Source organism: Gambusia affinis, linkage group LG16 (genome assembly GCF_019740435.1).
Source record: "Gambusia affinis linkage group LG16, SWU_Gaff_1.0, whole genome shotgun sequence".
In the NCBI taxonomy this organism is placed as follows: Eukaryota; Metazoa; Chordata; class Actinopteri; order Cyprinodontiformes; family Poeciliidae; genus Gambusia; species Gambusia affinis.
In genome coordinates, this window is record NC_057883.1 from 19,136,936 (window position 1) to 19,281,114 (window position 144,179).

Sequence of the window (144,179 nt, forward strand, 5' to 3'; positions counted from 1 at the left end):
AGTTGAAATGAGATTCTGCAAGGAGGCAAGACTCATTCTTAAGGATGCAGGGCAATGAGATGAGAGTAGTCTGATTTTCTGCTTTAACATGATCAAGTTCAGGGAGTTTGGATGTCAGAATTCCTCCTTAGGGAAGCATTTTATTCATGGTAAAAGGGCAAACCCAGCATTTACTGGAGAGATTTTATCTCATCACTAGCCAAGATGAGCTGGAGGAGGTAGCTGGGGACGTGTACTGAAGCTACTTACTCTATGACTGGATCAAAGACGAGAGTCAAAGATGGATGGATGACTTTTAATGTTTAAATTTTTAACTTTTGGTGCCTTTAGCCCTCGATCAATGCCTACAAAGATATCTCTACATATCATATTTACATGATTATTCTTTTTGAGCTCAAAATTCAGACAAGAGTATAAAGGTGAAGCCTTCAGGATTAAGTTTGCATCCACTTTCCACTGGTGAATTGGTCATTACTGGACTCAAAATTAGTGTGAGACTAAAAGAGCAATTCATTTAAAGTAGATACATATAGATTAATTTTAAAATACAGCTTAACTTTGGGTGCTTATAAAAGCTTGAACATTTACCGGTATATGTTTTCTGTGAAGCCTTTTTTTAATGGTTTTACATGACAATCAAAACCACAGTCAACTTTAAGAAGGAAAAACAGAAAATTATTTTGTATTGTGTTCTTGAGCTTTTGAATAAGACAACAAAGATCTATTTGTAATGCATTTTTTGGCTAGGGAAATTAAACACTAAAGAAAAAGTTAATCATTTACCTCAGATGCAGCAGTTTGATGCCTCTCTTCCCATTTGAATGCTAATTCTTGTAGCTGTGTCTCATAGCAGCCAAGGCTGTTCTCTGCAGTGAATATGTGAATCTGAAATCAAGTGAATGAATTTGATAAGAATCGTCCTTTCATTTCTCCAGATCTAAAATTTCCCCAACTATGAACCACTTTTTAGTTTGATCAGCAATTGTATTTGTTTATAAAAGGTCAGGTTAAAGCAGTTCAAGAGGAAAACCAAACAACCCTCCTCAGCTCAATCTGGGAGGTCCCAATGTATTGCTAGGCCAGAATGCAAATAAATTATCTCAAGCAGGTTCTGGGTCTGTCCTGGAGTCTCTTCACAGAAGGAAGAACCCAACAAACCTCCTAAAGGAGGTCCCCCAATTTTACAACCACCAGCAACTCTACTCTGATCACCCTTCCATTACACAAAGATCCCCTCGAAGGCTGAGATCCACCATTCTCTGCAGAATTTCAATTTTAAGTATTTGCATCTGGAATTTTATTCTTTCAATCTTTCTTAAAGTCCCATGGCTATAGAAGTGAGTCAGAATGTACACAGAGCGATAAAGCGGATCCCGTGAGATGTCTATCCACCTTGCACTTCCTCCTGCAATCACTCAGAAACAATACAACAAGCTACTTGAACTCCTTTGGCTTAGGCATGGCTTGACCCCAGCAGGGAGGGGTCAGTCCATCTTTTCCGGTTGAAACCATTGTCTCAGACTTTGATGAGCTGACTCTATAAACTGCGGACTACAAAAAAGCTGAAAGAGTGGAAAGAAATTTCGTATGTGTTCTTCTGCAGAGCAGAATATCTATCGATCCATTATGTTGAGAAGCAGTGGTTCTACTCCGAGTCCCTTCTAAATGACCAGGCTTCTCACCATATATCAAAGGGAGAGCCCAGACACCCTGTGAAGGTAACTCATATCAGCTATTTGTTCCCACTAATATTTCAGTGACTCCTCAAAGCTCTTGACCAGAGATAAGGGTAAGAAAATAGACCGATTGTTAAATCAAGAGCTTTCTCTTCACGTGAGCATCTGCCTGTTGATCTCTGCTTACTTTTGCTTTGTTTTAGAAGAGCATGAAAGTAAGTAAGCCTAACCACTATAAAGAACATTCATGAATAGCTTATAAAACCTCATGGACAACATATTACCTTGGGAGACCTTGCTGAGGTCTGTAATGCAAAGTTATTCTCTAAAGTTATATTCTCAAAATCCTTTTCAAACTTTATGGTGCAAAAATAGAACATTTTATTACCTTTATGAAGAGTTGTTAACCAGTTCTCTGGGCTGGGAGGCATTTCAGATGGATCATCACACAGTAGAAATGGTTGGCCGGATCAGCATCTATGTTAGAAGAAATGAAGCAAGTAAGAAAAACATAATATAGCCTCTTGTCAGAAACTAGTTTCAGACCCAAAGTTTGTGATAGTATGAGATACCACTGCCCTTGGCAACACTACTGTAGAAAAACATACTGCTAAAGGACCAAATCTTTGTGTAGATGATTGTCTCATACTATTGGTTTCCACGAGACATGTTTGTGAGGAGAATGGGACAAAAAGCATGAGAAACCTTTCACACTCTAGACTTCTCAATAATAGATTGAGCTGAAATGATTTTCTGGAATGAATCCAAGCAGCTTTCCTGAGAGGTAGAAATAGTCATAATGATTAATTCTACTGTAAATCTGAAATCAAACTGAATCACATCCATCATGTTGGAGGTGGAGAGCAGCAAAAGGCATATTGGATTTTTAATCAGAAGAAAATGTCAACCTCAGTCTAAATAAGAAGACATTACGACAGGAGGCCTAAGTGTGTGAACTCACTGTCAGGAGAATAAAAAGGCAGGACAGAAGGAGGGATGTATTGAAGAATTGAAACACTTACTGTTTACTTACCTCAACGGCTACTGTGTTGTGAACAGCGTGGGCCAATTCCCAGTGACACCTCATTTATTACGCCGAACACACTGGAACAGAGGTACAATGACACTGCTGCCGCCCACACTGCATAGAAGGGCAGCAGCATGTTTCTTCAACTCAAATGACAAAACCAGATTCACCTAACCTAACTCAGGGTCTAGGATTAGGGTAAAAACATTGTTTTGTACGGTAGCCCTTGGCTCAGTGGAATTCAGCTTATGACATCATTATTTCCAGAAAAAGCTGATGAAAAGAAAATGGTGCAAACAGATATGGGACGATGATTGTGAATTTGTTGTCATCATCCACTTGATATTGATTGAAATGTTGACTTTTTGATTTTAATTTCAGTTTGTAGTGGATGGATTTTTATTGTGGCACAAGATTTGCTTTGTTGTTAGTATTTCCAAGTTGGATTTCATTCCAGACATGATGTCCTCTAAAAAGATGTGGTTGATTGATGTAGGCTGTGTCCTTTGCTTACTCTGAATACAAGATGTGAGCCACTATAAAATTGGATGGTTCAGATGTATCTGAAGTTATAATTGTATATTTTGCATTTGAATATTCTGTATGATTCCTCTGTATTCCACAGAAATAAAAAAAAAATAGTGTGGGAATGGATGTCGGACTGGTGGCAAGACTGTAGGTTCTTTGGACAAGTCTTTGTGGATAGTGCATTTGAGTATACAATATTTTGGAGAAACTGGAACTCTTTGTACCTTTTGTGGTGAGGATCCAGCATTTTTTGCTTCTTTCTATTCTACTCTCTTCTCATAAAACTGTCTCAAAAGATGTTTTCTCATATAAGCTCATGTATGTGCAATTTGCACATTAAGTGAACCAAGCTATACACCAGTAGTGTTTTCATGCACAATACTGTATTGAGTTTTAAAAAAAAAGAACATCCACAGAATTTGTCACCATCATAATTTTAAATGTGAATCTGATCATTTTGTGACCTTCTGTACCACTCCAGGTCTGTTCCATAGAGGGAGGAAAGAGAGAACTGCCCTTATTAACAGTGGCAGGCCTGGGTGGCTCTGGATGATAAAGATGGATGATCCAACTCTCCAACACACACCCAGAGCTATACATCTACTGCAGCTATAACACTCCGGCAAACAGTGGAAGCTAATGAAGAGGAAAATGTGTGGTTTTTGTGTGCATATTGCCTCCTTTATGAATTCAATACCAGCAGCAAAAAAAGCTGTTCCTGATATAGAGGCCATAAGAACAGACCCAAAGCTAATTTTAATTCCTGAAACATCAAAAATAAGCTCATCCAGCATGCTGTTATAGCAGCATTTACACTGGATTAGATGTCCAAAGTGCAAGAGAGAAATTATTTTCCCCTTTTGGACATTTTTTTGCAATTACGCATTTTTGCTGATGAACTGCATAGAGAAGCAAATTATCAGCCGACTTGGTGAGTGTGTCTCTAAGATTGGCTGCTGGAGGGATTATGGAAATGGAAATGAGAAGTTGATATTTTGAGTCCAGGCTGAATCTCGGAACAAAATGAAAGCTGTTCATTTTGTCCAGACAGTTGGTGTTTGCAGCACTGGGTTGTCCCTGAGCTTCTTTTGTTGTAGGAATGCTACCCTCGCTGTGAGCTGATAAACTCTGCTTATTCCTTTCATTTTTAAGCTTTTTATCATCATTTAGATTAAATAAATCCAGTTTGACTTCAGCCTTAAAAATAACATCCACTTGAGAAAACCTCTTACCTGCTGCACAGAAGAATGTTACAGCCATTCTGAGTATTGTGACATGCCTGCTGACATTAGCTTTCAACACGAGACCCCGTTGTGCGTAAGTATTTTCCTCACAGCGTGGTTGTACTCTTAATCTGGATTTTCTGAGGTAATTATGGCCTTCCAGCGGTGGATAAATGTACGACCTTAGATATTCGTTAGGACAACAGTACAGTTGGTGTTCTGGAGCTGCTGTGACTTTTCCAATAACTTTTCACTGTAACTGATGTCAGCAATATGAAGAAAAAGCATGTTTTTTTTTTTTTGTCTCAGATACTCAAAGATTATATCAGGAATGGTTTGAAAAATGCCATAAATTCCTGCATCTTGGGTTGCAATATACACCCAGAAAAGTCGGTTTATCTATTCTTTTGTGATTTGTGATAGGTAAACAGTCATACACTTCACTAAGGACATTTAACAGGGGGTTAGTGATCCGGCGTACAATGAGACGGAATGAGTTTCCTATGCAAGATGGCTAGACTCTACTTTAGATAGAAAGTCAGGATCTCTGTTATCTAGAGATTGGTTGGGATAGAGTCATTGCTGAGGTGGTTCATCGGATCAGGACAATTTGCAGGTTTTCAAAACCCCTCCTACTGGGTAGAAACTGTTACAGACTCAAAACTGTCTTTATGTCCATTCTAGCCTGGGAACACCTTGACCCAACTCTGAACTGATGGATGAATAGATATGAAATGCACTGCATCAAGACTATTGAGTGAAACAAAAAACCAATCAGGTTTATATCCTATAGAAGAAAGCAGAAATATGAAACCACGCTGTATGTGGTTACTGTTGGTTTATGATTCATTTTAATTCATCTTCTCCCTAAAGATGCAGGGTCAATCATTTAGGCTCAAACAACTGAACTTAGATCTATCATCAGATCAACAAAAACTATGACATAAATAAATAAAAGAGAATAAAAAAGATAAAACTAAATTAAATGAAATAAACTATCACATTCTTAAACTTTATATGGCAAATGGAGTTAAGAAACACCACAAACCTCTTGACCTTCAACTGTTGAGATTATTTTTATTTTACCTCTCAGAGTAACTAGTGGTTTTCTCCCTCAAATGTGATGTGGAACAACAGGTTAGTTAATTCTTTAGTTCCGATAGCAAATACAGAGTGAATTCAAATGGAAAATTAAAATTTTTCACATGTTTTATTTGTAGTTGTGGCACAGGAGTACTTTCACACAAAACATTTGATTTCTTCCTTTTTCTTTTGTGATGAGGTAATTCCAGTAAGATTAATACAAGTAACACAAGCTGGAATACCAATATTTTCAAGAAGTTTGAAAAACATTGAATTGCAACTTTAAATGTTTTTTTGTTTTTTCCAGAAGTGAAAAACAATCTTTACAAGCTCCAACAAAAAGTCAGAGAAATGTTCTGGAAATAAAAAGGCAACAATCTGTAGAAGTTCAGAAGTGTCCCAGTCATTCCCACATTGACAGACTGAAAATCATCCGAGGTGACGTTGACGTTGAGTCCGGGGAGAAATGCAAACTCTTTGTGCAAGGATAAAGGAATAGGATGTGACCAAAAAACAGCAGTAAACATAATCTGTCGGTCTGTAGAAGCCAGGTGGAAAACTGTGATGTGACGGACATTTTGAGGTATTCTGTTGAGTAGCAGAAATGGAGTACGCAAGCAGGGAACCTCAGAGTGAAACCGCACAGATTCAAGTTAAAACTCCAAACATCAGGTCAGCAGCTGCTTATGTCCCACACCTCAGTGGAATTTGAAGATGGAACTGATGACTCTCTATTTCCAACACTTTAATGGTGTTTCAACAGCCTGTTTGTCATTCAGGTTAAGACAATTTTTTGTTTTCATTCAGTCAGTCATAGAGTACGTATCCTGACGAGCAATGACATACAACTACATTATTTTCAATAATGTGATACCTCAAGTGATAGTTTAAATAAATAAAATTAAACACATTTTCACCTTCTTACATTAGAATCTTGCATTTTTCCAATGTTGAGGTGTGATAAAAGTAAAAAGTACAGTTATGTTTCAGTACAAAAAGTTATGTCTCAAACATGCTTTGAGGGACATATCAGCCAGAATGTTTCAGTGTCTCTACCGGGAGATGACAATGATGTCCCTATTTCAGATTTGCCTCAGTGCAGAAACGCCAGCAAAGCACAGAGCCAGCGGGTCATCATAGATCCTTTGACCCACAACAGAAGTTCATACACTGAGAGTTTCCACAGACTCAAAGACTCGGCCAGCGTAATCTGCAGACGCCGTCTCCTAGACTGAGTCTTGCTCCTCTTGTGCCTGTTAGAGCAACAGAGGAAGAGGAGGTGAAGAGTCACATTTCAGGGTTTACTTACATTTAACTAAAGGAATCAGATGGGGAAGCGGTGAATAGCGGTGCACAGACTTAAACACTCAGGTTTGTCTTAACTCCAGGATGGAAAGACATAATGACTCTTTCTACAGTGAAATTTCAGTGTGTAAAACAACTAGGACATTTCTCTGTCTTTATATGGGATTCCTAGACATTTTCCATTTCAAGATCAAAATTTTCCAAAAACGTTTTATTTTTACATTCAAAACTACGGATGCTTGAGTAGAAAACATTCACCTTGACTATACTTTGTGACCTTTTCTTTAATTATCAATGGTTTAAAAATCAATGACCTATCAATGAACTCTACCTTTGAGTTGGCTTCCAATTCAGCAGTGTGGTAAAGGAATATTCCTCAGTTTTTTAGGAGATCTAGACTAACCTGGATTTGGTCTTTGAATATTTACCACTTAGAATTAACACAAACAACTCTGACTGGGCTGACTATTTGGGCTTAGTTTGCAACCAAAATAACTAAGTACCATGCCTTACCACAAGTCTACCACAAGCTTCTTTGTTTGACAACTCTGTATGTCAAAGTTATCAAATTTTTTCTGGTTTAAAACAACAGAATCAAGGAACTCACCTCGCAACAGCACGTACGCAACAGCGGGACATGTTGATGAAGGACGATGACGAGGCTCTGGTTTGTAATGTGGTCTCGATGCCCCTCAGCAGGTCGTTGGTCTTCAGCAGTAACAGCATCTGTCGGGGAACTCGGTTCAGCAAGTCGCTGATCTGAGGCAGGTAGAGAGCGGCATTGGTCCGAAGTTCAACGTCCTGCAGAAGGATGAAGAACACGGATCACCTCTTGGTGAGTCTATTGGTTAAAAAAAAAAAACAGCTGTGCACTAAAATGTGGACTAACCCATATCTCCACAAAACTGGAGATAGGGTGTATTTTTTCACACTTTAGTTCTAAAAGTGGCATTTGTTGGTCCATTTATTAACAGACAATGTGCCCATCATATCAAGTGTTCAGTGAGAAGAAGCAAACAAGGTTTTCACATGACTGCAACTGCAGACTTCCACAAAAATCCAACCTGGAGGATAAGGGTATGGAAACAAGAACAAAAGAGCAGAGGACGTATAAAAGATGCAGGAAGAAAGAAAGCAGCGTTTACCTCTATGGAAACCATTTGTTCTCTTTGATGTTGCTGCTTGAGCACCACTGTCTTCCTCTACTCCACTTCAAAGGTTCTGCCTGCTGCACATCAGCCGGCCTAAATTACACTATTAGTCATGGAGGAGAGTGGACTGCAGGCTTACAATCCTTTAGACACTCAGCAGTCTTTAGGCAGAGAGGAAAACCAGGACATGAACAATCTGCACGAGGACATGACGTTTCAACAAGAAGCTCAACTGCTGTGAAATTAGGAGCTGATTGAAAGTTAAACAGACAATTTTAATTCTAAGCACAAAGAACTGAGTTTATTTGATGTGTTTTATTAACCTGTATCTGCACATACCTAAACTGCAATGAGGAGACACAGCTCAATTATTTTCTACAGCTAATCGCTAAAGATGAAGAAAACCTTTACACCAGTAAATTTTTGTGTTTGCATCCTGTTATTTAAGTGTAACGTAGCATAAAAGAAGCATAAAACAAAAAAAAATGTAAAAAATCTGATAGTTCTGACCTTTAGGTGTGCTTTAACCTAAAGGTCAGATGCACAGAGGGAGACGGACAGCCAGTCAACAATATGACATGGATAAACCCTGCGTCTGTCTCTGATGCCCACAGGAAGTGCTGAGAAGAGACAACACTTACTTTTTTCTCTTTGTGAAGTATTTCATGAATGTCTGTGACATTTATTCTTTGGTAATAAATAATGTCTTTTAGAGATGGAGTTAGTCTGTGAATTATAGTCACCAATTCTCAAATCTTCTAAAATTCCCTACAGTTTACAAATTCAATACTGTAATTTAAAACATTTATTAAAAATGATTCAATTTGATTTTCAAGTAGACTGGTCATAATTCATTGCTGCAACCATGTGGAATGAATGAATGAATTAGTTTGCAAAACAGAAGAAGAGCATTTGAACAGAATAACATTAGCAGTCAAGCTCTGCGTGTGATTTGGTCTGAAACACCAACGGTTTCTTGAATAGCAGAAGCATCCACCCATGGTGTTTTCATGGTTATGGAGGACATGTTTCCCATCGCCAGCAGCCATTGGGTGAAAGGCGGGATACACCTTGGACAGATCGCCAGTCCATCATGGGCAACACAGAGACACTAAGGACAAACTGTTTCCACTGAATCTTCCATGGTTTTCTTTAAAGATTTACGGATTATTTCTAAACTAAACAAAATCAGACAACTACATATAGAAAATCTTTGATTTTGTCTTGTCTTATGAGAAATTTTTTATGTCATGTACACCGATGGAGCAAGCACAACGAGAGGTGTTGGGTAAATTCTCCTTTCGATACCAATCCAAACAATAATTCTTGAGTGTGTACTACATTATGAAGTCCCTGGAATTACCATGACTTTTTCAAAATGAAAAGCAAAACAAATAGCGTTATTTTCAGAACAGTTCCACACAGAACTCTTAATCTAAACTTTTAAAAGAGACAAACTTCGTCAGATCAATTGCCGCCTTTACTTACTTTTATTCACTCTATTTTCATTTCTTGCAGCAAATATACTTCAGGGTCCAGATCTGTGTAAGCATAAGTGTAACATCATGATTGTCAGAGCTGTCGGACTAGATAAAGAGAGATTTGAGATGCACAGAGGGAGACGGACAGCCAGTCAACAATATGACATGGATAAACCCTGCGTCTGTCTCTGATGCCCACAGGAAGTGCTGAGAAGTGACAACCTCCGTGCAGCAAACATGCCCTACCATAATATCCTGCACACATATAACAGAGCATGAGAGCCTCAGCAGAGTAATGTTAAACAGGATGTGTTATCATCATGACATTAAGCATGTTTCCTCACAGAATTATGTCACTTGCTACCTTTAGAGTAAAAAAGGAAACTGACTCTGTGAACACAGAATACCTCACTCATTTTCCATAAAAACTGCACAGCTTATTTGTCCAAACGACTCAAGTTAAATTCTACGCAACATAAGCGGTCAAACCACAGAATACTTTGTTCCTGGCAGTGCCACTCTGCTTCACAGGAATAGGGCCAATTTTATATGAAAGGCTGGGTGTTTAAACAGGGTTTTAAAAAATATAAACCACCCAACAGAACAAGGTGACTAAATACTGACAAAAATAACTGTGATGTGTAACAACAAGTAGAGACAACATCATGAGTGATTTTTGCTCTATGGTCGACTTGATCCAAATATCTGTGACACATAAATAAAAATGACCAGTTTTGTACAGAATCAGAGGCAAATCTGATAAGGTTTTAGGTTACTTTTCGAGGTAGTTTTCACATTTTAAACTGGATTTGCTGCACAACATTTTTTATATCTATTGAAAAGATTAACTTTTTCTAGAAAATAGACTTGCATTCAGATCAGCTTGACTTTTAATCAAGATTAGATAACGGAATGGTAAGTGAATTATACATTAACTTCACACTGTTATAGTGTAGAAACAAATGGACAGATACAGACTGAAGGTGTTCTTGTGTGGGTTTATCATTCCAACCTTTTAGTCTGGCTATCTAAAGTCCATTTTTATTCACAGGAATAAAATATATGCAAAATACATGCATATACATTATGCATGTATATGCATGTATTTTGAAGGACCATTACATACAAAAAAAATCCTTAAATATTTTAAATAACTGGCATCTATATGAGATGCCAATATCTCAGACGCCGTATCTTCAGAGTCCTCTTGCTAGTGACTATTGATCTTTCTAAAACTGTCTGGACTCTGTGGTTGCAGGTTTCTTTAAAATGTTCAGCTTTAACAATGAATCACTCTCCGACTCGTTTTCCTTGACGAACTGTGACCCATCCCCTTTACTGTCTCAACCGTCACCACTTCATTTTCTCTACTTACATGACAATCTAAACCCAGAATTACCAAGCTAAAGACATCGACATTCAACACAACCCCCCCTCCCCTTCGCAAATAACAGGGTCTTCAGGAGTGCTCCGCTAAGTCCTGCCTTGGGAATAACAATTAGTAGCAATTATCGGAGGCAGGGAGGCCGGCCTCACAGCTGCCAGCAGGACACAGAGAAGGTGATGGCGCTCTCATTTGCATCTGAATGCTTCAATAAGGACATATTGTATTGCGAGTGGTGCAATAATGGGCTGTGCAAAAGGCAAAGGAAATTCATTTGGGAAAAGGAGGGGAACAGGCTGGTGATTTTTCTTTTTCTGCAGCATATTCAGAATCAGAAAGCAGACAGTTGGATATAATACTCAGACATGCAGGCAGAAAAAGATGATCAGGACCGTGTTACTTGTTTTTGTTAAAGCATGTTTTTTGTTAACTAAAAATGTAATATGCAGCCAATGCAGTAAAAGGGCTGCTGAAAGATTTACATTCTGGTGTCTAGAATGACGTAATACACAACAATTCCATTTTTCATCTTCTCAGGTCACAATAAATACTCACCAGATCCTCAACTAAAATAAAAAGTTCTCTGTACCTGTAAACAACTGGCTAATTTAAATAGAAGATTTAGTTTATTTCCTTGATTAGGCCCAAAAAAGCCTGTTATCATGTCTAAGATACATCACTAATCTCTTAAATAGTTTCCTATAAATACACAAATTGGCCAGTTCAAGGGTTTGAGGGAGCTTGTCCAACTCATCTTCATGTTTTGTTAACAGGAAAAATGCTTATGAATATGTACTTTACTATGGTTTGTGAAAAAGTTGGAAGTTGGAAGTTTGACTGAGTGAGAGCGTAGAATACATGTATACATGGATGACCATTAAAAAGTTGTGCAGATATTTGCTAAATCTTGATAACTTGAAAATAAATCCAAAAGTCAGTTATTTATGTGAAGGAGTAAACCTACTTATGCAAAATGCATTAGGGTTTTTTTTTTTTTTTTTTGCTTTTTGATAAACTCAGAGAAAAGAAAATCCACATAAAAAAAAAAACAATTTGTAACTCGGAGAAACAGGCTTATTTTCTGTCACAAATTGCAAAGCGGTTTATGGTGACTCAGTCTTATCACAAACATCATATCAGCACAATAACAATAAACTGCAGTCAGACTAATATTCACACACAGTTCAGCCTCAGCGCCAAAAAACTCCACCTTTTCTCAAGATGAAAAATACTTTAAATTAAGAGTCATGTCGCTTTAAATGTAATAAAAAAGCATATGCATGAATTAGAAAATAGAACAATATGACCAAAGTATTGACACTGAACTGCTCCCACGCCAAAAAAAAGCAGCACAATAAAAGATGCAGCAGAATATGCTTGGCTCGTTTCAACAGTTTTGTTTTGGCTGCATTTGGTAGAGACACATTCATTAAAGAGGTAAAATATTCCTGCCTGTGAAAGAAAAGGCAGCAAAAAGCCACAGCTCTAAAAGCACTCAACACTGGCTTGTGCACGTGATTGCATTAACACTAATGGAATGCATCATCGGCTGTTAGGAGCAGAGCGTCAAAATGATCCATGGACAAGCGAGCCTTGGGAGGGGAAAAAAAAACAGTATAAGTGGAAGAGGAAAGGACAGGAAAAATTAAAGGGAACCAAAAATGAGACAATGCAAGTGAGTGGATGTGAACAGGGCAAAGTCTTCACATTTAAAATCTAGAATAAATATGGTGTCAGAATAACACCATACAATGAAAAGCAGCAGATAAGCCACATGTTTTCAGACTGGCAAAAGACAAAAGGGATGAAGATGCAGGCACAACAAATAATATGTGGAAAAACAAATAAAAGTTCCTGCACATCAAAACCAGTTCATAAACTGGTACAACGTGGATATTACGAGCTAACATGGTTCATGAAAACAATAGAAAATAAAATTAGAAATCATTCTTCTACACGTACTTTCCATTTACTTCATGATTTCTTTTTATGATTTTTTCTTGTCCTCAAGAGCATTTATTATTGAAAGCATGAAGGCCGACACTTGACAATGTCAGAAACGAGCGTGTATTTAGGTGTGCAGAAAGAAGCATGAATAGGATTTTCAATAAATACTTCCAGACTAAAAATCTGGCAAATACTCATCCAGTGGAAGTATAAGAAGACATAAAAATGACTTTTTTTAGATTTTGTTTTTGTAACACTGATGCCTAAAAGTGGGATGGTGAGGTTCAAATCCCATCCCCTCTCAGTGACTATCTTAAAGTTTACATATTCTACAGGTATGTAAAAAAAATAACTGAGCATTACTTCAGAAAGGTAAAATCCTTTGTTTGCTCGTGTTAAATTGTGATACCTGTCATAATGAACAAGTCTATAAAAAGTGTAAATAAATACTTTTGCTTTTATGCCCCATCCATGCTACATATCTGGTTAATAAGCACAAAGATTTCCTTTTTCCCCTCAGAGTTATTAATGTTATGGCCCCATGACATGTGAGGGGGTGGCACACTGTAGCAGACTGTTGTGCCGTACTTCTGCCAGCCTCAACGCATTGCATAAGAGAGGTATAAATAACCTCACTTGAGGACAGATGGTGTTGTAGAACACCTGAGGGTTTGATGAGACCTGGTCCAGGATGGAGTCTGAAACTCATTTTAAGAGAAAAAAAAACAAAAACAAAAACTAACTTTGTTACAATTAAATCACAGTTTTCAGCATCAAATCCCCCTGTTAGAGGGTTAAACCACCCCTAAATGACTGTGTATGGACATAAGCTGCCAACAGTGAGGACATGTGATTATGGCAGCTCAAACTGTACAACTGCAGGTTGCGGAGGATCAGAACAATGAGTGAAATGTATCCCAGCCTTCCTGCTGGAGCTTTTCAGGCTAAAACATGAATTTTTACACTTCTCTCTTAGTCCATGTTGATGTTAAACTAGCTGTGTATATTTCTTTTTTCTGGGTGATTTTCTTCTGCTCAGTCTTTTGAACAAATGTAATTTGGATCTCCAACTGTTTAAACTATTGTTTGTAATATAGAAGAAAATCCACCAGTTGCAGTCAATCATAATTATTATCCAGAAGTTAATAGACATTTATGACTTCTAGTAAAAAAAACCAAAACAAAACACTATAAGAGCATTTCAAAAAAAGATTGAGGTGAAGATAGGTATGTATTTGAGATCAAGTATAGTTTCAGCACCGTGTGGGTCAGGAAAATATAAATAAAATCCAATTTACAATACGTATAAGCTACTTTTTAAAAAGATCACTGCAGATGTATAGTTTATGCATATTTCACAATGGAAAAACAATGTTTAAACAAATTACAAAACCTGCCAAACTAATATGACATTTATTCCTATGAGTTTGAAATATACTACTTATGTCAACCAGGTTTGGTCACAATCTTCCTCATGATGCAGAAACCAAAGACGTTTTCTCCACGCCTCGTTTTTTTACAGAAATTCCTGCTAGTTTTCTCAATTGACACTGGTGCTGTCTCAGACTTGCCTGCTGGCTTCCGTGTGTGTACACAATTATAAAAACATTGTTAATAACAATGTTATTAACAACAATCACTTTACTACTATTAAAACACATGCAAGCAAAGCTGCACCATTTGAAAACAAGAACTTTGAAGTTGGAAAAAAGGAACAGTTAATAGAAATATTCTATCCAAACCTCAAAATTGGTTTGGATTTGATTTTTCTCCATTATCATTGAAAATGACAATTTAAAAAAAAAAATTATGTACTGAAAGTATATTTGTGTGATATTTAAACTTCCTTGGTGATCTGAAACTAAAAAAAAAGTAAGGGGGCAAATATTTTACTTGACACTATATGTATCTGTATGAGTGAACAGCAGGATGCCATACCTCTGCATGTGTCACAGGAACAGAACTGATTCCAGCATTTACGGCAGTCCAGGTACGACCAGTAAGCACACAAGCAAAGAGGGGGTAGAGATCTCCAGCTCCCAGTCTGCGGCTGTAACGCTCTACTCCGGACAAATCGCCTTTAATGAGAGACATCCACAGTCGACAGTAGTCCATCCTGAAATCTGGCTGCAAGACCTGAAGCAGGATGTTAGTACAAAGCTGTGTTAATGTTTTTGTTACTTATTTTTGTTTAACAAATCAATGGGTGAATACAGAGATTTCACCCATCTCCGAAATATGAGATGCTTTAAATTTTTAAGTCTGATGCTAGCACATGACAGGTTTTCCTTTTCTTTTGAAATCACAACAAGCTGTGGAGTCTCATGTCACATTTCTTGACTCTTTGCCACAAGTATTGGTTCATCTGCAGTGTTAAGGTGAACCAATGCCTTAACACTGCAGGGCTTTGGTTTGGTCTGCCCTGGTGCAGATCAGAAAGGCCAAACTCTGGATTAGTGGTATATCTATAGTCCTGCTTAACCAGTGGTCATGAAAAATGGATCAGGATGGAACATATAGCACCTGTACACAAGTATCTAAAATGAGTTATTGACAAAATGCATTTTATGACATGTGTATGTCTACTGATCCACCAGAAGGAGCTAAAAAGGGATGTCTTGATTTCCTTCCTGGACCTATCATGCCCCTCGTTTAAAAATTAATTGTGGAAATTGATTTCCACAATTCAATTTGAATTTTTGATGGTATGATTCTCGAAAAGAAATTGATTGCTGACCAATCACACAGACGGTCAGACGAATGGATGTGTAAAGGTGTTACATAATTCAAGTAAATCTTTTGTTGGGATCTTCACTTACCAACAGTTATTGATACTATCTGCTGATTGGGCCAAGCTTGTAATCTTGGGGTTGTTGTCTCGCACTGATAACCAGGTGAGATTTTTCTCATCTTTAATCTGTCTAGTAAAATCCAAGTAATTTCCAACCAGAAAAAGAACAATTGAAGAAAACAGACCCTGTTCTGGGTTGTTTTCTGTAATTTACTATGATTATTTATGCAACATGTTGAAATAAATGTTTATTTACGCAGAAAGGTCTGGTTCATTTTTTTTTAAATTAAAGTCTCTCAATCTATACCAAGTATCAAGTTTTATCCTACTGATTATGACAGTAAAAATATATATTTTTTTCTTCTGTAAGAATGCGAGTGTGTGTGTTTGTGTGAGAGCACTGGATTAATATTCTATTCCAAAATGACATCTAAAATCACAAGTCATTAGGAATAAATTGGACCCATTATGGTCCAAGGCAAGCAAGTGCATTCATGTGTGTACATGTATCTGGTTTGTATAAGAGTGTGTGTGTGGCACATTTTGTTCCAGATGATGTAGTTGCATATGTATGATTAAAGTCTCCCATGAATATGGCAACAAGCAGCAGACAAAGTCATGCCAGAGCTTTGTGCATCATCCTGTGGGTGTTTGTAGGCGCACGCAACAGTGTGTGTGTCGACACAAGTGTGCGTGTGCGCCCCTGTGTGATTAGGCTGCAGTGCATTCAAACCCAGCACACGGCACTCTGCTAAGAACAACATCAAATGAGTTGTTTATCAAAAAGCTTTTATCCTGTTGTACTCTAATAAAAGTGTGTCTGTCTCTGAGAGTGTGCGTCATCCCTGTGTTTGCGTGTTTGCTGCTCCACCAATTTAGCCAAAGCCTTGGTTGGCAGCATGAAAAATGGGTTGCAATATTACAGCAAACGGTGTTTTGTTTGTGTGCAGGCAGCCTGCAGATTTCCTACCTGATACAGGCCGTGATCGAGCAGAACGATCTCCGTCTTTTGGCTCCGGGGACATTTTCGGACCAAAACGTTGCCTGGGTGGGGATCGCAGTGGACGAAGCCGTGGACGAAGATCATTTCGCTGTACATTTTGCCCAAGTTTTCTGAGATCTGATGGAAACATGAAGGAAGAATGTGAAAAATTAGAACGAAAAAACAGCAAAGGATTGCCTCTATCTGATCAAATCGAGCAGGAAATGTCAGTAGAAATTCCATTTGGTTCTTCATTAATCATATGACTCGACATACACAGACACCAACATGCAACATAATAATGCAATCCATCCAAAAAGCATCAGTTAAGTATTCTCTTTACTACCCATTAAGTATATGTTCTTTATAACTTCTGTTTACTGCATGGTACATGTTTTCTTTGGATTTTGCTACACAAAAAGCTCCTATGTTTCAACCATTAAGGTATTTATCAACAAATTGTCATTAATTTATTCATTATATCAAATATCCATCCACCAAAAATCAATTCAGCAGCAGTAGTTTTCCTGGTATAGGGCTGTTGCTTTTTTTAAAAAAAAAAAAAAAAGAATAACCAGTTCTGGATTTTGCTTCAAGCATGTGTTTGATGGTGTCTAAAGTTACAATTGTTAAAATACTTTCATATTCTGACTTATAACTATTATCCACAGAATCAGGACCTCATTGACGTTGATGCAATGTTTCTTCATGTATTCTCTGTCGTTGACTTGTCCTCCTTCTAAAAACTCCATTGTCAGGATTCTCTTTGTGGACAAATCCCAATAAATCATGGGAACCTAAAAAAAAGCAAAACATGGGAAATGTGATGTGATGATACACTTCTTTGACAGCAGAAAGTCAGACATTGCTTTCAATATTGCTTCTTTTCCAGCAATGTCCATGAAAAACTTTCCAGACAGTGAAAAACCACATTCTACATAAATGGCAATCGTTCGACTGATTATGGGTGTAATCACACCGGGAATGTCCTGTAATTTTTAATTCACACCATGGTTTGCTCGAGTGTTTTCAAACTGGCACAAAACGTCTGAACCAAAGGAGGAAACAACTTGAAATAAAATTTGCTCAATAATTACAGATTCATTTCAACAGTTATTTCAATCTTACTTATAGACAGACACAAACAATTACATTTCATTCTTCAAGTGTAATGTTTTTATCAAAGGCCAAATCATACAATTGAAACGTGCAGAATAAGAATCACTAACTGGCCAAAAATAGATGTTTTAAAATTTTTAATAATAACAAAAAATAAAAACACATAAACCCCGCAGAGCATGAAGAACTTAATCCACATTCAGAAAACTAATAAAAATTCTCAAACCAACATATTAAAGAAAAAGGACACCAGGAAATTAAACAATAATGACATGAAATCCAACTCTGTCTAGTAATGGAAATATGATTCTTCAAATGCAGCTTTGCTTGAACGTAGAGGAGCTGACGGGCAACACAAAGAAAGATCTCTAACAAAGGAAGACTCTGACCTCTATTAACGACAGAAAGGAATGTTTTAAATACCTCGACTTTAATTAGAGACAGACAGCTGTGGAATAGAAGAAGTGTGCTCTAGATTTACTCAATTTCAGGCTGTAAAACAAAGCTATGGAGGTAAATAATATTAAAATGTGTGTACCTTTAGAAAAGGGAAGTGGGACAGCATTTTGGCCACCTTTTCAGCATTGTGACCCTCGTTTAGGAAGTCTAGCTCCAGTGGCATGTTCTTCTTGGCTTCCTCCACCAACCACATGAAGGCAAAGTCTGGAAAGAGCCAGTTCACTGCCTTTATCAGCACCTTCAATGTAAAACAAAGACCCAGAAACATTTACAGCAAAAATTTGGTTTTAGAAATGTTGACCATCTATGTAGATGACACAAACCTGTACTTTAGTATAGAGTCAAATCTTTGATTACACCCTGAAAGCAAGGTCAAATCTATTTTAAGAGGAAGATTGTTATAATCCCTGGATTTTTATTAGTTGTATCCTGAAAAGCATCAGCACCTCATGAAGCAAAAGGAGTATTTCTACAGTACTTCTTTCAAATTGTGTTGTTTAACAAAACACCATTTTTGGGAGTTGTAATTGTGTTTTTTGTATCTTATAATATAAACACTCAGATATTCTAATTTTCCTAGTCTGAGACTGAGTTCCTAAAAAGAACTTTGAAAACTTTAAAGTTTCAGTTAAATATTTTTACTCAGGTTAATGGATTTTACTATTATTTTTCAGAATAAACAGCATAAAACCCTGTGACATGGTTCCTGAGTGTCTGGGTTACAATGTCATGTCTTCAAGCGAAATTAAAATTACTCCTTAAGGTTAAAAACTGGAGTGTTTCAAACTGGGACATAACTAAAAAATTTCTGAGGATAACCAACCAGTAGGAAGTGTTTAACAAAGTGCTGAAATTATTCTGTTAAAGAAACACATCTAGCATTGCTCTGTACAGTTCCTTCAGTCCGAAGTTGGTATGCTCACACAATGCATAGTTTGGTGTTGTCTAGATTCCCCATAAACTTGCATTCAACTCAAAATTGCCCATAGGTGTGTCGACGTGCGTGTGCGTGTGGTGTGATGGATGACTATCTTACCCGTTGTGGTCCATCGATTCCAGCCCTTCATAATATGAACCTAAACATGATGGAGCTGATATAGACAGAGGATGTATGGCTCTATGGTTCAAAGAGTGACAAAACAGAAAATCCCACCAACTCAGACTCACCTCAATCACCATTATATCCTTGGAGCTTTGTCGTTGGACATTGGGGTGCTGGACCTTGACAGCTACCGTCCTCCCATTGTGCAGGACAGCTTTGTGAACCTGCGCTAAAGAGGCGGCGCCCTGAGGATTCTCCTCGAATGAAACAAATAACTCAGACAGCTGCGGGAGAGCAGACAAAGAGAGGGAGAAAATCGCAACTCATTGTCTGGTCATATGTCAGATGTAAAAAGTTATAAATGCAGCTAAAAATCTAATTTACATTGCTAATTTATGGACCTTAGAATTTTCTCCTTGGAGTATTTGCCACTGGGGCACAGGCATAAAACAAGATTAACTACCTGTGTCTTGTGTATACCACGAAGACAATGTGTTGTCCCATCCATTCCTTTGTTTTTTTACTTATGTAGTTAAAGGTTACAAACAGGTGTATTTCATGATGCAAGACTTCTTTTGATAAAAAAAAAAAAAAACATCAACCATATGAATATCCAGAAAGGGAACCATGAGTGCACAGATCCAAGCCTGCAGCCTGATCTCCTCAGCCCACCAGCACGTCTCTATCACAGCATTCAGCCCCCAGTTTGTCCTCAGAGCATAGGTGGTCCCTCATTAGCTGCCACTGCTCTCCGTGGACTCCCAGAACACACACAGTAATTAGTGTGTGGGTTTGAAGGTTAAACAGACTTCCCAAGGGTCCTTCAGTTATTAGAAACGACTTATTGTGTACTTGGGAATCAAAGAATCGCCCTGAGGCTGCCCTGCTTCATGGAGACAAATCTGTTCAGTTAACAAAAGAAAAAGCAACATACAGCCTCAAGAAAATACCTTTCCCTCAGTGCTGCAGCAGCTCCTTGCTGACATTGTTGTTATACACAACAACTTTAAGAGTGAAATGCATCCTGAAGGCATATTTAGACAAACACTTGAACTTTGAAACAACATTTCAAATTCTAAACAGCATATTATCTTCTCCTAGGTTTGAACTGGAGGAACTGTTAATCCTCATGTTTTGTTTTTTTTTTGTTGTTTTGTTTTTTTTCAGAATTAGCTTGCAGGACTATCATTAGCTCCTACCTTTGACAGAATCAGGGAAGTCAAAAAAAGACTTATGAAATGCATTGTTAGTTCGTGTAAGAGAAGGATCAAAGCTGAAAGTTTCAAAGCAAATTTAATGTGAAGGCAAATGCCTGTTCTCCAAACCAACAAATGGATTGTTTTCCCAAAGCCAAATAATTTCTTACATAATTGTGATTTCTACGTTAACAAAAATAACTGACTTACCTTTTTCCCCTAAACTTGAGTATGTAGGAAAGAAGAAAAATAATTAGTACCTTTTTTTAAAACACCAGGAATAGTTACAACTCCAGAAGCCATCAAACTAACCATTATGAGACGTAGGAAGTTATTCATTTAGGTCTCCTTCCTCTCCATCTCCTCCAGGAACTTGTGTTGTATTCTTAGAAATGTATTTCCATCTCAACCTAGTCCATAAGTGGGAAACACTCCCCTGCTGTTTGTGCAACGTGAAAAGAGGCTAATTTGAACATGATGTTGGCCCATCAGGTACAGACAGAACATGAGCCCTGCAGAAGATGCCACCAGATATTAAATTATACATCCAGCATGAGCTGCTGTGCGGCCTCAGCTGAGCTATTCATTATGCAAATATGCTAAATGGAATGAAATTGTCTGCACCCACCAGTGTCTACACAGGACGACAACAACAATCCAGTGGGATCTGACATGCCAAAAGTACTTTCATGGGTTAAGGAAACGTGTAATTTCTCAGATGAGCCCATCAATTTAAGCAGCAGCCTGAGCTCTGAGAAATCCCAACAAAATCCAAACAGAAACTCAGATCAAAATGATCTAAGAGAGGAGGGAATACTATGAATGTTTGGAGCTCTCTGCCATGCAGTCAATGCTCATGTTCAATTCGGCTGTGGAGTTAATAAACATGGTAATGCATGCGATTGGGCCCTGCTCCCACAGGCCAGACCCTCAATGACATACGTTCCCTGAAATGAGTTATGGCACAAATAAAATGGCCCCTGAGGCCTCGCAGTTGGATGGAAACACATCGGTGTCTGTGTCACAGAGGAAAGGTGGCCAGTTTGGCTGCTGGCAGTGAGCCACAGCCCCAGCTGGCTGAAAATACATAAATCATTACAGAGCGGAGAGAAGAAAAAGAAAGAAGCAGGAAAGAGAGATTGTTCTGCAGAAGTTGAAAAACTAACAGCTCTTTCAAGGGATCTTAATGCAAACCTCAAAGCCTTATGAAAAAATATATACATACATCCCTTTCTTGGCCTGCATTGGATATATGTAAAAAACAGCCAAATAATCTAATAAATGTAAAATTTTGCATATTAAACATTAAAGAAAGCACCTAAAATACAATATTCAGAAAAATAAAAATAAAAAAATCTCTATTTCAAACTCTACAGGCATTAGATTGCATGTTAAATGTCAAAGTCATGACAGGACAATAAAAAAAGGGACCAACCAGGTTGTTTTGAAAAGTTATAGGCGAATATCTCTTATCTGCAAAAAGTATAACCGCACTTATTTCCCCATCACTACAAATAGTTATTATTGTTTCCACTTCCAAAGTGATCGGCATCCATCTGTACTGAACCAGAGTTTATCCCCCTGGAGTCAGAAGCCTGGATGCTTTACTTTCCACCACATTTCATCAGTCACTGAACTCATCACGAGGTTGGCCTCTTCCATCTGCAGTCTCCATCTTCTTGCTCCCACAGGGGGAAGAGGAAACCTCTTTTCCTCTGAAAAAAATCCTCTTCATAAGTGGACTCTTTGCTGTCCATTGCAGATGCTTGTCATTAAAAAAAGCTTCTGGTGTCCCGATAAATTAAGATCACTTTTATCCCAATAACATTTAATCTATCACCTATATTTGCTTAATGCAGAACTTTTTTACTTAAACAATACTCTATTTCTCCTCTCTGTGCTTACTCTGTAAGTATTCATTAAGACTAACATACCTTTCTTTTATTAGAAGTATCTTTTGGGCAATATTGTTAGACTAAACCTTTTTTCTTCCCATAGTAAAGGATCTCCAAATAATTTGAGATCAGTTCTGGGATTAGCTTTTCTTCTATCTTGGATATAATCACTGATAGAACTTTAGTGGCTGGTTACAAATTCTTGAACAAAGTGACTGACAGATCTACTGCTGTAATAAGTTGTTTCTATCCTCTCAGTTTTTCTTTTCACAGCACACGTACCTGGACCAGGGCTTCTGTATATAATTATGTCTTTTTCCTGGACGAAGCCATCATCCACTGCCATTAGCTTACAGATTCTCTATTTAGCTAGGCCAAATAGTCAACACAATTATTACTGTTATCAACTCTGTATATGCATTTTTTCATTTCCAAAAAAGTATGAGAGGCTATGTAATCTTGATTTTTTTTTTTTTTCTGGATTTAATTACTTTCTGAACCCATAGTTCTTGTTCAGTGAGATTTCTTCTCCCCACTGTCACCATGTGCTTACTCAGGGTGACAGTGGCAAAGATAGATTGTTAGGAAGTACCAAATTTGAGACAACTGCTTCATCTTGCTTAGATTAGATTAAAATAAATAAATAACTTTTTACCAATGGGCAATTAATCAGTTCAATCAGGCTGTTCTGTATCATTCTGCATCATATTGAGTTTTACAATACATCTCTGTGATACATCATGCTTTTTTTGTTTAATGCTTTGATTTGTCGATCTCATCCAAATAACACCACATAAACAATTATAAACTCTGATAGAAAAACAGAGTTTTCCGGTACAACCAGTGTGCCTCCACAATAATCCGCCCCCTCATGTTTTTTTTTTGTTTAAATTCTTTGGCTCATTTGGGATTTTATCAGCTTGGGAACAACATTCCACTTCCACTTCCTGAAAATGTCACTTCCACAGATGTCCCAACACCCACACTGCCCAACCTAAACAGCCATGCTGCCATCATGTTCTCCCAAGTCACGCCTTTAGTACCAGCTAAGTGTGACATTTGTCCTGGACTCAGTTTGGTAAAACGACATATTGTGCAGAGCGGGCTTTTCAGCAGATTCGCTGCAGCCAGATCTGTGCACAGTGGGAATGCATATGTCGCCACAAATGGTGCTGGAAACAGCACGGCAGCTCTACGCTCCACTCGATCCGTCTACATGACAAAAAGGCCATGTTGTAAAAAAGAAGCATGTGCGGTGAAACGGAAATGATGCTGGAGCGGCGGCCGCTTCAGCTCCGGAGCCGCCTGGTACAGCTCATCAGCATCGCTTCTTTCCCAGCCACTTCAGGAGGGAAGAGGGCTGATTCATCCCATTCCCCCTGCTTTCCACATACAAGAGTTGTATCATTGCCTTTTCAGGGATAATGACGCCCCACGCAGAAAGCAGGAGAAATCAAACCCAATGAGCACCATTTGTAAAAAGCCTGAGAAAAATATTATGTATTGGTTGTACATTAGAGGACGACTCTGAATAACTGTACAGATATAAAATATAAGATCAAACTAATAATTTGTGTGCCCCTCGCCCACCAGCCGAGGGCTTTACAAAAGTTCCTCTGAATGTTGGAGCCGCTGCAGGTGCACTGCTGTAAACATGGTTTGAAAATCAAGTGGTACTAATAATTAGCCTGTAAGTTGGAGCTGCTTCCTACCCTGTAAAAAATAAAAATCTCAAATAATGTGTTTTTTAATTCATTGGATGTGAGTGCAGTTGCCATAAAGAACAACTGCATAAAAGTGAAACTATATAAAATTTACATGCTTAACTGGGCCATCAAGTTTAGCAAAAATATGTTTTAAAATATAAAATCTAATTTTCCCATTAAATCCTGATCACTCAAAATGTTATTTTTTTTTTTAATTGCACTGCCCTGAAAAATCAAGCATAATGTTGTTTGTAGACTAGATGAAAGTTTCTTCTGGATATTTAGGACATTGAAGCTGTTTCAAAGCAGGAGAGTTCCTTTAGTGACAGACTGCTGTATCCTACGTACACTATATGAATCACAGATCATTCCTCCCAGCAGCTGTCAGAATCTGCAACTTCATCACTGCTTCCAAATTACTCAGTAGGTGTTTGGATACATGCTGGTATTTGCAGTTATTTGTAGTTATTTTGCAGTTATATTCTCATTTTAAATAAAAATTCTTCTGGTATCTGGACATCTCGGTTGTTGCACAGTTTTTATCGTCACTTTTTGTAATAGTCTGTTATTCTTTTATGCTCAAATACAGATTTTGTACATTCTTTTTAAATTAACCAACAGACATTGGCTTGGATCAGAGAATACTATATTTAATAACTGCACAGTATTTATGTTGAAACTTTGCCTTCATGTAATTCTGTATTCTGAAAAATAAGGGGTATTTCTATTCTACTCTAAAACCCTTCGATGGAAACAGCAGCCACTTTCAGCGGCAAAATGTGTTTTGCCTTATCTATTCCAAAACCTAATTGAATCGTTGTAAGCCTGAAACTGTAAAATTGTGAAATGTCATTCCAAAAGTGTTCCAACAACACAAATACAAAGAATGAAGATATGATGAACATGTGCAGGCTGAACTGTGTTGTTCTGACCTTTTACCTGCATGTATGTATTCTTTCTGATCCAATGGAAAAGACTGAAATAACTAGATATATTAAGCAACAGAATAAAGTTCAGTCCAAACTTGATGGTTTTATGCAACTTGACTGAGGCTGCTGATTTAATGCATCTAAACAATGGGGACAATAAGTCCACTTCTTTACCACACGGCAGAGGGGAGTGTGTGTTAGGAGAGGACCTGTGTATCAGAGTATAACAGAATAATTGCCTGGCCTCCTGCAGGCCCTAAAAGGCTGTCATAACAACCAGTTTGAGAGCAAACATTGCACTCTGTGCCAACAGCTGTAACAGCTTTTTCAGCTTATAAAACCAAACAAGGACACAATGTCAGCCTAGTCCAGTTCTGGTTTATTTGCCCTCTTTTTCCCCACAATCCACAAAGTGCACATGTGCAGACAAGTGCACATTTAACATCAAATCAGAGCTCATCACAAAGGAGCATCTCGTGCCAAAAAGTGCAGATGTAAGTGCATTAAGGGAAAATTAGGAGCTCAAAGACATACTTTCTTTTCAGAGAGAATAAAATGCTCTTTGTACTCTTTTGTTAAGGCAAATCTCACTTTGCTTCAACTGCTGTTATTTGTATTTGAACCTGTACTTTCTACACTTAACTGCCAATCCAAGCTGCTTTCACAATGAGAAAATTCCCGTATTTTACAATAATATAACAAACTAGATTGGTATACAGCAATGTACACAGGCTCCTGAACGCCACATGAAAATCAAAGATTTCCGTAAAATGTTCAACGTCTTTTCCTCTTCAATTTACACCACTAGTATAGAAGCAATGTTCATGAAAACACCTTTTTTTCCCTCTAACCTTGCAAATACAATGCCATTGAAAAAAATGGCAAATGAAACAAATAGGTTGCATTTGGTCTGAAAAACTGTCTATGACAAATTATTTTGCTAATGTTAAGCGTGTCTGACAACTCTCATCAAACGTTGCAGTCGTTGCATCTCCCACAGAGCAGAGACTTTAGGTGACAGATTGGAGTTGAATCATTCAGGATTCAAATCTGATTCAGCTTTCATCAAAAGGTCTGTATTTCAATCGGCTGCGGGACTTCACATCACGCCAGACTTTGCGCTGCATCCAAACTGAGCCGATTGTGGTGCAGAGGTGGGAACAATTAAAGCTCTATTTCCATGGCAGAACAGACAACCACTGTTGTGCACATAATAAAATACAAACATAGTCCATCCCAATACTGGTAACCAGCAGATTGCTCTGTGCATGACCTCGTGAGAATGATACAATAATAAAAACCTTTAATTGGACAACATTTATTCAGTATGGGGAAAAAAACTCTGCTATCACAAACAACATTACAACTAAAAACCAGTGATCAGGCCCGAAACCTGGGAGTAGTGATGGACTCTGACCTGAACGTTCAGAGCCACTTAAAGACAGTTACAAAGTCAGCCTTCTATCACCTGAAGAACATTTCCAGGATTAAAGGACTAATGTCTCAGCCAGATCTAGAGAAACTCATCCATGCGTTTATCTTCAGTCGTATTGATTACTGTAACGGCGTCTTCACAGGTCTGTCCAACAAATCAATCAAACAGCTGCAGCTGATCCAGAATGCTGCTGCTCGCGTTCTCACTAAAACCAGGAAGATAGAGCACATAACACCAGTTTTCAAAATTGCTTTACATCAAATCAAACACAACATAGTCAGATTCCGTCAATAAATTTGCAATTGATTACATTGATGTTGTGTTTTTATTGTTGATTCTATGTTGCATTGTATTTTTGTGTTTGATTTGATGTGAAGCACTTTGAAATGCCTTGCTGCTGAAATGTGCTATACAAATAAAGTTTGATTTGATTTGATTGAAAGACACACCTAAGCATTCCTATAAAATAAATGTAACTGGTGTTACTTTATTCATTACCAGTTGATCAGAGTATTTAGGACCTAGTAGGAAGTATAAAGTATTTATATTAGCTAGTTTTTTAAATAGGATAGAGCAGAAAGGCTGCCATTAAATTAAGTCAGATATGTGTGTGAACCATCATGAGTCTCAAAAATACTACACACTGTGGCCCAAATCATGCCCACATCTACTCAGTGCAGTAATTAAAAAGTTTAGCACAACTGATACTGTGACACACAAGACTGGAACACAGTCAATCTACAGAGAACAGGTGATAAAGATGTAAAAAATATCCTAAGATCAAATCATGAATCACCAAGTCTCTTTAAGCACCACTGGATGCTATCTATACACCCACAGGTTGTCTGGAAGGTATGCCAGAAAAAAAACACCTTTTCTTTCCTGCCATCACAATCATAAGCATCTGAGTTTGCGAAACTCTACTCAGAATTAGGTCATATCAAATTAATTAATTAAATTAATTAATTTTTCAGCTGCAAACACTGCTGGTTGGACTAGCATGAAACAATAAGATTAGGTGAAGCTCCTCATGCCTATTAAGCATGGAGAAGGATTGGTGATGCTAAGGGCATGTTTCTTCTGTAATTTCATGTCTCATCACCGTACATCACAACTTGCAATTTCTGAAAATATGATAACATTTTGTTCTCAACCAAACAATTAATGATAGCTGAATGTAAAACCTTTGTTTCATTGTATAAGTATTTCAGATTAACCTTCAAATTAACTTAAAATCTGTCATTATTTGGAGTTGCAGGTAATGTTACATCAAATGTACCTCCTTTCCAAGATCTTCTCTGATGACCTGCCGAATCTCCTCCATGGTGCTCTGAGGAGCTCTGCTGTGGAGCACCTTCAAGGTGGAGGTGTACTCCTCAGGCAGCAGATAGTCCAAAGCACCAAGGTGTTGGCCTACTTTGATGAAGGTGCCCCGGTTGGCGCAACACAAGTCTCGAAGGCGCTCTGCTGATCGTCGGTGCACCTACAGGAGATGGAGCATCAGGATAAAATCAGATTATTGTGCAAAACACATGATAATATTTTCTAATTGTTCTCAAAAAGATGCAAGCAGTTATGAATGGCTCATGAATCAAGATAGGATGAAATCTGAGAATCTGCAGCATGGAAGTACAAAATTGTGTCTAAAACCTTCCTTCCTCCACAAATAGGAAAATGATAATAGTTTCTGAATGTATCCAGCTTCATGCTGGAAGGCATCGTCACATTGAGACAGAAGAGGGACAGACACAAAGACTGTGTGGTGGTCTTGTTTCGTCGGTCCCATTTGAACCAGCTGGAAGTGATAATGCTTATAGAGAGTTTGTCTCCTGAGACCCGTGCAAATAAAAAGGCGTGAAATTAGCTCCCCTTAACCCTGGTAACCCCCACCCCACACACTCACACACACAGCTGACTCCCACAGGAGCGTTTGACACCAGTGTCATCTGGCCAATGATGACTGCGCAATGACAGAAACAAGTCACCAGAGATTACCAGATGAGCCTTTTCTGCTCAGAAATACATTTTGCTACAGCAGCGCCACCTTCTCACACTGGGGTGTATGGACCACTCCTTCAACACCAAAAACAGTAGCTGGAATAAATAATGTTTCTAAAAAGACACAAATGGACGGTGAGGTATTCGAAACTTCCAGTTTTAACCCTGAGACATTTAAAAAATTAGGAAAATAAAAATTCTACAAATACATCTCAGATGCATCTTTTGAAAGTAATTTTTATTTCAAGAGAAAAATATTCTTAATTTATGGTTGCAAAAGATTTCAGTTTTTTATATAATTTATATTCTGTATAAAATCTCATTGCAAACTTTGGCAGTAAATGATTCAGTTTTGATACTAAACATAAACTTAAACAACTAAAATATGATGTGATAATTACAACAGAAAACTTCCTACAACGATTCTGAAGGATGGAAAAATGTTATCGCATTTATCTTCATTTTATGAAAAGTACATAATATGTTTCAAACCCTGTTTATTCACAATAACATACGTGTGTTTTTTTATTCCCAATCAGGGATTGTTGCATGAGTTACCGACCTTGCAGTTAGGATGGGCATTTATCTTTCCTTTACAACAATCTGGTAAGGCCTTCCATCATTTAAATACCTATTACTAGCTAACTTGTATCTGGGCTCCTGCTTTTGCTTTATAGAATATTAGTATTGCCCATTACAGCACTTCCTGAACACCAGAGACTACTGCTTTCACATTTCATGTTAGAAACTTTCATTTTACTCCAAGTTTGTGTTAAATTAATATTTCATAAACCCTTTTTGTTATGTCCTTTGAATCAGGTCTCAAAAACGGTACAAAGTACAAAATTGATCAAGGGAAAACAATAAACTGAATTTTTTTAAGTGTTCAAAAGATTAGAAATAAACAAACTGTCCTGCTATTACAATCAACAAAAAATATTTAAACATGTATTTATACTTCATATTTTTAACAGAAAAAATGGCCAAACAAATAAACATAAAATTAATTTATTAGGGTTTAAAAGTAAAGTAAAAAGTGCACTTAATGGACTTAAGATAAAAATTTAAAAAATCCTATAGGCTTTGCTATTCCTTTTAATCTGCGTAAGGGCCTCTATCAGAAGGCCTTTTGGTTCTGGAACCATATTGTGAGCAGAGCTTTCAGTTAAATCTTTACTGCAAAATGTTGCATTCAGATGAGATTAAATTAAACAGTATGAACCTCGCAGCTTGTTATCATGATTACTTGTTCACAGAAGATTATGTCATCATCATGTCAGTCTGATCAACAGCCTTTAAGGGGCATACTTTAAAAGCTTGTGACTAGAAAAACATCCTGGAAGCTGATCAGACCCAAAGTGACGTCGACTTGTGGTTCGATCATCAGATCGATCGCTGCTCTTCCTCTTCTCTCCTCTCCTCCAGTGATAAGTCAGCTTTGTTAGATGAAGGCGGGCGTTCAGCTTAAGCATGACATCACCATGGCGATGCAGCTCCCTGAAAGCCAGAGGGGGAATGCTGCTCGGGGATAGGCTGGCACCCGCCGCCGCCCACCACCTCAACACATGCGCAATCGAATAAAACGGACTATTAGTGATTGAGACATAAGGGTTAATTTGTGAGAGACATGGGTTGGTGCAGAATGCCTCACAGTGTTTCCACACTCATTCTCCGAACTCAGATGGTGAAGGAAAGAATCAGCTGCAGCAGCCTGATAGTGAGATGGATATGAGGCTGAGGCAAAAGAGAGGATGAAAAACAAAGAATGAAATCCCCAAAAATGGGTACCTGTTAAAGCCTCGGATCCTTTAATCAAAGTATAATTTTGATTATAAACAATAAACAGAAAATCTCTAAAGCAGGAAGTCTGCAACTGTTTGATTAATTGACATCCATGGGATTCAGCTCTTCAGCTGCCAAGGAAAAATAGTTTGAACTCTTCTCCTGATTCATCCACATATTTATAAAAAGTGATAGAAGACTGGATCTTGTTTTTTTTTTTTTTTTTTTGTCTGTGTGTTTATTCTGTTTCTGTTCAAACATGGGGACCTCGAGGCCAGCTCCCTGTGGAGCCTGACGGTGGATGGTCTTCAGATGCCATTAAGCACAGATGGCAAATTGTTTTCTAGGAGTGCACCCTCCTCCTCCTTGCTTTGTGCACTTTGATAGTGTTGAAGGGTAAAGTCAAGAGACGGAGCACACTGGGCAAAACAGTTCGAAACACATCCACACTACAGCGATGTGTTCAACGATCATCTTAACTATAAAATAAACCTCAAATTAGTCTAAATATTATAGCGTAGATAGAAAAATAGGGACCTGATATCATCAGATGTAAGGAGCATAAATATAACAGTATGATTTTACCATATAACAAATAAATCTGGAAACACATTAAGAATGCAACTCTTTGTCTCAAGAGTCAGAGGGGTGGACATGTGTGCAGCTGGAAAGCAGAGAGCAAGCTCCAGCTGCAGTAATTGATTTCCGCAGCCTCACCACGACTAAATGACTGGGATTAGTGGACTATGAACAAGACCTATTTATTACTGGGATGCTCATGATTAGCTCGTTACTCAGTTCACTGGGGCTCATCTCTTCGCCTGTCACTGGGGAGGGGAGAGGCTGTGCAGTGTTTGTGCTGAGATTTAAGCCTGTACGGTCAATAAGGCCTTGGCTACAAGTATTATCCAGTCAAAGCAACTCTCAAAGAGTCCTCCTGCGGTTAATGCACATGCTCTGCTGCTCCAGATGATATTAAAAATACATTTATTTTAACAAAGCCCGCCAGAAACATGGCAAATCGGGAAAAATTTTAAAGCCGTTTGTTATGTCTCTGAGCCGTCACAGTGTTGCCATGTTGCAGCTTTCTCGTCGTAATATCCTGAGAACAGCCTGTATGTGGGATTCAGGGGAAACTATCTGGGAAGCAAAGTAGCGAGAGGGCACAGAAAGATGGAGGGTGCTGATTTTTCCAACAGCAGGCACAGTTAATTTCATGCTCTGCATTTTATTGTCATGCCTGAGTGGTGGTGCCTGGTGCTGGAAGAATGGCAGAAAGACTCACTGCCACAAGCCGGTGGTTGCTATGGATCAGTAAAAACCAACCACGCTTCCAACAAATACAGAATACACTCCAGAAAGCCACCGTTACTGCTCATTACAAATGCTTCCTCACCACAAGAAATATTTGACATTGGTGGAACTAAATTATACTCTCAAACCTCATTATTAGCTCCACCAAATACTGAGGGAGTTTCTTTTTCACTTCACCAGGCTTGCTCACATCTTTTTGGTCAGGGATTTTGGTCCATTCCTTTGTACCAAAATACACTTTGCTTTAAAGGTTTAAAGTCTCCTTCTTGGTAAGTTAAAGATTAAGTTCTCTCAATGGATAGAGCTTCATCACACAGAGTAAAAGACTTTACGCTTTTATTTTTTGCAGTTTTAATGATTATGGCTACAGGTAAGAAAAGGCCAAAAATCTGTCTTAAAAAATTTTTATATCACATTAGACCAATCAAAATTGATGTTTTAAGTACAAATATCAGGCTTCTGAAATGTGTTTACATTTCTATGCACTCAATACTTGGTTTGGCCTCCTGTTGTATAAATTACTGCATCAATGTATCATGGCATAGGGGCAATCGACCTGTGTCAGTGCATAGGTACAATGAAAGCCTAGATTGCTTTGATAGCTTCAGGTCATCTGTCTAGTTGGGTGTGGTGCCTCTCATCTTCCTTTTGACAATACACCATAGATTCTCCATGGGGTTTAAGTTCAGTTTGCTGACCAATCAAGAACAGGAACACCATGATTATTGAACCAGCACCTTTAGCAGTGTGAGCAAGTGTCAAGTCTGACTACTCTAGAATTTTCTGGTATATGGCTGCTTTGACTGTGGACTTCAGAAAACACAATCGGCCACACTAGCAATTGACATGGCACCCCAAAGCATCACTGACTGGAAACCTCACACTTGGCTTCAAGTAATGTAGATTTGATGCCTTTCCACTAGTTCTCCAGAGCCTGGAACCGTGATTTCCAAATGAAATGCAGAAATTGCTTTCATCTGAAGGCTGTGCTCTAGACCATTGCACAACAGTCTACTTCCTTTTCTCCTTATCACAGGTAAAACACTTCTGACACTGACTCTGGTGCAGGAGAAGCTTGATAAGAGGAATGCCACATTTGCAGCAGATGTTAAGATTTTGTCTGTGTGCGGTGTCTCATCTGGAAAGAATTTTACTAAACAATCCTCTCAAGGTTGTGGTTGTCCCTGTTGTTGGTGCACCTTTTCCTACTTCGCTTCTGCCTTCCACTCAATTTTCTATTCATTTGCTTGGAACTCTGAAGAACCGTCTTCTTCAGCAATGACATGTTAGTGCATACCCTCCTTGAGAGTGGTGTGGATGACTGTCTTCCTAACTTCTGTCAAGTTAGAAGTCTTCCCCATGATTGTGTGGTCTAACACACATGAAACGCAACCATACCATTTAACACAATGGTAGAGAATTATTAGAAGTTTAAAACACCTAAACTATTTAACTATATTAGTAACTGACCTGAAATACAAAATGTTTTGTCTTATTAAATGTAGGACAGAATTTTGTGTGTTCAGAAATGGTGCAACCCATACTCTCAACTCTCATTATTAGGTCCACCAAATACTGAGGCAGTTTCTTTTTCACTTCACCAGGCTTTCTCACATCTTAGCAATGCAATTTATTTAAATTACATTTAAATAAATGTAATTTATTTAGTAAAATATACCTTGCAATCTTTCTTGGACAGAATGAGATATTCTATAATTGATTTAGAAGATTTTATGAGAATGATATTTAGTTTTATCAGACGTTTGTAAGGTATCTGTACAGTGACCTTTTGTTTCCAGCTGTTTGATGTCTGTGAAATGAGCTCTATGATTAGTTGACTGTGTTGTGAGCAGGAACTATGTGTGCTTCTACAAATGTCCCCAGAGAGCGGTTTGTTAAGATTTCAACTCTCGTAGACACTACACCTCTGTGAAGTCAGAAACCTTATATAATATAATACAAGACAACAAGGCAATTATTTTGTTTCCCCTTGCTAAGTTGCACTGAAATGTTTTCGATTTATTTGCCTCCACAAACTAAATAATTTCCTTATCGGCTGTTCTATATTTAGAATTTTGCAGTTGTCTTAATTTGCTCCATCACGACAACATTCCAACACTGCTGAACTAAGATTAAACAATCTTCACCTGTAATTACTGATCATTTACTGTTGAGTTAAATCATTGTGATGACCAGAACCTTTAAGCTTTAAATCATGAGGGTCAGAGTAAGAATACTCTTTTTTGTTACAGTTAGAGTAAGGATTACCTTTTTTTTTTGTTGTTGGCACAGCTGGCTTCCTTTCTAAATGCTATTTTGAATACAAATCATATAAATAAGAATTTCAGTAACTTTTGAAATCTGCAAACTCAGCCAGCAGCGTGGTTTGTTACCTATTTAAAACAATTTTCTGTAAACCCCAATCATCAGGCTGAGATTTAGCTCCTCCTTTGGTTTCTCCTCATTTTTATTCACAGCAGTAAACAGGGATCATCACTGCTGTGGCTGTCTGGCTTTAAACACATTCATGAAGCGAACACAAAAAGAAATGATTGCTTAGAAACAAAATAAACAGGATTAAATTTGTTTAGGCTTTACCTAGAAACAGCAATGACAGAAACAAATTGTAAACACAACATCTCTAAAGAATAGCAAACTTTAGTGACTTTTTAGGTCACCATGGAAACAAGCATGTCCTAACCATGTCTCTCATCTTAATGTACTTGCTCAAACCTTTTTTAAATAATTTTAAACATTTCAGCTTCATCAACACATTTCTTAATATGTAATCCAATCGTGAGTTGCGTTCAGGTTTAAGGGAGTGGGGAATTTGCCTAATTAAATTATCCTGCACATCATGTTGCAGTGCAGTGGCCACTCCTTTAAAAACACAACATGGTGTGATTTCTGCGGCACCCTGCCAGATGCCGCGGGATTCGTCTTCTGTAGTTGGCACAGCAAAAAAAAAAAAAAAAAAAAAAAAAAAAAAAAAAGAACAGCAACAGTGAAATGGAGTATTTACGCCGCTGTTACTGCTGGAGAGCAGCTTGTCAGCCATGATGTAACCACAGCAGGCAGTCGGGAAGCAAATGTTAAATGTTCCCTCCTCTCCATCATCCCTCAAGGATTTTCCTGCCTCGGACTTGTTTGGCTAATAAGCTGCTGCCGTGAGCACGTCAAGGTCAGCAGTTATCTGGCCCCACCCCGTATTTACATTGCTTGTCCCTCACTAGAGCGAGAGCTCCAGGAGTGGTGGTGGACCCTTATCAGGTCTGAGCACACCCCCCTTTCCCAGTCATGAGGTCCTGACTGATGCAGTCACTGCTGACATCTGCTGGTGGAAACATCTGAGTGCAACACCACCACTGTAATGTTCAAATCTCTGTAAAACCAAGGGCCATGACAATAAAGGTCATTTGGGATTAGGTGGGCCAGAAGCAGTGAACTCTTTAATTCTGAAGATACACTCTGAACTTTTTATTTGTGTTATTTTGAACTTAACTTTACATTCCTACAGAGCTGCTTTCCTCCTTCAACTTTCCAGAACAGCTTCAAGTGTGTCATCTCCTCTCTTAGAACTTCAGTTGATTTTAATCAGAATATTTCGGAATATTCAAAAGTTATCAGAGAATTTATTATGTGAATAATATTCACTCTTCAAAGGATAATTTAAGGGGTAAAACCATTTGTGCATCATTTATAGTGATCAGAAGAAAATATTATGTTTTTCTGCCAACCTAATAAAGGGCAAAAATGTAATAGCTTTATAAAAAATAAAAAAAATAAAAAAAATAAAAAAAACTGTCTGAAGAAGACACCTGGTAGAACTGCACGTCTGCTGAACTTTTCATATAAAGTACTTATTTATCAAATGCTCCTAAGAACGTCTATAAATGACACTGTTGTGATGGCGTATCGGAAAGAGTAAGAGTTTCTTAAAGAGACAGCCAATATCAAGGTATTATAGATGGCGATGTGAAGTTAAATTTCTTTTAAGTTATTTTTTATATATACACAGCATTTTAACAACTAAAGATAACAAATACTTAATTGTGCTAGAAAAATGGCAATAATGTACATGGAAAATACACGACTCCCCTACCAACCAATCAGAAATGGCATTGAGGTCACATTTAGCAACCAAAGAAAATCTAATTACATGCCACAACCAAAACATGACCATTTTCACTTTACTAGTTTTCTAAAACTTTTAATCATTCCACTGAATGAAAGAGATTCAAGGTCTGACACCATCATTTGATAATAAAAATTAAGTATAGATTTCAAAGCTTTCTGAATTTTAAAATTAAAGAGATTAATTAATGAGGATTTTGACATGAACTGATATTTAAAAATGCCTAAGCATAACACTAAAAAGGCCACGAGATTCTTATATTTTGGAGATCCCACTGTTGGACTTGCATTTTACTAACAGACAGAAAGAACTGCACCTCCCAGCATGCATGACACAACATCAATGTTAAGTCACAAAAACTATACAAGACGGGACCCTCCCTACATCACTGGCCAATTCCTGGGGATAAAGACCGTAATGGGGCACAGCACAATGTAGAAAATTTTTCTTATAACCTAAAACAAACAACAGGAACAAGCAAGATTACCTACAGCACGGTTATTTTAACAAATAAAACAAATAGTTAAGGCGCTCACTATTGAAACATCTCTTAAGCCTGTTTATTGGCACACCATCCAAAGCTCAGACTTGACACACCACTGAAAAACACAACTACAAGTTGCTGAAAACGAACATCACATTAAAGCAAACGGAAACTACATGAAAGAGAAAGGGTAGAGGTTTGAACATTTAAATTTGAAGACCTCCCAAGGACCAAGTCTGTATCTTTCTTTCATTGTTATTGATTTCTCTGCAAGTGCTTCTAATTAATTTCCAGCCATTCAGCATTCAAATGCATTTACATTAAAAAGTAAACATTGGCTTAAAGCTGAAACTCCATCTTTTAATACAGCAATTTTGCATATAATAATGTTAAACAACAAACAAACAGTCCTGATCTGGACTGACTGGTTATATAAACAACCACTGATTAGATGATCTTGTGCGGATGATTGCAGAGCCCTGCAGCAATTTATATTCGTGTCTGTATTTTGTGGATAACAGAGTAAATCACATATGCAAAATATAAAAAAAACCACAGTAGAACTCAGTATCAGAAAAGCTGCTGATACAGAGCGTGATTTGTTGTTCTCTGGTGAAAAGTCACTAATCAGCATCAGCCGAGGCTCTGATTTCCTTCCCCTCGGTAGTCCTTTCATATCGCAGTGAAAACCTCAGACATATTCAGTGTAACGGGGGCAAAAAGCAGCACTTTATCTTTAACCTTTGGGTGGTGCTGAGACAGAGGCTGCATAATGCTGTGCAGATGTGTCGAGTGAATCAGCGTTTTTGTTCTTTTCATCTCAGCCATGAAAAGCCACCTTCAAAATGGCTGCTTGCCTGAAGCTGCTCTGCCTCCTGCAGCTGAGGAGGCAAAGAGATCATTAGACGTCACTATCACCGGTTTATCACATCTCTCTTTGTGCCTTGCTTTTCTCTCCATCAGATAAAATGAATTTAAACACCTGCAGTGTATATTCATTTCCTTCCGCCTTTAGTTTGTTTCAGTAATCTAATCCAAAGGCTCTCTCTTTGTATGCCATCACAGCATTTAGAGTTCACACTGGTTCATCATGGAAACAAGAAAACAATACTTTCTCCAACATCTGATGTAGCAGTATTTTTCAATTAATTTTGACCAAGAATCGCTATTGTTACAGATGTAAGTTTAACAAACTGGGACATTCTTTACACTTCTTTATATATTTATATTTTAAAAGTCTAACTGGAAAAAACCTCAACAAAAAATATATCATCCACATTTTTAGTCAATTCCAGTAATTGAATTTAAATAATTTATTTTCTCATCCAAAGTAATTTGAAGAAATTTAGATATCACATAAAAGTAAAACACTTGGAGGACGCTAGGTAAACTTAGATCTTATAGAAAAAAGGATCAGCAATCTGTTTCCTACAGACCCTAAAGGTGATGGAGAAGCTAAAGGTTTCAAGAGTGAATGGTTTAAAGAGCAATAAGAAAGAAAAACAAATTTGTATGGTACAGTCAAACCTGACTGCAAGGTGAGATGCAAAAGATTTCAAGGTCAAATTGTGATGATTATGTAATAAGAAGTATACAACCTGACTTTGCTGCCTTCGGTTTTTTTCTTCTAGTGGTTAAAATCAACCAAAGGTTGTCAAAGACATGAAACAGATAATTATAATGTGATGTGATGAAGCTCCAACCAGACTGCACCCAGTTTTTTAAACTACGGTAACTGAAATACCATCTCTGATAAATTCTCAAATAAGTAGCCTAGAACGCAAAGTCACAAGAAGTTATTAAGACTTTAACAAAAAAAACATACTTTCATATTTGCTTCATTTAAAGGTTTAGACATTGCTAGTGGGGCATAGTTAGGATGAAAACATTAGATCCTGTTTTGCAGTTGCACAGCAGCTGTAACGTAGAGTGGGACCATTTATCTGAGGCTCCTCCTGTTAAACATGAAAGAGGAACCACCAAAGGCACATTACGCCATCTGAAATTATCTGCAGCTCACTAACAAGGAAAAATAATCAGTATGAAAGTCAGGCCCCCTTTTAGTCAAAAATTGGCAAACTGGTAATATTTTAGTGTGCTACGGGGCAAAGCTTCTGGCTTTGCTGGATGTGCAAATTCAACAATGACTAAGATTTTGCTGAAGGACTCGTATGCACTCACTTGCCAAAAAAAGAAAAGCATCCAGAAGGAATGGTCTGATTGGGATGTAGATTGGTTGCCTTGCAGACATGCAGTAAGTATATAATTTCTTTGGGAAAGACTTTGCATTTCTAGGAGAGTAAAAGAAAGTAGACAGATTAGACAGAATCAGAAACACCTACTGCAGTATGATAGAAGTTGTATTCTCTGCTGTGGTGTTTATGGTGAACCTAGCGTGACTGTTGCTGGTCGGAAATAAAAAAAAAAAAGAAACATTTCTGAGCTTTATGAGCTGGAGGTTAAGCACATGAAGATCACGCTTTTAGCAAAACACATTCTGCTACTAGGACCAGCAGTAAACACAACACAAGGCAACGTTGGGGTTTTGATTTGCAATTAGATGGCTTCTGTTGAAAATGGATAGTAGACAGAACTAACAAGCAGCTTTATCTTTAAAACGAGGCGACGTTCAATTACTGTATTTTTAAATCTCTATATTCAAGGCGAACGACCCCTCCCAACCTTGCCCACAGGCCTCAGTCGTCAGTCATGCATTATTCATTTGTATTAAGTAAGCTACATTTAATTTCCCAATCATGTGTTGGCATGACTTGTAATGAGATGCTAATAGAAGCCTGTACAGCTGGAGAGGGAGAGAGTAGAAGAGAGACAACAGTGAAAGAGGACCAGGAGAGGGTTGCATAATCAGTGCAGAGATAAAGACCTATCTCCATCGCACAGCACTCTGAGACATTAATGGTGCTTCTGATATGCATTTTAGACTGTCTGATTATTTTGTCTTTGATTTGACTCACTGGCATGAAGAGCTGAAGGGCAGGTGGAATGACCAAAAGAAATAAAGGAAGGAGTGCAATCTGAGAATACCACTGTCAACAAAATAAGAAATAATAAAATAGAAATAAAATAGGAAAACAAAATTAAGCTCACTGTTGTTCTAGACAAGTTGGGATGTTTTACTTTGGAAAAAAGACACCGAAATGTTCTGTGCACAACACTGAGAAGTACAAAGAATAAAATGTTCAGTTTGCAAAATAACCAGATTAGAAGCGACTCCGATTGAAATTATTTCAGCTGTTAGAGTAGAGTAGACTATTTATACTGGTTAAAAAGACAATCAGAAAAAAAAAACATTACCAATTTGAAATCTTTAACAGTTTTGTCTTTTACATTCATACTAATGTTTTTTAAAAAGCTGGTTGAAAATTATGTATGTTATCATCGTGTAAAACACTTTGAAATATGTTATGCAAAAAAACTTGGCTTGTCTTACTCAATTTTGGGGACCTTTTTCAATAACAAAAGGACATTTGAATCCAACTTTTGTCATTTCAGAAGAAGTTTTAATAGGGTTAGGAATGATTTTAAACTATATTTGACTAAGTCATTTAGTCAGCAGACTGATGAGATTCTATAGGCATGTTCCAGCTCTCATTTGGCAGACTTCAGAGTGTTCGCATGCTTGTTCTGTGATGCTCTCTAATTGGCGGTGAATGGCCCCTCGGGTGGCGCAGGGAAGCCTTTGATGAGTCTCTGAGACTGGCTGCTCAAGTGGCTTTTGGATCAAGCTCTTCAGGAGAGGCTGAAAGCAGCTGGCTGCACTGCCGAGCGATGAACATGCAGCCAGGACGACAGGGAAGAAGTGGAGGAGCACTTGCAGCAGCTCATTAACCATGCAGTCAAACAAGTCGGAAAGAGGAAAATAATTTTAGAAATCAGTGGGACCTGACATAATGACTTCATCTGACACGCAGGATTTACATGGTTTTAACCTGCTTTTTGATATTGACTGCCGGGATTATAATAGATGATTTCATGAAGAATTAAGGATTCCGCAGGTCATGTTTTTTTTGTTTTTTTTTTATAAAAATACAAGACTTTCAGATGCAGTGCATCTACTGGAGACCTAACTTTATGCCTACTGATCTCTTTTTTTTTACTTGGTTGACTTTGGTCACATTTCTAAGTAAATACTGTCCAGTGTGCGACAGTCCTTGTTTTTTTGGTTTTTTTTAATGAGGGCTAAAGCAGCCATGGTTTGAACTAGAAGATATCTTTCATCAATTTGCTAATTGCTTTTACTCATTTGTGAGCTGTCATTTTCACATAACATATTTGAATTAATTTACTTTATATATCCGTTGACTGTATGTTATTTAAATAATTTAAAGCAGTGCTTTCACCTCTTTGGGAGAGGCGGATGCAATCCTAATAAACATGGGATAAAGCTACTCACTGCAAACCCTTTTCATTTTATCAACAAAGATAACAATGTGATCATCGCTTCAGAAGAACAGGCTCAAGGATGTCTAATTAGGATGGAACCCTCCGCGTATCAGGAACTATTCCAAAACAAACTGATATAATATCAACTGGAAACAGAGTGACTGGTTCCCCTCCCGCTCTGCTCCTTCACTCATTCAACGCATTCACAAGATGCCCATGAAGAAATGCCTTCTGGACCAGAGTTTCTCAAATTTACAGATGAATGAATCAACAGGTTCTCCTCGGCACGTCTCTCCTTAGCGCTCACATAGCAAACCTCACTTTGTTTAAGCCACCTCCCTTTGAATTCCCGGAGGATCCACCACTCTGTGTTTCTGAAGTCTGAGACTGGGGTCCAGATATTATCTTTACACATGTAAAGGTAGAGGTAAAGTAAAGAGGTAAAGTACTTTGAAATTCCTTGCAGCTGAAATGTGCTATACAAATAAAATTTGATTGACTGGATTAAAATAATTGATTTGTAAAGGGTTTTTCTTTTCCCCAAAAAATAAGACAAGCTCGTGCTTTCCTTTTTACGGGATGAAGCAGACTTTATTAAGTCATTGACCCATTATCTCTACCTGTGGTCCTTTGAGTCTGCAGCAGAAAAACTCAAGAATGAGCTGCAGCTCTGAAGCTTCACCTCTTTGACTTCAGGATAATTAGGAGCTGAACCTCCTCCCTGGAATAAATCAGCAACATGCATTAATTCTAATCAGCGTGTGCAGTCGGGCTTGACCGGCGCAGCCCGAGGGGCAGGAGCACTTGTCTGAGTGTTTGAGTCCCATCCATGTGGCCAGCCATGCTGAACCATGCTCTTCAAGGTTCACTGCAGAGTTCCTGCACCTTCAGCAGCAGCAGCAGAGCAGGTTGTTTCTGCAGAGCTCACCTGAATAACCCTAGCTGACCTGTTTGACAAACACTTGCAGGAATGATGCATCTCATCAGGAGACGGTTAAGCTCACCATGCAAACTGCTGATGAACCCCTTTCTTTTTTGTTTATCTACAATAAAATTTGATTCATATTTTTTCTCAAGATTACAGCTCCTGTCAAAGGACATGCAAATTATGTTAAGTTAAGAAGTTATTTTATTTTTCTTTATTAGTACTCAGTCTAGATATTTAAATCTTTTCTACACTGTACAATTGCAAAACCTGTGCAATGTTGAATAAATTGGAAAAGTAAAAACATTTTAAAAAAATTTATAACAGATTATTTTAATAAAATTATTAATCAAATTTCAACAGATTAGAGATTTTATAATTTGCATAATTTGTTTAATTTTTGATTCTAAAAATCTCAGCGGTTCATTTTATGGTTTTGTGAAATGCAGTTTGTAGTTTGCTACTTTCATATTTCAAAAATAGGTAAAGTGATACAATGAGAGAAAACAAAATGGGTTGTCTCTGTGACCTTTAGCATCTTGGATACAGTACGAGCCAACACCGATGTCACAGTCCAGAGAATAAAATCATACAAGTACACCAATCAGGGATGATTGACCCTCTTATCCAGAAGATGGCGCTACATGTTTTTTATTCCCTTTTGTGAGCAATATGGCAGAAATTAAGTAGACAAAGATAACGTCTAAAGGACTCTACACCAAAGTAGATTATTTCACTTTTTTATAAACTAATCAACCTCTATAAAAACTAGTTCTTACCTTGGACTTGAGAGTCCAGTACTCCTCTGTGCCATACTCCACATATCTGAATGCTGTCAGATAGTCATAGCTGATCACTGCTGTCTGCAAACACAACCATAAATAGGTGAGGGAATTCTATGCAGTTTTTTTGAGACATTAAACCAAATAGCAGCATGTTAGGTGAACATGTGTTTAAGTCTTTAAAAATAACTGTGTTGAGTTAAAGTCTTTTTGCATCGCTAAAAGGAGGTATATGTTCAAAACAAACAGTCCAATTTCAAAGGTACGTCTCATCAGAGCTGTTTGATCCTTCTACAAATATTTAGTCCCAATGAGAACATCTTAAAGACAGTAATGTGTAATGCCTTACCTACACACTAGTGGCTTACATTATACATTTTGCTGCTAAACATCATATCACATGTTGTAGTTGTGAATGCATGTTGTAGTCCAGATCTCAGCTTAAAGGCAGCAAGGAAAATGAGTTGCTTCTTATTCTCAGCACATCCCAACTATAAGCGCAAACATTGACCACAAAATGACCATATTAAAACTTTCTTAATAAAAGTTCCATCTTCTCATTAACAGCCCATTTAAATAAGTTTGTTTCAGTGATGTTTTATACCTCGTAAGGAAGCGGTCCATCATTTTATCTCATTATTTCCCATAAGACAGATATGGAGAAGGAAACTCTTTGCCCTTTTACTTACTTTTGAAGTTTTAAAATGGGTTAGCACAGAGTTATTTAAAAAACTGCTTTCCTGAATAACTCAAATAACTTTTCTTTATAACCCCAGAAAAGTCCTGAAATCATCCAGCCATATGTTCTTAGTGCAGTCAAAGGAATCCACCCAGAGAGAGTCAGGCTTTTGCAGTGGCAAGCCCTCAACTCTGGAATAACCTGCCTCCTTATGTCCATGCCGGAGCATCTATACAATCAGTTAAATCCTTCATAAAAAAGTTTTTTAAAAAAACACATTTATTTTTCAAGTTTGGTTTCAGTACAATGGGCTCTTTTATTTTGACGTTTCTCCTTGTTTTAGTATGTTTGTACACACATTTTAAAGAGTGATTTATGCTCTTTTCTGCTTCTTTTAAATAGTTACATATCTAAAAAGAAACTATGTTATGGCTGGTGTTTCATAAAGCTGGTTCACAGAGCTCATCCAACCTACGTCCAAACAAAAAGTAAACAAATGAACAACAACCTTTTCTGCTTACTGTCACTGTCTCTCAGAAGATGTGATCAATCTCAAATCAGACATACACGTGAGAACATTTAAGATGTGAACTCACGGCAGCTGCTGCTCGTCCGAAGCGGATCACACTCAGGTCATTGAGGTCGAGCTGCCTATTGTAGAGGTAGAACCCCGAGGAGGCGAACACTACTGTGGCCAGAGATGAGACTTTTAAGAGCCGGCCCGCCATTGGAGACCTGTAGAAGAAGAAGAGGTCCAATTAGTTCACATTTTAAAGACAGATAAAAAGAAAGCAGTATGTTTTGTAAAGATGACTGAGACAGAATTAATTTGAAGATACCAATAAATGGCAGATAGCAGTTTCAGCAAACACCACCACTCTGATCTTAAAGCACTTACACCAGAAAGTAATTTTAGTCACTTGAAATAGCAGCTAAACTCCTAAAAACTAATATTTTATGGACTTCTGCAAGACATAAATTTTTAAGGAACTGAAATTTGTGGTTTAGCTGCTGGTCATTTAATTTTATAATTTCACAAAAATAAACAAGTAAAATATGTCCTCTCCGTAATAGATCTATAAGCGACTTTTTGAACTAAAACTGTTGGAAAATTAATAATAATAATGAAAGAAAAAAACTGAGATGCTTCGCGAATCGAATGCAACATGAATATGTCCTCCTTATTAAGGAATTAATTTCAGACTGTTTTAAGACGATCTCCGCATTCCATTCAAAGAGTTACTCATTTAAAGGGCTTTTGTTTTTACGCATGCTGTCAGCGGAGCTTAAATGATAAATGACAGGTTGTACTCATGAGTGAAACCTACTCTTCTCTTCGGCACTCACCCCACGAAGGAACAGACAGGCTCAGGTGCAAAATCCCACTCCCGATAAAAGCTCCTCCACAGCCGTCTAGCAACGGGTCTCAAACACCATCTTTAAGTTGTGCCTTCACGAAAGTACCATATTTAAAATGACACTAATAAGTTTCAGTCCGCTGGCACTGTTGATCTGACCGCCTCTTGAACATCTGAGTTAGGCCTATGCAACCACTGTTTGGTAAGTGCTGTGAGGGTCGGAGTGAGCTTACGAAAAGAGAAATCTGTCACACAAACAGACACGCACAAACACTTAGCTGTCTGGAGTTAGAATTACAGGTTCGCTGAAAAATCAACCACAGCCTGCGCATCACTCTCCTTCACTTACCGGTTTGATTTGCGACCCTTTAGCCGGGTTTTCGAGCGAAAATGAACTCTGGGTAATGTAGTTGCAAAGAAAAAGGTTAGGAATTCTTCCTCTTCGTTTCTATTATGGCGGATGGAAAGCAACTTTAAGGTGCATACCGCCACCTACTGTACACGAGTGTGTAGCAAAATTACTTTACATCTATCAAATTCTATTTTTTAATTTTGTATACTGAAGGTAAATTAATGAATTCAGATTTGTCTTCAAGTTATAATAGCACCCTGAGGCATTAAGACTATACTCAAACTACAAAAAACATATTCCAAAGGTATTTAGGTTATTACAGTAGATTTGTACGCTTTCGTTTATGATGATTACCGCAAATTTAAACTACATTTCTGGTGACCTTAGTGACGTATTTATGTGCGTTTCGGTCAACAAAACGTATTCGATACATCAGTGATGGATTCACATGACGCTTCGTTCAGAAATGTAGCAAATATTTATACTTATTGTAAAAGAAAAAATAAATGCTGGATTTTCTTACAAGAAAAATGAAAAGTCTTTAAATGACAATATTTTTTCCATTTCCCTGAAAAAAATATTTTAAATAAAACACATGGCATTTTGAAGGCGTGGATGTTTTATTGTTGGGCTGACAAATATCAAATGCAAAAAAGAAATGAAAATGAAGTTCAAAATTCACTTAAAATAGAAAATGCCTCATTTCCTTACTTAAAAAATAATTAAAATGTTTGGGAAAAGTGTGGGAGACACAGTAAAAACATTTTTTTTACTTTAAAATACATTTTAAAACAATTAAAAACTGCATTCACTTAATGCAACATCCAAATTTCCACTTACCTGAAAATTTTTCTGAGATTTTAGGTTGTTTTTATTTTCTTTAAAAAAATGTACAAAATTTTCCCAATATTAAGGTCAATTTATATAGTTTTCATGATACTTAGTTTTAGTTCTTGCTTGTACTTAAAGGGAAATAATTCAATTTTCCATATGCATAGCATTTTTTCCCTGCATTTTTCAAAAATATATTACAAAAACACATGGGGCTGCACATTGTCCAAATGTACCCCATTGACCACTGGAAATTGACAAAGAAATAAAATATATATTACTTTTATCAAATGATGGTGATTAAATGTAGATTTAATATTAGATCTTCTGCCCCAGGAAAATGCATGCAACCATTGCATGGAGAAACACTGAAGATGAAAGAAAACCCAAGTGAAATAGTAATAAACTTTTTTATTGATTAAAACAACTGACAGTATGTGATGGAGAGCAATATTTCTCACAATAAATACAGAATTTATTAGTGAATAAACTGACAGTAATATTTAGGCTCAGTTCAAGTGAGTCTGAATAACGAAGAAATCTTTCCTGACGCTGCATTCCATGCAGACACATCGATCCTGCTTTCTTCTGAATGGTTCATGCTGATATAAAGCAGGAGGAATGAAGTGTTCCAACAAAGAAGACAACATGTTTGGTCTCATCTGATCTGTAGAACCACCAAGCTTCAGTCAAAGTCTCCATTTTTGTTGGACTTCTGTCCTTCAAAGGGACGTCTGTTCCTCTGAACAAGAAGCTGGAACCAAAGAAGAGCATCGGTTAAATAAAGTGGGCTGAACTTTTTCATTTCCATACTGAGACTGAATCCGTTCATACCGGCTGTAAATCCTGTCTAATAGTTTACCTTTGCTCCTTCCAGAATATGGGGGTCTTTCTGCAGCGCGTTGTTTAGTCCCTCCTCTGTGGAGAATAAAACCCAGCAGAACCCTCTATGGAAACCAGTGTCTTTGTCCTGATCAAACACAAAGATCACAGTCAAATAATACCACACAAACAGGGCTCATTTTTACAAAAAAAATAAATAAAATCTATCTTCATCGTCTCAAAATGCACAAAGTTTAACATCCTGTTTTTAACTATATTGAACTAAAAGCAAAGGAGTAAAAACTTACAAATGGAAGGACACACCTCTTCACTGGACCAAACTGTCCAAAATACTCCTTCATCTCCTCTGAAATATAAACAGATTGTTTCAGAATTCAGGACTCATTCTTAAATTTCCTGAAATTGACCAGAGTTCAAGTTCATTTGAACATTAACTTTGTCTGAAGTCTTTCGAGCCTGGCTTGGGTAGAATCCTAAAATAAGTCCAAATCTAAATGCGTTTTTAAAATATATGGAATGGGCAAATATAAACTTTTATTTTTTTTTTTATTATTTTTTATTTTTATTATTACATAGTGTCCAGTTTGAAGACGGATGTTTCGTCTCTGATTTTACAAAAGAAAATACATTTTAAAAGATAATGTGTTTAAAGGATGAGAAGCCACTTATTGGGATTTCTATTATATAGCCAATGCCATTAAAGTTGGCAGCAGTTGATTAAGTATAAGGCTGGTTGAGGCTGGCACCAGCTAGAAAAATGGCTTCCTTTAGATGAAACAGCCTAATTTTTAGCTGTTTCTGAGCAGAATCCAGGATCAGATTAGAATCTTTACACTGCGAGTAAACTACCTGCAGTCAGATGGAGTTATAGAGTTTGAGTGATGTGACAGAATGTCTTGACCGCTACATTAGAGCTTTGGAGTTAAAGCCTCGCTAATCAAAGATAAACGATGTGTAGGAATGTGAGACTTAACCAGAGACTGGAGAGCTATGGCTAACCACAGAGCGTGTTTAAATCAGACAAAATTTCTCCTGACTTCCTCCTCCTCATTGGATTAATCTTCGTCAATCTTCATCTTAGGATCCATCTTGGAGCAATAGACTGATGTATCCCGCTTTTCCTCTTGGGTGGCAGGTGTGTTAGGGTCTGATGCCAAGTCCTGCACTTGGCTTTCTTTCTAGATTGACAGGTGCTCACTTTGCTTTATATATGTATACAATTTGTTTTCGGACGTGTAAATTGATACAAGTATCCTGAACTACTAGTATGGACAAAGCTAAAGAGGAAAATAAATAAAAACATGTTATTGCAAAAGTCCGACACATTAAAACCAGTCAACCACAGGCTGAGTTGACCGTTCTGTCCTCACGTGTTACATCACAGGCAATTAAAAGCACCCAGAAAGAGCTTTTTCTTCGTCTACAATTTTCATACAAATGCTACAAGTCGGCAAAAATTGATAAGAGGAAGAATACTCACTGCCAGCAACAGTCCAGGGGATTTTAGACACAAACGCCTCCAACACTTTCTTAGTAGAGGATGCCATCTTGTCTCCTTCTCCTGCTACTATGACCCCTGACGTATTCAGACACGTGATCCAATGTGAGTCAGTTACGTCATGGCCAAGATGGCAGCCTCAGTGGTGGTAGAAAGCGGAGAGGATGTTTTCAGAAAAATGTTTAAGTTTTATAAAAGAAGGGATCCGCCTCCAGACTTAAGGGAAGTGACGGACTTCAGCAGCGGAGCAGCATCAGGAGGAAAGGTCTCTTGCAGGATATATCTGTAAATATGTTTGACTACACTGACAATACCTGAATTCTGATGGTCTTACAAGTTAAAAAAAAAACTGTTCCAAAGTGATGCTGCTAAGTTGGAATACCTTAACATAAAATGTGACTTTAAAATAGATAAAGTTACATTTACAGTATTGGGTGATGAACAGTGGCCGTAATTTTGATATTTCTTGATGTTTTCTGTATTAACGGGAAGATTGTTCCAGTAAAACTGGATCCAGCTGCTGTGAGTGATGAAGAGGCTGCCTGTGTCGGTTTGCAGCCCGTCAGAAACTGGAGAGCTTTCGGACTGCAGGGATACCCAGGTACATGAAAACATTGTGGCTCTGAAGGAGGAGTTTCTTCTGGACTCCTGCCTTACAGTGGACCAGAAGCTCTGCATCAAGCCAATGCACAAGGTCAACTAACTTTAATAATCATTTGTGTCTTTTGTAGGCTTTATTTTCATCTCCAATCCTTTCCTGCGGGGCTCCCAAGCTTTCTGGGTTAGGCAATGTTTGAAGACATACCCTCAGAAACCGAACGTGTGCAACCTGGACATGCACATGTCACCCTCTGACACACAGGACATCTGGGCCAGGAGTGTGCAAGCTCTGAGGTGGGAAAAGGCTCAGACAGTAGTATCATTATTTCACTAAATATTAGTAAGTGATGGGTGTTAGAATATGGCTGCTGATAGTGTCAGCTTGTCAGAGTAGCTCTGTTATGTTAGTTCTGATTTTTTTATTCATTTTTTTTTGTAGACATTTATTCATAAGTGATTTTGATTGAGATGTTGCATGTTTGGACATTTATTTCTTATTTTCAGACAGATGATATGTAACTGTGATTACAAGGTATTGTTTGTACAACTGGGAGCAGCATTTTAAAATCTCAGATAACACCTGAGCAATGACTCCAAATCCCACAGGAGTTGAAATGGAGGTTTTATGGATGCAGAGCAGAACCAAACAGCAGAGGTATCAGAATGGGCTTGGATCCCATTCCTTACTACAACTTATCTCTGTCAGTTTTCCGACAATGCAACCAGACAGATTTAAAGCGGAGCAGCAAAAGCAAATAAGGTGAACTAGCAGTGTTTGCCAACAACTGATGGTGTCGTTCAGGACGTATTAAAGTGAAATATCGCTTCTGCTACCTGGAAATTGAGCTGTTATCATTGCATGACAGCTATGGCTCTATCATACAGCAGCAATGACTTCAGTCAGAGATCTCTTTAGATTTTCTGAAACACCAACTACTACTAAAGATCCTTCCTGCTCACATCATCATCGTCTTCAACAACTGTTTGAAGATACTTACTTGAGTTACAACAACTATCCCCACTGGAATAAGTAAAATATTTTTTAATTGAATTTTCCCACCAGCAGATGGTGCTATAGTGAAAAAGAAGGCCCATGTTTGAAGAATCCCTTTTTGGATGGATGGGAAGTCTGATAAATCAATTTCCAGATTTTTTTAGAGTTCAATCTAAGAAGTTGTTCTAAAGTAAATCATCCCTAAGCAGCCAGCATGCACTGACCTGAGTACATAAATCCTCTCCACAGAACTCCCGCTTCTGTAAAGAGACAACCAAAAACTCTACTAGAGAGGTTGCGCTGGGTAACCCTGGGATACCATTACAACTGGGACACTAAGGTGAGCTTGCAGGGTACATGCACATGACAAAGATAAACATTTTTATCAGTAAAATTTTACATAAATAAAATAGTGTCAGTGTTTGATCAGTTCCTACGTTAATCCTTAATCAAAGGACAGGATACATACAAGCTAAAAGTCATGAAATATATTTAAAGCATACATTTGCACAGATAACCACTTGAAAATGTTAAAATGAATTTTAATTTTGTTTTCATGTGTAATTTTATTTTTTATTCTTTCTGATTGCTTAACCTTTAGTAGTGTAATATTATCTATTTGCATTCCTATATTTAAGGTTGTCCGAATTGCCTCTACTTCCAGTTTACTTTAGAACGGCGGTTTTCAAAGTGTGAGGCGCGCCTCCCCTGGGGGGCGCCAGAGCACTTTAGGGGAGGCGCGGTGAGAGGGAAAAAGTAAACCGGAAAAGCTATCTGCTTGCTGTCTACTGATGTGAGAGAAACGTCTTTTACGCACACGATCAACTCTGTGGATGTAGGAAAAAGTTGGTACTGTGGGGTGCGCGTGTGGAGCGGGGATCAGTGGAAATGTTTCCCCCCTTAGAGGATGTTTTGGCCAGTGATGTCAGTATGACATCAGGACGTTACTGATGTCGGACCACTTTTTTCAGTAGCGAGTAATCTAACGCGTTGCTATTTCAAATCCAGTTGTCAGATTACAGTTACTTATCAAAAATCACTTTGCGTTACTGCGTTACTATCTTCTTTTGTAATTTAATCGTATTTCCTTTGTCGGTGACCAAACAATGGAGGGAGATGCGATGTTGTTGGTGGAAAAACTGGAACTATTTTGAGTTTCTGTCGACAAGTCCAATTATTATAAGCGGCTTTGGGCTTCATTTTTTAAAGTCGCTGAAAATTTAATGAGTTGCTGGTTGCCTTTTGGGCTCGTTTTTGAGCGTGAAGTTGCTCATTTGGGCTTGGAAATAAGCAGAGACTCATAATAAATCCCAGAATTTGTCCGTCATTAAGGTAGTTTTAGTCAGTCTCTCCTGTTCATCATTTCCGGATGATCCGTCCCGCTGTGTCTTTGTTAATGTCAAGTTAATATATTACCTCTGAATGACGTCGAGCTTCACGCTGCGCTCCAGAAAACTGCAAACATCGAGATCAATATGAACAATAAACGTGAAAACAACCACGAATAAACGTGTCCGGAGTTGGCAATAGTTATAATGGCAAGTTAGCACCGTTATAATTATTAATATTACTGTAAGTGTCACAAATCTGTGCAACCATCTGAGCTGTGGAGCTGCAGGAGGAGCTCTCATGACATCAAACGAGGTCGTAACTCTGGAGGCTAAATCCTACTTAGAGTTTTTGTGTGGTCCAACAGTGGACCACACAAATTACTCACGTTTTTTGTTTTTTGTACAATCTCCTCTTCAGTTCAACCTTATCAGTGGAGACACATTGTTGATGTTACCATTATAAAATAGCTGACAATTAAGTATTGCTGCAAAGATGATAAGTTTTCTACTGAGGAGGCTGAAGCTTGTTGTTAAGAAATTGCTGAAATAACTAAAAAGTTATTTTGTGTAATCAAATACTTTTAATGTCAAGTAGTCAGTAAAACTAACTAAGTTACTTTTCAAGGAGTAATCAGTAAATGATAAAAGTTACTTATTCAAAGATGGGGTAAGAGCACTGCGTTGGCATTGTGCTCCTTCAAGATTTCTTCCTTCCCTTTCATACTTTGCAAACCCCTTTAGATCCACTCCGGCAGAAATCACCAGAAATCATACATTAGCAGTGCTTTAAGTTTCCAGTAAACCTTGCAAAACTGTTTATGTGTTCCAAGACTTACTTGCCTTATTTAAATAAGTCTTCCATATCTGCAAATGCTCTCCGTGCATATTTTTGATTTGTATTCAACTCAGAGGCAGCCATTAGAACTACTGAACAATGAATTCCTCTCTGTGGTTTCATGAGTTTGACCAACAAAGATCACTTCTTTGCTGTCGTTCTGGTGAGAGGAAGAAACCTAAACTGCTTCAAAGGTTATGCAGGATTGTGGGAATGTCCTCAGTAATGTAATTTTGTTCTGACATGTTTAAAGACTTAAAAATCTTCCTGCTGTTTACAGAAAGACCCCCACTGCAATGTTCATGCACAGCGGAGATGTGATGTTGATGTCAGGACAGAGCCGGCTGCTGTATCATGCTGTCCCGCGGATTCTTCCGGCTCTGCCACAGTGTGCGACTCTTTTAGAAGAGCTCAGCTGTGCCTCAGCCCTGCAGACGGGCAGCGTCCTGGAGCCGGTGTCTCAGGAGGATTGGGATGTGTGTTCCAGGTACATTCAAAGCTCCAGAGTGAACGTGACTGTCAGACAGGTGTTGGGACCTGGACAGCGCTTCCCAGAGGAACCAAAGTCCGCACTCCAACCGAGGGATGAGGGCCAGACGGTCGGGTGTCATGACGATGGAAACAGTGGGAAAAGGAAGAGGACATGCAGTGACCCTGTGGAGACGATAGAGACATGAAAGACCCACAGAGCTTTTTATATTTCAGGAAAGCCACTTCTGAAATGTAATTTTTCAGACAGTAAAATTAAAAGGTGTTTCAGAGTTCTCAAAAGGGTTCTGAAATTTAATTCCTAACTTACGAAAACTGTCTGCATGCTGAACAAAGCAGCTTAAAGGGATATTTATTTTTTTAATGTGGATTTTAAAGTTGCAGAAAGCCAAGTTTATCACTACAGAATCAACCAATGACTGAAATGCTTCTCTGGTGCTGTTCAGCTCACTTCCATGGATGATAAGTTTTTACTACTGATTTGTGAAAGAGAAGTCTTGAAGGAAGAAATTGCAGAAATCATTAGGTTTATTTGTGTAATCAAATATTTAATGTAGACTGTAGTAAAACTGAGTGATGATTATTTGTTTGTGTATGCTGCAATAAATGAGAAGCTTTGAGATGCATAAGAGCACTGCGTTGGCATATGTTCAGATTCAAGATTTCTTCCTTCCCTTTTGCAGCTGCAGTAACTTTTTATCCACTAGGTGGCAGCAAATCACCAAAAAAGTAGTGGAGCAGTGCTTTGATATACCGTAAACCTTGCAAAACCAAAAATGAACTTATTTAATGTCTTGCTTATTTAAATAAGTCTTCCATATAAATAAACCGTGCATATTTTTGATTTGTATTTACATCTTTGTTGATTAGAATCAAATGAACAATGAATGTCTGTGGTTTCATCCAGTTTGACCAACAAAATGTGTAGAAAAAACATTCTCTAAGACAATCATCCTCAGAGGATTTTGTGATGTAGCTTTCCTTCTTGAATAACTGTATATTGATTATATAAATATTTCTGACATGTTAAAGACTTAAAAATGTACTAAGAATGTTTACAAAAGTTTCTCTTTAATCAATACCAGAAGATCTGTGTCAGTCTTTTAAATCTTAGCTCCTGTGCAAGATCTTTTTCCAAAGATTGTTCTGTTCATGTAATGAAAAGGGCTTTACTGTCAATGTCTGTTTTGCAGCCTGGACCTACACAAAGATGTGCTATGTCAACTTCAGCAATTTAGGTTGCATTTTTGTTGTTTTATTTTGGGGGAAACAAGCATAAAACCCATGCAGGCATACAAGGAGATGTTCAGACCCCAAAGAGAGAGACCCCAGCAAAGTTTTAAGTGGGGAATGTGCTCGTTGCTCAGTGCCACTTTGAAATAAAGCCTGTGCTGCTAAAGTGTGAATCAGAGACGATAAACACCTCAGAATTACAAACAAAGGTCCATCTATTCACTGTATATGCAACATTTATACAATCAAATTACCAGACAAACCAAGGTACCATGAGAAAGTTATGGCAAGGAAACTTATCCTTTCTCTATACTTTCTCTACAGGAGTTCCTGTGCTGGAACGCCTCTTCGTTATAAACTCCAACTCTTTCTTTAAAAAAAAGGAAACATTGTTTTTATTATGCCAATGTTATTGCAATGACGCCCAGCTTTACCTTTTATTCTGACCACAAGATTTCTTCTCAAATGTCAGCTTCTTATACATACCAGCAAAGATAAAGATAAAGACCACCACACCATTAATAATGAGTTTTGGTGACCCCTTTTTTTATTTTAATCAAGCATGCATCTAAAACAATATCTATCTCAGTGCTATATCTATTCATTATCAGTGAAATCTGGTAACATTTGTCTCAAGTATGCCCACAAACTCTTGGAACAGGCTATAATCACATCAAAGGTTAACAACTATAGATTTCCTGTTCTCTGTTGACTCACTTCTGGAAACACCTCTAAGATCTTAAGACTGAGCTTTCAGCTGTAAATCTGAAAACTGTAACAAAATATTTAATAGGTGGTATAGAACTACTGACTGTATCTTGATAAGGATCAGCCTCAAATCTCCATGGGTGACATTTTGATTGGAGTTCCATTCAGCTTGTTTGTATGCTAGTCTTGAGTCAGACTCATTAAAACAGGACCAGCAGTGTTTAGTTTGAACAAAGCAGGTGAAATAGGGTTAATCAGTGTCTTTAAGCTGCAGCTGTGAGCTTGTAGTTTCCACCATCAGTATTATTAAACTTCCATCTGACATTCTTCCCCACCTTCAACTCCGCTGCCTACTAATGAATAACATTCATGCACATCATTATAAATCCCATAAAACATGTCTGTGGTGGGATGACTGTGGATGCTGTGATCATGTTTTCTTATTAAAACCTGAAGGCTTCAAGAAGAATCTTCTGTCTAGCTGTTAGAGCAGAGGATAAAATCCCAAAACCCTCTTTCTGTCCACTGGTTTTGAACAGAAAGTCTTCAAAAGAACTTCAACCTATCACAAAGAGACAACAAAAAAAGTTTTATTGGCGACGGTGGCTAAAGAGATACCCGTTTGTCCTGTAACCAGATCAAACTCTGGCTACAGAGTTTGATCTGTAATTGTAATTGTAAGACTCTTCACCCACCTGGCCTACTGGTGGCTCTATTGGTGGTGGCACTGATTTTATTGCGACCTCGTTTGTGTCATTTTGCCCCAAGTCAGCTGTGGTTACAGGGTAGCTTATCACCATCAGTGTATGAATGGGTGAAAGACTGAGTGTAGTGTAAGGAACTTTGGAGTTCACTAGACCAGACATGACATTATGCAAGTATAGGCAATTTACAACTGAGTGTCTACTTGACGTTCATAAATCCTGACAATTGTTTGCAGCTATGAAGCATGAACTTAAAAAAAGAGAAGAAGGTACACAGTAAAGTGTAGAAGAAGCAGTGTGCATGCACAAAATAATGTCACCATAATCAAGAGCATTCAAAAATATAACCTAAACAAGCTTTTTCCTGGCTGATAATTTAAGATATTACCTCTTTGAATAAATCAAATCCCAGTTTAATTCTCTGATTTTATATTACTAAATGCTCAATATACATTTATAATATACAGATAATCAGATTTGATTAACTAACTCAATAAGTTTTTTTGGGTTTTTTTGTATTTTTTTTTTCCTGAGAATATTGACATTTGAATTATTTGAGATATAAGATTTGATTCTGGAAAGCATAAACTTAGATCTTTGACATGACAAAGATCTAAGACACAAAGATCTAAGACAAAGATCTTTGACATTATGCAGATGAAGTCATCTGCATAAGGATGCCGTTTAAGTGTATAATTGTTCTTCCCAATCTCTTTAATTCCAATGGAAAATCAAATGGAGCGCTAAAGGTGAACCTTGGTTGAGTAACTTTAAAGCTGAACAGAGCTCTAGTTTGTGAACATAGTGGAGAATTGTGTTTGTTTCCATTGATTTGTTTCTAATGGGATGGAAATCAAAAGGTGTTATAGCACACCTTCATCCACGGGAAAATAAACTACATAATTAAGCACCAACCACCTTACTGGTTTGCCAGTTTTTTTGCCACAGATTTTAAAAATGAATCAAAGCACCACTTGATCCCAAAGAAATGACTGGTTGTGAATTGAACAGTCTGGTTGAGGTCTTGACTTTGATTGGACTATTGTAACAACCTTTACTTTGTTGTAGATTTGTTGTTATGTTTAAGATGGTTGTACTTTTGATCATTCGGTTTGAGCCAAGTTTCTGCAAGATAGATGGCTTTACAATTTGGATATTTTCAACTCAATATTAGTGCAAGCTGCCTCAGTCCTGCAGCTGCAAGGCAAATCCATATCACTAGACCTATGTGCTTGACAGCATGGGCTGTGTCTGTACCACATTAGGTACATTATGGGTTTTAATATTGGCTTAAAATGTCTTTAATGACAGTAAGTGTATATAGAGAACTCATTGGCATTTTCCTCATATAAATGATTAATAGCATGATATAATTTACATCATATCTACTCTAACTCCACTCCAGTAAAACACTCATCAGTTAAAGCCTATAAAATACTTCATGTTGTCATTACAGACCCGTTGAGCCCATTTATTTTCTTCCACATTTACAGTTAAAGTTGTTTACGCATTAGGTATGTTTTTGAGTTTAGAATTTGCCATCTGCTCATTTTTGCCGGGGTTTGTTCTTACATTTCATTGTGGCTGTCATTAATTTAGCAAAGCCTAAGGCGTTTCATAGATTATGACAGAGAACAAGTGTTTTATTCTGACTGTAAAACAACCCTTTTGGTGACATCATGCTCACTGGTGTTGTTTGGATAGCTGACTGTTGAGTTAATGGCAGCTAATGATGGGCACATGTGCATGGTCCTCTGAAACCTTTTGTTTGTGTTTACAACTGCAGGTTTGCAGTAAGTGATTCAGTATGTGACACTTTTCTTTGTCTGAGCTCATCGTTTGATACACTGAAGGCCAGGGCTTGTGGTCCTGCTGCTGTTTGTGTCTGTGGGGGTATTTTATGGCATCACACCTGTCTATTTGTATAAGCTATGACTCATTTAGCTCTGTGTTGTATTGTTATAGGTTGCAGCCTGTTAGTCATCTTGTTTTAATTTGTTGAAGTTTATAATGACACTCTGAGGAGTAATGATCTCTAAGCTTGTTCTTTGTATTGTTTTATTCTCAACAGAACACCTTAGTTGTTAGAAATTCTGATTTTGGACACTGTTACAGTAACACTGGTTAGAGGCACAATAAGTTACTCAACAACAGCATTGTCCTGTTTAGGATTGAATGGGAGTTGAGTCTTTTCCAATAGCACACAGTTTTGGTTAGGGTAAAGTGACCCCTACCTTTACTTTTTCACAAGAAGGTAAGCTCTAGTAGGTAAGAAGAAGAGTGGGAAGCCTCTTTCCAGTTACTCCAACCTCTTGCCAGGTGACTGAGCTTCAGACCTGAAATTTTGAGCGTTTCAAAGATGTTGAAGTAGGGAGATCACAATGAATGGTGTACTTCCCCTGGAACATGGAGAACAGCCAGTCATCCCTCAGGATGCTCTCAGGGAGCATCCTGAGGGATGAGTGGTGCGAAACAGATGGTTGTGCAATGACTCCTAAGGTTTGACGTGAAAATGTCAAACCTGACCCATTACTATGGAGAAAAAGTGTAAGTTCAGGTGCCACTTCAGCTGTGAGGGAGGCAAGAATAAGAGGCTTACATCCCTGTTTCCAAACATCACAATTAATTTAGATTAATGTAAATTCTGACACTCTGTGAAAATAAATTGAGTGAAATTTGCACAAAAAGCCCAGATTGTAGAAATTACTTTAGAATTAAATTGCTATCAAAAGTATAGTACATCTGTATTTGCCTATATTACAATATGATCACAATATACTAATTTATTTTCTAGATAATGGTCTCAACAAAGATTGCTGCTGCATAAGTTTCACTGAGCCTTCTGGTCTTTTTTGCATGGTCTTTTGAACTTGAAATTTTTAAGAAAACCTTCTTGATCCAATTATTTCAGCTTCCTCAGCCCCTGACTGACACCTCACTGGTCCGATGGGAGGTTCCATAAAATGCCCCATAGTCTGTTGCTCCTTCACAAAACTCTGTGGATACCTGTGGACAGAGTAAGAGATCAAGCTGTGGTCATCTGCAGGCATCTTTTTCCAGGACACCTTTAGAAAATGTTTGATGTTCAAAGTTGTTCCGGAATTTCATTGAAGGAGGTTGAATACCAGAGTAATTATGTAACAGCAGTAACTTCCTCAACATGTTGATTAGCAGATGACAGTCCTACGACCCAAATAAAAATGTCCACCTGCCCTTATGGCGAGTTGTCACGTCTTCTTGACATCATGGTTGTAAAATTAGGAACCTGGTTTCATCAGTCTACCAGATGTGGAAGCTTGAAAATTGCATTCCGGGGCCTGTGCCACATTTCATCAGTGAATTTTCCCCCTCGTCGGTGTCCAAAAAAGGGGGTTGGCTGCACACAGTTCTGGTAACACCCACCTACCCTCGTTACTCGGTGTGCAGAGTGAAGTTTCACCTCCGCAGAGTTTGGATGGAGGCACAGCTGCTCTAGAAGCAGATAAAAAAGTCAAGCTGTTCATAATCTGGGCTGTGTACTGGCTGCATTAAATGGAACACAGACATATGGACAAAATTACAGAAACTGTCAAAGATCCTTCTTCATTTCTAAAATATCTGATTAACCTTTAAGAATTCCGTCAAGGGGTGGAAGAAACCATCAGTGTATAAGCCCAGTTTTGCAGATGTGCACTATAAGGGAAAAGTAATGCACATGTATCCGCTAACATTTATGTGCAAATGAATCCTCTGATATAACAGTCCAAATGTTCTAAAAGTCAAACTAAGGAGTGATTGAAAAGAAACTTGGAGGTGTCAATCATTGCATGTCTGAAAGAGTTACCTGCAGAGCCATTCCATTTACAAGGAGACTGAAGAGATATTCAAGGTGTAAAATAATAAGATGCATGTGTAAAATTAATGATGAAAAAATTTACATTTAGGAATTTTTAGGCAAAACATTTCAGTATTTGGTTTGTATTTTGCCACAGTCCATGTGGAAAAAGGTGCTTTGATTTGTTCAGATGAGAAGAAATTTGGATTTGGCCTTCACTCAAAACTCAATGTGTACTGGAAAATTAAGATTCTATGTCATTTTGAACACAACATCCCCACTCTTAAGCATGGTGTGTGGAGACACTGTCAGATCAATCTGAAGAAAATATAGGTTAATGTATGACTGTATCTCCCCTTACGAATTGTGAACTTATTTATGTTGGTGTACCACTTAAAATCCCAACAAAACAACAAAAGAACTGTGATTGTACCAGGATTAAATGTGAAATAGTTCATGTGGTAATACATTTTAGGTCAATGTATCTACTAACTAACCTGTTTGTTTTGGTGAAGAGCTTCAAAATGTGTAAATGGCTAGTAATGAATATGCTCCACCTCACTACAGGCACAAAAAAGACCCTAACCTGTTCAAAATCCATGTGACAATGAGTTTTCATCACCTAAACTCCACCAAACCTTGAAGATCACAGATTGGGAAACTCTTCTCCCCCTTTGTGTGTTTTTGGCAAAAGTCGGCTGCTGCTCTCCAGTTTCCAGTGCAGAGCTGTTGGATCCCCAGGCAGAGCCCACACCTGTGGTTGATAGGCTTGTTCTGGAGTACAAAGACTCTGATTTACAGCCCCAATGGGCTGCAAGCCCGGCAACAGCTGCAGAACGGCAGGAAAAGGAAGCTGTTCATCACACAGCAATAGACGGTGGACTGCCTGTGCAGAACCAGAGCTTGGTCTTCCTCTGGTTGAGCTACCAGTTGAGCGACAGGTAGCTCAACTGTGTGGCATTATTTTTAATATTTGAGATGACATCAGAGGAATTCAAAGGTTGATGAAATTTGTTTTCTTTTCAACTGTCAGCAGCCCATTTGAAGGCTGAATAAGAGTAAGAGGAGGTGATTCAGCTGCTAATTTGCCTGAGTCACACAGACAAATTAAGGTTTATATCCTCCTACTAAATGACTGACCCAAACACTAAACTGGATACTTTCCTGCAGTCAGTCTGATGGATCCCAGAAACAAAACTGAACAGATCCCGGAAATGAAGAATGACTTTGACTGTCAAGTGTTTGGAGTCTCTTTGGAAAAATATTTTCACTGAGAGGAATGTGATGAAATGTTGAGTTCTTATGCACATGTGAGTACAGTGTGTTAATATGATGCATGCAGAGTGGAACTAATGTATTTGGTTAAGCTCTTTAAAATTATTTCCAAACAGTGTGCTGTCACGATAAAATAATAAATCTCTTATGTGCATTGGGAAGAGAAAAATGAACTAAAAAAATGTTTGATCATTGTGAGAGCAATAGTTTTCAGTTTGGTTCTTCATGTCCGAGGACTAGCAGAAAACATCAGAATATAAAGAAAAAATACCTAAGAGAATCAAAGTACTAACGAACAACTGCATGTTTCCCAGGAAATTTTTATTTGATACAGAAAAAGGAAAGGTTTGGTGTTTGAATCTACAGCGGCAGTCTGCAGATCCAGAATCAGTGACTTGAGGCAGAAGGAGGCCATGCTGTTAGCTCAGGCTGTGAACCTTGGCACAGCGATCCCAGACACAGCTGTCTTGGACCCCGCTCACTTGTTTGTGTACCCGTTCACACATGCATGCTTTGGAGTTTTATTTGCAGATCCCTGAACATCGCAGCTATGTTCCCCGAGCCAGGCCACCTGCAACAATTAAAAATGCCTCTGCAGCTTGCTGGCTCAGCAGGGCTCAGATCAACACTGCATTACATTATAAAGAGGGGTTGTTTTGCAAGTGGCTGTAAAAGAGGATCTGGTTTCAGCCCCCTGAGAGCATGTTTGCTCCGTCATTTTCTCCACTTTGTTCCCACTCTGAACAAGGGGAGTAAACTATGGAACAATGTGCACATCCCGCAGCCACAAACTAATGTTTTACCTCTTTGGGCTTAAAGCTGGAGGTAACTTGTGTCTGTTACTAATTAATGTGGTACATAGTCAAAGAAGAATGGAAGCCCAAGGAAAAAGCCTAGAAATTTAATGAAAAGCTGGTCTCTAATAAACATTTATGGAAGTGCATAGATTCTGAGCCATGATGCACAAGAGGGAAATTTTCATTACTGCACAATACAACATAGAAACTAATGGTGAAGGTCAAGTGTCAAGGAATAAAGCAAACTTTGGGCAGCAAAGGGTTAACATGGTAACATATCAGCCACATTATACAAAGCTACATGATAATTTATTCATTCACTCATTGGAAATGAGTGAATGAATTAATTGAATGATTTCCGGCTTGCAAGACCACAGTCATGTGTCTGCACTATTCTACAGGGGGCTATAGGTAAGTATTGTTGTAAGCACTGTTCCACTAGTGCGTTTGGGTATGTACACCTATTTGCAGTACAGTATTCATGGATTCACCCATTTACATATTTTTCCATATGTAACTCAAAATTATTTGCAGAAAATCCATCTATTCTCAGAGAAAGTACCGTTTGGAAAGCTGAAATACCTAGGCACTTTGTCATTGGTTGTTGCTTGCAAAAGCAGCCAATCCAGGAGCAGCATTCATTTTGTTCGGTGGTGATGGATGTACAAGTAAGAGTGGAGAAATGTGACAGTACCAAGATGGTTTTCATTTACTTAGTCATCTTAATTGTATTTGGTGAATAAAATGATTAAAATGGGGAATTACAAGCTTTTTTAGAGGGGATTCCAGGTATTCACAGATTTCAACTATTAATGGGTGCCTGTGGTCCGTGGACCGTCACCAATATGTAATATTGAGGGACCACTGTACTCTGGAACTTGTTAATAAGAATCTACCACTGTCTGCAGAGAAACTAACATCCTTGCAGTTATCACCAGGTCAAAACAGAAACATGAAATCCCTTCAGGATTTCAAGTAACTGTGCAAATTCCTGAGCTGCATATGACACTAAAACCTCCTTATAAAACTAATGCATGCAAACTATAAAGACATATCTACTCCAAGCATATTTATTTGGTTTATTTGTTTTGAGCCATTGATTAGTGGAAAACAATCTTAAGAATTTTTGAAGGAATAATCAAATATTAACTTTGATTTTATTTGTTAATCTCCCAACACATGGACACATTTTATATTTCTTGTGAGAACTGAATCTGATCCATGAGTTTGGACATGGTAGGGGAGAATAAATTCACTCCAGGATGAGCTGAACTGTCCAGAGAACAGTAGTAAGGCTGTGACAGACATTCCTGTAAAAATGAGCTGGACAGGGAGCAATATACTCCCAACCCCACCCCAACAGAAGCCAAAGCTTAACGCTTTTTTTCTCCAAAGTCTCACAGAGGATAGAAGAAAATATAAATCAAATCATGCAATGCTTCTTTTCCCATGTCAAGAAAAGAACACCATTCACAAAACTAGGCTTTAGAGAGGCGTTACAGTCTGTAAAACATTTAAACACTTCATGGAAAAATAAAAAGAAATGATGAAGGTCAGATATTTGACTTGCCTGTTGGAGGGACCTTTACACTGACCAGGCCTGGACTTCTGAACATTTTGAATGCTGTTTGAAATTTTTTCTTGAAATGATCAGCCATAACCCATCAGAGATGCTCTTGATCAGTTGTCTAGAATTTCTCAAGATGTTATAGTTTAGCTTTAAGGTGGTTTTACTGACTGTTTACTAAACAAATCATCTGCAGAGAACAGTATGCGTATGTTTAGCACATCTGGAGAAGGCTAACAGCTGTAGCCTCTAACTCAGTTTGTGGGGAATTTGGGGGCACTGTGGTCGCTTTTATAGGATATTCATTTCTTCACATACCCAAACCAAGATTTGTGTCTGCATTCTCAAAAGCAAACTTGCTTCCGATACAAGTTCAACTCCTTCAAGGTTTGCATCTCAGGCGCTGCACATTCATTCAGCAGTACATATTAAAAGACTTCTGTGTATATTATCTACGGAGACTGCACTATCCTTCAAGAAACATGAAAATGAAACTATTTCAAAAGTGCAGTATTTATTATGTGTTAAGTGCATTGAGTTTGTAGTGCCAGCACATTAAGCGGCAGCTAAAGTAAACACTGTGATACCACAAAGGTTCTCAAGTGATGACAGATGACTTTAAGTATGCACAGAGACGTTCTTGGTTTGTACAGCTGCCCAAGAGGACCATATTAAGACTGAACACATTCCAGAGCAGCGATGCATTCATGTATAAAACTAATGTGCCCAGAGGAAATTTCACCTACGCACCAGTTTTTAGGATGGATATGACTTGAAATTGTCTGTAACTGTTAATACTAGTTTTTTTTTTTTTTTTTTTCCAAATGTTTTTGGTTGGTCATAAAACCATAGAGGAGCCTGAACCCATAGCAGCCATATGTCACTAGTTTGATGATCATAGTGTTTTAAAATAATTCATCCATCCAGAGATGAAATATTAGTCCATAAAAAGCTATATTTATTACTAACATCTTCTGTGAATGCTGGGGAAATGTTTTGACTAATGAACACAGTTTATCATGAGTTTTTTTTTATTTATTTTTTTATAATTTTCATTCAGCCACTTTTTGGTACTTGCTATGAGGACATTAATTCATTATGAGCTGAGAGGTCTAGAATTCCTCTGGCTCTCCCAAATAAACTTTGAGACATGATCCCTACACTGATTGTTGAACCTACATCTTGCAGACATCTGAGGTCAACATTTCTGGTTCTCTGACCCAACTCAACAGGTCACTTTTCAGACACAGGAGCAGTGAATCTACAGTGATCCTAGCATGAATGACCCAACAATATCTGCTAATGAAGAAACTCTTATAATTTCAATCTTATTCTTTAGCTGACTTTCTACCATTTTTAATAATGAAGACTTGAATCAACAGGTACGCTCACAATCCTAAACATGCCAGAGCATTGGTTTCTACATTTCACAACCTAAATGTTGGAATGGTTACATTTTTGTAGGCACAGTTCTAATTAACTCCCCAGTCTTCTTATCTTCACTCACTGATTAATAAGAAGAGGATAACTCTTATTATCCTTGTTTTATTCCCAACTCCCAACCTATGATAATTTTCTCTGTTTTCTGACTTTGAAATGTTGAGTTGTCATTCTGGTTTCTGTACACAAGAAACCAGATTGCTACTCTGCAGCAGGTGTGGCTTCAACTGCAACTGAACAACTATTTGCAAAGATGGGCATAATTCCAAACATTGCATTATTTCTTCTGCCCAACTCTTGTATCCAGCTTAGACTTACACAGGCAAGGAAAAATATTTACTTGTAACTATAGCACAAAACCTGGTCTTGTTTTGATGGGGGCCATCATAATCATAAGCCTCTGCAGGAAATCCCAACTAGCTCCAGAAATGGTAAAGCTCTTCCACCATATTTTTACCACACGAAACCCAACCTACCTCAGCGCTTTCAATTCAGTAATTGTTTATGTCAAGTTTCTTCAAATCTGACAGGGCCTTAGGTGCTGAAGGATTCATTCTTGACTAACAGAAACATGGGACCAACCCTGTCACCCAAGGTTTAACAGCAGCTTGTTTGGTCTGTTCTCACCTACATCCCGTTGGCAATACTCCAACCACCATGCTACTGCCAACAAACTTCTCTGGTAAGACCTGGTTGGACTAATATGTTTTTGCTCACGCTGTCAAAGTTAATGTGATGTTTGAATTTTGTCATCTTGAATGGTTATGGCAAATATGTTTATGCTTGTAATTTAATCTTAAATATGTTTAATGCTTCTGATCCATTGGGAAAGAAGGTATTGTTTCAGTCCTTGTTCTTTTCAGGAGATTTTTCTATACTTCAGAGATGCAAAAACACAGATTTAGTCAAAATCACTTCATACTTCAATGCAAATCTGCTCTAAAAGATTGAATCCAATGGTTGGCAACTCTTTTTGTTTATCAACTAAAACATTGTAGCTGTGTAATTTTGTTGAGAATGTCCTAATTGTGAATAGCACCAAGTTCATATTTAATGCTTTACAAGCTACTGACAATAATTTATGACAAAGTTTAATCAGGTATTTCCTGGTTACCCAATCCTTTGAGCTGGGACTAATCCCCAAAATGGAGCAAGTTCCCTCTATTTATGACCATGTTTGATCTGTTGGCATGAGAACCACATCTCCTACAGGTCGGTCTGATTGCTCTCAATCTGCTTCATGATTCCACATGAATTTCTGAACACACTGAGGGAAAGAGATGTTTTGGATTTACTGTGTGCATCTAAGGGAACGTCAGTGTTCCGAGAATCTGTTTCATGCAGTGATTAAAAGGAAGCAAGGAGAAGAAATGTTTGCTGTGTTATTCAAGTATCTACAGCTGCTTCTTGCAATCTGCAGTAGCTTCTCCATGTGGAACCCATTACTGTGCTGGAAGTATGACTATGATCCACAGGTAGGACATATCCTCCATCAAAGCCAAGTCTTCTCTTTGGAATATTAGCCTCAGAGCATCCATGTCTGGCTCAGAAAGGCATCAGTAACCTCCTGCATCAGATCAAGGACAATAGCTGAAGATGGAAGAGCAGCTTCTGGTCGCCATGATACTTGCTTTCATCTTTTGGTAACAAGACACGGTAGTTCATGGATTTTTGATTTATACTCCCTGCAACAGGCAGCACTGATCATTTATTATTTTTCCTGTATACAACAAATTCAAACCTCCTGGCTTACATTGTTTCAGTCATTCTTCTGCTGCCAAAATATCTCTGGGGGGGTCGGGTGCTGGAGTCTTCATCTACTTTTCAAACATATCTAATACTTGACTGCTAGGTTGCTTGAAATGATGATCTTTATTGTTTGCACATTTGTCATTAAACTAATGCAACATTTGCACAAAGGTTTGCACAGTTTTTTTAAAGTTTGTATTAAGCCTGGCCTGCAGACTCAGTCTGGCAGTCATCCAGAAAACTTGATCTATTGGTCCACATTGTTGCAATATTGAACTAAATTATTTAATGTTTTCAAATGCATAAGCCATTACCTATTAAAGACAATCTCTTTATGAATTGCAGGGAAAAGCACATCATTAGGTCCAAAATCTCCCTTCTTTCCACTTATTGAAACAAATGGAAATCTGTATGTGTTTCATTTCAAACCTGCTGTTTATATCAGTCAGGAACAGATGGGATATCAGTTTTGGTACAGGTTGTTCAAATCCTGGGTGGTTTCTTGCTTTAGATTTGGAAATAGAGAAGAAACACGCATGAGGAAAGTATGCTACACTTCAACATCATGTCTACAATCACGAGCATGTAGACATGATGTTGAAGAAAGAAACAAAGCAAATTCTTGTGTTGCAAAAGAAGAAGAAAATGAAGAGCACCTTACAATTAAACAAAAAATAAAATTTAATGCAACCAAACCTCAAACGTTTGTGCGATTCATTCTTTGTCAGTTGTGTAAAACTTCCTTGAAAAGAGATGTCACAAAGAATTAATCAAAAAAGCAGAAGTGAACATTACAGATGTTGGGGGGAACAATAAAAAAACAGATTTTTTGTTTTATGCAAAGCATTTTGAATGAGATAGATTTAAATTTTTCAACAGTCGTGAAAATCTCTTAACTGAGTTTTTCACGTGACGATTTTTTTGAAAACATGTAATTCTTTGTTTTAGAAACTAACAATTGAAAGTTACAGGTAATTGTAAATTATTTTAAAGCTTCCTGGCCTTTAAATTGACAAAAAAATGTCCTTTTATGATCACAGGACTGACACATGAAGGGAAATAGAGGTTATTTTAAAATCTGGTGAGGCTGTTGTTAAGTCACCTGGAGGAAAGCACAGGGCTTGTTGGTGAAAGCTTTTATCTGAGGGTTTTGATTCATAGAGGTGTTTCAACTCTTATCCAAGAAACTCATTAAGGGGCAATATTATGTTAAATTAGCTTTTTGAGCTTTACATTATAATGCTATTTCCTTATCAAAATATAAACGGAGTGGAGAGACTCCCATTCAGCTCCTAAAGATTAGCGAGTAGCAATTAGCAAACATCTGCTGAGCTCATTATACAAACTACCTCTCAGTGCTACATTGGTAAAAATGTTGCTAAGGGGACAGATGTTGTGATTACTGTGCCAGAAAGACCAAGCATTTCTTAAAGAGACAGCAATTTAAAGGCTTGAAATTAGGTAGTCATGTTTGGTAAATACAGCATTTTTCAACAACTGGAAGTAACATAGTTACTTGATTGTGTTATCAGATGACAGTGTGTGGTTGGAAAACCTATAATGTTGCCCCTTTAAGTTCAAAACTGGAGAAGCCTTTGAGGATTCTTCACTTAAATTGATTTCTACTTAATCATTTAGGATTGTCAAATTGATGATGACTGAGAATCTAGACCTGCGTAACATCTAGAACTGCCACCAGATGGCAAAATTGTGGTTAGAGACAATGACTGGAGCATCAGTCAGTAAGAACAGAGTGAAGGTCATCAGACACATGCTTTGTTCTCATTAAACAAAATTTCCGTTACTTGATGGAGCTTCATATGAGTCAAACTCTGTGTTTGCATGAGGCCTGGTTAGTTGGATTGTGCAATCTTTTCAGCAAGGGCTTAACATTGGAACCAGTAGTTTTGAGGGCTTGCCACACACGTCGTAAAGGTTGCGGTTGCCATAGTCACCAATTGGGCATTGTGATGTGGTGGAAGGGGAGATTCACATAACAGATATCTAGCCAAGAAAGTTGCAGCAATTAGGTCAAAATCTCAGAGGAAAGTTTCTGACACCTTGTCAAAGTGCAAATAATTTATCATTACAATGTACCATTTATAAATGTGAGATGCTGCCATTACTTTAACAAATCAACACTTTGGTCATCAAACCTTCTTCAGGTAACAAGGTACATGTGACTTGGAATTGTTTGTGTTTTGTTTATTTTACCATTTCTTTTCCATTTTTCAGGTTTCTTGGGATGCTGTGAGCCAGCTCACCTCTTGCCACACTGAAAAATACACCAGAATCACTTTCATAATGCTCCCCCATCAAAAGCACCCACAGCAAACACATGATGGTCTTGGCAGCTACTTGCACATTATATTGCAGTGCTCCAGCGCACATATAGAACTCTTCAAATTAAACCTCCACATTGTGATCCTGAGAACAGTGTAAAATAGTTCTAAAGCAATAAAAACCTGCTCTCCAGCAGCAGCAGCGGTTACTGCAGGAATGCTGAAATCATAGAGGAATAAACCCTGAGCCCGCGGTAGTGTGCTGTCTTAAAGTACGTGTTGAACACACACACTTCCATGCACAAAAGAGCACCTGCACGCAGGCCTAATTTTGTCTAAATCAAAAGCAGCTCCAATCCCAAATAGTTGCAGCGTGAGTCAACAGTGTTTTGGTTTCTACGAACAACCACCCTCTGTGGTTTCATGTGATCGTAAAATTACACGTTCTCATAGTGCACTGGCCTGGATTCAAACACAAGAACTGAAGCAAGTCAGGTAAGCTGTGCACCGAGAGGAGCAGAACATACATCAGAGGGAGATCATCGCTGGTAGTTTGTTCAGCTGTCACTCTGTCTTTCAGTTTGAGTTCAGATAGGATAAAAGTGATGGGCACAAGCTTGTAGCTGAGCTTCCTTCATTTAACACTGAACAACTGCTTCTTAAGAGGTTGATTGTTGAGCAACAATATGAAGTTACACCAGCTGTTTTATCTCATTGTTGTAAAACAATCAGAAGCTTCAGATTCATCAGAATGTTTCCATTCAGCCATCATGAACACTGTGTTTACTGGATTAAATTTATTTTTTAAAATCTCTCAGAAAAAAAAGAAAGTTCAAGAGAAATGAATATGATATGAACATCAAGAAACCTCCATCTCTAACCAGACTCAGTAGCATGGACGTGTGAGGATGAGAGAAACTAGATTACGCACTGGGAAAACTAAAATCCAATGAGTCTGCTGAGGGACAATTATTCGACTGTAATGTGTGTAGACAGGACATAATTGAATGAGAAATAGTGAATGCATTAAAATGTGGAGTAAAAGGAGTTTGGAGGTAAATATGGATAGGCTGGATGATTTTATTCAGCGTTGATTTCATAATGTAGCAAAAAGCGGCAGACTGGACAGAATCAATAAAAGTTTTAACAGGCATAAAAGAATTTTACTTAATGAAAATCCCATTTCAGTTCAACCAGGTTAATAGCAGACTAAAACTGGTGTAGTAAAACTCCTCCACCAGGTGGCATGATCTTCACTTAATTATCTCACCTGCCTTTGTTAAACGTTCCAATATTATGACTTCCATAATATTTTAAAGCTTTAATTTCTAATTTGGGCCTTCTAATACACCTGATCATTTTATCAGGTGTATCTTATCCAAGATTCCAAGAAAGTCCTCATGTTTCATTTTGCAGCAACAGTTAAAACAGTTTATCTCTCAGCATCGTTGCAGCTCTACTTTGTGCAAACATTTCAGAACCTTCATCTGTTCTAAATAAAATATATACCGGTAGGTGCCTCATGTTTCTTTCCAAGAATTTGCTGCCTGGGTAACATGGTTTCTACATCGTAACTAAGTGAAACCATCAGAGTGAAAAAGAGTTTTTCTTAGCGTCACATCAGCGCTGTGCTGAAGGTTTTCCAAACAGAACCTTAAAAAGTGGATCAAAGCTGGATAACAAACTGGAGAATCACTTTACTATTGGGTAAAGCCATTATCCCAAAAGCTCTTTGTCAAATGTTATAAGACATAAAATGTTTGAATGCAGAATTTTTAAAAGTGTGATTTTACTCTGAAATTGGCCAGGATTTTGTCTTTTTAGCAGAACTTACTTTGAATTACACTAAAACTACTTGCTACCTACTTTAAGCTATAAAATAAATTTTAAAATGTTTTCACTAATTGCATTTTTGATCTGAACTTTATTTTTAGCTCAATATAAGTTTCCAAAACTGTCAGAAAAATGTCTAGCTGCATGGCAATTCATGATAGTCTTAATAGTAGTGGTACAATAGTAGTAATAGTTTATTTTTGTAATTCAATTCCATAAGAATTTGTAAACTTGTAAACTTGCAAATATGTAAACGTGTAAGAATTTGTAAATTTGCAATTTATGATAGTCATGGGAGTAGGAGCTGTAATTGTTTATTTTTGTAATTCAATTCCATAAGATAAACTGCCATTACACACAGAAGGATATGTTTCAGATGCTAACTTTTGATAATTTAGTTGATTTGGCTCCCAACGAAGGAAAGCCAGAAATTACGTTTTCAATTTTATGCAGAAATATTATGCAGTGATCTGTAAAATCATGGGAAAGGCTGATGTCTTGACTGTTGTCCAGCAGTCATAGACATCCACTGAAAAAAAAAAGTCACTAAATGTCATTGCTGATGTTTGGTATTCAAAGAGTGCTGTATTTATACTCTTGGTAGAAAGTTGAGTGGAAGGAAAAACTGTGGAAGAAAAATGGCAACTGTGACCTTGAGAGGTTTGTGAAGATGTATCAGAAACATGTGTCACAACTGCTGAATTACTTGGGTTTAAGCCATTCCTGAAGCAAAGACAATATTTGCAAGCCTTTCAACCTGAACTAATGAGAAAAAAGATTGGAGTGTTGCTAAGTGGTTGAGACTCAGCTTCTCAGAACAAAGAAAATTTTATATTTTGTTTGGAAATCAAGATCCTAGAGTTTTGAAAGAGAGTAGCAAGGCACAGACACTGAGGTCCAGTGGGAAGTTTCTATGGTAAGTGATGATTATTTGAGCTATGCCATCTAATGTTGTGACTATGCTATAAGTGAAGTCGTCTACCACAATGTTTCAGAGCACTTCCTGGTTGCCTCTGCTGACAAGCTCTATGGAAAGGTTTGTCATTTTCCATAAGAACATCACACCTGTTGGCCTACCCACACTCTCAAAAACACCAATATCTGTTTTAATGACTGTGATATCACTGCGCTTGATTGAGAAGCAAACTGGTCTGACTGGAACTCCACAGTGAATCTATTGAGTATTGTCAAGAGGAAGTGGAGAGACACAGTGTCAATAATGGAGGTATGTTATAATATTCACATATTAAAACAGAATTTTTGTTTTTAATTGATTGTAAGCAAAATATATCCACATTTGAAGGAATAGACACTTGAAATACATAACTCTAAGTCTGGGAAATCTATATCAGTTTGCCTTTTTCAGTTAATTTATTGAAATAAATTTAATTTTCAAATATATTCTAATTTATTCCTATGAGCCTGCAAAACTGTTTCAGATTGAGAGCCTTGCTTCATTACAATAAATTTGAAAGGTGATGAAACACTGACAAATTATTTTTACTTGATTTCTTTGTTTTCAGAAGGACTGTTGATTGACTGTAACAACTATTATTATTAAGTGTGAGTCTGAATGTTTAAAATCAAATACTGATGAAATTTTGGACTGACTACACCAAGAATGCTGCACTAATGAGCAGTTAAAAATGTTGCCTTGCTAAAGATACCTTAGGGCTAGATTTTTAAAACTATTATATAGACAGTCAAAGTAATTAATTTGGCCATCCTTCCTAATGAAGCTTCTTTGAAAGAAACTAAATTAAGTCTTTTTTTGATCCACAGAGTCCTGCTGTAGTAACATGTGAGGCCTACAGGGGTCGTTATTCTCAAACATTTTTGCTTGTGGAGAACTGGACGCAAGTTCTCCACAAGCAAACTTATGGAGCCCTGCGCTGATGTAAGTAAAGGTGATTAAAATGACCAGGACATTATACGTGCATGTGTACACACGTGGTATGAGCTGCAGTGGGACAAATAGAGATATAAAAACTCATTTAAAATACATTAAAACACTAAGTATTTATCAGTTATCCCAAGTTTCCATCAGTTAATGCCACTTTGGATGAGTGCAGAAGTGTGTGCGCACCCTGATGGCCAAATCACGCAGGGCCACATCTTCTCATTGTCCAGCTGTGCAAGCTCTCCAGAGCGGTGCTGCGGTTATGGGCTGGCTGTGTGACGTGCCAGGAGGTGTCGGACTGTGGGTTGAGATAAAGAGGCGGCTGAGAAGAGAAGAGCGCGCAGAACAGTGCGGCAGAGCGCAGAGACGTGAACACCACAGTGCCTGAACATCTGAGCCCAGATCAGACCAGAACAGAACAGATTAAGGCAGCTGGAACATGCTGCTGCCCCAGCCGACACATTAACGCCTCCGTCCCGCTTCAGACAGCTACGCGGCGGGCTTTCGCGTTCAGAGCGTCCGGCGGGAGAAAACCTATAAAACTAAAGTTTTTTGGGTAAGTTTTTTTTAATTCATTTTTTTAACCTTTGTAATGTTAAGCAACTGTTTTTGGTCACAAGTTTTATTAGAAACATTTTTTTAACATACTTATTTCCATATTTTCTTGAAGCGCAACAGGTGTTTCTCCTTCTTGTGGCTGCATGGCTTTTACTGATGCTCAAAATTGTTTCTTTTTCAATTTTTAAGCGGTTTACTTCTTTATTTTCATATGAAATATGTTAATTTCACTTGCGATGTAATTTATTTTCAACACATTTTAATAGCAATTGTCGATTTAACGTATGTGTTTGCAAAAACTGGATACAATGCGCTGTTTTGAATTGATGAAATTCTTGTTTAATCTTGTTCCAAAAAAAAAAGATGCTGCTTCTTTGAATAAACATTTCTGTAGATACTTTTCTGACACCTTCACACCATCCGGCCTCATCACCAGATTAATCACACTGCTCCACCAAACCACACATGGGATCTAATTAAGTTTAGATACATATTAAAGCAGTCTTTGCGGGGAGAAATCCGACAGCTTAAACGATCAAACTGTGATTTATCTCAAGTAAATATGCTTCTAACTTAAGTCAGAATCAGCCACTACTTTGGTAGAAGTTTCGCTTCCTGCAGTCAGATTGTTCTCCCTTAGAAGATTCTTTTAAAAATATTTTTTTTAACAATGAAACTCTGCATTTGTAATAACAAATATGTCATATGGTGTTTCGTAGTATTATTAAGATTAAAGTCTCAGTAACAACATCCCAGATCAGTGCATTGTAATAAAATTAAAATCAAAATACCACTTCAAACAAATATATAATTCAATTCAGAATATATACAGAAATTTGCTATTAAAATGTTCATAACTAAGAAATTCCCTCTGTTTTTGCTTCCTTTCTATTCTTTTCTATTGGTTTCATTGTCAAATTTGCAACTATTTTACTCAAAGATGTTCATCAGCTTTTTTCACTTGGAGCAAATCAGATCTTTACCAAATAAAGATCTTTACCAAGTAAAGATCAGTACCTTCTGTGTACCTTTTGTGTACCTTTTTTGTATTTCAAAAGTACAGTAAGTAGATCTTAACCCACAATTTCAGAAATTCTGGTTTTAACATTTCACTGAATCTAAAGTTCATGAGAGAGGTCTGGGTTTACAGTTTCCTGCTGACAGGTGTTTATTCTTCAGAGTGCAGTAAAGAAATTGTGCTCTTGCCGAGTGCATGAGGACGCCGCGTTCTCCAAACACGCAGCCATTCATCATCTGTGATATAACATCCACAACTTTTATAAATCATTGCCGCAGCTTCATAGACATTAGAACTCCTCAGCAAAGTTAATGCATTGTTTCAGCAGAAAAAAAAGACACTTTCACAGACTTTCTGGGCGAAACTCCGAGTCTACTTTTCTCATCTAGCTGAGAGAACAAATTCCAAAAGGCCTTGAGTGGAACTCTCATTTAATTTCCAATGTTATCATCATGAAGGTTGCTTTAAAAATGTTTAGTGTTTCATGCTTGAACATAAAACTTTATAAATCCCACATAAACTAAAATGAATAATGAGACATTAAACAAACCTGCTCATTCTTAGCTGTAAATTTATGTATCTTTAAATATGATTTGGGCTTAATTAAAAATTTAAAGAAACAGGCTAAAAAAGCACATGATTTCTTTTTACCGCTTTTTTGTTTTCCTAAATGTGTTAAAATGTAAATTATTGCAGCAGAGTGAAACAAATCCATCAGCACGAGGAGTGCTGAGTATCTCCTCTTGGTGTGTGGAAGTGAAGTTGAGAAGCAGCGTGCCACTGCAAATCTCTCTGAGGTGCTGAATCTCACGATCAAACAGAGGGGGGGCCGTTCGACACCTTGGGGCCCCTGCAGACACAGAAGAGTTAACAGGAGCAGGGAACTTATCTCCTCTAATGACCTCCAGCATAAAAGTCAATTACTTCTGCATGGTGATCAGAAAGGACAAACCGGCGGGGGGCTGTTTGAGCTCCTCTTCTCCTCATTAGCAACCTTTGCTGCAGTTTCAGGAGGGGCCTCCTTCAGTTCAACGCATTCAACCTAACATTTGCGACTTCTGGCTAATTCTTGAAGGTTCTCATTTTTTTTGTTTCCACTTTAAAAAAATAAAAAAATAAATCACATACACATTTTTGAATGAATTTAATTTAGATGCCCTCAGATTTCTAATATAAAATTATATTTCTTTAATAATAAAACTCATGATAGTTCCAACCCAATGAAGTGCATGAATTGTTTCATGCACTTTTTATTTTGACTAATATTCTGAAGAGTAGCCTTAAAAAATTCCCATACATTATTTTATTTGACTTTTTTAGAAATTCAGCTTTTCATCTTTATAAATACTGAAGGAACCATATATTTTTTAAAACACCAGGACTTCGCCTGTCAGCTCAATATGGTCAGCAACTTTGAGAGAAGTGTGTTCTTGTATTGTTGATTTATTGACTGAAATTAGATTGTTTTCCTTTATCAGACACCTGCTCTGTAAAATGAGCTTTAGTTTCTGTATCAGTAAAATTAGAGCAAGAAAAAAAGGAACAAACTGTATGAAACTGTTTAAGAAAATATGTCATTAGTAGGAGAAAATATGTTTAACATAAATATATATATAGTCAAATTTTTTTTCTTTTCAAACATTTTATTTCAGTATTAATTTGAAATCTGAATTGCATTCCTAATTAATCTGTTCTGGAGCATCAGAATTTATAATATTATTTGAATTACAATATAAATATATATCCAACAAGTGTAATAATTTTCTCTCTAAGGCATATTAGATAAAATATCTAACTTATGTTCCCTAAAAACACACATGTGATGCAAAATAATAGCTTTCCTTCTATGTGTATGTGATGAACATTCCCTGCACTTAGTTGTTCTCACGTGACCAATACAGAAAACAATGGAAATCAGTGTTACTTTCTTAATTATTTACTTGATTGTATACTTGCTTATTTAACAACTTATTTATTTACCTTTTTTATTGACTTATTTATGTTTAGTTATTTACTTAATGATATAATGACATTACGTGTTGTTATTTATTTCACTATTTAACTACCTATTTAAAGCTGGGTAGCTGACCTATTTATTTGTTAGGGACCTAAATAATTACTATTTATTTCCTCATCTAATTTACTTTTGACTAATTATTTTACTGATTTCTTAATTACTTTTTGTGCTATTTTAAGTTTTAGTTGCTTGCTTATTAAGCTACAGGCTGATCTATTTATTTTTTACTGAAATATACTATAGCATAGATATGTATTTTTTAACTACTAGCTGTTTATTTCACTTACTAATCTACTAGCTTACTTTTTTATGTTCTAAGTTAGTTAAATCATACCTCAGATTTTAAAAAGCTGCTTTTCATTAAAGTTTCACCAAAATACTGATGTAATAAGATGAAGAAACTAAATAAAAGGACCTCAAAGTATAAACTACTTTTTTTTAATCAAAATGTTTTTACTTTTGTAATAAATGAAATATGTTCTATATATGATTTAAAAAAACGTTTGCTGTAGTAGGTGGTTCCATAGGAGCTGACACTGCCAAGTTTAGCTAAGGATGACAAAGAGCAAGCCTCTTCTTATATTTACAGTCATTAAGAGGACTCTAGAAAAGAAATTAATAACACGATTTTACAGACATTTTGTTCATTTTGCTGACAGGCTAGAAACCAATATGAAATAACAGATTTTGTAACTTTCAAGAAATGAAGTAAGTATGCTCACAGACATTTATTTTGTTTCTGTTATTAGAGACAATTTCTCAATCATGACCCTCATGAGTTTCACTCTGAATAAAGCAGGAAATAAAAGTTAAAGGAAAAAATCTATAAAAGCAAATAGCAGTTTATATGCAAGCGTTGCAGTTTTTTTTTTTCTAATTATATAAATAGTGAAATTTTTTACAAGGTACCACATCCTTATGGCTTTTCTCTTCTACATTTCTGGATAACTTGAACTTTCACAACCATTAAAACTAGCACCACCTTTGTCTGAGACATTAGAGATAGTAAGCATGTATTTGTGAATGCAAAATCACTTTAAAATTGCCTTAATATTTTCAAAACGTGCAAAATGACGTCAGCATTTGAAACTATAAAAAAATACTGCATGAGTTGAGGCATGACCATAAATTCTCAACATTCAGATTGTAAAATTATGAAAAACATTTTGCATTCATCCAGATATCTTTGAATTTCATTCACATAAAAGTCAACCAGCCCTTTCTCCGATCAGTACACTTTCACAAGCTCAAAACAGCAGCTGCATATCTGTAAGCAGGTTTGATGTGAGCGACGTTGTGCCAAGGTGTGGCTCATGCTCTAAAAACTTAAAGCTGCTGCTGCTTGGCGGCTCACGTCCATCATCATCTGCCTCAGACAAAGCAACATTATTGTCTATTGTTACTCTAGCTTATCAAACCTGATGTAAGAGCTCGCAGGTATTTCTGTGGCTGAATGCTGTCATTCTGTCTCTCTGCCCTCAACAGCCCCGGGCATGTTTCTGGGAACAGGAAACACCCACACACAGCTTCGGGAGCAGGCACAAACATTGGCAGTGGTTCTATATTTTCATTTACGGAGACGTTGGTCTCAAATATTCCATTAAAAAAATGAAGCCTATTCACACTCAAGGTGATAAATCATGGTTTAAATATTTATTATTATTCTTCAATGTTAAGACCAAAGTTTATCTTCACAAAAAAGTTTAGAGTCTGAGGAACTTTTTTTTTTTGATACATGATAATCAACCATAAACTTCTCTGGATGCCAAAGTATTCTAGAGTCCAATGTGACATGTGTCCCAGTGCTGAAGCTAAAACCCAACAGACAAAACAACCTCATAAAAATGAAATAATTTGAGGGAGTGCAATGGCACAGTTAAAGTCCTGACCAAAAACTGAATAAAATGCTGCTGTGAGTGATAAAAACTACCAAAAGAAATGACTGCAAACATTAATGATCTGAAGCAGCACTGGAAAGAAGAGCAGGTCAAAATTCATTGGTAAAGATGTAACAGAAAGATAAAGTCATACAGAAAACCAGCTTATTGCTACTGATTGTGTTCCTACAAGCCAAGAATTTTTATTCCCATAAATAGTGAATGTTGGACACAGGATAAAATGCAGCTGTGTGGTGTCAGTTATTGTGTCTGTGGGCTTATCAGACAAAGTGTTTCCTTCAGAGATCTACATGCAGATCTAAGGATTTAGCTAAACCAAAACCTGATAGTTGATCCACTTTCAAAGATATGTCAGAGAAAATTCTGTTTTGTTCGTCTATTGTTTGACTTGGTTGTAATGAGTAACATATTTATTTATTTTCATTCTGGTTCTCTGTGTTTATCAGATTGCCTGCGGGATTTGCAGTAGCAGCCATGGGCAGTAAGACTCTACCAGCTCCCGTCCCTCTTCACCCGTCCCTTCAGCTGGCCAACTGCTCCCTCATTCAGACCTCCTCGGGTCTCCAGCTACCAGCTGATCATTTTCAGAGCATCTACAGCTTTAGTGCTCTTCACGCCATCCATCTCCACCAATGGACCCTCGGCTATCAACCTCTGGCCTTCCCCCGCTGCACATTCTCCAAGCTGCCTCCTCAGTTCTCCTCCATGGCCTCCTTCCCCATATTTCCCCACCTTCTGCAGCCAAAGCTGGACACAACAGGATTGCTGCAAAGCTCCAAGAGCAAACCGCGCTTTGACTTTGCCAACCTGGCAGCAGCGGCTACACAGGAGGACCATCTGAAGGTGGAGGACCTGAGCCTGACAGGTGCTGCTGCTGCAGCACAGGTATCATCTCAACACCAGACCTCGGCCAGCCTGGGATGCCTGTTGGATGTGACCAAGCTGTCCTCACCTGAGCGCAAGTCCAGCCGAGGCAGACTGCCCTCTAAGACCAAGAAGGAATTCGTCTGCAAGTTTTGTGGCCGACATTTTACGAAATCCTACAACCTCTTGATCCATGAGAGGACGCATACAGACGAGAGGCCGTACACCTGCGATATCTGCCACAAGGCCTTCAGAAGACAGGACCACCTCAGGGACCACAGGTTAGAAAAATGCTTTATCAATGCAACACCTTGTTCTCATTCCAAAGACACTGTGGCTTTTACAAAAATGTGATTTAGCCAAGTAAGCCAGTCAAATCCAGTTTTGTTTTCTCACTCTTGTTGAAAGAGTGATGACTTTGAGGTATGGGGTTAAAAATAAGCCATTAAATCATCCTCGCTTTTGACAGCACAGAGACAAAAAACAAGACACTTCCTGTAACGATTAGAAGATTTATAGCATTAGTTGAACTTGTAAATGGAAAACTACAGGTACAAAACATTCAAAGTGTCATCCATAAAAAAACCAAATTAACCTTGTCTCAACAATACCAAAGACATTTCTATTCATAATGCAGTCCTAACAGTTTCTTTGTTTGCTTTTTTCAATCCAAATCAAACACTTTCTAAATATGGCTGCTGGCCACGTGAAGAGAAATATTTGATGACACATCGACAAAGGCATCTGTGAATGTAGGTCACCTGTGGTAACTGCCATGAACTAACTGCTGGTTGTGTAGATGCTACATCATATACATGTATGTCCTTGACTTCATGGTGAAATGTAAAAAAAAACAAAAAACAAAACTGACTTTGTTTTGAAACCTTCCTGTAGCATAATACTGTGCCTTGTTGTTTCCTCTTGCAGATACATCCACTCCAAAGAAAAGCCCTTCAAATGTCAAGAGTGCGGAAAAGGATTCTGTCAGTCCAGGACGTTGGCTGTCCACAAAACATTACACATGCAAGTCAAGGAACTGAAGCCAGCCAAGATGAAGTGATTCACTGCAGCAGCAGGGAAAGGAACCCGGAACACTGGAAAAACAACACCACCAAAGACAACCGCCAAAGATATTTTCTTTCTTTCCTCATCTCAGCCGTTGGAGGCGCAGTTTTCAGTGTGAGCATTCCTCAAGGAAGAAATGTTCCAGCAGCTGATTCTCTGTAGAAATAATGCAGAAATAAGCCTTAATAAAGACTGTACGTTGGGTTATTAGTGCCTGATTTGGCAGCGAACTCAGTGAATGTGTGGAATGTGAAATGGACCTCAAAATAAAAATAAAAAAACTCCAAATATTTTGTTCCAAAGCTTATAATCTGAAAATGGACTCTGCATGTATGCAAGATATGTTTCTAGAAGCCATATTAGCGACACACAAATATCACAATCCAATGTTATTTTTGTACAGATGCATTATATCAAATTGTATTTTTGCACTTTAACCTGATTATTAATTATTGACATATATCACTGGATTTCCTAAACTTATTTTTTAAATGAATAATCATTTCTAAATAAAATATTTTACTGTATCAGGTTGGCTGTGTTCATTTTATGTTGTCATCATTTAAATGATCTTAGATAGCCTCTCATGACTTCAAGTAAAGGTCCAGTCTTAATGCGCACAATAACATCTTTTATTTGATGATGTTAATACTTTAACCAGATGTTAGCATCTTCCGTTAGAGTGTTAGGAAAGTGATGCATCTTCTAGAGCCTCAGCAACCCCACCTCAGAAAACAAAGCGCAAAGGTGATGACTTGTATAATAACCATTTTTAATCATAATCACTTTGGAAATTATCCAAGCTTTATATAATATGTTGGTAAAATAAAACGATTAAAAAAAATAACAACATAACCACATTTATGTAGCTTCTCCAAGATGTAAAAATCACAAAAAGGCCCTACATTAGTTTTATTTTCAAAATTCTTTCATTTTTTTCCCACATTCTATTTTTTTATTCTAATTATGTTAATGAAGCTAAAAAGAATTAAGACAGACAGACAGACAGACAGACAGACAGACAGACAGACAGACAGACAGACAGACAGACAGACAGACAGACAGACAGACAGACAGACAGACAGACAGACAGACAGACAGACAGACAGACAGACAGACAGACAGACAGACAGACAGACAGACAGATAGATAGATAGATAGATAGATAGATAGATAGATAGATAGATAGATAGATAGATAGATAGATAGATAGATAGATAGATAGATAGATAGATAGATAGATAGATAGATAGATAGATAGATAGATAGATAGATAACTGCAGTTCAGAAATAAATTGAGGGGTTTTGCAACTGCTTCCTTGTCATTTTCTTAGAACAAAAAAAACCTTCTCACATATTTCCCATTTTAAAATAAAAATCTTCCTTAAAAATCTGCTTCAGTTGAACGCAACACCAAATCTCATAACGAAACATGAAACCTGCAAACCGCAAAATGCTATTAACAGCATTAAAGCACATGATTGTCATCCTTTTTATGTTTAGCTCACCTCTTTGCCCATCCCTCTTCCACTTCCATTTGCAGTTTTGACTCCTTTGTTGTAAGTGTTTATCACATGTATCTTTCCACATAAAGTGAGTTTTGTGCTGACAAAACGTATAGAAAACTTATCCTACAGTTTAATAAAACAAATCTAAGATTTTGTTTTGTGTTCTTTTCTTTTTTTGCTCTCAATTTTATTTTTGTTAGCTTTTTTTTTTAAATTAGTTTTTCACTTTGGAGGGAAAAGAAAAGTGGTGTTTCAGCCTGTATTTTCCCCATGGCTGACCAGTTTTTCTGTCTGTGTTAAGAGCAGAATAAATCTGATGCCCACCTTACCAAGGAGTGACAGCTACCACAGGGTGTTAGAGAGAGGGGAGGGGTTCCAAATTACTACAAAAATTACTTTGTGTTCATCTTTTCACTGGTATAAGTGAATTCTGTTACATTCAACATTCTATTGTAGAATCAATTCACGCTGAAGTCAAGTGCTCTAACCTGGGGTCTGTCCATGGGGAACAGTTCAAACCAGTAGAAGTTTTATGAAGTGGATATTATCTGCCAAAAAAAACAAACAAAAAAAAACCTCATGAAAACTTGATGCCTGTAATGTTATTTTAACATTATTTGCAAATACAATGATCACAGAGGAAGATATATATATAAAAAAAGAATTTGCAGAATGTGCCTGGCACATAAACAAAAAATTACTTGAACTTACGACAGTGAGGTGCACACAATTCAGGTTACACTGTAAATATCAAACAAAATATTCACACCACTCATGCAGTGTACCATTTGAACCTCCTTCCTTTGAATTGAATACAGTTTCCATGCTAAAAAGTCAGCATATATACCTGCTAGCAAAATATGGTTCTGCACTAACCTAGAACTCCCTACCCAGAAACACAAGTTTGACTGTAAAATGTAAATGATACAACAATGCAACAATATGCAAAACATTTCAATCCTGTATTCAAATAAATGTTGCAGAATATGTTTTAAAAGATTTGGACAAGAAAGGGAAAATTTAAATACAATAATTCTTTTATTTGACTTACTTATTTTTGCAGAGTGCTTGATCTTGTGTTTTGCTTCAGAAAAGGTGCTGGAAGCAGAGGAAGTATCTAGAACTACTGCTAGCATGTCCAATTCTATCATTTTCATGTTAATGCTCTAAAACAACATTCACTACCAAGCAGTTCAATAGACCAAATAAAGGCAAAATTTAAATCTGATTTGGTCTCATGCAAAGGACAAATGGAAATAAAAATCAGACTGTATGAATAATTTTCAAATGTGGGTTGCAGGCACATGATCGCAGCCTGGTTTATCTGCATTTTGGACCTTTATTGTGATACATCTTCCTCTTCAAGAAGTCCCACCATACACAGAAAAGGAATCCACAGGACTTCTTTGTTAAGCTGTTTGCTTCCACTATTAAAAGAACACAGTATCTTCTCTCCTCAAATTCAGCCTCAAATCAGGAGGGATACACCTTTCCTCTTCTGATCTCTAGCTTCAGATCTTCTTTCTCCTGTTTCCAAATCTCAATGTTTTTTTTTCCAGTTTTTTCTAAGGTTGGGAAACTATTGCAAACCCTTTTTTTTTCCCTGACAAGACGACACTGAACTGATTTCAGAAGTTCAGCCATCTCTCTGTTAACTTTCACCAGGAAAATTAACTTGAAGGATCTTTCGGTACCTTGGCTTGGGAAACAAAGAGTGATCTGAACAAGATAAACTTGAAGTTAACTCTTCAAGGGCAAAGGTTAAGGAGAGTCCATATCCCAGACAGATGACCCAACCAGATCTGCACATCATCCACCATCTTTGACCTTGATTCACTCAGCATTCATAGTAATTGAATGCAATGTGTGTCTTTGTGCGTTTAACATGTTTAGTGCGTCATGCAGGAAGAAAGCTGCTGGTTCAGGGGAAGGAGAAGAGCTGAACGGATGGCCGACCCACACACCATTTCTCTTGTAGTCAGGAACTCATCAGTCTGTCATCGAGTCCCTGAGTAGCCAGAGACACAAACACAAGTGGACAGCTGAAGCCAGCAGAGGGTTGTGGACGTGACTTGTTGGTGGTTGTTGATTTGGGTACTACTGAAGGGACCTCTTCTTTGTCCACTTGTGCTACTGCTGCCAAAGCTACAGACATTTAAGTACTGAGACGGCTGGGGAAAAAGAGCATTGTTGAGAGAAACACGTTGCCTTTTGATGGTCTTGTCTTTGTAAATGTAGTGATTATCCACATAGTCGAGCAGCCTATTTAAGAGGCCCTGGAAAGCAGTATGAAAATGCTTTAAATCTAAGCCATCAGCCCTGTTACAATGGAAAATGTTTCTTTTATGTCTAGAAATCATAAATCAGTTCAAACTTCCCCTTTCAACAGCATGGCAATAAACGCTGTCGAGCTCAAACATAAGTTTTATCAGTGTGAAGGGAAGCAGCCTAAATATAGGTTTGGAAACTTTCAAAGGTGACATAGCTCAGCTTAGCATGAGAGTTGGTCCAAAAATAGGAGGAGGACAGTTGCAAAATAAGTTCACATTTAATTGTGTTAAATCTCACTCTATTTGTTTAATTTTCTTTCAAACTCCCAGTTTGGTGGCAATTGACCTAAACCCCTATGTTTAGGTTTAAAATCAGTTAGACCCATTTTAGGTCCCAAGTTCATCATTGGGATGACAAACAAGGAAAACAACCATGCATCAGACCATCACACCTTTCAATCAATCAGCTCAGAGTAAATAACCTACGAATATCCAATGATTTACTGTTGGAGTCAACCTACATACCTGGAGAAAATCCACATATTCATCAAGATGATAGGCAAACTCCTCAATGGAAGGTCAAGATTTGAACTTGGTATCTGTTGTGCGTGATTGTTTTGTTTATTGTTGCTGTAAAAGTGACAGAAACCACATTTAGACAGGAAGTTTAGTTCACATGCAGAGAACAGTGGTAAGTAGGAAGACATTTTCAAATATTTGCTATACTACAGAAGTACAGGAAGGAAATTATTTCATCTATGACCCATCATAGGTGTACAGGTGGGCACTGACACGACAACTGTTAGACATGATGAGAGAAACAAATCAGTTATTATCCATTTTCTTACACCCTTCGTCCCTAATGGGGTCGGGAGGGTTGCTGGTGCCTATCTCCAGCTGCGTCCCAGGCGAGAGGTGGGGTACACCCTGGACAGGTCGCCAGTCTGTCGCAGGGCAACACAGAGACAAACCAGACAAACAACCATACATACACACTCACACCTAGCGAGAATTTAGAGAGACCAATTAATCTGACAGTCATGTTTTTGGACTGTGGGAGGAAGCTGGAGAACCAGGAGAGAACCCACGCATGGACAGGGAGAACATGCAAACTCCATGCAGAAAGACCCCCGGCTGGGAATCGAACCCATGACCTTCTTGCTGCAAGGCAACAGCTCTACCAACTGCGCCACTGTGCAGCCAAATCAGATATTTATTTTTTTAAATATTGAAAATTTTCTTCCTGAATTCTAATTTTTAATCTTTTTAACCCTTTCTGCACTGATGGATCACAAGGGCTATTAACCTCTAGAACCCGACGGACCCACCGGTGGGTCAGAACTCTAGAGGTTAAGAGTTCTGATGACTGAAATTATTCTGCTCTTCTGCATCAGATCGTCTGTGCAGCCGGTTAGCTCACCAAATTTTGACAAAGTACTTGTAACAGTTTATTACTTCAATTCCTGACTTATGTGTCAAGCTTGGCCATATGGTTGCATTTAAAATTTGATTTACAGGAATGTATAACATTTTTACTTTTAGACCACATTTTGTTTAGGTACAGATGATGCATATTTTGGTTAGATATATCTTCAAGAATGCTCAGTGGCTAAAGGAATTTAAAAACAACCATGGAAATGCAGGTGTGTTTTGAAAGAACAATAAATAGACCTTAAAAAATCTCACCTAAATTCAGTACAAAGTTATAGGCTTTGGGAGCTGATATGTCTGGCGCATCTATACAAGGCATCAGGGAGTATAAGTTGTGAAGAATCAAAGTAAATCAAAATAGTGAGGGAAGGTCAGTAAATACAGATGATGCCAGATAGCTGCAGAAGAATGATTTGCCAGGACTAAATGGAGTGTCTAAAAACATTCTGGCTGTACTGTCTGTTTCTCTTTGGCTTGCTTTGGTCCTTATTTCATAATATATCTAAATCATCCAGTTGTTACAGCTTGGATTTTTTTTGCACAACACATAAAAATAATTGAAAGCTGTCAGACTCTACGTTTACTGCCTGTGCTGTATGACAATAGAGGGAACGGCTTTCCCGCTGGCCTTGAATTTACCTCTGTGTCCTCTGGGCTTGGGGGAAATGTCATTCACTGCTACTGTCCTCACCAGGGGATTTAGGAAGGGCTGGAAGCCTCCGCAGTGCTCTGAAGGTGGTGCTGTACACAGTAGATGTCACTCTGGTTCACTGACACTTTTATGGCTTCCACCCGGCAGTTGAGTTGGAGGGTGGCAGGATGAACGCACCGTGAACTGACAGATATAGAGCTGAACTGAACTGGCCTCCCTGGCTACCTCCAGTCAGGGAGGAAAGAGGAAAGAAGCCCCCCTTTGCTCCCCATCTCCATTACAGTTGTTTTACAGCAGCATCAGAGCAGACCAGGAAGGTGAAAGGAGGTCTTGATGAAAATCATTTCCACATGGCCACTGGCCTCCTCACCCACAGTTATACAGGGATAATGGCACAGGGCGCGTAGTGACTCTCGCCACTGCTGGGGTCTCGTAATGACACAACAGCCTGCAGCTGCACTACATTAAAGCAAGGCGGTGGCTGCTGAGATCTTTACAAGCTAAAAAGTCAACTGTTATCCTGAGATCAGTGGATAATATTTGGCTTTTGACAATTCATCCACTAAAGGATATAAACACAGCAGTTTCAAAAATAAGCCTTTCAACCATTTGCAAAGGTCTACTTATATTTTTTTCAAGTTCTGAAGTCAGCTTGCATCTCAAAGATTGTATACAACATTCTTTAGAAGACCAAATTGATGTCAAATGGTCAATTATCATCCCTTTATGAACATATGGATTAACAACATGCCAGATATTCCAATTTGCATGCTTTCCAACTCTAAAATTGGACAAATCTTCAGATAAATCCTAAAGAACTTGGGTAAATTCTACAGCAGAATTATTTTGTATTATTTAGCTTGTTATAAATCATCTCAGACCTTTAAAAGCAGGCTTTTGTTTGAGGATTTTCATGCTCTTTTGTAAATTGTGGAGATTTTTAATTTCATAATACTGTATAAAGTATTATGAAAGTATAAAGTATAAAATATTCACACCAAGCCTTCCATGGGATAAGTATCTGGTTTTATTTTGATATGCATACACATTCAGGCAAAGATTGTTTTTGAATGAGATTTGATTAAATTGGCCATGTGGAATAAGTAACAGATTCCACATTATTGCACCAAGATGGAAAACAGCAATAGGATTTGGACTGTCTCTCTCTATAAAACAAATACTCTCAAGACATTCTGTCAGGAACATGGAGCAACAGAAAACTGGAGCAGTGAGCAAGGGCAGTTCTTTAATAAAGAAGTTTGATTACTGACAAGGAACAGGTAGTTGATTGGTAATCGGGTGCAGGTGTGAGAGAGGACCAGATAAGCAGGCTGAGGGAGAGAAATGGCACAACTGATCAAGGAGGAGTAAACAAACATGCAAAGCATAAATCTAATTGGACAAAGAATGGTTAAATGCAGGAAGTGAACAGATTTAGCTTAAACAACAAAATAAAAGACTGATGTAAAGAACAAAAAGAAAAACAACAACTATGGCTTATCACATATAAAGGAAGTAAAAATGCAAATACAGAAAAACCAAAACAACCCAAGTACCACAAGGATATGACAAATATTGTTTAGAACATAAATTCAGGTGAAGTGCAGTGCCTGTATTTGGGATAGAAAGGTGTGTTTGGGGGCATATCTGTAAAGTGAACACTGGTTTAATTGATGTGCTGATGATCAATGGTTCTATTTGCTAATTCAAGCTAGTTCTGGTTCAAATGCGTTAAAAAGACAACCCCAAAGACATTTAAACTTACATGGAGATAATTTCCCTCACCTTATGGAAACATAAAGGCAGAATGATGGCTTGACCTGGAAGACTGATAAGTAGGTGTGTATGCCGGAGTGCAGGACAAAAAGGACATTGTCCAGTAAATAGAGCATCCCCAACCTTTACAGGAAACAGCAGTTATGCAGAGAAATGACAAAACAAAACATCAACCTAGGACTGTGACATGTTCTGCATTAATGCTGTCATCATAGAAGTGGAAATGGGCTTTCCACTCATGGAACCCATCACTGATCCTGGCTGTGGAACTTGTTGCTGACAACAAGCTGGATGATCCTTTTCCTCTTTAATCCATTTCATCCAACTAAAATATGGAACACTGGTTCATTCCCAGAACGCTCCCATCCAACTCAGATGCCTCATAGACATAAGCAGTGAATGCCACTAAAAACCATGGTAGACCTTCTGTATTTGTTACAGGCAGGACATTATTGTTGCATTTTATTTATTGACATTCATTTCTAAACCGAAACTGTGAACCTAAACTGCTTTGTCTTTTCAGTTTTTAAGCTTTAAAAGGGCCTATAAATCATTTCTTAGATGAGTTGATTGCAAACTCTTGTAAATACTCAGGCATAAACTGTTCAATGTAACTGAGTAAATATTTTTCAACGTCAAACAACTAAGTTAAATACTGTAGTCAAAGGTAATGGATCTTTAATGTAGGCGCTGGGTATGGGAATACTGTACAAGGGATGCAGATAGGAACATTTTGAAGGAATGTTTGAAATTAGTGTTTGCATTAAAATTCAGCCTGCACTTACCTTTTAACCTCTGAAATACCAGTGAGGCATTTAGGCATCCCAGAGGTAACATTACTGCTTTCTGCAGTGGGTCACTCCATAAAATGGGCAGTAACAAAGATCAAAAGCAAACTCTTTGCATGAAATAGTTTTGTCAGAATCCGAAATGCATTATTCTCCACACCATATCATATATATTTAGGTCATGAATCAAAGTTAAAGCCATGTTTTTTAAAGTAGATTTGATGTCCCAAAGCTTCAAATTTTTTCACTATTAACTCAATATCTGAGGATAACTGCACGGCATCTTCAAAAAACTGAAATTTCTTCAAACTGGGGAAAATAATTTTTGAGCAAGAAATTCTGGTGTTCCACGTCTTGAACTACGAGTTAATAGGCAACTTGTTTATACCTGAAATAATGCAAACAATTGGAGATCCCTTTTTGAACAATTAATGACAACAATCTCATTGAAAATTGTGTGAAATTCAAAAACCTTGTTATAATGAGTGCATTTGGTATTTTATCTAGATGTGAAGTTAAATAAGTGCAACAAAACTTTAAGAGCTCTTAAAGTTTTGTTTCATTGTGCTCCCTGCATTTTAACTAGATTTTTGCTTACATTAAATTAATATTTTCTCCTAGCTGAGCAAAGGGTTGTTAAAGAGGTGGAGGTGTTTTTAGTTATTGCTGTGCAGTGAAAACAGAAAGAACTGGAATGGGTTTGACATCCTTTAGTTTGTCACCCTTTCTTGTCCTGGGCCCTTTGGGTGTTTCATATTTGTTCATTAAATAAAAAAAGTGTTTTACACCAACTGGAAGAGTTTTAATGTGCACATTGTGTGATATACGTCACAGTAGTTGGGTAGGAAGAAACTATGGCTGGTACATAGATTTGGTGGTATTTAAATTATATGACTTGGTGAATGTAAAGGAAGAGATGAGAGCCTTCTCTTGAATCTGAGAAAATGGTTCCAAGTTGATACAAGGGGCATACCTCCTCTTGGTCAGGGAGGTCTCTGATTAGGTTAGATGCATATATTGGTATTCAATTAATCAATGGTGGTGGGTTATAAAGTGAACAGTGGGTTACACAGATTGATCAGTGCAGGACAGGATCCAGTATGGGCAGCTGAGGAGTACTTCTGGTTGGAAGAACCTCTGGGTTGTTATTTGACTGTAATATTTGAGGCATAGACATTCTGTATAAATGCAAACCTGTCAAACATCTTAGAAAGACAGGATGATCCATCTGGCACCATGAGGTGTACTTGTGGAAAGGTGGAGAGACGTGGAGGTTTTGTCCTTTTTTATATATTAAAGTTTTTGTCCAAGTCCAACAATATTCATTGTAAAATGAATCAAAAAAGAAAAATTAGTCAGGGATACTTTCCTTGTTGGATCATTTTCAAAAACATGCCATGTAATCTTCCAGTCTACGCAGCCAACACAAATAAATGCAAAGTGAGCAGTACTTGTATTTTCCATAAACCACTTTTTCTTTGTAATATTAGTCAATGCCAGTCAACATGAAATACAGAAATAGCTGTAATGCTCCTTAGAAAAGGTCTTAGTCACTGTTTTTTCACTGTCTGGTTGCCTCAGCAGCTGTATTTTTTCTGCTAGTGGTAAAATTTTCCTCCAACTGTTCATGTTTCCATTTGTTCCCCATTTGGAGCTAAACAAACATGAATTGAAAAACTTTCTTCATTCAACAGGAAAAACAAAACAAAAGTCAAGAGCTGTTTAAAGACCAGTGGTACAAAAAGACAACACCTTGATGGTTGAAATACTCAGTGAACTAAGTGTTGACTTGCTAAACACTCAAACAAGCAGGCTGATATTCTACCTTCAGATCACAATGTGTTCTTTTCTTTTTGAAAGAAAAGAACACATTGTGTTTACTCACTTACAACTGCAAGTTGTAAGTGAGTAAATTCAATTTACTGATTCATACCTGACAAATGAAACACAGTAAGAGCTGTGATACTCAGCCCTTTATGTTTGAAGTATCAGAATTGGGAAGGCATTCTTTTTTCTTCCAGTCCTGGAGCTTTCCACTTCAACATGACATGTGGACATTTGGACGTTTTCTCCAACGGCTCAATCACATGGTTTAACAGGCACATAATGGATGTGTTTTAGGAACAACATACCCCTGGATTCAAGTGCATAACCCTAAATGCAAACATGGAAATTTCCAATAGTAATTTAAGTTTTTTTGTTTTTTATTGTTTATGTAGTGGGAGCCTATGTATATGTTTATACATTCTGTTTTAGGTGTACTTGCTACAAACTGTGTTGATGGGAACACATGCATGAAAACAGAGCGTTCTGAAGTCTGTTATACTACTGAACATTATGATCAGTGTTTCACGGATTGACTCTGATCTCCCTTCAGGGAACGGTTCACAGCGCCCAGCTGGGAGTAACATATGCAGGTGGAGAAAAGAAGTCATTCTGATTTAAAACACATGATTTAGAAATAAGAGGGTTTGTCCAAAGGCTTTGTGAGTTACAGTGTAGTAAATTTATTGTTTTGAGCTTATCAGGATCATGATTAATTTGAACAGTATCTACAAGGAAAAAATTATCACCACAAAGGAGCATAACCCTACCTGCAATCTGTAAAATAGCAAACAAATCTCCTTTTTACCATTCTAGTGTAACTGAGTAATTTATGTTGATCCACACAAAGGACACAATAAGGATTTTTTAAATCCTAATTCTATAAACTAAACTTTATAACATAATTATTTAACCAAATAATGCAAATGCAAAAATGAAGAACCACTCAAAAAAACTTCAGTTTTCAAAGCATGTGGGTCATTCGGGGCGCAGTCTCATGTTCTTAGAGCAACTTTTATTAGAAGAGGATTAGAAGCCCCGGCCTCGTCTTTCCATTTTGCAAGACCCTAAAAGAGTCTATTAAAGAGGGCACAAGAAGTCGTTACTTAATAAATAATAAATAAATTTATAAATAATCCTTGTAACATGTTGGGTTTTTTTGATACCTCCAAACGCAATTGCAGACAGTCGAAATGTGTACACAATTTACTGATGTGAGAAGTCAGCATATATATTCCTCCAGATTTTGTAGGGAGTTCTAGATCAGCACTGAGTAGAAGATGAAGGTGTTTGTGGAAGGTGGGATTTTATGATTAGATAATGACCAAGATGATGAAAGAGGAGATCTTACTGCGAGTCAGATGGAGGAGTTTCCAGGAGGAGGTGAGTATATCTACTGAGGCTGAGACTGACTGGCAGTGAAGATTGGTGTTTGTTGCGGAAGCGTTTATTCCTCACACACACCAACCAGTACATAGCTCTGTGGACATGATGCCATGATAGCCATGTCTGGTTCTTTTAATAAAAGACCGCTATTAGAACAAATATTCCCACAATGCATTGAATCAACCACTTTCAGTTGAGCAGGAAGAGGAGGAGGTTTATTGTGTGAATATGTGACAATGTTAAAAAAGAAGAGCCACCAAATGAAGTCGCTCTCCATTTCAATCATCATCTGCGAAGGCTACATCAGGAAGACAAAGGGCTACAACCTCCCTTCATCTATCAAAAGGAGAACTGCTTTTTGCCTGAAGCCCAGGAGCTAGTAAAGTCTACTGTCTGTGCATCCTGTGGCTGAAATACAGCCACAGGAAGAAACCTTGACCTTGGATTATTCATAATTTTAAAGAAGGAATCTTTGAAGTATAGATTCCCCAAAAGAGACATTGTCTCTGATTTAGACACCTGTCAAAGGTGGGTGGATACCCACTAAATTGCCTGAAGTATGGGGGCATGTGCACAGTTGTTTGTTCTGAGTGTTTCTGTGTTGCACTGTGATGGGTGTAAATAAGAAAATACATTTAAATTATGTTGCACCTTCAAACCATCATACAGCAAACCCCCCCCCCCCCAAAAAACTTAATACCTCACTGACTGCTGCAGACACCGGCCCTCTCAAAACCCTGCAAGTACACGCCGGTACACCCCAGGGATGGATGGATGGATGGATGGTTACTACAATTAAGCCCAGGACAATTCCATCCCATAGGTTTACATTTGCGCCATGTCTTGGACCTTGACTAGGCATATAAGAAGTGAAAATTTTTACAAAGGTGTTGTGCTTGCTAAAAGTTCCCTCCATGACCTGTCAGCTTAAATCATACTCTTAATAAGCCCCAGGAGACCCTGCCAAAATGCTTCAACCAAATTCTTGTTATTATTGTATGCAGTTCTTATCCAGAATGACTGCACTTAAATATAGGGATATGTCTTAAAACTGCATGGAGAACTACAAGCAGCCATGGAAATTTTCTAAATCAACAAGTCATGTTGATGAGTGGTTCAAACTACTTACACAGTTTAATGTGCAAGCCACACATTTGTAGAGGTTTGGTTATTAGATGCATAATTTGCATTTCACTGTATTGTAAATTAAGTCTCATTTTGAAATAGCTTTTTTTTTCACCAATCTCAGCTCAAGAGTAAAGAAACACCTGTGGTGGTCGTGTCGACAATGCCAAAGCCTGTTTGTTTGGTTTATCCATCCCAGCTATACTTTTTGACTTGACAAAGCAAAAGAAAAGATTTTAGGTTTTTGGTCAATACTCCAATGAAAACATTTAATTAGTATTGTATTCCATGTCTGTTCAAAGATCTAAATCCATTTCATCGGTTCTTGATGTACTGCATCAATTTGAACCATAACAAGAAGAAGAGAGTTCCATACTTAGCTCATGAGAAAGCTGATTCTAATAAGTGTGTTAGCATGACACTCCCATTATTTCATTCTTGTTTTATTTTGTAATGCCCCGTGGGCTTACTCTACCCCATCAAAGCCTTTGCCTGGTCCAGCAGTTCACCGGTCCAACTGGCAGGCCGCCCAGATGAAGGGGAAGTGCCTGCCTACATCAGATCCTGATGTGGGACAGCTGCCAGACGGCGCTGCAGGACTCTCAATGTGGAACCCCTTTGAGACTTCTGGCAGTCATGTTTATTAGTTTGATACTAGTTTGTTCGCAATTGTTGTTCAGACAAAGAACATATAACTGAAATGAAGCAAAGATAAAATCTACTAAAGTGAAACAGAAAGTTATTTGATGCTTATTTATCATGTTTGATACGGCAGATCAAACATGATAGCATATGGTTCATATTTTGGTTGTAATTGGTCCTACTTAATATAAGAAATTCCACATTTTATTCTGCAGTGTGCAGCTGCAGAGTCAAAATTAAATCAGCACGAACTAATTCAAGTGTGAAATTATATGCAAAGATACTAAGGAGATAAAACAGGAACGCAAAGGCACCTCTGAATAATGCCAGATTTTCTCAAAAGATACATAAAAAACTAAGACAAGACTGTTTTATTTCTTCTCACATACTCATGTCTCAAAGCTCGACTTCAATGTTGTGTTGGGCTAATCTTACACAAGTCAGTACTAGTCATATGGGTATACATGAGTCCATGAGCTAAATGAAAAAACAAAGACTGCAACAGCATAGTATCACATAACTATTTGACAAAAGGCAGTGCTGCAGTCATGTGACTAAAACAAAACTACAATTTCTGTCTTACATGAGGTTTAATGTACCAAGAGGTAACCTGATCGGTTTGCAAAATGAGGGGCAAAGAAAGAAAATAAAAAAAACAAAACAAACAATCACATGACACTTTGCCACTTAACAAAAAGAAGCACCAGACATGGCTTGTAGAACAACCTTACGCAGCATTAACTTTGACTAGTTGTTATCTAAATGTTTTCAGTCTCTCACCTCACTGTGGAGGATTTTTTGACCTCTCTTTTTTCCAAAGGGACTTCAGGCCAAGGAAGTTTTCTGGCATCTATTTTTACACTGCTTCATGGAATTTGCAGTACAGACAAGGTTCTACCACTGGATTTTAATCAGGTTGAAGTGGAGACTTTGACTAGGTCACTGCAACTTCATGATTATTTTTTTCAACAATTTTACTGCATATCTGCATCGAGGTTTGGAATATTTTTTCCACCTAGATGCAAAAAAACTGTAGTGCTCTTATAAGAGTTTATGGTCAACACAGACCAGCAGGACAAAAGAAAAAAATTATCAACCTTCTACCACAGTGTTTGTCACTAGGTGTGAGGTTTTTTGCAAAAAGGACATTTTGTCTCATCAACAACTATATCTACATTGGTCTCATCTATAAGATATTATTCCAATCTCTTTTGGTTCATTTAAATGTGGCTTTGCAGACCTAATCTACTCTGTTTAGTGAGAAATTCCTTTCTCCTCCAACCATTCTGAACAAGATGTAGTCTTTTTCAAAGTATGCTGTTCTTATCATTAATATTTTACATGCTAAATGCAGCCTGCAGAGACGTTTGTGTCATTTATCTGACAAATTTGTGGATTAATATGTTGGGAGAGTCGCTGCATGTTATAAAACTATGGACTTCAGGAAAATTGAAATATTAGGTACTATCTCAGATTGTAAGAAAATAAAATATATACCGGTAGTTAAAATGTTTGTTGTTCAGACAATTAAACTATTGCTGCAGGTAAGGAGCCTATATAAACTGAGCATGCAGTGGAAGTCTGTCCTAAAAAACAACAGAAAATACCACAGTTTGACCAAATGCACTTGTGAAATAGAGAAGTTAATACCAAACATAGTATTTGGATTATTTGCTCTTTAGTTTGTTTGCTGACTCTGTATTTCCTCCTGTGCGGCCATCAGCTCACATTCCCTTCCAGCAGAGGATCATCCTGTGCTGCCCTGAGAGCAGTCGGAATGCTTGCTCTAATCTTCCTAACAGAAGTCTGAACATCCACTGAACTCCAGGTAGGAGTGGGACACCACAGGGTCAAAGGGGGCTGCACCATGCACACTGTAGGGGAAGAATACAGCGTGGGGGTGGCTGAACCCCCCTGTGGCTACAGAGGCAGCACTGTTAGTATGAGCCAGGATGAAGCAGAGTTCACCAACTGAAGATAGGCCCCTGCAAAAAAACTCCCACAATGAAGTGTTTTCTCTGAAAACTTCTGGGACACTTGAGATAAGTTTTCACCCAGAGATGCATCACAATGTCTTCCCTGTGCTTCCTTGTCCATGGCCCAGCGAGCAGTGGCTGAGCAGAACTCCGCGACCTGAGGAGATGGTGGGTGGTGGACAGTGGAGGTGCTGCAACGCGCAGGAAAAGCATCCCCAGAATCCTTTGGCGGCTGCCAAAGTTAACATACATCAGGGGATTCGGTATCAAAGTTTCCAATATTTGGCTCCACAAACACAATAGCCACTACAAAAACACAAGCGGAGGAGTTCCCTGCTGCCTGTTCAAATAGAAAACGTTTAATTATGAACATTTGGGAAATCTAGCTGCTGTGCTTCGAGTACTCAGCACAGTGCTCCCTCCTGGGCTTAAAAGCATTGCTCAAAGTCTTCCACCAACAACCAAACTCTTCTTGTTCTCCCTGTTGTCATCTCCTGCTCCTTGAAGTGTTTCCCCATCGCAGCTTCATTTATGTGGTTAAGAGAAGAAGAGCCACATTGTATAAAGCTGATATGTTATTTCTCCTGTGCAGAGCAAATGTTTCCATAGCATAAAAAAGACCTGAGGTAATCTCAGCCAATCAGGGCATGGTGAATGATAACATCGAAGCCTAAGTGTCATGTACGAGAGTGTTTTTTACTTCACTCTAATGATGTTTTTTTGAACCCTTCTGGATGCAACATGAGCAGATGTTCACAGTCATTATTCTGAAATGTGTGTTTCTTCATCTTTTGATATTTTATGCACTTCCTGGTGGATCACTTGTGATTCCTCTAACAAGTAATTTGTATTTTGTTTTCATAGCATCTTGCTGGTCTTCTTGGGAAGTGACTGGACATTTTCTTTCCCTGTTGGCAAAGATTAGATTTAGGATTCAGAATCAGCTTGTTGACCTCATTGATTGAAATCAATGAATGTAGTTTTCAACAATTACACGCATGTTTAGTTTATGCAGACTCCCCCTAGACTCTGTTGGGTGAGTTTGATACTTTAAATTATTTAGTTAATCAACATCCAATCAACATTAGCACAAAGTAATATCTTTGTTCTAACCAGTAAAGCTCTATATTTAAATGCCTGAATCACCAATATGTACTTGAGGAACCCAGAAAAGCAAAGCCTCTGGAACTTTTTTACACCAAACTTAAAATATGTGGACTCTGTTTTTTAAGATATTTTTTGAATAGAAGTAGTAATAAATAATTATTCTATTTACTGATGTGCAATGTTTCCCAATTTTCTGACAAACAGGGATTTCTAAATTCAAGTATTGAAATTATATCCACCTTACCAAATTTATTGGTTGTAAATAAAGCTTTGATTTTATTTAGTTTCAAAGTTGTACTGAACGTCACAGGTTTATGAAGCTCCAAAGCAGATTGCATGATAATCATTAAAGTACGAAAATGTGAAATTGTTTTATAAATAAAAAAATTACTTTTAAAAATAGGGGTCATTCTTGATTAATCAGGTATGGCGTTACATTCAGTTTTACTTTAACACCTCACTAGTTTTTCCTCTGTCCTGCTCCGCATCCCTCCACCTCCACGTCGGGTGGCCGGGTGGCTCCCGCCCAGCAGCCACAGGTGGCTCCTGCTTGCCCTGCAGCTTCAAGCTCTCTGCAGCCAAACACAACAGCAGTCAGGCCCGTGAGGCTCATGTCAAATAGCTTCTTTAGAGAGTGCACTGAGGTCTGATGGATCATTTTCCTCTTTTCATCTGAAAGTCTCACTGTTGAGAATTTGGCTCCTGAGGACTACACAAGCACATTCCGCTCTCCTGCGGCTGTAGGTCTCATTGTCATGCTATCATAACATGTCAGTAAAATGATGGAATAATGGTCAAATTGGTGAAATCCTTGAAATGACATCAGTTTGGACCAAAACTATCCCTGATGTCTCTCCAAATACATTTATAGCAAGGTGAATGACAAAATCAAACATTTTCCAATTATTTCTTGAGGTTTTTAAACATCCTTTATTTTTCACATTAATGACTCAGAAATTTTATTTCACAGGTTCTCCCTACATTTGCCTCTTTAAATAAACCTTTTTTTTATAGTAAACTTAATTCATATCATCAGGTCATTACCAGGTTTGAGTAAAACGTCAGATAAAAAAACTACGCTTGCTGTTCTACTCTATAGTACTATGCTGCCTCCCACTTTTGTTGTCACTGTGACTGTATACAAAATAGACCAGGTTTTTTGTTCCCAGTTTTAAAAGGTTTTATTGACTCTAGTGGCCTTTATTTGATAGTGAATTGACAGGAAAGAAGGCAATGAGAGAAGGGGGAAGACATGTAGCAAACGTCGCCAGGCCAGGAATAGAACCTGCAACAGCCACATTGAGGACTAAGGTCTCCATATGTGGGTTGCGCTTAACCCCTGCACCATATTATTTCCTAATCAAATTTAACTTATTTATTGTGAGGGAGCGCAATATCTATTCATATGGATTACAATACTCCTCTGAGGTAAAGCAAAAGAAAGAATAAAAATCCTTTATGTCCCCTAGGGGACTCTGTAAATGAATGGAGCACTCATTGCCATCAAGAAAGATGAGTTGTTGATGTCCTCTTAGGCCAGTGACTTCTGGGAGATTCACCTCTTTATCACATTTTATCAAATTGTGAATGACTCTCAAAGCTTTAAAAATGTCTTTGTGACCGTTCCCATACTGACAGATATTTGACCTGGTTCCTTATCAGTTCTTGAATTTTTTTTTTTTGGTATATTTGAGATCTCTAAGCCTACTTAATTCTTCCAGACAGGTCCGATTTAAGTCTAATAGGAAAGTGTGGTTATTCTAAATACTAAAAACTGTGGCTAATTCTAGTTAATTCATGATTCAATATGTAGAGCAATTACTTTTGTCACATTTGTTATTTGGTTATCTTTAGCTGCTATTAAACTTTTGAAGCTCTAAAGAAAATAAATGTAACATAAAAAAAATAACAGTAAAACAGAGACATTCTGCACATCTTTCAGTAAACAGCGACTGGATCAGGTGCTAATGGCCAAGGGTGTTAAACTCACAAATGCAAATAAAGGCTTGAAGTCAAGGTCCAATTTTATTGAATAATTGGTAAAGCTGGACATTAATTATTGAGATCCAACCTTTTTTTGCATCTAAAAACTGAAGAATTACTTAAGGAGGAAAATACTTTTTCACAATACCAATTGAGTAGTGTGGAGAAGTCTGAGGTCAAAAAATCAAAAGTTATCCAATCAATCTAGCTGCTTTGTTTTTTCTTTTTTTTTCCCTCTGGCTTGGTTGCTTATTCTGAGTTGCTCCACAAATTGTCTTTTTGTCTTTCAGGGTAACTGACCATTTGTTACTCAAGACAAGAGGCTTACAAAATAGTTTCCCTGGGAGCCCCCACAAAGGGCAACATCCCTTCAAGTACTCCCTGCTCCTTTTCTTAGATTTGAGGTGCAGAAAGAAAGACTTAGATGATGTAACAGCCAGTAGGTAGATGGGTAAACACTGTTGTAATTCTTTTATTGTTTCAGTGTTGAATCATAGCCTTGACTGTACAGAGAACATATATTACTCAACTAAAAATACCCAACAAAGGAAGATTTGTTCTTGCTGTTGGGCAAAATTACAATAAAATCCCACAAAAAACAACAAGCTGTCACAATCTGTATGATGAGTTTAACCACCATTCTACTTTCTGGTAGAGAGCCACTCCTGCGATTTAGAATCGTGACTTCAGTCAAAGATTCGTTTGGCATTTATTTTTGTTCAGATGTTGTTTCTACTCTTCCTCTTTCAGTTTATTCTCCTATTACAAGTGTCACAGACTCAGTTAACTGGACTGACCTATTACTTGTTATTAGGACAAATAGCAGGTGAGTGAATACTTTGAATCCTTCTGGCCGATTATCCTTCATGTCATGTTTTTTCAAAGGGTTAAGACAGAATTCACTTGCTTTCTCAGGATCGTTTTCTTCTTGTTTTACGTTTTTCAAGACATTTAATAATCTTCCCGAAGTAGAAGTGGCAGAAATACCATCATATCCACTGGTAGAAGCCTAAATAAACCTCAGCACAGTGAGGGCACTGCTTCCTCCTTTGCTTGGATATTCTCACCTTCTCTCTATCATTGATATCATATGCTATAAAACCCAGCTGGATGCAGAGAGCTCAGCGAGGCTGTCAGGATGCTTTTACACAGTTTCTGGGAAAGAAAGACAATCTTTACAGAGGTAGATATAGTTGGCAGCTTTAAAGAATGTAAATATGATCAGACATCATGGACAGCATTGATGTGAGGACCATAAGGAAGACTTTTTTGTCAGTTTTATAGATTTTCCTGCATAAATAACTATAATCCAGAGTTGACCTTCACCAATCATTGCTATGTTGTGTGGTGTGTTAATGCAGTCACATCTAAGACTTATTTACATCCACACACTTGAATTTAATTCATTCACCCTATCTATGACGTTCTGCGAACAGGAGTCACCAAAAGGTTCAGAGTCCTTTTCATGTATAATATAAACAGAGAGCAGCTCCAACATGGAGCATGAAAGGAGGCTGAAGAGCACAAATCAAGTTTGAGCAAAAACTACCGGTACATAGATTCTTCACACAGAGTGGGATGTAATTCAAACTTTTCTTTGATGATTGATGATCGTGTTTTACTTGAAAAATCACTAAGCATGACAAAAGTGTGACATGGCAAATAGCTGTCACATTCCTTGCAGAAATCCACTCCCTAACAAGAGGCAACGTCAGAAGTATCTAACCAGGGCTAAGGGGAAAAGACACTGGATGGCTAATCAGTGGTCCACAGTCGTCTTTGCAGCTCTAAGTATGTTTTGTATTCCATTTGGAAGTCAAGATCTGAGAGTCTAGAGAAGTGGACAGATATAAAGTCCAAGTTGCCTGAGGTCCAGTGTGAAGCTTCAGAACCAACAGCATCAGGTTCATCTCATGCTGTTGGTTTATTGTTTTTTTGTATTTGGGGAAGGGGTGAGTGGGGGAGAAAGTTATGAAGCATCCATCTACCAGGAGATTTTGAAACATTGCATGTTTCCTCATGCAGACAAGCTTTGTGGATGTAGGTTTTATTTTACAAGGCTTAGCAATTGCCCACACAAACGTACCAAAAAACAGTATCAATACCTGACACTATGCTGGAATGGTCAGCAAACTTGTCTGACCTAAACCCCATCAGGGGATCGATAGAGTGTTGTCAGGAGGAAGATGAGAGCCAGCAGAGCAAAAAACTCCAACAAGATGAAGGTTGCAATTAAATCAACCTGAGTTTTCTTAACTTTCCAACAGAGCTACAGGCAGACTGCCTTCTTGTCATACAGCATTGATGGGCATACATACACTTTTTAGATCATTCAATTTCTCAAATGCAGTATTGTAATGTTCAGAAAACACATTTGTGGGCATAAAAATTAAGATTGCCACAGCTCTACCTTAACAAACTTAGCCTCGTTTAGTGTGAAACAAGTACAGGTGTGTCATTATGACCTGCAATCTATTTTTGAATTTGTACATATCTGTAGAATGTGCACAAATATTAAAATTGATTGTGATACAATGTTCGTGATTTCAATTTAAGCCGAGTTAATTCAATGGATCTCCAGAGTTTCTTGGACTTCATTTACAGGACCTCACGTAATCAAGATAAGGTCTAGATAAGAAAACTGCTTGGACTGGTTTGAACAATTTTACTTAAAAGATGCAGATTTTTCAACATCCAGTTCAAAGCAATCATAAGCATATGATGGTTATTGAGGGTCTGTAACCTTAAGGTTTTATCACTGCTTTCATCGAATGACGTGATACCACATTAAAACTGTTATTTCAGTAAATGTGGCAGACAGAAAGAAGCCCTGATCCCTGTGCTGGACTGACCCAGGAGTAGGAGTTTATCTAAAAGTCCAAGCATAACACGGCCAGCAGGGTTGAAGCATGATGATGAAGGGCCTCTTCAAGGTCTGATCTCTTTCCAAAAGCAACTTGGGAAACCTTAGCCAAACAACCCACCCTCATGTACTTGTATGTACTTTATCCCTTCCAGAGTGTGCGGCTGAAACCACTGTTTTCTGTGGACTTCTAGACAAAACAATTGTCATGGGGATGTTGTAACAGATCATGTGGAAATGTTGGCTTAGAGAGGTTAAGCTTTTGACACAACTGTAACCTTGCTGGCACCTATGAAGAGTCGACAGCTTGGAGTGATTAGAGGCTTGAAATTGCATTTCCAATCAGCATGTCAAACCATTACCTACGAGTCTAATTTCCGATGAAAATCAAATGACAGATCTTTAACACTGTGCCAGTTTTAATGGTTGCTGTACATCTGTTTTACCATTGATGCAGTAAGCAGGCCAACAGTTTTTTCAGGAATGCATGTAAATAAACAAGGTAGGATGTTACTTGATGTTGCACTAGAAATAATGATACTTCACCACATGAATTGACGTTTGTCGTCCACTTAATCCTGTTTACAAAAACAAGCTGTGAGTAGCTGGAAAGTAAAATGAAAAAAAGATAAACACTCAGGCTGGGACTAGCTAAATTTCTGTGTAACATTTGCACCTAAACCAGGGAAAACTTGAGATATATATCCAATTCCCAGAAACATATTTGCTCCTCAGATTTTGAAGCCAAGAAAATATGGTTTTCTGCAATAACAGTTCACTTAATAAGTAAACATCAGGAAGAAAGGGGGTCGACATTTCAAGGATCAGTACTGCCTGCTGCAACTTAAAATTTTTAAAAAGTTGTTTGTTTTTTCACTTGGGATATGAAAACCTATACTCCAACAGAATCTACTTCACCTCTTTAAGCTTACAAGTTTGTTTGCAAACCTATTACATTGAGATTCCTGTCTAAAGTGTAGTTTGAAAAAATGCAATCTTCAGTTTGATAATCTGTTTGCAGTACCTTACGTCTATTTGCTTTGTAAATCGGGAGCGACAGAGCAAAAAGAATCCACAAAAGATCCACTTTTCAGTATTAAGTCTCCTTTTTCAAAGTACAATGATTTTGTTTAATTTGAGTAATCTAATTATAAAATACAGAATTTTAAAGTGTGAATGAAACAGCTATGTAACAAAAAAATCATAATCTATTAAATTGAACACAAAAACTTTTACTGCTAGATTTCATTTTTGTCCATAGTCCCATTTCTGAATCAAATGCAGTAGTATATGATTTCATCTGTGGCTCATGTGCTTCCTACATGCTAACTTGAGCCCATTATCAACTGATTGTGATTCTTTTTTTTTTTTTTTATAAGTCTAATGTTTATCAAATCAACATTTGTGTTGGAAGCAGACCACGTGTGTCCTGAAGTGTCAGCTTTAGTTTCAACCTCCTGTTTGGATTAATCAAGTGTTCATTCCTTGACAGAAGCATTTTGGACATTTGAGACAAAGCAAATATACTCCAACAAAGATTGGACAGTAGAACTAGTCCATGGGAATCTCTTAAAAATAATTCAACTCCAGCATCCTGAGTGAATCTTCTGTTTTAAATGGAGAGTGAAGCTGTTTATTGTCTGCTCACAAGCCAGTGGTTTTACAACCATTTCCCGTTTCTTGACCAACGTTGTTACGTTTTTTCTTGTCCTGGCCTTGTGATGGTATTTTATTTAGGACTGAAAGTTCATAAAGGATTTTATTCCAGCCTGGAAATTGCCTCTTAATGTAGAATCTAACGTCTCCTGGTAATGAACATGTGATTCAGATGTACTGAAGCAGACAATAAAAGTAAAGGTTGCTGAATAGATCCTCACAGGTTGAGGTTGGCGACCCTTTGGCCACTAGCGAGTGCCTGAATATAGATGCACGTCTTGCAAAAACCTGAACTTTGAACTTCAATGACCTTTTAAAATGTGCCTATTAAAATATTTCAAATGATAGCAGCACAAAATAAATTTTTCTTGATCTTAGTTTAACAGCAATTACTAATCTTAACGCAACAGGATGTTTTACTGCATTTACTCCTTTAGCTGCTTACTCAACCTTTCACCAAAGAGTTCAACGCAATGTCACTGCAAATATTTACAATGTTTTCAAAGATTTCCAACACTGCAAAAAAATTCTGTGATATATAGATAACTTCAGTGAAGACTCCATGAGCTCTGAGCTCTTTTTGACAGTACAGATCTCTGAGTGTGGGATGGTGACAGATAAATAACCAACAAGCAGCAGCAGGCTGCTGCTCCCTTCAAAGGGGTGCTGATGGTCAAGGCGTCACTCTTTTGAGGTGTTTTTACTCTACAAACGGGAATGGCGATGATTCATCTTCCAGGATACTCACTCCTAATCCCTTCTTATCCTTCAGTTTCTGAAACCTCTCAGCAGTGTTTGTGGTCAGATCAGTTCAGCAGAGATACTGGAGCAGTTTGCTGAAAGCTTCCACAACCCCCTACTGAACCAGTTTTTATCCTCTAAAATCACCTGAATTTGTTGATGTCAAAGTTCAGTTTTTCTACAACTATTCTGAGATGTTTTTGTAATCTTGTAATGAGATGTTGATCAGAACTTCCGTCAAAACATCATTGAAAGTTTGTTTTTAAAACTGGACTCACTGTTGCTCATTTTGATGTTATTTTAGTGGACACTGCAAAAGATGTTTCTTCAAAGATTCCAGTAAATAAAATATGTTTGCTGTCTCATAGGAATGCCATATAAATCAACATTATTACACAATGCCACCAGTGACCTTTAGGCCCTGGTTTCTTGTTTGGCTAAAAAAAATTATTGTTTGAAAAAACTGAAGAATAATTCAAGGAAGATACTCAATTACAGTTTAACAATTCCAAAACCCATTAGGGCATGACATTTGAATGAGGCTGGAGCACAATGGAAGTAGATTCCAACAGTGTATTGTGACATAAATGTTTAGTTAAATAAATCCAAGAAAACACTGAGGAACATGGAACAAGCTGGTGAATAACAGGAGGAACCAGCAAGGAGTGAATGAAAGAAAAGTGGACAAATATTGTGAGAATGAGTGAATGCTGAAACAATAGACTGGGGCTGATTGGCTAAAAGGTTGCAGGTGTGAGGGGAGAGAGCAGAAGGCAGACTGGGGAGAGAGAGAGAGAGAGAGAGAATGGCACAAGAGGGCGAGGGAGAGGAAATAAACAGGGGAACTTGGAAAACTTGTTACCAAGATTAACTAAACACAAGAAATGCATAATAAACAAAATCTAACTAAGAACAGACCAAACTAAGAAAAACAGAACAAGGTTGAGCAAATCAAAATAAGAATAACTAAGGAAAACACATAACAAATAAACAAAAACTACAAAACAAGAATAACCCAAAACAACCCAAGATCCTGACAGCATGACTGATTGTTAAAATTTCAAACTCAAAGTTCTGAAGGTTTAAGGGGACAAAGCATCTGGTCCCAAACAGAAACAACAGGGTGGAGCTTCAAGAGGCACCAGGACCAGATAAACCACCTTACCTTTTAATATGGAGGAGCCACCGTTCTACTCTTCGGTCGCCATGACACTGAGAATCGCCTTATTCTACACATCTAATGGCCACAGATGAGAGTTGGAGTGTAGATATACAGTCCATTAAATCTAGAACTTCACCTTCCAGCTCAGCCCGCTGCTCACCACAACAGGGAAGAGAGATTTTATCATTACTGTGGACAAAATCCTGATCTGTCTTTCCATCTACCTTTTCAACCTTTCAACATTCACATTATGGTAATTTTTGAGTAAAATTCTCAAAAGCAATAAAACTTTCTGCACATGTAATAAGTCAAAATAAGTATAAGTGTTATGGTTATAATAGTGCTAAGTGTAAATAAACACATTTGTTGTTCAGATTCAGATTTTAATCCTAGCTGCTTCTCTCAGCTAGCATTTGCTCCACTAAATTAAACTACAAAACTGAGACTCCAATGTTAGAGGTTTGATTGTTTTTTATTTCCTGCAGCTTTCTGGAGCTCTGCTTTGTTGTTGATTCTGGGCTGAGAGAGGCCCAATGTAAAAAAAAGTTCATTAATGAAGCAAACTAACGACAGGGATTTCCTTTAGTAGTAACAGCTGGCTATATGTCAAAATCCTTCATCAAGACTGACAGTCATTAAATAGTCTTCATCATCACATATCTTTGTAATGCTTCCCATGCATAACAAATTTTTCCTCAACCGCCTGCAGCTAAAGTTCTTTTCTATTACATGTTGCAGGCTGCTCCCACACCGTCATTATCACTCTTATCTGGAGTTTAGGGCAGGTGTGCTCCTCAGAAATCTTCCCAAGCACCTGAGAACCAGACGGATGGAGCAACTGCAAGTGTGTGGTCTGAACAGACAACCTCAGGCTCTGCTCTGATTGGCTAATGTTCAAGAATCAAACTCAACACATTTTATTCAAGCTGTGTCAAAAAGAGAATGAATCATATCCAACAACCATAGAAGAAGCCATACATTTATGGTGGTAACATAAAGACATAACATCCCAGTTGGTGCAACTTTTAAGAACTGGTGTTGTACTGCGCTAGTGTAGCTTGTCAAAAATGTAAAGCAAAACAGGCAACGGTGACTTAATACCTACACAGATGGCACTAAAAGGGTAATGATGTAGCATTATGACAACCAGTCTGCCAATAAATACATTAACATGCTCATCTTTCCTTCATTCACATTGAGGCCATAAGTAAAAAGAACTTATTCTTACTATCAGACATGCTAAATGAGATCAAAAGGCTAAAAAAAAAAAAAAAATGATTTGTTGATTGAAATCAAATGTGTGCATCAGGTTTGCTTCTAATTATTGCAACTTTATCTTTTTTTCAAAATGGAAACTGAGTTTTGCTTCAGTCAAAGCATGTGGCATTAGTCACATCTTTTCATTTTGTATACAAGATATGCAAGTAATATTTTTTGTACTAGAGAAAAATTGATCTGGAGTCAGCACTCAGCTTCAACTAGAAATGACTGGTTAGTCCCAAAATTTTGGGTGCAATGATTGACTCCGACTTGAACACATAAAGACAATTACAAAGTCAGCCTTCTAACGCCTGAAGAATATTTCTAGGAATAAAGGACCAATGTCTCAGCAAGATCTAAAGAAACTGATCCATGAGTTTATGTGTAGACCCATTGATGACTGCAACAGCATCTTTACAGGTCTGCCTGACAAATCATTAACACATTAAGTCAGTGTTCTGCTCTAGAACACTGCCGCTCACATTATCACTAAAATTAGAAAAAAAAAAGCAAATCACCACAGTTTTACATTGGCTCCCCGTACCTCAGAGAACATACTTTAAAATAATTTTGCTACTTTATAAGTCACTGAACAACTTAGCACCAAAATAAATTAAATATCTGTTGTTGTTGTATCAACCTTCCAGACCACTCAACAAAACAGATATTTTGGTTCTAGTCTACTCTGCATCCCCAGAATCAGAACCAAACAAAATTATAGTAACTTTTTTTTTCTTTTAGCTTCTCTGGAAGAAGCTTCCAGAAAAATGCAGAAACACTGAGTTCTTTTAAATCAAGGCAAAAACCCATTTGTTTAGAGTTTCCTCTGATTAATAATAACTGGAATATCATGATACTCCAACTGTTCATCACTTTCCTTTACTTTGCCACAGAAATGTAATGTGTCTTGCTTGGTGGTTGTTTTATGTATTTGTCATTTTGAATTTTACCCCATTGCTTGTATGTACCATTCAAATTATCTTAACTTGCCTTCAATATCTTGGTGGTTTAAAGACAATTATTTAATATATGCATAATATTTAACTGAACCCTAAAAAATTAATAAATATTCAAAATATTTAATTTTATGGGAATTTATTATTAGTTTTGAATTATTTTTTTTTAAGTAACTGACAAAGGTTTATATAGCTAAGATCCAAATTATTCATCCCACTGGCAGATTAAGATTTGAAGTAATGTGAATTTTATTATTCTTTACTTCTGACTGGAGAGCTCAAGCCAGAGTGGTGACTGGAATCTGATCAAATGTGTGTGAAAGGACGCAAACTTTAGAGTGTCAGCAAGGAGGCATATCAACCTAAAAGACATAGAGCTCATTGGGAAAACTAAATCAACAAAATACCTGTACAAACCTGCAAAACGTTGATTGCTAACCATTAGAGAGGCTTGATTCATATATGGAAAAAAAAAACATGATTCTACTGAGTATAAACAACTTTCATGGTTGAATAAAAATATTTTTTTGACAAAATGTCCCAAAAGTATGAATAGTTTTGGACTCTCACCCATATGTTAATATCTTCAAAACAAGGGATAAAAGGCCAAAACAATCCTTAGATAATAGTTTAACATATATTCATTTATTTGTCTGCAACCTTCTTGTTAGTCAGTAATAATTTTCATTAAAAAAATCAAATGGTCATGTTAGAAATTTCACACTAAAGTTTGATGAAGTGTAGCCCCAGCTTATTATGGCCATATCTGCAACTTCAGGGAGATTAAACAGAGGAGACTGTTTAGTATCAGGAGACTGAGTTAGAATCTGCAGTTTGTAACGCGCCGCAACATGCAGTTGTATGTTTGTTCATGACCCAAGCGGTCTAAAACACATAAAGAGTAAGGCAAAAATATGTATTAAACTTGATGTTCTAACAAATTGTTAGTTATGGAGGTTTCCTATAGGTGGGTTTTCTGTTGGTCTGGCTGTACGGATGTCATCTCATAAACGATTTATTAGTTTAATAATGACCCGAGTTTGAGGTCAGGTGTTGGGTGTTGGTGACAAGAAGAAAGAATGTTTTGTAAGGAAGAATCTTTCACAACTTCCAGCTGCCAATTTTCAGACAATGCATATTTGTCAAAGACGTGCTGCTGGAAAACACCTTTCAGTCTTCTGGCACATGTCAGGGCCACAGGTTGCCAAAATTGGACACAATATGGTTTTTGTCTGGCTGTCTGTTTCCCTATGGCTTAGATGTAGGTAAGAGATAAAACACAGACTTATTGGAAATATATGCTAAACATACGGTACTAAACTACTGGCTGTTGTCTGTCATGAAGGCATGATAATATCAGATGCATGAGGAATGATGCAGTTCTTCTCTGAGTGACCCATCTGGGTGATCAAAATTTACCACAAAGATAGAAATGCATTTACATCTTACTGTAATGTCCAAAAATCCTCATCTTATCTCGTTTTGAATTTCTTTAAAAGCCAAAGCCTACAGATGTGGATGAATTTGGTAAACAGGCAGGAGAAAGTCACCTGGGAAGAAGTGCTTTGGTTCCTGTAAAACATGTAGTGACAGTGGCATTTAAGGAATCAATTGCTCTGGAATGTGACAGGAAAAAGTTGCAGCTACTTCCTCCTTGTGTTAGATTAGATAAAAAAAAAAAAAACATAAATAAATGTCTGTTTAACAAATTTTTTTAATTACTGCTTGTCAATTAGCAATTCAACTTAGTCATGAATAGCTTATTTAAGAACCCACATAAGCTATACAGACACTCATCCTTTAGTCTAAAATTTAAAATGTCTGTCCAGTACTTGGTTTTAAAGATCTCTACCTTTCATCATGGTGTACAACAAGCCTTAACAAAATTTCAAAAGTGCCTAACTGGTATTTTTGTAAGCCTGAAAGAGTTTACCAATGTGGGGTTTGTGTCTGCATCAGGATTCAGTAAAAATGTTTTTCAAAGGAATTGGTCCTGGAGCTTCTTCACTGCAACTGATCGTCTGATGTTTTAATTAGTAAAATGAAAATAACAATGACTTGAAACACATCTGACGTGTCTTCATAACAATGACATTCTTTGATTACAATTTTGTGCAAAGTGTTTGTTTAAAATAATTGTTCTTTGGAATTAAGTAAATCAGTTTAAGTTTGGCAAACATGTCAGTGTGGAGACCTTGAGATGAATTGTATTTTCTGTTCTTCGGAATTTGAATTTGTGGGAATTTGTTCCCATTCTTTAAATGTTCCCATTAGAAGAAATGGGAAAAAATTTTGTCTTTTTGTCTGGATGCTGGTTCAAATAATAAGCTACATATTCTGGCCCACCTCTTAAATGCAACCTTTCCAAACTTAAAATCCTCTGGTCTAGGCCTTGCTTTCATTGACAGTGTGTCATGCTCAACCAAAGATGAATGGAAAAGACTGAATGACCTTTAGGACTTAAGTGAACTGTTGATCCAGAGTGAATAAAAAATACTTTGAATCTTCCAAGGGATTTAGGAAAGAGACTCACCCTTCAAGTGTTCTTTGAAAAATAAATAAAAAAAAACACAGATTACAAACACTACACATTGCAAGAGTGATAATTCATCCAGGCATATAAAGTAAATACGTAAATGGAATCAACAAACACAACATTTCAAAACAACACAAACCATAAGAGTTTGATTTAATTAATTTTCTGCATCTGCTGCACATATAGAAGTTTGTGGCCTGTTCTCCATGTTGCACCTGGTGGGAGGGGTCAATGTGTTCAGTCATGCATACATCTCTCAGAGTTTGAAACGGGATTAAAAACAGGTTTCTGACATTGCACCACTTTGAGAAAGAAACATGCAGATGTTTGTTATTGTAAGACTTAGCATGGTCAGACAGCTCCTCTGATTCCTGCCTTAAATCTTTCACTGTATGTGTGCTTGTCTTCCTGCCAGACGTTTGGAAGTACAAAACATTTTCTCACACTGACTCAGTTCTGGCTGCAGGAGCTGATGTGTGGTTGATACTTGGGCGATCCGATCCTCTTGATCAGACGAGAAGGGTGAAGAAATAAGTAATATAGGCAGAAGGCTTTGATAAGAGAATATTATCTAGGCTATAAAGATTCACTGCAAGTAAGAACCACTTTAAAGTTTTGTCATATGTTTATTCAGTTTCACTTTGGGAGCTCAGGATGCAGAATACTGCTAAATATATACTTAGAACTCAGTTAATGTTCCTCCAGGATTCTGTACAGAGTAAGTTGTGAATTTCCAAAAGCTTACTTGACATCAAGGTCTCCCAACAAAGATTCTGTGCAGACCCATGTGTTTTATTAAATCTGATTATAGTCACATTTAGGATATGATTTGTGAAACTAAAACTTTGCGTTGACATATGATCCTTTTGAACATTCAATGGTAAACTTGCCCATCTCAGACTGTTTTATGTTGCAGTGTCATAGTTTCCTTTTTATATGTTCTGCAACAAAATGTCATTTTCCAGTGAGATTATGGAAAAAATTATAGAAGAACAGATGATTGGAGCTATTTTTGACTTCTCAAACAGACCATGAGACAAGAAAGTAAATGTTTACAAAGACTTGATTCTTTGGAGCATTTTGGCAATATATTGTTTTGGAATTCAGGGCAGTTTCTGAGAATATTAAGGTTGCATTTAACTGTGATGTACAGCTACCACCAGTGGCGCTCCTCACTGTACAAAAGACACTTATGAGTCAGTTGTGTCATTAAGCTGTGATCCAGAAGAAAAACACTGATTAAACGTGCAAACCAGCAGGTTTCACTGTTAACTGTGGAACCAATAAGCCCTTGTCATGTGGATTTTGGCATCCTTTTCCTCATGCTGGTTTTCATATCTGCAGCTATTTTGTATATGCTTGTATAAACAATAACAGTGCGTCAGTCGGTAGGAGGATTCGCCTGCAGCAGTTCAGCCTCCCTGACAGACAGACAGCACTAACCTCCTTTGTTTCATCTTGAGAACAGAAGTTGTATTGTGGTTTTGCTGTTTCACTTCATTGGAATGTGCTGTTCAGAGAAGCCAATCGAAAATACACACCCAACTGTTTTGCCTTCAGATAACATCGCTGGTGTCATAATGATGGCTGCTAATTTTCTTGGATGCCCAGAGATGAAGATTTACGGTTTATTTATGGTAGAATCAAAAAAAACATTCCCAGTGTGAAACAAACAGGAGTCTGTCTGTGAGAGTCAGTTTTACTGACATTATGATGTGTGCTAGTTATAGAGCTCCACCTCCAGACCAGCAGAAAAAGCACAATTTTAAAGTCGGGATGTATAAAACCTGCAACTTTTCACTACTTTCAGGAAACCTGTTTGAAAAACAACAGCAGAACCCCTGATTTACACTGTCAAATGCTTTTCTGGTTCATTATACTGACCTCAGAGCTTTGTATAGTGTCTGTCTTACCACTTCCTTGGTGGTGAAGACCGCCAGTTATACTGTTTGCTGTCTGGGTGATGAGTAAAATGGGGCCTGTTGGTCTAAATTTCACCACCTTGTCTCCAGACTCTGTTCTCTGTGGCACAACAAGGCAACTTTATGCAACAGTTTACTGCAGATTCCTTTCACTGTTCATCTGTAAACATTACAATTTTGTGGAAAAACAAACATAAAGAAGCAGTTTACTTTTCAGTATTTAGTCATAATGAACACAGTTCAGGCATCAGATAAGGAAGACTGCAAATCTCTGCTGCTCTGGGACATGAAGTCAATGCCATGAGAGAAAGGCATTTAAATATTTAAGGCAGATGCCAATCCTCCCATGAGTGGACATCCTAGAATGCTCTGAGAAATCATAAAGCAAACCCCAAAACTCCATGTCAGGCTCTACGGGCCTCAGTTTGCATGTTTAATGTCAAAGCCCATAAATAGAAAATGACTGAACAAGTGCAGATTGTTTGCAAGAGTGGAAGGGAAAAGACTCTTCTCCCTTTAAAGAATAGCGTAGCCCAACTTAGGTTTGCAAGACCCGAAACAACATCCTTTAAAAAAATGAAACCAAAGTAGAGCTGTTCAACCAAGAACAAAGAACGTCAACACAAACACCTCATCCTTACTTTCAATCACAGTGGTGGATGAGTGATGATTTGTAATTGTTTTACATCTATAGGACCTTTCCACCTTGCGATCATTGAGCCAACCATGAAACTAGAATACCTCTGTATTCTATACCTCTGTGACAGCTGAAGTGTGGCCAAAACTGGGTCATCTACGAAATCCCAAATAATGTAGCAAATTCACAACAGAATGGATGAAGAAGAAAGGAATCAAATTATTGCAATGGTCCAGTCAAACTCCAGATCATAGCCTTGCTCAAATGCTGTGATTGGACCTTACGACAGCTGTGCAGAACAAATATCTCCAAATCTAGTTGAATCACAGCAACATATTTCAATATTCCACATATCATTCATCCAGGATTTTATTTTTGTAATGTTAATGACAGTAATGATAAAGTGATGCACACACTGACATACATTCATTATCATAGTGTTCAGCATTCATCTTTGGTCTTCACTGTTGATGGCCACACACACACACACACGCACATGCCCAAGTGCACAGAAAACTCTCAGTGGGTCTGTGGTTCTTCAGCTGACTCTAATCCATCTCTCCAGCTACCCCATAGAGACAGAGTGGGAATTGTTAAAACAGACTTTCTCCTGTAACATCCTGCACATTTTTACCCTTCAGCTTAAAATCAACTCGAGTCATGCAACATCTAAGTGTTTGGAGGAACTGACTGGAAGCAGGACAGGAGCTCAATGACTGAACTTGAGTTAAAGTTTCTGTATGTTGTCAGAAACTGTTCACTCTAGAGGAAACATGAAGATGTTCTATACTGTCTTAAGCCACAGACTATGTCAAGTTTGTGGCTATGTCAAGCTGTCCTTATAATAAATGTTAGAGGAGAGGCTATGTCTGTGTACCAAAAAGGATAGCTTGAAGCTCAGATTGAAGAGGAGTGGCACAGTTATTTGTCATAGTCATGGCATGTTTCTTTATTGTATTGTACTCAAAATACTTGAAAGTGCATTGGAGAGCAGTCTGACAGTAAAGAGAGACAGAGAATTGAAAGCAAACTTTTGGTGTACACTCTGATCTATATTTCAACCCTCACCTGTGGTCATGGACATTGGGTAAAACCGAAAAGAAGGTTTCAGCATCTCACCAGATAAGCTGGACGTAGTGAATGAGAGAAGTCTTTTAGTAACTCTTGCCTGTAGAAACCAGGGTTCTTATTTGGTCCTCTAGGGCCAATGTCCTGAAACTCTTAGATAGGTCTTTGCTTTAAAACACCAGAATCCTGGTGTTCCTCACTCATCATTCGAGAAAGCTAGAAGTTTGGCCCACCTGCACAGGCAACGAATATTGAGGGACACTTTAAATGTAGGGGGAGATTTTCACTCATGCAAGGTTTTTGATAAAATATTTTAAAAAGTGAAATTCTTTAACAGAAAAGGTAGATTGCAACATGTTTGTCCTTTATTAACTACATTTTAGGCCTCAGTGTTGTTTTAATAGTAAATCGCTTAGCCCTTACCCTACTGTGCAGTGTATAACTATGAAATTAATTAGAAAATTACTTACTTTATAGATAGTGTAGAAAATATCATGATGTTGTACATGTAGAATGAGAATAGAAGTAGCATTTTATTAAATGTTTGATCCATCAAACTCTTTTTTAAAATAGAAATAAATAGCAATTTTTCTAATCAAATTTTCTATATTGTTTATTCTGAGTTTAAAAGGTTTCTTCCTCACATTCATTGCTTTTATGTTTGAAGTAAATATTTTATTTATATATTTTTTTAATCCATTGTGTTGTAAATGGGTCCTCAAACCCATTTGATCCTCATTCAAAAACAATGGGTTGCAAAGAAAACACAAATAAAAACTTTTTAAGCTTAAACAAGTTTAAAACAGTGAATCCAAACAAGTTTCATTTGATAAAGCACATGTGTATGACTCATCTAAAATTTATTAATACCATTTTCTGAAAGAATCACACTAATTTTCACATTTAATTTGAAAAAAATGCTAGATGTTTTATAGATCATAAGAGCTTTCAACTTCACAGATTTGGCCCATGTAGCAGGAAGACTCTTTTATGGAAGGTTATAACATCTTGACTGTTGTTTTTGCCTCTATGCTTATGACTCATATTTCTTAAAAAAATAAATAATAAAGAAAAACAATTAACCCAGGAATTCAAAGAATATTAAGTAGCAATTTTGAACAATTTGCCCTAAAAATGTCAGAGCATCAAATCAATCTTTACACTAACCTGACCTGAATTTTACTTACTCAGCCCAGTCATACCATTATTGATCATTGAGATTTTATTCAAATTTAACATCATTTGAAGCTTTTGTTTGAAAAGTAATGTCTGTTTTGGGGACCCAGAATAAATGTTGCACTAGAGAATAACAGAAGATACAATAAATGACACTTGAGTAGTTTTTACTGCAATGGGAAGCTAGAGGGTGCAGTAGTATTTGACTCAAGGCACATAGCCAAATGACACAAAACATTTTTTCTATGGTATTTTTTTCTTTATGTGCTTTTTGTTGTTAGTTACTGTTTTAAACAGTTTAATATTTTTGACCTCAATTTTAACCTCTTAATTTCACTTTTAGTTCAGCCCAACAAGCCCTTGCCTCAATTAGTTTTAGAGTCATTAAAGCTTTAAGTAATAAGTTGTTGCTCATATGGGAAACATTTCATCAGCTTTTTCTCTTCCTTTAATGGTGAGGTCTAGTTTTGCCCACATCAATGATTTGCAAAACAACATTCTTTAAGAAAAAATAATTCTGCAATATTTTTTTCTTATTACTTTTGGGCCCATTTTCCAGTTGTACCATTCCATCTGGCAATAACAGTTAATGTGCACAAGTTATGGCTGGAGATTAACAAAGCTGCACATTTCTCCTTTTAGTTGAAAGGGGGATATTACATCATCCTTCAAGTCAGAAATTTTATTTTCAGACTTTGATGTTGCAAAGAGCATGGTCCTGCAGATTATTTTGGAAATCTTTTCAGGTAACAAATTTTACTCTTTAAAACAAGGAAAATTTAGACTCGAATAAATATGCCCCAATAGGTGGTTAGTGATAGACTCTCTGACAAGTTGTGAATTGTCTGTTTTCTTTCTTGCTGAAAATCCAGAAACAATTTGGAGGCACAAACAATCAACTGAGACAATTAAAATGTTGATATAAAGAATAAGAGTATGTTTCCATCATTATTTTTTTTTCCTTCAGCTGTTACACATCTTATTGTAGATTTCTCCTTTTTTTTCTCCGTACCTGTGAGCAGATCGGAACAGTCTGACGTGACAGCGGGTAGCTGTAGCTGCAGCACACAAATAGCTCATCAGCTTTGTAAAGTACATAGCATAAAGCCTGATTCCTCTGCAGAAACAGGCCTGCTTTAGATCTGACACACACGGCTTCTGGCAGTGGGATGTCACTTGAAGAACATCCGGTATTTTCCCTTCTCCAAAACCCTTGTGTTTTGACAAGAAATTCCTGCAGTGAGCCACTGTTTGAAATGTGGGAGAGTGTACACAGTCTGAATGGCTGCTCCTCTCCGCTGCTGACACAAGGCTTGATTGTGTTTGTCAGTCGTCAGGTGGTTCCTGTTTGTGTAAAAACCACTGCGAGTCATTTTAATTCCTCTGATTAATACTGAGCAATATGAGTAGTTGTTGAGTGAAAAAAGTAGTTTGTTTCTCTGTTGTGTGTGTATGGGTTTGACAAAACAAACAAGGAAGAAATGTAGTCCACTCACTGTGAGGAACAAAAAAACATAATTTAAAGCAAAACTCTGCAGCTTTCAGTAATTGAATTGCACAAATCTTTTTAATCAAAAACATTTAGAACATGTGGTTTGCTAATCTTACATTTTTGTTGGACTCCGCTAAAGGATACATAGCAGGGTGTTTCTTAATTTTTATAGCACACCTCATAAATCGGAACCAAACTCAACAAATCACATTGGGCAGTTGCTCCAGGAGCCGAAGAAAATCTGACAGACTTTCAAAGTGCAGCAAACAGCTTACTAGGTGGGACTGTCTCTTGTTATTTTAGAGCACAGCACGGTAAAAACAGAACAAAAACATGAGATAGGTATTTAAAGAGGGATGACTTGTGTCAATCCCATGGAACAGCTATCAACATGACATTCGGGCACCATTCATGCTCATTTTACGCACTTAAATATACCCACCCGATTCTATTATGTTTCCTAAGCACTTCTCCTCTGTGAGCAGTTCTGGAATAGCTTCTGAAATCATAGATAAGTTTCAGAAAGTATCCAACATAGCAACAGGTTAGTCCAAAGAAGACATGGCCTCTGAATACATCGTAGTATTTCCATAGAGAATATCTGGCAGTTGTGTCATTGTCTTCTTCAGTATGGTCATGTTGTTGCATAGCAACACATTCATAATTTCAATAAAGTCTAGGGGGACTGGATCTAAATTCTTAAGCTTCACCTCAAATTATCAGCTAGATGGCTATAATGTCAAGTTCAAATGGTCTTCCAACCTGATACTGACACCAGACATCAAAAACAAATTCTGAGTGCACAAACCTGAGTTTCTTCTGGAGTAGTCCTGACCTCAACTTTGTTTAAAATAGCTGGAGAGTCAGGTTTGTGGAAGACAATCAGAAATTTAAATGAACTTTACCAACTCTGCCCAGAATAAACTGTCAAATGCCAAGCCAAGATGATCACAGAAGGTTTGGTTAAGTTGCAATTCCCAAATAAACAATTTGCACACATAGAGTGTAATTTACACATATACAGCTATATGTACAGCTATATGTATTATATGTTATTTAAACTTTTCACATTATGTCATTTTACAAGAAACGATTTATTAGGATTTTATGTGACCTAATAGAAAATGAAAAGTAGAGGAAAATCCTGACAGGAAGGAAAAAAAAAGAAAAGACATAGTTTTCAAAATATTTTACCAATATAAATAGCTCCATTTGTTTTCCCACCAACTCTGACCAGATTCCCTGTTTCTAAAATAAAACTTTACCCCACACAATGACAGTACAACCACTGCTTTTTTATAGAGCTAGACTAGTGTGTTATGCTGTTAGTGTGGTGTGTCTGAGGTGAACACACTCACCTCACCACACACATTCAATTTTGGACCATAGTGTCTTCTTTCATATGTTAACCCCCACCCCCATTTAATTGTGAAAATGACTTTTTCTAGGTTTTGCAGTCTATAACAGATTTGCAGAGTGAACAAAATAGTTGTCCAGTTGGTGGCGATGATATCTCAGCTGCTTCTCTGTGTAACACCCTTCTTGCCTCACCCGTCAGTTCAGGTAGTCAACAATGTCTTGGAAGGGCTTTGGAGAAGAGATGAGACTTTAATTCAGCAAAAGAATGCTTTCAGTCAGACTCTTCATCACAATTTCTACAACACAGACCACTACAGGAGATCCTTCCTGCTCATAGCCATTAACATCTACTGTCTCCATGAAGAAACCTTGATAGTTTGAATCACAATAGCATTTAATTTCAATGTTTTGGTATTATTAACATATTTTTGAAATTATTAAAGTATTTTTGAATTAACTTCTAAAACATTTTGAAACAATTTTTCTTCTACTTCTCAATTATGGATTACTATTTATTGTTTTTATCACACAAAATATTTATTAATATCCAAAATTCCTAAGTTTGTGACTAAAGGGTTATAAAAACTTTTATAGGGTGCTGTAATTCTGAAGCCTTGGTCATACAAGAAAAATCAGAGAAATTCACAGTAAAAAAATTAAAAAATGCATTTATTTTTTAATAGTATTTGTATAACAGTTCCACTGTGGGGGAAAAAATAAAACATTTGGAAAGAAATCATTAAAAAACCTGAAATACACAACATTCATGTCTGACGAGTGGTTAGAACTTCTGTTCAGAGTTGCAAGTTTAAAAAACAAAGCGAGATGGTGAAATCTTGGAACAGATGTGGAATGACCCCAGGTCTAAATGAAGACATTGTCACCCACTTCCTCGAAATCATAGCAATGGATGTTGGGTAATGAAACAGTGAATAGGACGAATAAAACCATCTGCACCCAAAAGCAGTTCTGTTTACTGCATGATGATGTTTTTCAGTCAGTTTTCCCATTTCCCCTAAACTCCTTTCCAGTTTTACTGGAAAAACTTATAGCCTATATGACATTTTATTTAAACCACATTTGGGTATTGTTGAAGCTCTAAATCCATTCACTTACTTTTTGAGTGTGTTTTCATCTATTGAGAGTAAAAAAAAAAAAAGAAAGAAAAGAAGCAGACAGCGGGGACAAAGGTGGACCACCAACTTTGAACATTGACAGAGTCGGTCATCCCCAGTGTATGTTCCAGCCCTGTTTTGCCAGCGTCAGTGATGTATGGTTTCTGAAGAACCTGGCACACACCCTGGCTCCTTGAAGTGTTGACCTCTTAAGTCCTACTTGTGGAATTCCTTTGCGCCGTCACTATTTGAGGGACTTATTCCCAGCTGAGTCACTGGAGGACGGGGGTCATAATGGGAAGGCGTGAGAGGGGTGTGGACAGACACTCATGCCCCATGTTTGAGTTTCAGTGCAGGAAGGCGAACATGTATGAAAAGAAGTTTACTGAACCATCGAAAACAATTAATGACGGCTTTGATCTCAAGTTCAAAAGCAGCTCTCTGGAATAAATCAAAACGGTTAGTTTAAATTGACCTCCAGCAGTGGTTGTAGCTGAAAGGCTGCACAAGCACATTGACATCTGAAGGCTGCTGAAACAATGGGGATGATAATGATCGTAAAAAAACAAAGATTACAACGTGTTTCAATCCTTGATTTGCTTATGGTGAATATCTGATAAAACAGTGATCAAATTTTCAGCTTGAGTTGTTTTAAATAGAGAAAATCGTAGTCTTTACCGTTACTTTTTTTGAAATCTTACAAGATACTTGTGTAACTCAAAAAAAGTAAATATTACTGACAACTTCACAGAAGCTTGTTACAAAAAAGCTTTTCTAAAGTGGATCCATTTCAGTTAGACAACTATTTAGGGATTTTTCTGTGGAAGGTGACTCCAAATTATTCATGGAAAATTTGTCTAATCGCTGATTATTTCACAGAACATATTTAAAATTTTGCAGATAGGGAAAATGCAGATTGAGAAGTTAAAAGCTACTTGACATGTTACTGTAAATCAACCTATCCAGGAGAGCCATTTATTTTCCTTCACTTAAAAAAATGAACTTAGGGATCTATCACATTAACAAAAGACTATCATGTACTTTTAACTAAATAATTTCACGTTTCAAACAAAAACGTGATACAATCATGTTGGATAAACAAGAAATTAAATTTAAATTACATTGGGTTCAAAATAATTTAAAAGAATTTCAACTTCACATTGAGTGAGTAAATGAGTTGAATCAACCTTAATAAATTAAGTTAAGCCAACACTTAATAGAATAACCATAATAAAATAAGTTGAGCCAATTCATTTTATTTAAATTAGAATATCCATAATATATTAAGTTCAGCCAACATGTTTGATTTACAATCATCCATAGAATAACCATAATAACATAAGTTGAGCCAACACAATTGCTTTATATTGGAATAACCTTAATAAATTAAGCTGACCTAACACATTTGCTTTAGGAACAGAATTACATGGTGCTGAAATAAAGCAAAGTAATCAGGTGGCAAACCTTTCCATGATTGTTTTATGTTCATCCAAAGAGTTATTTTTTTCAGTGTTGGTGCTGACTGGTTGCATTCCCAACAGCTGAGATAAGGAAAACCGTAGCTCGTATATCTTACAGTGCTAAGATGTTACACTTTATGTAATAATCCATGTTAAAGTGTGTTTTGTGTTTGAGCTATTTAAATATGCTGCCTTAAACATTTTTAGAACAGGTCTCAAATATTCAAGTGGATTTTTGCTATTGGGAAATTGCAATGGGCCATAACCATGAAGACCAAAGACCCATTGCAAAAAAGTAAAAAAAAACCCCTCTTCCGTTCAGTTGTATTTTTTGCAGTTTGCCATTAATGTTCAGCTCTCTAAAGGTTTTTGTCTCAACATCTTCTATTTGTCACTGTTTATAAATCATAAAGCTTTCTCAACCATTGTTGGAAGAAATTAGGTGTGGCCCCCGAGCTAATGATGTTGGACAGAATCATAACGTAATGGTGAGCACTGTTCATGACTTCTGATGCCAGTTAAACTCTCAGCACATTTCTCAGGAATCAAAGTTTGCTTTAATTGGTCTGTGAGTCACTTTTTAGGATTAAATCGAACCTGCAACCAAAAGGAGTCGAATGACTGATTGCATAAACCCGTGACTAATGATATGACATCATGTTTATGGTTATTGTAGCTGACTGATGTTTGGCAGATGTTTCTTCAGGATTATGTTGTGCTCATGCAGACCTGTTTTCATGGCCTGTGGGTGTCAACAGAAACACATGGACTTTTATGTGCCCAATTTGTGTCCGTACCCGCTGTTTAAGGCTTAAAATTGAGCTGCACGCCACGGGACTTTATTTGCAGAGTTTGCCTCAGTGCACTGGCAAATAATCATATGGCTTTGTGGGTAACAAAACCCCAAAAAACTGTAGTGGATGAAGCAGCTGCTCATAAATTTTTCCTCACAAATTTAAGATTATGATGTTTGAGTTGGTCGCCCTATTTTTGTCCACCAATTGTAAACGTTTAGCATGAAAAGCTTTTCGTAATATACACATCATTTTGAACATATGTACATGTACAGTCATGTTGCAACAATATGCAGAAACATTTGACATTAAGCAGGTAAAATCAGGTGGATCACATTGGAAACATCTGGATTTGTAGAGAAGAGAAAGATGGCACTGGTTTGAGCTGACTCAGTAAAACAGGTTTTCCTCCTGTTAGTTGAAAAAAAAAACATGAATCTAGAAGTTGGCAGATAAATGAAACTGATTATTTTAAGCTGCAGGTGGCTAAAGGGAAGTTTGAATCCCTGGACCTTCATGGGATATTGCGGTGAGTTTTTGGACCTACTCTTGGCCCTGAACAATCAGTAAAAATCTGCCTTCAGCTTCACTCTCTTCAGCCAGCTCAATCATTGCTAGGGCTTCCAGATGTCTACAGATGGCTGATGTCTTTTTCATTCAAGCATTTTGGTACAGGTAAATTTTTCTCATGGTAGTTAGGGGACACAATAATCAAGGAATATGATGAATATGATCATCCATGTTCAAGCAATCCTGTATCAGAATCCATCAGCTTCTTAGAATGTGGTCTGTTAATGTGATTGTGGTTATCTTTACCTACTATTCTGACTCACTGTTTTACAATCCTACAACTGCTGAATACCACTTTGTCTGCCCTCTGGTGGCCAGTGTCATTTGTACTGTTCTACATGCAGATGAAGTTCAATTTGGACCATTTAAACAGCCTATGGTCAATAAAATTAGTTCAAAGCAAACTCTTCTTTTCCAAAGAAGGAAAAATTAATATACAATATGTGTTGTTTAAAGTCAGTAAAGCATCTATAATCTGCTGTAAGAGGAAGAATCAGCTCTCAACAGTCCCTAGTTCTATTTTAATCAAGCTGTTTCTTAAAGGAAAATCAACCCCAGCATCTGGCAGACTGACTGGATTATTTTCTTTACAACTGTTACGGAGATACTGTAATAAAGAGCCATTTGGAGATTTTTAGCATTCCCTCGCTCTGTTAGAGCACATGAACAAGCCCCGCTCACAACACTGAGCCTATTATAAAGTATCCTATCCGTTTTTCTTGGCTGCTGTCCAGCTGGCAGCTCATCCAGCTACATTTTTCCTTTGTGTCTACATCCATCTGTTTAGATGTGTTTACTACTGCCTTCTCTTGGTGTTCTGTGACAACTTTCTGCGTGGTTAGGTTGTTGTCAGCATGCAGTAAAAGAAATAAATGTGTAATGTTAAAATTAATCGAAAAAAGCAGTGTTGATTTTTAATTGAAAAGATTGAAATCCAACAGACATGTCTTGTACATTATTCTTTTGTAAATACTTCTTACTTATTATTTCTATTTTAAACAACAGACAAAACACTTTAACAAAACTAGGGGCTCTCCCAGTGCATATAATAAAAATCAGTTTTGTCCATTGGTACTTTTCCTCATGGTATCTGTCCTGGTCCAAATGCAAGTGTATATGTATATATATTCTAATGGTTCAAACATAGTGTCTCGGCATTATATCAATTCTGGGTTATTGTTTTAGTCTAAGGATAGTCAGGGAAATCTTTCTGGAACTCTCTTGCTGTCAGAGATATTTTATGTTTAAAAAACAGATTCTCTAAGGTCATTGCTAATGTCTCTCAGTCTTTGCCTTGTACTAAAACACACTTTTAAGCTCCAGTGAAGAAAATTGATAAAACCCCAGCTTCTAGAGAGGTGGTCACACAGATGATAATCAGTTAATGAGCCAATTGGATCTGCAGCACCTGGTTACTTTCTCTCTTAAATCCTGTAGGACAAGCAAAAGAAAACTGGGCCAAAATTCTTTTCCAACGATGTCAGAGACAGATAAAGTAGTACAGAAGCCTACCAAGAGTTATTCTACAAGCAGTTGGATGGGTCAGACCTTTGGCTTCAACTTTGCTTGGTAAGTAATGACAGTGTGAAATCTGTTGTGTGTCATTGTAAACTTGTACACTTTATTAATTTTACAACCTGGTAAAGACCAGATGTTTTTTTCTTTATCTTGATCAGTTAAAATGTCTGCTTTTTTTTTAAATATCGCTGTAAATCATTCATTTTATATTGCAGATTTAGTGCAGCTTGAATCCTAATAGTGTGTGAATATCTAAGGGATGCAGGGTAAAAATATATTTTTACAAAACCTTAGCAGCTGATGTATACGGGAACTAAATAACAGGAATACTCTGAGAGCGAAGTAAGTGTTAATGAAATAGTGTATTAAAAGGTCAAACAAAAAGCTTTGCATTGACAAAACAGAAAGAACAACAGGACAATAATGGTCTGACCAACCTGAGTCCATAAACATTAGACAAGTATTGACAATGTGGATCAGGTTTGAGGATGACAAAAAACAGGTGTAACAAGATACAGAAGGGAGAGATAGACAAATAAGCTGGATCTAAAAATATGACTATAAATCAGCAGATTGGAAATGAAACGTCTGTTCCTCTTCCTGATCAGGGAATGCACCTCACCAACCGTGCTGGCATTATAAATCTTCCGTATGAAGCTTGACAGTTTGCAGAAAAATATATAGTTACCCAAATTAGATGTTCAAAGCTTAAGTCAGAGGAAGTAGGAAAGGTTTAAAGAGATTTAATAAAAAAGGACCATAGTTTCTGTGGAGGCACATCAGCTGTTCATTCAGACTGCAAAGACAAAATGTCAGACGGTGAAAGGTGTTTCACCACTTTGACAATCCCACTTCTATTTGTCATAAAATGTTCTGGATTACAAAATGTTGGGAATCTTCTGGAAATTTAAGTAAAGGGTTTACTAACTCGCCAACACTGATCCTTTGAGTTTTGCCTTTGGGTTTTTATGATGTTGAAATGCTGATTGACTCACTCTGTGACATCACATCTTTATTTAGTATACAAATAATATTAATCACATTCAAGTTTGTGTTGCCAAACTGGACGGCACAACCTGTCCTTATGTTCGAGGGAGTAACTGTTGTTTTATGTCAGGCCGGGTAGGTTTAAGCGTTTCCCCTTTAACAAATTAAATTATCATTTGAAATTTGGATATCTTTCTTTTTTGTTTGTTTCTAAATGAGCTAAAGTATGTGCAGTACAATCGCTCCAGACCTGAATGTTTCACAGAATCAAAACCACGTTGTGAAGTAGATTGTCACACTGGCAGCCCCAGCAGTAATCATGTAGGAGATGAAATCTCGCCAGGCTAAACAAAAAGACTCAATCCAGCTTTATTAAAGCCACTTGTTACTCTACACATCTGCCTTTTCGGCTCTGAAAGCTATGCGAATGAAGACTAAGTTATTTTATAAACCCCTCTGCATGTTTTCATCTGTGAAGAGCTGTCATCATCAGAAAGCTGCAATGAGTCGCAGGCCATTTTTCAGGTGCTCACCTCAAACACAGAACCTCTTCATTTTCCTGTGACATGCTTCTCCTCCCTATGGAAAGGTTCTGAGCTCCAGCTCATGTCATTTTACAGGCTCTCGGTGATAAATGAGAGAGATAATGTGTATTAAGAATATCCAGTTCCTCAGAAAGCTCTCCGCGAGGAACTTTATGGGATAAAACAAAGTTCTGCTCTTCATCAAAGTTATTCCCCTTAGCCCTGTCAGAGAGGCCTTTCCATGCTGTCTCTGTCCTACTGCTCCTTCCTCCTTTTCAACATCTAAAATGCATTTTCTTTCAGCAACATGCCAAAATGGAGGATTTGCTTGAATCGGATTGAGTTACTAAATTTGTTTACGGGGAATAAATGTAATCCAGGCATGCCTTTTGGGAGCATTTATCTCTTTAATTCTTAAATTCAGAGATGAATGAAATTACACATGGAAAACAGGGACCAAATCCTGGATTGCCAAAAGACTTTGTTTCATCCACCAGGGCATTATATTTCTCCGCCCTTCTGGGAAAGGTTACTTTCGAGTTTCAGAAAGGAGACTTCAATCAACTGAGGCACCGGAGATTCAGGAGCAGTAGTGTGTTTTTGTCCGCAGAAGAATGAACTCATCTTTACCATGACAGAGTTGCTATAAAGGAGTTCAAGGGGATTTGATTATCCAGTGCACGTGTTTTGTGAATTTAGAGAAGGCTTATAAATAAGTCTTTGGAGGCTTTTTTTGGTGGGTGCTGCAGGAATACAGGGTCCCTGGGTTGCACTTACTGGCTCTCTCATCTCAACAAAGCAAAAGCAGTATTGCCCTTCATGATCTCATTTTTGCTTCTTGGAGATGATGTGGTTTTATTGGTGTTTTGTAGCCATGAACTTCAGTGTGCACTGCAGTTGTTGACAGCCAGGATGAAAGTCAGCCCCTTTAAGTCTGAGGTTATGGTGCTTCATGGAAAAAACAAAAAGCTTCTTCAGATTAGAAACGAGACTCTGACTCAAAAGGAGGAGTTCAACTCAGTGTTTGGCAGGATGGTGTTGGGGACAGATAGACAAATCAGAGCTTTATCTGCTGAAAATTAGGGTGCTGCTGTGGGAACTGGTGGTGGATAAAGAGCTGAACAGAAAGCTGGAGCTATGGATTTATTGATTTGTCGACTTTACAACTGTCACTTATCTTTATGATACATGAAAACAAAATCTTGGATACAACAGCTAATCTTTATGTGTAGAGCTGCTGAGTATTGTGTTTCTAAAATAAGAAAAGGGGTGCCATAATCCAGGAAAAGAGATCCTGTTACTCTGCGTGGTAGGAGCCAGGTGAGGTGGTTCATCTCATCAGGATTTTTCCATTTGAATGTTTTCCAGTTATTGTCCACTGAGAAGAAGCATCAGCAAGTAGGGTAGGAAAGTACGTATCAAAATATTACAAAAACCGTCTTCTAAACAAGAAAAACTGAGGGAGACATTTACTACTGCAGGATTTATTTGAAATAACTGGTTTAAGGTGAAGGTTAAAGAACAGGCAGAGACATGGTGATCCAGAGACGAGGTAACTGCGGAGATCTGAAGAATATGATGAGAAACAGAAAAATAGAAATATTGACAGAAACAGAAACTAAAAATCTGATTACAAAGTCAAAAACAAAATTTTAGCTAAACAAAGGAACTGAATCAGAAAGTCAGCGAGAGAAAATACATAAATATGACAACTCTAAAGTATGATATTTTTTCCAGCTTAATGGACTTTCTAAAACTGTATCAGTGCACAAGCAGAATCATTTTCTTCTAATCAAAGTAAACATTGGATAGAGAAACTGCGTTTCCTTATGCAGCAAGTATGTGCACTAAAAAAATCCTTTAATCTATCCTAATTTGTTGGCCGAGTATTCCAGAATGAACACAGCTGGAATCTGTCTGAACGAAAAGTCACCAACATGGAATGTAAAAGTCCTTCCAGGCTACAAAAAGCCCCAAATTTTAATAAAACATTGATGACATGATGTCAGAGCTCCTCCTGAGATTGTTCTCTCCGGGTCCAAACGGGATCTTAAGACCTCCCCACCTAAAGGTCACACAGCGGAAACTTAGCACAATTTTGGTCTTTATGGGCAGTGTGTGTGGACAAGAAAACAAAATTAATGACAAGTCTGGTAAAACAGAAAAGCTTGAGATTGAGTAGAGATCTCTGCATAGTGAGGGTGGTTTACTAGTTTAGTAAGGTGATTTCAGTTTCAAAAAGTTGCTTGAAGTTTTGTTGCATTTTTGTTGGTTGTTTTCAATGAACAGCCTGGATAAGTCGAGGTCATCTTGGCAAAACTGTAGGCTGAGAATGAAGAGCAGCTCCCATGTTTCTTTCCCAGCTACATTATTTTACAGACTTGGTCACAGATGATTGTGAAGTTGTTTTGTAAGTTCATCTGAGTAGTTTTAACAGACATAATATGAGGGAGGAAGCAGTGCACTGTGTTTATTAGCGCACAGAGATTTTAGTTGGTACAACAGCACAGTGGTAAAACAGCTGACGCATAGCTTACACAACTATATAAGTTGAAGCCACGTTGTGATGCATAAAGGTGACAGAGTATTCCATATAGATTTTGCATGAGTAATTTTAATAACATGGAGGCCACAGTGGGTTCAATATCCAAATAAAATTATAAAAATGTATTTAATATCCAACAGAAAAATGGCTCTTCCAAATAGAATTGTCATATCAGGTGATCATAAAATCTTCATAGGTAAGAGCTGGCCAGGTGCTTCTTAAAGGGGGAGTTAGGTCAGGTCAGTGGGTGGTCCCTGAGTCCCAGGACAGATAGCTCTCAGACTGTCAAAGTAATGTGGACACAAGCGTCCCGGACCATCTCTGAATGTCGTGTTCACAAACATCTCCAACAAAGAGCGGCCCAGCCGCCTTTATACTTTTAATTAAAAGCACACATCACCTCTGCATGAAGGTTAACTTTGGAGTGAACCTTGCAGAGAGAGAGCAGTTGTGGGCAGTCAGCATTAAAACACTGTGACCGATGTTGCCGATATCCATTTACTTTTAAGGAACAAGTGGAAAATATGTTTTGGCTCAGTGAGCTGCATATTCAGTTCTGCTTGGTTTTCTTTTAAGAGACTAATACTGATGATTAGGAGCATATCTAACAAAGGAAGGTGCCCTGGGATGCCTTGAGGTACAAAGTGTTCCCTGAGCTCTTAACTGTTCTCACATGCACAACCTACTGCTCACTTCAACAGTGTGAAAGCAACAGTCATTCTAATACAGAGGTCTCAAAAGGCAATTCTCCGTGTCAGGAGTTCTGCCATTTCTAGATGTCCCTTGTCCCTTGGATTACATGGTGAAACTGCTTCACTAGCAGGGCAGTCAAGCTCTACAGAGCTCTGCTAATGAGTTCATATTGGAGCCAGGTGTGCTGAAACAGAAAGACATTTAAAAGTTGCAGGACTCTGACCCTTGAGGAATGCAGTTTGAGACCACTGTTCTAATAAAACATCATTGATGAAGACAAAGACATGATTTTGGACAGGACACAACAATAACACTAACCATCAAAAGACTGATAACAAGAGTTTACATTAATATTATACAGACGAATTGCATCAGTGTGCAGTACTGAGCCAGCACCACCAAAGTCCAAAAGTATGTTCAGAGGGTGTTTTCAAAAATGGTGTAGATACTTTCTGCATTTGGAGTGTAAAGAGAGTGTGTAGCTATTTAATCAGGAATGGAACTTAAGACAGTGTTGTATTGCAAAAGAGTAACCTTCATTCCAAACGATTAACACTCTAACCTAAAGTCAATTTACAGACACAAGTTAAAAAAGATATCTAAATCCTAATTCTCATTACAGAGGAGTGAACGTTTGAAACACTTCCCATTTAAAATAAAGGTTTTTAATTCACCTTGTTTAATAAAACTTGATTACATGTCTTGGGTCAACACAAGGCTGTCATAAAGGTGTTTACTGGAGTGATGCAAAAGAGACAATATACTAGAAATGTTTTCACTAGCACAAATAATATATTTTATGAACCTTGCTCATCCTGCCATAACAACAAAAAGTGTATTCCTATGGATGCTTTTGTGTAGCCTTAATTCCACTAAAAAAGTATTCTTTGTTAGAAATTTTAACTATTTTAAATCATGTATCCAGATCACAAAAGTGTGTGCATGAACTAAAACAAAGAAGGAAAGCAGTTGGGTTTGAAAAATAATTCCTGCAAACACTTTATATTTTCTTTAGGGAACAAACGGAAAACATCATTGTTTAAAAGTTGAAGCATTGCTCATCAAAGCCCACTTTCTTAATACAAACCATAAACACCACTTGTAGATTTAAAATGTTTTTCAGTGTGTTTCATCAAAGAAATCCCAGTGCATGGTTCAGTCAGAAATTAACTAAAAATTTTTCACTGTTCTGAGATACATCCAGAATATGCATCTAGTCTTTTCTCGTTTGTGTTCTTAAAGGTGCTAAAATCCTAAATTAATGATTTAAGAGGCATCACACCACAAGTGTTTCCATTATAGCAGTGGCGAATTTGTATTGCTTGTCCAAGGGGAAATCATGAAAGTTGTGAACAACAATAACCACCTAATTTGAGGTGTTGGCCTAAACTTGATGTTCTGCTTCTCACTAATAGAAAGAGCCAGATTTCCTAGATAGAGACCGCTTATAACTGGATTTATTAGAAGAGCATGTGTGAAGCATGTTGCTAATTAGCAAATCAAATCCACACACACACACATCTTCACTTCAAATAAATGGGTTGCCTTTATTTATTACGTATAAAAGGAGACTATGTTGACAGAGAGCAATTTTGTTTTTGGTGGGAAGAAAAAAAAACCTCTGCAGCTTCTTCAGGTGACGTAAAACGGGCGCGGTCCTGATGCTGCAACGTGTATGGACTTCTTCCTGCCAATCACGTGTTCAGAAGAGGCTCACTTGAGGTGATTACACAGAAAGAAAATTAATGTGCTATGCTGGAGATCTTCCAGCACACCTGTGTTTTCTTGGGACCTAAATGTACTCCCTGTGAGCTCATCACTGTAGACAGAACTGCTCTTTAAATATACAAACCTATTTCTTCATTAATATAGGATAATATCATCAGCCATATCTGTGAATGGTGATGAAGGCTGAAGGGTGTACAGATTAGCCCAGTGTAGATTTTGTCACCCTATTTACAAAGTTTGTGGTGACTGCAAATATATTTAATAAAGATTCTGAAATATTAAAACTTTCCACCATGGTACGTTGTGAAAACATACAAATTTGATAAGGACTTAAACCGTTAGCTCCTGGATACTGAGATCAGGCCTCGGCTTCAACCAGAGGATGACCAGAAGACAATTACATGTCTACATGTCTTTAGATGTTTTCAAGAACCTTTGAGTCATGATGTGCAGAAAATTCTAAAATATCATATTCTATCATATCATATAGTCACTCAGACTGAAGTACAAATGTAACACAGAAACTGTTTCAATAAAGATAGTCTCTTCAATGTTTGCACAACCAGAACCTAGTCCACTGTTGCTCAGTGAGCTGTACTTTTCCACAGGTTTGATAAGAAAACCTCCAGCGACGGTTTGTTGATTTCTCTAACTTAACTTGTTCTCCACCTTCATAAGTGAGCACAATTGCTCTACATGAATGAAAACTGCATGTTTGATATGCAAACAGAATAAAAATGTGTCATTAGTTTAGTTTAAAGCTCTGAAGAGCTTCAGAGCATTCCAGTTAATCAGTAATAAGATCTGAAGTGACAAGAAACCTTTTAGGCAGCTTTAGACAGAGTAAATGTTTGGTTTCTCACCTTTATTGTAAGCCACTTTTACACATGTTGATCGGGTGACTCCACAGAAAGTGCTTTTTATACAGATGAAAGTTCGGCAACAAGTCAAATAAGTGTAACATGTTACTGGAGAAAAAAAAAAGTGGAACCAGAATTCAAAAGATAACGAACTTGAGGCCAAATTTTATTGCAGACTGAGCCACTTCAGGACTCAAACTAAGAGAGGGTAGGCAACAAGGTGAGAGACACCATGACACAAAATCAGGAAGATCTCTCTTGAAACTGATGAAACCATGTAGACAGAATACTAGAAGGAGTCATTGTTAGCTAGACACAAGTGGGAAAATTTATTATGTACATAAATGTTTTAATCTAGATGGTAAAAGGGAAGTAATCAATAAATTAGTTCATCCATCCGTCCTTCCTCCTTGCAGACTCACTGGGAGTCTGGTAAAAGAATTATTTAGTTAATTAATTAATCAATTAATTTGTAATTGATTCAAGTGTAAAACTCACCTACCCATGTTTCATTTAATGTCAGTATCACTTAGTTGACATAACATAAATTAAATATTTAAAAAAATAGTATTTTTTTTATATTTATTAAACATTTTTCTAAGAACTATTTCATTGTACGGATGCATAAGTTGTGAGTAAAATAGTTTTGAAAATGCCAAATGCTCAAACCACAAGCTGGAGGTTTCCAAATGAGCAAAACCCCGATTAGTTCCAGTAGGTTATATAACCAGATCTTGGTGAAAAATGTCCTTGTTCGAGCAAAATAATTTGGCACAACTAAAGAATTGGGGGCAGGAATGCGGCCTTGTGCAAAGCCTTGGCTTTAGAAAGCATCTGGATTGATTTCGCAGCAGGAATAAGTCATTGAGGATACATTTTAGAAGAGAACGCAGATCGATTACAATATGTTTGGACAAAATGCCTTCTCAGAACTCAGAGCAGCTCGTCTGGAAACCACCGTCACGTCACGCTCAAACGTTATGAGATCATATTCTCTTGCCATTCAGATGTTTAATATGAACTTGAACTGAAGCTCCTGACCCATATCTGCATGATTTCATGCATTGCACATGATCGGCTGATTGGATAATTGCATGGATAAGTCAAGCTGCAGGTGTTCCCAATAAAATCTCTGGTTTGTGTGAGAAAGATTATTAACCTTCCCATCACGGTGTTGTTTAGAGGACCCCTGAGGAGTAAATATCACCTGGAGGTGATTGAGGGTTAATACCTCTATAAGTAAACACAGGTTAAAGTCATTGCTGTTGCTGGGGCTAAGCCAGCCTGTGAGGCCTTATCTCTGCTGCGGACTGTCACCCCGACCTACTAGCTCGGCCCGACATTTCAACATGCGCTCCATCACTGTCTCTGTGTTTGCTTTCCTGGGAAGAACGGCCGACCAGAGATGATGACATGGCTTATTTGTGTCCACAGTGGTGTGGCTTGGCTGACACGTGGAGGTACGCTGATGGATTTTGAATACTGTGAATTTTTAACCTTCCTTAAGACCCACTTTGAAGAGCTGCTGTTTAAGACTTCAATTATCGTCAGTGGATTCTTGAGGATCAATGTTTTTTATGGTTAAAATCTGCACTCAAATAGTTGGATGTAAGTCAGTTGCCGGGAGGAAAGAAGCACAAAGCTATTCAGGACAGATTAAAGCAATGTTTTTTCTCAGTTTTAAACTCACCGACAAGGCTTTGCTTTGCCATCCAAGTCACATTTTCTAAAAAATGCCAATTTCTTTGCCATTTTGTTGTAATTTAGCTGGATCAAACATCCTGTTGCCACAAATCAGCTTTCACACGTGTGTGCTACTCAGACGTTCCAGTACGTGTTAGCAATAATGAGATCTGAAACAAACTCTGTAAAAGAATAATGCCCTCAAAGCATGACAGTGTGTTTTGCTTTGTGTTTTTATTCATAGTTGCTCAGCTTTAATCATGTGCACCACATGGCCACAGGAAAATCTCTGAGCTGTCTAGAACATTGCACAGGTTTCCAGATAATCTGGCAACAAGAAACACACAGATGGGGTTCCAAAAGAGGAGCGGGGTAGAGTGGGATAGCCAGACATATTTTCAGGCACTAACTACACATTTTGCTGCATGAGAGCTACACAACTGAGGCAGTATCTGCCACAGCTGCCAAGAGAAATCAGCTAGAAGATTTACTGTGTCTAGCAGAACCAGTTAGTTCCACCATGCCATGTGATTTCTGAGACTTCAGTAAGTGTTGTTTGGGAATAAGATAATATTCAGAATGCAGCAATAAATTCAGTTCTGCCTGAGTTACAATATTCTTCTAAAGGTTCTTTCTATAAGTTGCATGGTGCTTAAAAGGCTTAGAATTGCATTTTCCCATCCATTTAAGATGGTCCTTTGGGTTTATTTTTCTTGTATTGTTCACTTGTATTGCTCACAGGAAAGAAAAAGTCTGTCGGACTGAAAATGCTAAAAAAATAAATAAATAAAAAAAATAAAATCATGTTGGGATCTGTTAGAAGATGCTCATCCAACATTTTTCTTCTAAGTCCAACCAATTAAGCAGCAAACTACAGAATGATAAAGTTATCTGTTTCACTGAATGTTTGGTAAGAATGATCATCCATGTCTCAACGCTGAGTTTAAGACTGAAATTTGTCTCCCACAGGGGAACTGGGGCTTATTTCCTGTTTATGACCAATGTTTCCATTGTTATTACTGGTTTGGTTTTGTAATTTTATAGTTTATCACACAAAATTATCACATTGTTCAGCAAGATGAAAACAGATGGATTTCTGAGCTTCGAACATATTTTTAAAAAGTATATTTTTATGTGCTAAAAAAATACCCCAACAATCTACAGGGATAGCTTTTCTCTGCAGTGTTTTTCAGCAATAGTGATGTTATAAGTAACCAATAAATGGGAGCAGGAACTACTTGGTGATTTTTCTTCAGTTTAAATCCTGAAAAACCTAATGAAGGATTTGATTTATTTACTCAGTCGATCCAGGTCAAAGGTCTGTGGAAGACCAATCACCTCAAGTGTTAATGTCACAAGAATCATGCCCAAATCTGTGCACAAGTGGACAAGAAAGCAAAGGCTCAGTGACTAATGACAGCTCTGTGGGACTGTTGGAAGTTCAGTCCTGCAGCTACCACTCCCAAATGGGACTGCTGGATTTCTGTGCACACACAGCAAAGCTTATCATATCCAACATTTAGTGACTTCAGGCCTGGGACACAGCTTTTCACATCGACAAGGTGAATAATTTCTCTCATTTAGATCACAGTAACTGTGAGTCAAATGATAAGTAGTTTATTTTCTCTTATCAGTACATCACTCTTTCAGATAATAACTATTAAAACCATAGAATATTTTTCTTCTAAACAAGGAATAATCAAAAACTCCCAGATACATGAACAATTTTCAGAACACTACGATTTTGTTGAATTCTTTTTGAGATCCAGTAAAAAAGAAATTGAGCAAAGAACATAACTAAATCTGTCCTGAAAAAAAACTATAGGAAGTACAAACCAATGGGAAAATGAACAACACTTAAAACAAAATGCGCTGAGGAAGGAACATGGGAAATAACTAAAAATCTCAACCCAAAGGAATAGCCTAATATGAAAATGACAATAACAAGCCAATGAATGGTGACAACCTTTGTGCCGAGGTCTCACTCTCTTGTACTTTTGAAGATATGTGCCTGTTTCATACACATTTTAAATAACTTTGTCAAAGAAAGGCGTCTGAAAAACTTGATATGGTGAGAAATTAGAGCAGTCGTTTGAAAAAGGTGTGATTAAGGACACGTGACACATCCAGGACAGTGGGGACTAACTTCAGGATCCACTGATGCAGGGAACATGGCAAATATGAACATATGATCATATATAACACAAAGTCATACTGATAATGTCAACAAACCTTGAGTCAATCTATTGAACTGTTGACCAAGACCACTTTAAAGGACTTCAGAAAATGCTTGATCAAGAAAATTCCAAAAGAACCTGAATTTTATAGCTACTTCTTCACAAAAGGATACATATGAATAACATTTAGAAAATCTAATTCTGTTTCATTCTGAGAGCATTATCTTTAGGAGCATTTAATTGTTGCTGTGGTAATTCTAATTAAATCAAATGTCCAGCTCCCAATTTTTGATGACATTGGTCTCTGCACTTTTAAAATCAAGGATTTCATTTTTGTTATTGTTTTGAAGTTCTAAACTTTTCATTTTGCCTGAAAGACTTTTGTTACTTCATCCATAACTTACACTAGGGCTTTTAGGGTTCAGGTTTGAAATCATTTAACTTTTGCATCTTAATTTAAGAAGGGAGCTGCACCACTTTTATACGCACCATTCAGTTTCATTTTCATAAACTGAATGGATTGTCACAGAGAAAATCCTTATTCAGAAGCCCTCCATATAAATTACATTTTTCATTCTGATCACCTGAAGATACAACCAGGGAATGTGGATTTTAATTTGTGTTTTTAAAAACTAAGCACTTATATTTACCTGAAGGCCCGCTCAAATTACCCAGAATCTGCTGGAAACAGTTTGTTGTTTTCCTGCAGGCAGCCTCTGGAGGTGTTTAATGGTCTTATGATGACCTCCTGACCAGGCTAATTGTGCACGGCAAAGGTTTGGTCTAAGACAAACATTACCCCCTGAGGAGTTTCCAGCTTTGACAAGCACAACTGGCCACATGTGCGGTATTTATTTCAATTTTCACTTATTGTTAATTCAGCCAAGAAATTTGAACAATTTGAAGAGCAACATTCCCAAGCTCTGATTTGGCAGAGACCTTGAAAGTGTGGAAATCAGCCTCCCCGAACATGTGGGATCAGACTCACCAGAGGAGTGTTTTTGTAACAATTTCTTCACTTAGCAACGTCTCGGACTTGGCTAGTCCCTCTTGAAGCACACTCACAGATGCAGAAAGGGAAGCTTCTCGGTCCTTCATCAATCATACTGCTCTGCAAAAAACAATTATGAACGAGCGTGCATGGTTCAAACATGAAACAACAGTCAGAAGAACAGATGGACTGACCACTGGCCCTGTGGATGTTATCAAATCCTTTCACAAGAAACTAAAACGGAAGATGACAAGTCAGGGATCAAAAGAACTCGTTTAAAGATCAAACACAATTACTGATAATTATTGACTTTTTTCAGATTTCTCCAGTTCCATTACCTTCCTGTGCCATTAGTAATGCAAACATTCGTCTCTGAGGGATCACCGACATTTAAGCAAAATTAAACATGCAAAAGTGAACCACATTTGTAGGAGAAGAAAATACATCACCAGCAGTAAAATACTGTTTTCCCAACGTTTGAGGCATTATATGTGCATCAGCTAACCAGAAATCTGTTAACTCCTACAATAATCACTACTGGATCCTTCAGAATGTCTCTTTGTGGACATGTGCAGTACTTATTGAGAATATTCTGCATTGCAGAATCAAAACTATGACATTTGGTTTAGACTGTGAAGAATCCAGGGTAGGCTCTTTTTTCCTTAATGGGGATAAAACTTTGCAACTAAACCTGTCACAGCCTGTGTTGCTCAAATGGGAAATATATCTGAAGATAAACATCAAACTCGCAACTTAAACTGCAATAAATGGAATGTCAATCAGGACACCAAAGAGAACAATGCATACTTTCATTTGCATTTCAGAAATAAATCACATCATACTGACATTCTCTCTTTCTTTGGAAAATACACAGCAGGAAACTTTATTAGTGACTTATATATTTGCATTTAGTGTGGTAAGAATGAGTATTTGTCTTACAGGTAAAAAAGTAATGAATAAAGGTGTGGAACTCTGACATGAGAATGTTGTCACACCCAAGGATGAATGCATTCATGTCAGTATTAACTTGTGTTCAGTGAGTAGACTAACTGCTGTTAGCAAAAACTATATTTTCTGTTTTTCATTTTTGCAGTCAAACATTGTAACAATATTTTTAGGTGTTTACAGTACTTTGTGTGTGCGTGTACAATTTATTTAATGAAACAAAAAGTCAGAAATGCTAATAAATAGACTTTGACTGCAGCTACCTTTACATTTACATAAAAAGCAGCCATATCGTATTTCAAAGTCAACATTGGAGAGAAAAAAACATTTTCAAAACTAAAGCAAATGGGAACTTACAACTGGAATTAGAAGTACATTGAGGTGCAATATTTCAGGCTGATGGTAGTCCTAATTCAGATGCAGTAGTTTTTCTACTTGTATGAGCAAATGAAGGCCACTGTGGTCTGTGTACAGGTTCTGATGAGGAGCTTACATTACGTTCACTCATCATGGGCATGAATCCTAAACTATGCTTTGAACTGACTCATTTGAATCTTTTTTTTATAGTGAAATGATACAACAAGCACCTGCAATTTGTTTCCAACAATTGAACAAGTTTGAGTTTACTCTGGATTTTGTCTTAATGGCTCAAATAAATGCTCCTCCATAAATGTTTGGGTAAATGTCCCTAAGCAAGATGTTCACCACACAATTTTAGCACCCTTCAGCAAACCACTAGTATAAATCTGGCTGGATATTTGAACACACTTCTTGTCAGGATTGGTAACGATTCCAATTGGTTGATTTCCCAGAAATAATCCTCAGATGAAAGGGAACTGGAAAGATGCTCAGGAACAATCAATTCACCCAGAACAAGAAACTGTTTTAAAAAGATCAAAATATTAACACTTTTGCGTTCATAATGAGTGGATTGAAAGCTCTGTCGGACCAGTGGTTCTGGTCCACTTTGTATAAAAATGCTCTTTCAATTCCAAGATAATGGTTTTCCTGGGAGAGCTCATATTCTGCTTAGGACTGCATCTCTAAAAGATTTGCAGGATCAACTACTTCTGTTTTTCTTCTTTATCTTTCTGGGATGTTGTTAAGGAGAGTGGTTGAAAAGTCCAGCATTGATGTTTGTTCACATCTTGTGACCTATGTGTCAGCTTACCAAAGAAAAACTGAAACAATAACGTCAGAAGAACGTTATACAGGGTATAACAGCAGTTAACCATCAGCGTCTGCTATCTTATAAAGTTTTATGGAGTGAAGCTTATATGCCCTTAAAACTTCAGGACATCATCGTAACCTTTCCCACATTCGCATTCTGCATGCGAAATTTAAAGGAAACTTAACTCTAACCAAAATCAAAGTCTTACACTACGTGAATATTTGTCACAGTCAACGCATAATTATTGTCTCACTAGATAAACTTTTCAAAGACAGATATTTACAACTTACTGAACATTTACTGAACATGTCTCCATTTACACATCAAAATGTGAACATGTTGCACCCTTAAAAAGACCTTAAAAAAAATCTCAAAGGTCTTCGCTTTTGTGCAACTATTAAACAAAATCCACGGTTCGAGCATACAGCGTGTAGTTTTCCTATCTTTTCGTATATATTCACAGGTAATGAACTTTCAACTCCCATCATGCATTGTGTCCTTCTTAAAGGGATATTATCATGACAGAAATCTGTGAAATAAAAAATAAAGTAGTTTGAGCGCATATTTAGTCATAAACCAAATGAATTCTTCTAACTAAATATTAAATCAAATAAATGCTTGCCCAATAAGATAATTATACCTATTTGTTTAACATTATCACGTTCTTAACATATTTTCAGGGCTCTACACCCACACAACTTAGAGTCCTTCCTCTATCTGTATGTTGTAACAGGGTAATTCTTTCAATAATGCAATGGAGAATGTCTTTTAGAATAACGTAAAATGTCTCAAAGCAATTTTTGAATTGAAAAATGTAGTTGCTGGTCAGCTACAAAAATATGTGCATGTATAGAGCTGTACATGATACGGCACCGGTAAAAGTTTAGGATGATGAGACCTCCTCCACCAAATTTACTAGGATAATACAAAAATTGTGTTGTCAGACTTTTGTGAGTAAAAGTATCACCACTGGCTCACACAGCTTGTTCTTCCAAAGCCACAGTCCATGTTAGCTCTTAGCTCTTCTTACCAGAGCTTACTTTCCTGGATTACTGGTGCAAATTGTTGTAAATGTGTGAACTGGAAATACTTCCAGATAGTTGAATTTCACATTTTGATTAAAAAAATTTATAGAAATGCAACTGGATATTACACCATGGCAGAACAGCAAATTAACCATTGGTTACATTATATCTCTATGACAGATTAAATCTGCGATGTGGGGAAGCGAGGACAGAAAACATATGCCACCAAGTGTTTGTATCTTCAATTTAAAGTTACTTTTACAGACACAGGTTTGAAGACGACAGTGTTCAGGAATAAATAGTGTTGGTAATGAGACAAAACATGCTGCGTATATTACCTATGCAGTGTCTGATTCTAGTTTCCATAGCTACACCACCACCTAAAACAATTCCCCTGCCCCACCCTGGCTTTGTTGCACATAGGAGGTGGGGGGGGTGGATGATGCAGAGCGGGAATCACTTCCCATCTAAGACTGTAATAAATAACAGGCTACAAACTTTCTAAGTATCCCAAATCAGGTTGGGGTGTGTCCAGTTTGGATTCTTCTCTACTGGCTCTGGCACTTTTTATTGATAAGTTACAAACTACAGCCCAGACTTGTACTTCTAAATGAAACCAAGCTGTCACCTTCCCTCCTCGATTATCCAGCATGAGGGAAATCTTTTGAGGAGGCTTCCATTTTTGTCCCTCAGGAGATGCTACCAGCCTTTTAGATGACAGCATCTTGAAATCCTGGCCTGTAATTCACGGTTTGGCAGTTTTTACTAATTTCGTACATGTGGGAAGTACAAAGAAAACAAGATGTCATTGATGTTGCCTGCCTTTCATTAGAGATCTGTTCCAGCAGCAGAAGCAAACGGTTCTGCTCTAAAGAAAACCGTCTAAATTACGAACATCCGTCAAAGTGTCATTTACGCTGTTAATGTCAGTTAATGACGGGAGCTGTGTGCTAAGAAAAGCTCTCCTTGTCTGCTCAGCTAAGACTCTGCTGAGTAATGACAAGTTATGCAGTCGTGCTCCGGTGTGTGTGCTCAACGAGCTCAACGACGAATAAAACGCTCAACAATTAGGGGGACTGATTGCAGCCGCAGACGTTGCCAAGCAGTAATTTCCATTGTTAATAACCAAAAGAAAACATTTATGTCTGATGCTGAAAATTGTTTTGCTTTTAGCTGCAGTGGCTGTCAGCCCATGTGAGGCATTTCATCATAATTAGCTGGAAAAACATCATATTTACAGAGCAGAGGTACGCACAACTGCAGTGACATATTTTTTCAATTAGGTAGCGTTTTATGACCCCCTTAGAAAAATAAAAATCCTTGTAGCAAACCCAAACACATTCCACGTCAAACTGCAAACATACAGGACCAAATTCCAACTGTTGACATATTAGTGCACATACAGCCAGTCACACAGAACAGCAGAACACCGAACCTCGTCGTTTCTTAATGTTTTTGAGAAACTACAGATGTTGTGGTGTTTTTGTTTAATTAGTCTTAGTCCGAATCTTTTCCATCCAAGTCCTGGTTCCCAGAGTTTCAAAGATTTACAGTTAAGCCCAAAAGTATTCATGCGTTCATTGAACTATATGTTCTTCTATGATAAGAAGTGATACCAGTAGGGTATTGTAAAATGAGGACATTTATTCAAAGATTCTCAGAAGAAAGTAGGGTGCCCGGCTGGTCCATGCAAGAATGATTTTACTTAGTCATCGGAAACATGGAAACTTGCAAGCATGGAAGGATCTGCAAGGACTATTACAGAGTTAGGGCTTAACTGTGAGACACATAAATACTTCAGTCATACTACGTAAAGGTGGATGAGTTTGGGAGCCTGCAATCAAGAGAAAGAGATGAGGAATTCACAAAACAGAGTACATATAGGATGTAGGTGCAGGCAGTGGGAAGAGGGGCTATCTGACTGATAGGCAACTACAAGAGTGAAAAGACAGGTTTGCGAGTAAGATCAGCTGTTCTATGCTACTACTAAATTGCAATGATGGTATCTCACTAACTTGTGACAAGTCTCTGAAAACCTCACTGAAACCAAATGAGTCAATTCATGTTTTAGCTGATTTTTTTTTTCTTTGAAGTTTACATCATTTATGTTAAGACCCCCTCTTAAAGACTGATTCTGGTTAATATTTAAGTTTTAGTCTTTGATTTTGATTTCTAACAGTCAAATTATTATTAAGAGGGAATTAGCATGTCCATGTGCTGGGACCAGGTGAAGGTGGCCTCATTTTACCTTTGGGAGAATAACAATGAGATGTGAACAGGCTGATAGAGACGTCCTCCTATCAAAAACATACAAGATCTTTTCTTGCAAATTCAGGTGCAGTTTTACTTTTCATGCTGAACTGTGAGTTTTCCTTTTACACGTCTCCAAACTCAGTGTAGTTAAGTGAACTAATTTTAATGTGGCAGCAAATGACAGAGGTTACACTTGCACGTGATGAACAAATTACACCGATCTAATCTGCCACCTTTGAACTTTGTTCAAATGGTTACAGGTTCAGGATGTCAGGGCCCAGTCGAGGTCCCCCACCTGTACACAAGGACAGGATATCCTGCAGTGCAGCCATCATCACACGAGCAACATGACAGATGGTTGGCTACAGACATTACACTTGTATGTTATTTTCCATGTACTGGTATTCTTTCTTATGTTAACCTCTTCAGAAACTTAATTTGAAGCCTGATAAGTAATTTTGCAACCTGAAGTGAAATGACTTCAATAACTTGCACAAATAGCTTGACTTTCATCCTTCTTTTTCTCTTACTTGAATAATCTGCTTCAATGGGAAAAATACAACTTCAATGTGACCGAACAGATATAGCTTCCCACCAAAAGGCAGCTTTGTACATGATAATGACTATCAGGATGTGTTGAGAGCAACTGTTTTTTATGACAATGAATACTTGGAAATAAAGATCACTGGAGGTGTTTTTTTTCCATATGGACATAAATAAACAGTAAATTTTGTAAAAGTTTTTTAATGTCATGCATTTTTTCTGATCATTACCTTTGAATATGACCTTTCTCCTTATCCCATTTATAAATAATCAGTTTCTTTTACTTATATGAAGTTCCACAATTTTAACTAACAGAAATTCAATCTTTAATTCTCCAAACGTCTTCTTTGTGCCTCCTGCAATCCACACCTTCATCAGACAAAATATATAAAAACTGTGTTAAGTGAGAGGAAAACACGCCACTGATGTGGTTCCACTTGAAGCTGCTTTTTATCCTTCTTCTGAGTCACGCAGAACATTCCTGATGCTAAGTCTTTTGGGCCTCAATTACTAGCAGCTGCCTACTCCCTGTATCTCCCACAGGATCTGCAGCTTTCTTATTTCTATGAAATCATTCCAACAGGGTAGCTTTTAAAATATGTCATTTCACATTTTCCCTGTCGTCTGGGGGCAGATTGCACTCAGATGTTGATAATGGGTAAAAGAAGAGGGAATGTTAATATGCTGCCCCCTGCTGTTTGAGTTTAAATATATTCAGTAGATAAAAATTGATAAACCACACGGAACTGGTAGAACTGCTGTCTAGTTGTTGATGCTGACTTTTTCTGGTAAAGGTAATCAGCTAAAATGAGACTTTATTGAAGTTAATTCCTATTCCTTAAGAACTTGATGGTAAAGAAAGTCAAAGATTGAAGGAGTGGATGAAGCTTTGACGTTTTACTCAAAAAGTGCATAGTACAAACATTGAGTTTGGTCTCTCAAGTTCTTCAATCTTTCCACTATGATAGCCTTCAATCTGTGGTAAAGGCTGCCCTCAGCTGTTGAATTTGCACTTTCTGGATTTGCCTCATAATTATCTATCTATTATCTAGCTGCAAAAAGGGTGTATTTTTAGAATAACTTAAAAAAAATAATCAGTCAATACATTTGTGTATATATTTTAAAAAATATAACAAATATATTATAAATAAACATCTTCCTTTATGCCTTGACGTGGCCCTGATCAAAGCCATTTTCTTTCTCACCACATCAACAACTGAGTTTCTTAACATCTCTTATGGAAGACGTGGCTCTAGAATACAATCTTCATAGGAAATGCTCAATTTTGTTAGTTTGATAGCAGAACCTAAACATTGTTGCAAACCAAATTAAAGCTCTTTATGTTATTTCCAGAAGTAGAGGATTCTTTCAGCAATTACTCCGTGCCATACTTCAGAAAGGACCTTAAGTCTACTTTCCTTGGACCTCAATCATCTCTAGCATCTGTGGAAAGCTGGGAAAATGGCTAAAATAACAGAAATAATGTAAAGACGACAATTCAGCATGGGAAAAATGTTGAATATGGGAAAAAAAGTTAGACAACATAATGATGGACACCTCAAGCAATTAATTTTCTTTTTCAACTTTCAGAAAGTATGTATAGGATTAATGCCAGAGGCCCAAGGGTAAAGTATAACATGAACATGTTTAACTTATGTGAAGACAATGCTGTATTTTAAAAATATTTCTTGGATACCTGCAGCGTTGACACTCTTCAAATGGCAACGTTTTTCCATTTATCCATAAATCTTAATGCACTGACAACAAATTATAGCAGTGAATGAAGCATAAACGTCTAGGCTCTCAGCAGCTTGTACGTGTATATGCAGTGCAACATAGCATCTGAGGAGAGATGTTAGTCACTGAAATCTCTCCATGTAGACTTCAGAAACAGAGTTAAAACACAGCTGTGGATGTTCACCCCTTCGATGGGCCACATCTCCACGATAGAGGCTGCAGCATCCGTCTGCCTGAGGGGTCCAAACCCCGCGCCGTGTCCCCGCCTCATGCCGTGCACTTTATTTACTCTCTGGTCACATGTTCCCTGCTCAGACGGAGGCTCTGGCAGAAGCAGTTGGCTTCCCTCCGCGTCCTCTCTGTCCATGTGCAGATGTTGCAGATGTTTATTTGTATTTAGAGGGCCTTTGTTTTGCTCAGTTGCATCAGTAAGCTGCTCCTTGACCGGTAGGGTCACATGCCTTCGTGCCGGTCTCTTTCCAGCAGTCAGACAGCTGAGGCTTCATATGCTCAGTCTCTGAACTAATCAGAATATAAAACATCTACTTTTTTACATGTCTACTCTATGTTTTTCTGTAATGAAGTTAAACCACTTTAAATGTTTTCTCAAGTGAAACTAGTTAGTAAATATGGTAAAATAGACATTGCTGAATGTCTGTGTTCTTTTCTTACATGTTCTTTTACTAAGTGTTTGGTTACCATAATATAAACTCAGACATTTTATAATAAGCTTGACAGAACGACCTTTCCTGTTATTTACTATTTAACTCTAATCACTTGATAAGAATGATAATATAGCTAGAACATGTGTGGAAGATTCAAAATATTGTATCTGTCCTAGTGTTGTGAAAATATCTCCTACAAACACAACTTGATGTCCCTCATGGGTTTTCTGGACAGTAAACTTCTCTGAAATGAAGTCCAACTTTGTGTAAGAAAGAAGTGTTTGTAATAAATCTTGAGAGTTCAGTTTCTTGTAATCATTTTTTTTCCACAAATAGCTTTTGGTGAAACTGGAGCCAGTTTGAAAGAACTTCAAATCCAGAATCAGTCAATTTTTGTTAAACAAAATATGTTGATATTGTTGTTGAGGGACATTTCAATGTATCCCTCCTTCCCAAGTTTCAGGTTGTTAGACATGACTGTACTCAGTTTAGAGTACTCAAGATTAAATTTGTCATGGCATGTGAAGTTAAATAGACTCAATGGCAGGAAGGACATAGGCATAGTCATGCAAAGTAGGAACGTTTATAAACAAATCCAGAAATTAAGAACTTATTGACTACAAACGTTGGGACTAAGGCAGAGTCCAGAAGATGACTCCAGCACTCAACAGCTTAAAATCGGAACATTGATTGCTGGAGGAAGAAACAGATCAGTATGCTTTTAATCAAATGTTTAAAAGCTGAAATCCTGGCAGCTAAGAAACGGAATAAACAACAGAAACATGGTAATGATAATCAAACACTGATGAGATAGTTAAGATTAAGGCTCTGAATGCGTAATGAAAGAAACATAGACTTTAAGTACTGAAGAGTGTAATTACTGAGTGTGAACAGGTGTTCTGATTGGAGATGAGAGACATGTTTGGAAAGGTCAAAGTTGACTACATAAGGAGATGGCTAACTCTATGACTAAAAATGCTCAAAATACACAGAAAAGAAGTAGAAATTCAAAAAAATTATGTATTCAACAAAATGTCAATGTTTCCCTCCCAGCTGAAATCTAATATCAGCAAGGTAGCCTGTAGAATAAATGATGGAAGTTTTGCTGTGGATTTTATGGTAATGTCTTGTACCTTGGTCAATAGTGCAGATATGCAAGAGATTTCAGTCTCAAGTCTGAATCTTGTCACAAAATACGCTTTAGTTTTAGGCACTGTTCAAAATCTTGTAAGGTGGTATCTTGAGCTTTTCATTTGAAACCTCAACGCCACCTACTGGTTTGGAATGGCCCTTGTGGAATTTCTACGTTCTGTTAATGCCAGCGTTGTTTCTCCTTCTGTGATTCTTCGGAACAAAATGTCTGCTTATAAACTGATATTTATTGTGATATTTTTGCATATGCTTGTTTTCTTTAAAAATATTTCATAATGAAGTCGAAATTTCTACTTTTGGAGTTAAAGAAAATTGCATGAGTTCTTTTGAACGTGCATTTGAAGATGAAGATGCCACAGCAACCGTGCTTTCTCTCTCCCTGCTTTCTGTTTTCAGCAGCTTAAAATCTATTTTTATGAAAACTTGATAACTCCGAAAATCTCTCAGTGACTGTAGAATGTACCAGAGACATTTTATACCTCATCAAAGACATGTTGGACAGTGACCCAAGATACCATACGCATTGTATCTAACAGGGAACATACACAAATACTGAGGTCTCCCTTCCCCCATACCTCTGTGGGGCACCATGTCACTTCCTCCTGGGAGCTGGAAATCGTTGAATCTGTATAAGTTATTCCACCTGCTCCTCTGCCTCTGGTGTGAAGACGGCTGCAGCACACCGACGGGAGTCAAAAGCCTGCTTGTTGTTTCAGCTTCCTCTCATCCAAAGCATTCCCGATGGAGCAGATCCTGCGAGAGACAGGAGGTGGGAGGGGTGGACGTGTCCTGGAGTGATCCACATGACGTGGAAGATATGGTTAAGAAAAAGGTTGAGAGGAAAACGTTCAGGAAAACACACACAGACTTTGAAGTCTGCAATTTCCTGGGCTATAAACAGCCACTCGCAAATTAAGGAAATAAAAACATACTGCAGTTAATGTTCTAACTAAATCTTCAGAATCATGAAATCTGTCAGTGGTGTAGTATTAGGCAACTTTCGTCAAGTAATCAGTAAGAATTAAAGACCAT

At 37.5% G+C, this 144,179-nt stretch overlaps 4 protein-coding genes and 1 long non-coding RNA gene across 8 annotated transcripts; 2 read left to right on the forward strand and 3 right to left on the reverse strand.

Annotated features, from left to right (window-relative positions):
- Positions 1-5,583: 5,583 nt before the first annotated feature.
- Positions 5,584-44,660, reverse strand: adck1 (aarF domain containing kinase 1). Of its 3 annotated transcripts, XM_044142226.1 has the most exons (12): positions 44,570-44,585; positions 44,210-44,465; positions 43,459-43,597; positions 42,181-42,264; positions 27,639-27,842; positions 19,324-19,482; positions 18,236-18,394; positions 17,259-17,375; positions 16,567-16,716; positions 14,744-14,941; positions 7,450-7,643; positions 5,584-6,790 (listed from the first exon to the last, which is right to left on the reverse strand). In XM_044142226.1, the coding sequence occupies exons 3-12, from the start codon at positions 43,588-43,590 to the stop codon at positions 6,631-6,633; spliced, it is 1,557 nt and encodes a 518-aa protein (XP_043998161.1). In that variant the 5' UTR covers positions 43,591-43,597; positions 44,210-44,465; positions 44,570-44,585; the 3' UTR covers positions 5,584-6,630. The 3 variants fall into 3 exon arrangements, with proteins under 3 accessions (XP_043998161.1, XP_043998159.1, XP_043998158.1); XM_044142224.1 differs by lacking the exon at positions 44,210-44,465 and having other exon boundaries at positions 44,570-44,660; XM_044142223.1 differs by having other exon boundaries at positions 44,210-44,587.
- Positions 44,661-45,799: 1,139 nt separating this feature from the next.
- On the reverse strand, positions 45,800-47,878 carry LOC122845797 (SRA stem-loop interacting RNA binding protein). The gene is made up of 4 exons (XM_044142227.1): positions 47,727-47,878; positions 46,534-46,592; positions 46,266-46,373; positions 45,800-46,157 (listed from the first exon to the last, which is right to left on the reverse strand). The coding sequence occupies exons 1-4, from the start codon at positions 47,791-47,793 to the stop codon at positions 46,089-46,091; spliced, it is 303 nt and encodes a 100-aa protein (XP_043998162.1). The 5' UTR covers positions 47,794-47,878; the 3' UTR covers positions 45,800-46,088.
- Positions 47,774-52,619, forward strand: alkbh1 (alkB homolog 1, histone H2A dioxygenase). The gene is made up of 6 exons (XM_044143697.1): positions 47,774-48,009; positions 48,237-48,345; positions 48,476-48,638; positions 49,588-49,691; positions 50,003-50,030; positions 51,785-52,619. Exons 1-6 carry the CDS (start codon positions 47,866-47,868, stop codon positions 52,179-52,181), a joined length of 945 nt encoding a protein of 314 aa, XP_043999632.1. The 5' UTR covers positions 47,774-47,865; the 3' UTR covers positions 52,182-52,619.
- Positions 52,620-71,629: 19,010 nt separating this feature from the next.
- Positions 71,630-79,427, forward strand: osr1 (odd-skipped related transcription factor 1). Of its 2 annotated transcripts, XM_044142593.1 has the most exons (4): positions 71,638-71,851; positions 77,233-77,931; positions 78,363-78,402; positions 78,578-79,427. In XM_044142593.1, exons 2-4 carry the CDS (start codon positions 77,261-77,263, stop codon positions 78,875-78,877), a joined length of 1,011 nt encoding a protein of 336 aa, XP_043998528.1. In that variant the 5' UTR covers positions 71,638-71,851; positions 77,233-77,260; the 3' UTR covers positions 78,878-79,427. The 2 variants fall into 2 exon arrangements, with proteins under 2 accessions (XP_043998531.1, XP_043998528.1); XM_044142596.1 differs by lacking the exon at positions 78,363-78,402 and having other exon boundaries at positions 71,630-71,851.
- On the reverse strand, positions 78,152-84,965 carry LOC122845971. Its single transcript, XR_006373170.1, has 4 exons — positions 84,564-84,965; positions 83,019-83,123; positions 80,712-80,771; positions 78,152-78,871 (listed from the first exon to the last, which is right to left on the reverse strand). It is a non-coding gene; the product is annotated as an uncharacterized LOC122845971 (long non-coding RNA).
- Positions 84,966-144,179: the final 59,214 nt, after the last annotated feature.

Bases quoted from the DNA above. Each gene is read 5' to 3' on its own strand.
- alkbh1 (XM_044143697.1), top strand. From the start codon at position 47,866: ATGGCCAAGATGGCAGCCTCAGTGGTGGTAGAAAGCGGAGAGGATGTT. The intron at 48,639-49,587 runs GTGGGAAAAGGC...TCCTCTCCACAG, and splicing joins AGGAGTGTGCAAGCTCTGAG to AACTCCCGCTTCTGTAAAGA. The intron at 49,692-50,002 runs GTACATGCACAT...CTCTACTTCCAG, and splicing joins CACTAAGGTGAGCTTGCAGG to TTTACTTTAGAACGGCGGTT.
- adck1 (XM_044142224.1), bottom strand. From the start codon at position 43,590: ATGGCGGGCCGGCTCTTAAAAGTCTCATCTCTGGCCACAGTAGTGTTC. The intron at 19,483-27,638 runs GTACATTTGATG...GCTCTCCCGCAG, and splicing joins GAGAAGATCTTGGAAAGGAG to CTGTCTGAGTTATTTGTTTC. The intron at 17,376-18,235 runs GTACACACATTT...GCTTTTTTTTAG, and splicing joins CCCACTTCCCTTTTCTAAAG to GTTCCCATGATTTATTGGGA.
- osr1 (XM_044142593.1), top strand. From the start codon at position 77,261: ATGGGCAGTAAGACTCTACCAGCTCCCGTCCCTCTTCACCCGTCCCTT. The intron at 77,932-78,362 runs GTTAGAAAAATG...GGCCACGTGAAG, and splicing joins GACCACCTCAGGGACCACAG to AGAAATATTTGATGACACAT. The intron at 78,403-78,577 runs GTAGGTCACCTG...TTCCTCTTGCAG, and splicing joins CGACAAAGGCATCTGTGAAT to ATACATCCACTCCAAAGAAA.
- LOC122845797 (XM_044142227.1), bottom strand. From the start codon at position 47,793: ATGGCATCCTCTACTAAGAAAGTGTTGGAGGCGTTTGTGTCTAAAATC. The intron at 46,593-47,726 runs GTGAGTATTCTT...TTTATATTTCAG, and splicing joins CCCCTGGACTGTTGCTGGCA to AGGAGATGAAGGAGTATTTT. The intron at 46,158-46,265 runs GTAAACTATTAG...CTTTGGTTCCAG, and splicing joins ATATTCTGGAAGGAGCAAAG to CTTCTTGTTCAGAGGAACAG.